Here is a 136,873-nt window from a genome sequence, read left to right on the forward strand (position 1 = left end):
ATTTGCACCATCAACCTCAATACCCCTGGTCCATCCATCTCCGGTGGACATAGTACCATCTGAGAACAGTGACTTTTCATATGGTTTTCATATTTGACTGGCGCCCTTAATTGAAAATCTAGATATACATAGATCTCGAGACAGTCCCACTAAGTTACACAAAGAACAACCTATTGCTATGATAGGTAGCCCTTAGGTAGCCAGTTCCAGAATTCTAAATCTAAATATGAGAAAATCGCTCCAGCTAGATACGCTTCAAACTTCCACTCTTTCCGGATATCTTGTTGAATGTGCTCGGAATCATCTTCAGAGATATTTTTGGAGCCATCTTTCAGGTTATTGCCCATAGTATGTCTGATAGGATGACAGTGAGATTTAGTCGAATGTAGGGATCCCCACTGTAGGTCTGTTCTCAGATGCCGTTATCGTGTGCCGTATTCCTTCAATTCCTAGCACTACAGGAAAAAGGGTGACTGATAGATCCGGTTCGGAATTTAGCAATCTAAAACAGATCAGCGACTTTTAGTTATAGAGGACTATATCAATGAGAAGATTGTGGTACTTACCACGCCTGTGATGCTCGTATAGAGTCCACATCCAAGCACGCAAATACCGATCAAGAATAGAAACAAGTTAGAAAATGCGTGTCGAATATTATGGTTCTCGGACTAATCGCCTTCTCTCAGGAGAAAGTACTATATGACCGGAGGTATATAGAGGGCAAAGCCCGAGGTTAGAAGATAGCCTATAATAGCCAGGAGCTCTGAGAAGAATGGAATAGCTTCTGCAATAATCTATGCTACTGTCGTGACGAGAGAAACAGTTACTAACTAGGTAACCTAACCCTTGGTGGTGTTAACGTAACGAACCACTGATTGTTGATACATTCTACCATGAATAAATCGACAGGCAACTGTTGTATTGATTGAATCGGAGATGAATATGATAGGTAGAGCCACGCTAAATGCAATTTTAGCAAATAGAGGCCCTGCTGATAACAGTGTAGGAGACTGGACGTCTTGCCCGATAAAAGCATATATCGTAGCACTAGTAATGGTATATATTGTGGTCTGGGTTACCCCTAAGGTAAGAATCGATTTTGTGAAATCCTTCGGAGTATGTATCTTATCCATAAACGAAGGCTGAGCGGAGGCGAAGGAATATGCAAAAACAATGTTGGAAATGGTAATAAAGGCTTCACTTAGTGTAAGGTCATCTTTAGCCCAAGAGGACCAATCTAAAGATACGGGGCCTGTGTTTTGAATGCCAGTCGCGATTATGCTAATTCCAATAGCCACAATAATAGAAACAAAGTCGATGTAGCCGAGAATAGAGATTTTAGCAAAGGAAGGTGGCACTGCGAAGGCAAAGAGAATCACAGCAGACACAACACTGAAGAGAATGGCGTATATATTGCTCTGTGTTATTGTAGCGAGAGCAAGTTTTCCGGTCAAACAATGCGAGCCGACTGTCAGGATCATTAGAGCCATGAAAGCCACACTAAAAATCTTGTCTCCAATACCACCCATCAAAAGATGTCCGAAGTTAACATAATAAGGAAGATGTGGATACTTAAGCTTCATGAGACCGATAATATAACTCGAGTAAAGGGCAATCATACCGAAGCCGGCTGTCAAAATAACTCCCGCAACCATTCCTAGCGTCGCAAATGCGGAGGGAAGACTCAAGCTACCGAGGGCGACAGATTGAACAATCAAAACAATAGTCAGGCGCTTCCATCCCAGGCGATGAAAATGCCTATCGCCCTCGGCAGCTTTGATATGCTCGTGGTTGCCCATAGTGTGCCCGAAAATTTCACCTTCGGATTGCTCAAGATCCGTCGCGTCCTTGAGAACCCTCTCTTGAGACAGATACTGTTGAATATCACGGCCGCTAAGCTTATGGAGGGGATTAGGGTCAGAGGTATAAAGGCGGGCTACCCCTCTTCTGTAAATAAGTCAACTAGAATCAATCAGACAATCACTTATCTCAACACTACCGGAAAACAAATATCTGTTCACCACTTCTTGCAACACGGCTAACAAGAAGCTCTACATAGTCCCAAAATAAACATAAGAGCTGCTTCTCATTTTGTCAACTCTCCTGAGAGGTTTCTATCGGGGCGACATGGCTCATATCTGTGTTGGCCTCTTGCTCGGGAACACCAGCAGTAGACCCAAGAGGAATAGATGTCCTTTAAGATTCATATCAAAAGACTGTCCCATATAGACCGTCGTCCGAAGATTTGGAACCCGTATGGTTCCTGCGGGAGTCCTGAGTCCTGCGGGAGTCCTGAGTCCTGAATCAATAAACGGATTGACCCGGCTACTTGGAGTATCTCGTTCATATCCAGGGACATTATCTCCGTGAAAATCTCCGACCCCCGATCACCGAGCTTCTCCGGTATCTGCTGGTCAATGATGCACCAGTAGTTGATCGAGATGCGAACAAGCGAACACCTCTCTCCTGGGCTGCAGAATTCAGTGCATTGGGCACCGTAAAGATTTTGATAGCAAGGGGAGCAGAAGTCAACTCCACGGATGACATGTACACAACTCCTCTATCGTGGCTGATACATGCTGGTGGAATGAATAGCCAGAATGCGGCCACAAAGGCCTACCTGGTAAGCAAGGGCGCACGAGAGAGGGGGGCTAAGTGACGCTGGATTCTGAAAAAAATAGGGATGTTTTGACAGAACTTGTGCATCAATCAAAAGCATGGAAAGAAGCCAATCCTGGTGCTCTAAAGTTCCATCGAAGGATGGGCGAGGTCATCGGCACGGACCAGTGGCCTATCGGTCCGATTAAGAGTCGAGCACGGCCCCGTGCTCGTCAAGCATTGCAAGGGCGGCGCCGAGTTGATTGACGTGGAGCTCTGCGGCAATCGAGTAAATAACGGTCTGAGACGGTTCCTACGAACAAGAATTTTTTTTCCCTTGATATCTCGTATTTTCATTCTTCCACCGACTTACAGACAATAGTATCACAATTAAAGTACAGTAACGACCGTTTGCATTTAGGAATCTCGACTTCTATCTTAGATTCGGTGCTCTTGTAGATTGCACAGTCTGCAGGAGTTTGCAGCGAACCACTACTCGCAGTCACCGTTGATTACGACGTACAACACCAGAAAACAAGCTTGGGACTGTCTTGAAACTTCTTGTACTTTATAATGGGCACAGAGTTAGCCAAGGGAATTGACAACTCCTCATGAGCGATCGAAGAAATCCACCCTATGGCTGGCAGTTTTGTTTGCTACTTTCACGAGAATTTTCAGCCTCCATCCCGTGCCAGTCGTTTGAGATACGTTTTCTGAATTCGGTGAGTTGGTAGTCGACACACTGAAAGGGACACTTACTTGTAGCAGTTCCTCCACAGAGAGACTCCTCAGCTGCTCCGGCAGGTGCTGGACCTCGGCGCTCCATGGATGCGGGGGTGGATTTTTCTTCATTAATTTCTCCACAATTTCCGCCAAAGCGAGGAGTTTCAAGGTGGGCGCATCCATCTCCGACGCAGTGATCTCGCAACTGCGCTCCACCGCAGCTGAAATGTGCCTTTAGCATCCCACGTGTAAGGTGTGAGTGGGGCGGTTGGTTCGTTATGCTTACCGATTTTGACTTGGCCCGACTCGGTGAGCAAGATGGTGTCCATGCTCAATATGGGGAGCGCTTTCCCCTGGTCACGCAAATACTTGATTCCGTCAAGAACCTGTTGAATGTGAGCAACAACACCCGTTCACGACAAGACTCTCGAAACGCACCGGTCTGACGATCGCGGCAATATCGCTCTCAGTAATCGGACATCTCGATGCCAGAATCTGGTTGACAGAAAGCTCCACTGGTTCCCATACCAGAAACGCGTCATCTCCGTGATGGTAACAATCCAGCAGACTTGGAAAGCTAGGATGGGAGACCTGGGTCATCGACTCGACCATAGTAACAACTGATGATGACTGCTGTTTTAGTCGTTCGATGTTGACTAGCTCGGCCTTCTTCGTTCGACGATGAGCAAGGCAAACGCTGCGACCAAGGAAGATCTCCACAACAGGTTCATATGTCTGCCACAGATCCTCTGTCGTCTGTAGTATCTTTAGAGGGGAAACTCTGATTGTCGGTCCTGCTGCGGGAATAGTCACCGACTCGGGTCCGCTGTTCATTTGCTGGTCAGGTGTTTGGGATACACGAGGTTGGGTGTCAATTTTGAACCAATTTGGTTTGTCATCTAACCAGACCGTCGTCCGTCGACTGGGTTCCGGATGGGTAGAGTTCATCTTAGATAGGTTAGCTGGGTAATGAAACCGATAGGACTTGACGGTCACAGTCGATGAACTCCTAGAGAGTGCGGACTTGCTCATTTATATGTGTTGTGATATGAGGCTGTCGCTGATCAGGAATGAAGCCGCAACATTCGGAAATAATTCCTACACTATCTATACGAAGTTCCAAGTTGATTGGAAATCAACTTGGACTTCATGCTGTATATATGGCCTCTCTGTAGCCCTCTGAAATGGAAATAATTAAGCTTCCTTTTATACTACAACAGGTTATGAGCCCGAGTGTTTGCACTCGGGCATTCGTATTTCAGTCTAGTGGTAAAAACAGCTTATTTGCGACGAACCGGTACTTGAATTAAACCATCATCCATCCAATCCGATTTACCGTAGAGTCTAAAAAAAGGAATGCAAACGAGAAAGGAGAGATTGGGCTCCCTGGTGGTCTAAAATTGCTAATTTAGATGGTCCGTTTGTACATTCGGTTAACAATGGTGATGAGGTTAGGCTGACCATTCTTCAAAGTAAATTAGTGAGGGTCGGGTCGGTTGTCAATTCTGTTGATTTATGCGTGAATCCGCCTGGATTGACAATTAACCACCTCAAGGTGACCTAAACTGAACGTTGGAATTCATCTAGACCCGACCGGCAGACCCACCACCCTCTCTTTTCACCACCCTCTCTTTTCACCACCGTCGCCGCTCTAACTTCAGGTTTCAACCGTTTTGACATTAAACAGTTAAACATCATGGGGTGGAAAAGGCAAAGGGGGAGATCAGCCTCTATGAAAGTGTTCGGCTCGCTCTGGGTGGTTTATCCTTGTGAACTCATGAACACGGTAACCAACAGAACGTAAGTGTCGTTCATGACCGATCAACTGGTGGACACGTGCCCAGCCTCCCCCACGTGCCTGACCCCCGGTTTCTTCACTTTCTTTTCACCACCGTCTTTTAACCACCCGTCCTTATTGCACAATTCCATAGACGTAGCCGGACAACCTTCAGTGGCAGGCCGGAATGATCATCAAATCTTGTTCACAATTTTTTCACTGTTAGGCTCCTCTCCCCACCCTCTTTTCACCATCATTCTTGACTGATGTTAATTCCATGGCCATTCAACTTACGAAATTCAACCTCCAGTTCCTGAGTCGCCAAGTTACTGGTAGCAAAAGGTTGCGACAAATAAACTAAAGAGACAAATAGCCAATGACTCCAACCAACTAAATATCGTAAAAAACTTCACAAGCTTGTTTTCTCGAATGTAAATGCTATCCCTCATTTTATTTCGTGCTAATGGGGTCACTATTTTGGCAAGTGCATGTGAATATGATGAATAAATGAATTTTATTTTTCGATTAAACAATTTTTGCACGTACAACTTGGCTTAACGTACTCTATCCAGGCGTTGCCTAAAATTGACAGATAGATGCATCAATCAAGATTGCTTTGTGAGATCATCTCCTGGTAGATTTATGTAGGTGCCTAGCTTATGGCAAGATGTAAAGAATGGAAGTCGAACTTCCAGTCAGAATCGGCTTTGAGTGACACCTGTACTTGAACGGTGATGCTGAAAGCCAGTTCTTGGTAGATTAATAAGACCCCTATTTGTGCCTGCTCATGCTCAATATATAGTGGTTATATAGAGGTTTTGAACGCTGGAAAATGAATTGTTACCAAGTTTCGTATTAAGTTGAAATATACATGTTCATTGAATACAAAAAATACCACATTGATACAGAATCCTGTGGCCGTGTCAAAGTGTGGCTGTGCAGTGTAGTCATTTGGTATCCAGTGTAGTCAAAATGTACATCCATGACAAGCCTAAACGAAATTTACAATACGAGTTAACTTACAATACTGCCACTTCGAAAACCTCAGTTTTAACTACTGGTTGGAGCAACCCTAGTTTGGATGGTCGAACGTTGAACAAAATAGGTACGTTCAGCATCAACAGATAAGGCATGATCTCTCCCAAGCTCTTGAAAAATATGAGCGAGCAGCTTCACCGCAAAGGTATTCTGACTCAAACGAGGCGAAACTAATCTGAGGCAACCATTTGTGATCCGGTGGGCTTAACCTCAACTTTTGACTCAATACTTACAGTGAGAAGAAAGTGAAACTCGACTAACAGCTCCCAATCCATTTAATTTTACGCCGTAAATCTAGGATCCGGTAAAATCCCTATATAACTATTATGGTATACAGTTACAGTGACTACGCAAAAGTATTTGGAACACCAGCCCCACATAGCCTTATTACATAATATTCTGCCGGTCCTAAGCTTTCACTAAAACCTCATAATAGTAACAAATCTACAAATCTACTCACTTACAATGCTCGTAGGCCTTACAGAAAGTAAAATTATCCGTTTTTTTATCGAACCTGTAATCCATATCGCGTTGCTCGCATCTTAGCGGAGACTGCACTTACGATTTTTGGTAGGCGGTAGGGGTTACTTTAGGCGGTCAGTAAAGTGGGGTCGGGGGTGTTCCAAATACTTTTGCGTAGTCACTGTAGGTCTACCATTAAGGACTACTAGAACGGGTAGTCTAGTATAATATACCTCATACCTAACAGTAGACTATACTACGGAGGATTATAACTAAGGTAACTATACCCTATTCGCACTTACTCATAGTGACTACCAGGCACCGCGTAATAACCACACGGAGGAAAGACGCTGCTATTGGGAATCCCATTTTCTAGAAGTTTTCTTAACTTGCGAGTCAAGGACTATTTGAGTTTACTTCTGAACTCAATATTGAATTTCTAGAACAGAAGATTCATAAGCATATTGCAGCTGTTTTACATTGTACTTCGTGACCTTCGTGCTTCCGACGCTTCATAACGAAACCCCGAAACACCGAACCCACGAAACACCGAACCCACGAAACACCGAACCCACGAAACACCGAACCCACGAAACACCGAACCCACGAAACACCGAACCCACGAAACACCGAAACCACAAAACCCCGAAATCCCGAAACGCTTACTTGAGATACCAGGTTTAAGGTTCTAGCGCCCGTGGCACAGGCCAACCCTCTAGATCCGGCGCGGGGTCAAATAGGGGTTAGTTGGCTAACAGTGGAAGAAGCACGAGCATTGCCATGCTGTGACTTGGATTTGCATATTCCATGGCATAAACACGCGCTACAATAGCTGAACACCTCGAGCCTAGGTCGAAGAAAAAACTTGAACCTGATACCCCTGAATCCTTCTGCTTTCAGCGTTTGTTTTTCTGTACCCTGCCCGACAGTCAAGTTCACTAAATACAATACCTTAGATAGTCCTCGCCCAAACTTGGCAGTATATCCTCAGAATGGGATCCGCAACCATTCTACCTCTCCAAGTCGTGATTGTCGGAGCGGGCATCGCAGGTCTCACCGCAGCCGTCGCCTGTGCTGAGAAGGGATTCTCAGTTCGCCTCCTCGAATCCACCGCCAAATTCTCACACGTAAGTCACATACCTAAAGGCTATTTGCACCAGCTAAAAGTGTGCCACAGCTCGGCGCAGGTCTTATGATATCCGCCAACGCAAGCCGCGTGCTCTGTGGCATGGGACTCCGTGAGCAGCTGGATAAATGCGGCATCCACATGAAGCGTGTGGTATTTAAGAAATTCGACGATGGCACGGTACTCGATGAGCGAGTATATGGCAATATCGAGGCGGAGCTAGGCGGGCCAAATTGGCAGATTCATCGTGCAGATTTACATGATGTCTTGCTTCAAAAGGCGCAGGATCTGGGGCTGATAATCTCGATGGGTGCGAAAGTGAGCAAGTATGACCCGGAGAACCCAAGCGTGGTCTTGGAGGATGGAGAATTTGTCCAAGGCGATGTGATTTTGGTGGCCGATGGTAAGTCCAACTGCAACGACCAGTATGGCCACTGTCTGACGGTCGTATGATAGGATACCGTTCTCGTGCTCGAGAAGAAATTTTGGGAAAGTATATGGAACCTCGTTTCAGTGGAAATTCCGCGTACCGCTCTATCATTCACCGCAGCAAGTTCGAAAACGATTCTGAGCTAAGCGAGTTAATGAAGACCGAGAATCAGACTACTTACGTGTGGTAGGGTTTACTATCCCCAAGCTTCTCTTGGGTCGTCGTGGCTAAATCATCAAAACAGGGTCGGAGAAGGCTGTCACATACTGGGCTATCCAATCCGACGCGGAGAGTATTTCAATGTAGTATCCACTCAACCAGCCATCCGCACCACGGGACCGAACTACGTTGTTCCTGTGACGGCCGCTGAGTTCCATGATAGATACGCACACTGGGATCCATTGCTTGAGAAAATCCTCAGCAAGCTCCCCGAACAAAACGTCCTAGAGTGGAAGCTCTGTGATTTGGAGCCTTTGAACACCTGGTTATTTCCCGGAGGAAAGATTGTCTTGATTGGAGATGCTTCACACGCAATGCTTCCATCAGCGGCACAAGGCGCTGGTATGGGCATTGAGGATGGTGCAGCCATTGCAGAGCTTCTTGCGCGGATAGAGAACCGGTCTCAGATCCCTGCCGTATTGAAAGCTTTCCAAAAGCTACGACTTCCAAGATGTACAGAGGTTGTGGACAGTGGGAGGCAGAATGCAAAGAAATGGCACAACAAAGACGCAAAGGGTGGAACAGTGACTGATGATATTTGGGATTATGACGTGGTAGCCGCGGCAAGACAAATAACTCTTGAGATCTGATCTAAGGCTACGTCACGGGGAAGTAATATAGCGTTGTATGAAGTATCAAGCTCGAATTTATTTCATGTCAAGGTCATGCAAACAGCTTAATCTTCATTTCTCGCTTACCATTGTAGTTTCTTGCTTCCCAGGCACGGTCCCAACTGGTTAATAGACACAGTCTCAAAGCCCAACCCGAACGAGAGTGTGATGAATTCCCTAGTAATGAGTCCAGAAATTGAATTTCAGCTCCGTACTTTGAAACTTTGACCCTTCCTGAATGTGAAATGGTTTTATGAGTAGTATTCTAGCTGGTTTAAATATGTGTTATACTTTTGCCATTTCGGTAAGTGATTTATGTTCACTGTATATTGTTATGTCAATCTATTGCAACAAAGCATAATGGATGCAGTCAGATGCTCGTCTTGGATGCCACCTATGGAAGTGTTATAATGCTGTGCAATTCTGTGCAATTCTGTGCCTATATCATCAACACTTACAGTAAACTCCCGTTTTCGGCACGACCCTCCGTGCAACAGAATTTTGGTGTGCCTAATGAAAATGTGCCTGTTATATTGCGCTAATCCTAAACAGGCAACCACTAGTCTGTTTTTGGTCAAAAGTAGTCATCCACTCTCCTCTGTTTCCTGCCATCTATCTGCAGCCGAGAAAAAAGATGACCGATCCTCTCTATATCACGTAGATCTCTCTCAGTAATACCCTCTTGGTGCTGAGCAAATTGAAGAGCTTTATGCATATATTCAATAGCTTCAACACGTGATAGGATATCCAGTGGTGGTCCGAATATATATTCGTCCTGGTCATCCTCGCTATCCTGTGCATCACCACCAACACCACCGGCGTTGTCTTCTGAAAAATCAATGATAATATCAGACATATCAGGCTCTTCAACGTCGAAATTTTCACCTGGAGGGTCTAGGAATTGCTCTAGTTCCATAACCTCTGGACCAGGAAGCCGGTCGGTTACCTGTGTGTATAGATCACCTAGTTGAAGGTCTTCAGATTGAGACACATTCATCTCATCAGTGCTAGGACTAATGCCCGTGCTGTTCACAAAGCACTTCCGAATAGTCTCATCTAGAACGTCACGCCTCCAGGTCTGGATAATCTAATGTAGTGTGTAATAGAGGCTCATTCTCTGCGTAGGGTCGACGCCCCGGTCTATCATATTGATCATCCATGTCATCCATTTCTTCCGATAATGGTGCTTAAGGTTTCGGATAATACCTTGGTCTAATGGCTGGTAGATTGAGGTCGAGTTTGATGGCAAAAACACGACTTTGATGTTAGATGGCGGCGGCGTATTATCAAGCGCAGAGAGATGGGCACTAAAGTTATCGAGTAATAGAACGACTCGTCTTTGTGTGCCAATATGCCTATAGAACGAGCGAAACCATTCTTGCATAAGGTCGCCGCGCATCCATGCGTTCTTATTCCTTCGCCAGACGCATCCAATTGATGATATATTAAGTTTTCGTAGAGCGCGAGGCGTCTTTGCAGTGCCTATTAACCAGAGAGGCATTCGATCCGAACCAGTCGCATTTGTCGTTACTGCGAGAGTAATCCTAGTCTTATCTTTCTTATATCCAGGACTACCCTTGCTTGATAGACCACCATTAGGCATTCGACGCCAGAATAGACCTGTTTCATCCATATTGTAGATATCGTTTGGCTGATATTGGTCACAGATAGCTCGAACAGCCTCCATCTCGGTATGTATCGAGGTCGGGACCGATGCAGATTCGCCGTAGGAGGTATGATATCGGATCGAATGGCGCTGTTTAAACCGGGAAAGCCACCTTTCAGAGAAAAGCGGCGGGTCGAGGTCTTTATACAGTCATTCTCGAAATTGCCTTGACCGGTACACACTTCGATTCTCTTTGTTGGTCCCACTGCCAAGCCCTTAGCGCGGATAATATATTGTGCCCACAACATTAAGTTGCGGTCCGACGTGGTCTGGCCCAGCTAGTACAGCAACGTTTAAAACGTGGGGCCATCAACTTAACACGTCCAGCCAAATATATGATCCGCGCTAAAGGCTTGGTAGTGGGGTCACGAAAGAGAATCGAAGTGTGTACTGGTCAAGGCAATTTCGAGAATGACTGTACTGGGGTATTTTCTTCCAGTATTCGACGACTTTACTCTGAATCAATGAGCCTGTTATAGGAAAGCCAGCATTCTCGTGACGCTGCTGCCAGATATATAGGGCCTCATCCAATAGAGGCCACCGAGATGCTAACGGGCGTTTGTTCTGGCCAGCAAAACTAGTATCAAGGTGCTCGTATTTAGATGAAAGGATCTTCGAGACGGTCGCACGGTTGATATGACGATTGAATTGAGATGAAAATCACTCAGCGCATGCTCTCTGAGTAGGTTTAGGGTGTGTCTCAGATGCATAGATACGTAGTGCTTTCTTCTGAGCGTCGGATATACCTTTATTGGGCTGTTTTGGTATAGCCAGCCTGGCTGACAGGGTGACCGAAGATGGAGTGGAAGGGGTAGAATCCTGAATTATGATTGGTCGACTGATATGACTAAGCAATAGTTGAAGAGAATTTTGTGTGCCAGACAAAAAGTGTGCCGGATAGTGTGCTTATATATGGGAAAACTCTAAGAAGTGGGTCCATCCACCAAATTTGGTGCCTAATGAAAATGTGTGCCTAACCTGGGCGTGCCGAAAACGGGAGTTTACCCTACTGTTTAGATCACGTGATATCTCTGTTTGCTCCCAGGTAGACCTCGCCAAAATTGCGGGTTAGGTTTCGACCCTTGACGCAAACCCGCCAAGAGATTTGAATACAGGTAAAAAATACCCCATTGCGTATTTCTATATATGTTATAGGATGTATTACGGTTGTTATTCAGTAATATACGGGCTTATGGGTAATTGGCGGGTTCGCGGGTACCCAAAAAGGCAATTTGTCGCAACAAACTTAGGGCATTTTACGTCTAGACCAAAAATGCTCCATGGGCTATATTCTTACTCTATACGGTTATTTATTGCTTTGACACAACATGGCAAGTTCTCCCCCCAGCATTTAGTCTCTTTGCTCTGTAGATAGTTCCTTTCTTTCTCCACGCATTCAGAGATTGTCCAGACTCTCCTTTCTAGTAGATTTCTAGATATCTCTGCCCTCACTTATCTACATTCTTCCCATTTCCTTCAGTAATCGAATGGCCTCTTCATTCTGGCCAAACCGATCCTAATCCACATCAGTAAGCTTAAAGGCACAAATTTAATAATCAGAAACTTACTGGCAACAAATCCCACGCCGACTCGGGTATGTCCTCAGCAACCAAGACCCCGCAATCCTTCAAGGCCCATTCAGTAAACAATAAGCTACGGCAACTCTCCAGCATGAATGTGAGCTGGTTTTCACCGACACGCATTGCCTTCATCTTTGCATGCATGGCTCCCACGGTGCGTTCGTCCGCGTTTCCATGCGGCGTGAAGCCTGCCTCATAACTTGCGCCGCCAGGTGAGAAGACCTCTGATCGACCGCCAGTTCCTTCTGGGCCATAGATGCGAGCCAGGAACTCAGAAGCGCAATTCCGGTGGAAGTATGGGGGGCGGAAAGTATGTTCGGCGACGTCCCAACGAGGTCCAAAGACCAAAAAGTCACAGAGAGGGGCGTGAGGATCCCGAGACTTGGCAGTAAGGACGGTGTTGATGCACGGATCGGTATGATCTACGGAAACTGTGTTGTGGTAGACGAACTTCGAAAGATCGTACTTGTAGGGAATATAGTTTCCGTGCCAGGCAACAACGTCAAAAGGAGTATGGTTTTGGCTCGTGTTGTAGTACTCCCCTCCTTGCTTGGAAATGATATTCCATGCTCCAGTAGTCCTTGTGTCTATGTCAGCAGTGGGAAAAAGAAAGTCACGAGAGTTGGCTAATCCATATCCACCGAGTGGTCCAAGCTCAGGAAGCTCCCATTTGGTACCCCATGTCTCGATAATATATCCTCTTGCACCACTTGGTGACTTTGCTTCATTTATTTCAAGCTTGAAGCGCAGACCTTGCTGTATGACACAGATCTCAGACGGCTGAAGGTAGATGTGACCAAATTCCGTTGTGATATCGAGATGGCCTTCTTGAGCAACGAACAAGAAGTCGCCATCCATATTGACAAAAGCCTTGCCTTGCATGCTGCTGTTGATTGCGAAGATATGGTATGCAAGTCCCTCCCTAACACTGGGCTGGCCACTTCCTCCAAGTGTATGTAGACCGTTCACGAAGTCCACGGCACCATCCGCCTTATCTGGAATGATAAAAGGAGACCAAGAGACTTGGGCGGGGATGTTTTGGATATTTCCGGACGCATTCATAAATGCAGCCGTAACTGAAGTGTTGGTCTTGATCTTTGTTGTCGCTCCGTGGACACACGCAGGACGTCGCCGATACACGAAGTTTCTCATCGAGCCTGAGCGGGGTGCCGCGAAAGAGGATCCGGTGATCTGTTCTGCGTAGAGTCCATATGCGCAAATTTGGGGGGAGTTTTGCCCGATGGGTAAAGCACCTGGTATGAATTCTGACTGATGTTCGTTGCCAAAGCCAGTGAGATAGTTGTATGGGTCTTCTGGGCGAGTGGATTTCTTGGACCTTGCGTCCATCCAGTGGAAGACACGAGTGTTGAAGTGGCCAAAGTCACCCATCTTACGTGTCCAATTTCTGTTCAGAGTCGTTATACTAGGTTGGTTTCCAAACTGCACAATGGATAGCAAGAGTGCTAGTTATATTCATTCGAAGTGAGGCTGTAGATCTTCTAAAAAGACCTTCACGTAGTGATGGCACGCGAAGCCAAGCACAGCCATGATCAGTCAAGAGTATCTTAACAATTACTAATTCTCAGTCCGGCTTGGAAATCATGATAACCCCGTGCACCCCAACTATAAATTGCCGAATGTTGTACTACGAAAGCCCGTGAGTAAATGCCGGGAATGGCTCTATTTCCGGTTCGCCTACCCAGCCTTCAAACCGCCATAGACAGAGTAAATCCGAACCGGAGCTTCACAAAACACCACTGCTGGTGAGGCATCAAGCTGTTGTGTCTGCCCAGATACTCAGTTAAGGTTTCATGCAGCAGACTCCTGGATGCTATGCGGGGTACCCCATGTTTGATGCCCCTTTCTCGAGTACCCAATACTATGGTTGTTGCGTGGCATTGAGTTCACTGGTGTTGGTGCTCACAAGAATATCTATAAGTACCAGGCGTGAGATTAAGAACGCACCAATTTTCTACATACTTAGGAAGTGCTGCCTCGTTTCTCTGACTTCAATACTTCCTACACTTGCGCTTTTAACGCAGTACCGACTTCAAAAGCAATGGGTCTAGGTATACTTGAGCCCCGGATCGTAGTTTCCGGTTACCGGGTACCTGGCACAGTTTTGTTGGACTCCGATGCAATGACCTCGGAGGAAGCCATCCGGCTCGAAGCAGCTGGCTTGAAGAAAGGATCTGGCAAGAATGCAGAGGTTGTGCTGGTCCCGCAGCCGTCATCTGATCCCAATGACCCTCTTAACTGGCCGCTTTGGCAGCGGGACCTTATCCTTCTATTTTACTGTTACTGTACGCTTTGCTGTATTGGCGGGTAAGATATCTTTTCCCCTTCAGCATGAAATCACTAACGGTTCATAAAACAGCGTTGGCCCGATCTTGTCCTCTATGGTTATACCCTTGATTATGGAATGGAAAATAACTTTTACCGACGCATCTCTACTCCTTGGATACCAGCTCTGCGCTGTAGGTGCTGTCGGAGTTGTCGTTTCTGCTTGCGCCCGCAAGTATGGAAAGCGCCCTACACTCCTCTGGTCAATATCTTGCGCTTTTGGTGGAACAATCTGGGCGGCGCGGGCTCAATCATACGGCTCAATGCTTGGAGCTCGTGTTATGCAAGGACTCGGGATTGCCATGTTTGAGAGTGTTACATACGCCATCGTTGGTGATATGTACCATGTTCATCAAAGAGGAACACGAATGACCTTCTACATCATGGCGCAGTCCGGGATCGCCCAGCTTCCGACCACAATCGCTGGCAAGATTACGATGGATCTTGGATGGCGTTGGGTCTTCTACCTTTTGTCCATTTTTATGGGCATCGCCTGGATCGTTGCGGTCTTCTTTGGCTGGGAGACCCAATTCAATCGCAAGGCTATCTACAATCTTGATATTGGATTTCAGAACGATATTGACGATGTAATGGAACGCGTGACCGATGACGGAGTTATGGAACCTAAGAAGCCAGAACAAACACCACCAGTTACTACAGAAGGCAAGACCCGCGAGTCCTACGCGCAGAGACTCAGGCCATTCCATGGGGTTTTCACAGATGACGCTCTTTGGAAGATGATCGTCAAACCATTCTATATACTGATCAATCCAGCGATCCTCTGGTCTTGTCTCATCATCGCCTTTACCACTGTTTGGATAGTTGTCATCTCGTCTGTCATTGCACAAGCTTTCGCTGTGCCACCATTTTCACTTACAATTGCTCAGCAAGGATACATGTCAGCTGGGCCGCTTGTGGGGGGTTTATTGGGCTGTATTTGCTGTGGTCTAGTCTGTGACCCCATTGCCAGATATTTGACAAAGAAGAACAAAGGCATCTATGAACCCGAGTTCCGACTGCCAATGATGATTGCGGTTCCGGTCGTTTCAACAATGGGGTATTTCCTGTTCGGCAACCTGATTCAGCAAGGGCAAAACCCTGTTTGCGCGTCAGTGATGTTCGGTCTCGTGTTCGTTTCTGTACAGTTTGCTGCAGTTTCGACTGGTTCATATATCATCGATGCATTCCGTGACATTAACGTAGAGGTGTTCATCATCTCGATGACACTCAAGAACTTTATGTTCTTCGGCTTCACTTGTGAGTTATCCTTCTTTCAATCGTATGTAGGATGAAAATATGACCGTCAGTCTAGTCTTCTTAAACGATTGGTTCGCCGCAGCTGGTCCCGCCAAAATGTTCGACACTATCGGCGGTGTTCAACTTGCTTTATCATTAACGACGATCCCAATCTATATATTTGGCAAGAGAATCAGAGCTTGGTGGCATTCTTACAACCTTCTGGTTGCGAACGAAGTCTTGTAGTGGATAAGGGCTGGTTTGGGCATGCTGCTAACCTGTTATATTACTTACTAGTCCATATGACCAGTGAAGAGTTCAAGAGCTATGTTGCGCTGTAGTCTAAATTTCAAAGAAAGCATTTCCAATTACGACTTAACTCGGTAAGCAAAGACCCTTCAAAATCTCCCGTTATTAAATCTTGCAAACATCGGGCTCAAGCATTCATAACTGTGCTGGGATACCGTTCTGCTTGGGCATGCTTGACCCTGAAGCGCCGGTTTTTCCTGATCAAGCCCGAAGCGGGGTATGTTTTCATTGGCAAGAGTATCTTCGCACGGCATCATTTATCTATACTGCAACTACGAAGTCTGATGAACAATTGAACAAGCTCTTTCCCGGCTTTGAGCTTAATGACTTAGCCTCTCTCCGTAAGCCCTCTTCCAAGTGTCCAATGCACTTTCTAACATCCATCTCTGGTTCTCATTCGCATATTCCGTGGGTCTTCGGAGGATAATAGCATCGATACTTAACTCCACCACTTGACCTGTCATACGATCATCATCAAGAATCATATCATAAGCCCTCAGCGCTGTGGTCATTGGTGTGATCTGGTCACTTGGAAACAAATTGCGTATTTCCGGGGGGCATAAAGCCGTCATAATCAAGGCGGGACAGATCGCGTTGACAGTGATGTTCTCATTTTGGAGAAATGGGGCTCCGATGCATCGGGCCAATTGTACACAAGCTGCTTTTGCTGTGCAGTATTGGGCATTGATGGGAGACGGACTTTGTCGAGTACTGTTAGAGAGGGCTTTGCATTTAAAGGGAATTTTGCTTACTAGAGTCCCGCTACGGAGGATGTGATGATGATTTTCCCTCCTGGGCTTGCATTCTTTCTCGCGAAGTGTTTGTAAATCCAACAGCCCTGCACAACAGCTGTAAGATCCACTTCCATTGTCCTCAAGTCAAGAGGCTTTGGATCCCCATTCTCATCCAGCATTTCCGCCTTCATGTGGATATCTTGCACATCGTCGATACCCGCATTTGCTGCAAAGAGGTCAAGTCGACCCCTGCCCCAGCTGAAAGCGTGTTTAAACATTGCAATTTGATCAGCATAGGCAGTGACGTCTGCCTGAATAAACGAAACGTCTTCGCCAAGCTTGTCTCTGAGTTGAACACCTATGTCTTTGTTCAAATCCGCTATCACCACTCTCCAGCCTTTGGTCAGGAGATGTTGGGTCGTTGCAAGACCGATTCCCGAGGCACCTCCTGTCACGAGTGCAACAGGTCCCGACATTTTTTTTTTTTTAAAAAAAAAATCGGGTTGAGCAAAGAACCGCACTTAGTTTGAAAGAAAGTAAAATTCAAGAATTGATCGATCTTTACATGGGTGACCTCGAAGGTTAAGAGACTAAGTGGGTGTAAGTAAGATGTCACCAGTCCACAACGGGGTTTTCGAAAGTAGGTACGAAATTCATCCAGCCACTTGACTAGAATTATCGGGGTACTGAGGCCAACCAAAAGAGTTGAAATTTCCTCGACCTCTGTATTGGTATTTCCGTGGCCGATTACTCCGTACTGATGACAGACTTCAGCCCAACGCCATCAGTGATTGGAAGACATGTCTTGTTTTACGGCCCAGTGAGGGAACTAGTTAACTAGTTGACAACAGCCGATGACCCACGTACGTCAGACAGGTCACGGAGCCTGTAGTGGGGCTTCTCCCAAACACCGACCGGGTCTAGAACCATTCTGTAACCCCGCCCGGTGCTACAACTCCGGTCCCCGAATGAAGCCCCGCTTCTACGCTTACAAGCTTTCACCCGTACCCCAGATCTTTTCACTGGGAAATGCGGGTTAGCGTCACCCACCCCCTCACCTTGGGCTTTACTCCGTCCTTCTCTTGACGCCCAAGTAGTTCCGATTTTACGCCTCCCTGGATTCTGGACTTCAGATTGGCTTCATTTACCTTGCCCGGCATAGCCAGCAAGGTATTTAACATTACCGATCCCAGCGCCTGTTGTAGCTCACCCGTTGTTTTCACTACTCTAACTGTTACCGCAATGTTTTCGATTCTCACGTGGATCCAGGCCATTCTGGCCATCCTTGTACTAAATTATGTTGTCTCCAGCATCAGATTCAGCAGGAAATACAAGCTACCTAATGTCGTTCCTGGATGGCCTCTAATTGGAAACACTTTGGACGTTCCCTATCCAGCTGGAATGTGGGGAGTTAAGATGGCAAAGAAATATGGTGAAATGTACCTCTCACTACATGCATGTAACATGGGGAGTCCTGCTGATAAATCCAACAGGTTTACTTTGAACATCGGAGGACGCCGCTTAGTTTACCTCAACTCCTCCCGCGTCGTAACGGAACTTCTAGAAAAGCGAGCTAGCATCTACTCGTCTCGGCCACATCGTCCAATGCTCCAAGATATAATGTCTGCAGGCGCCCGTATCGTGTTTATGGGTTACACAGACCAGTGGCGGAGCCAACGCAAGATTATGCACTCCATTCTAAACAGTACGCAAGCGGAAAAGAAGTTCGTTCCATTTCAGGATCTGGAGGCAAAGCAGCTAGTCTATGAGATATTCAAAGATCCAGAAAACTACCACAAAGCCGGTCAACGCTTCTCTAACTCGGTCATTTTGAGCGTAATTTTTGGACGGAGGGCCAGAAAGGACGATGAGCTGTTACGTTTCATAATGCAGTACACGGCTACGCTCGGAGACTATCAGTTCAATCCATTAAAGAGTCCAGCCGATGTCTTCACCAAATTGGAGTATCTCCCAAAACCACTGCAATGGTGGCGCCCATTTGGAGAGTCATTTTGCGAAAAGCACGTTGCGTAAGTCTTATTGACCTTGGTACCTTCAGAGGTTTGTGGATCTAACCAAATGTGAAGCATCTTTCAAAAAGAAAATGACAAGCTCGAGGAAAAGATACGCGCGGGCACCGCGAAGCCTTGTTTTGCTGTCGAAGTTATTGAAGGAGCTGCGAGGAGAGAATTCAACATTTCCGATATCGAGAAAATCTATACCTGGACCTCTCTCATCGAAGCTGGAAGCGACACTTCTCGTGTTGCAATCCTGCAAATGGTAGCGGGTGCGGCATGCTACCCTGAGTGGGCGAAGAAGGCGCGTGAGGCTCTGGACCAAGTATGTGGAGCAAAGGCGGAACGGATGCCATCTCTTGGAGATCGAGCTCAAATTCCTTATATTTCGGCTGTGGTGAAGGAGACACTACGCTGGAGACCGTTTTTGCAGAGTGGCGTGCCGCATACCTTGACCCAGAATGATGAGTTTGAGGGCTATAAGTTTCCTGCTGGGACGGAATTTAGTTGGAATGCATACGCCATTGCGTTAAATGAGGAGGAGTACAAAGATCCAATGAGGTTCGACCCGGACCGCTTCATGAACGACGACTTGAAGTCTATCGCCAAGGGACACTGGGCTTTCGGAGCTGGTAAGGAGCTGATGATCATCATTTAAGAGTTCAAACTAACCACGTCAGGTCGCCGCACATGTGTTGGGCTGAACGTGGGTGCGAACAATCTTTGGATTGCTGCAGCTTGTATTCTCTACTGCTTTGACATCGAGCAAGATCCTGTGAGTACTGAGTCCTATAGCCAGCTGATGTACGAGCTAATAGATGAAGGATCATCCGATCGATCAGCTGAACACACTTTGGGAAGAGCCTTTACATGCTCCTTTCCATGTGAAGCTTTCGCCGCGAAGCCAAGCCCATATCGAGCTTATTGAGAGCAGTGGTGCTTTCGCTCTTTCAGCGGACTATTAGTGTATACAGCTTTATGTAAGAATGTGATCCACCACTTAGATTAGACATTGACAAGACAAGCTGAATTTCCCTCTTTCTAGAAGCTAGAAACTAGAATAGCTATTACGCCTACACAGTGGTAAGCAAAGTACGTAGTTGTATCTTTAGCTTAGCTTCGAGGCACGCTGGGACTGCTATGTGCTCCCTATGGAAAACCGATTCTCTACTCACCTTGGGCATTTTATGCCTGTTGTCATCTGTCGAATGGGTATCAAAGTTGCTGCGTAACACGGCGTGCTTGCTCTCAATTCAAACTACTACCCTATGCTCTGGCAAATGCATGAACGGGTCGATGGCAATAAATCCCAATTAAGCCCTTGCATTATGAATTTCTATGAATTTTCAATCCGCTTACGTTTCAACTCTGAGTTTAGACGCACTTTTTCCATCCGTCAATTCGTGTGGCTACTTAACCAGATATTCAAACAAGACACGCGAGGAGAATAAGGGAGGAAAGACAGATGAAGTTGTCGGACTTGCCATATTCAATGTTGAGAAACTGAGACTGAGCTCAGACATAACTATTTTCCGTGCCGCAGATGTGCTCAATTATTTTGCAGGTCAAGGCAGAGACGACCACAGAGGACCTCCAAAAATGGGTACAACCCTGCGACGAGTCTGTGTGGAAGGGTGAACTTTTTGGTGACGGGTGAGGGAGGTTGGGAGAGTAGGAAGAGCTACCTACGCCACGTGCCACTCCTTTTCCAAATTGCTTTGTGAGAGCTTCTACTCCTCCAAGGTATTGCGAATGGAGAGAGGAACATCATATTGAGCCGGGAAAGTACAAGCGGATAACATATAATACAGTCAACTCTCGTGGGCTGCACACCCTCCGGGGCATGGATTTTATCTTGCACACACCCAATGTGTGCAGCTCATGAGAGGATCATAGCTCGATTATGTAATATATACATGAAGCTTTTCCTATTTGGGCTTAAATCCCATCTCCATCAGCGTCTTCTGTCTCTTCCCATCTACCTCAAGCTTCTTAAAGGCTTTGGTTAAAGCCTCAATTGACGACATATGCTCCTCTGTGCACCCCTCTCTATGTGCAGCCCATAGTGATAGATCTGATAGGTGTCGTAGGATTACCGTGTCGGACGGAACCTCTGGTCTTGGCCCAAATATATATTCCTCGTCAGGATCAGGTAGATCATCGCCGATGTCCTCACCACCGAAGTTGATGATAATGTCGTCTAGCTCTGGCTCCGCGGTATCAACATTTTCATCTGATGGATTGAGAAACTCATCGAATGGTAGTATTTCATCCGCATCTGGTTGAAACGCAAGCTTTTCAACAACCTGATTATAAAGAGGCTTTAATTCAGGATCTACTAGGTTACTTCCTGTCTGGTCTTGATCAGCCTGATCTTGACCAGATAGTCGGTACCCAGGAAGAACAGTACTCTTGATGTAACAGTTCTGAATAGTCTCGTTGCTGACCTTTGTTCGCCATGCTTGCGTTAACCACCGTAGCGTATAGTTCAGACTCATACGTTCACGTGGATCGATGCCACGATCTAGCATACTTATCATCCAATACATCCAGCTCTTGCGATAGTAATGCTTGAGGTTTTGGATAATACCCTGGTCTAGGGGCTGGTAGATAGATGTAGCGTTCGCTGGGAAGAAGACTATCTGGATATTAGACGGCGGTGGCGCCTTTTTAAGGGCTATACGATGTGCACTGAAATTATCCATCAATAGAAGTACACGTTTCTGTCTACCGATTCGTAGGTAAAAAGTGCGTAACCATTGTTCCATAATTTCGTGTCGCATCCAAGCCTTCTTATTATAGCGCCACTTACATCCAATAGAAGCTAGATTTATACCCCTTAATGCGTGAGGTGTCTTTGCAGTTCCAATGATCCAGAGAGGTAATCGATCCGAACCGGTCGCATTTGATGCGACGACGATAGTTATCCTCGTCTTGTCTCTTTTCTGGCCAGGACGACCTTCAGATGTAAGCCCACCATTAGGCATACGACGCCAGTAAAGGCCAGTCTCATCCATATTATAGATATCCTCAGGCGCATATTCATCGCAGATGACCTGGATCGCTTTCATCTCATGATGTATCGAGTCCGGCACCGAGGCAGCCTCACCATGAAAGGTATGCCATCTAATAGAATATCGACGTTTGAAGCTGGTTAACCAGCCATCGCTGAATACAGGCATAGTCTGATCTTTGTACATCGGCATCGTCTTCCAATATTCTGCAGCCTTAAGACGAATCAAGGGCCCAGTTATAGGAAACCCCTTCTCTGCGTGTCGTTGTTGCCACTGGAATAAAGCCTCATCTAACAGCGGCCAGTGTGCAGTAGACTTCCTCGATTGAGTTCCAGCTTCGCCGTTATCCAGGTAGCTATACTGAGATGAAAGGGTTCGAGAAACTGTCGTGCGATCGATTATTCGGCCAAATTTCTCATGAAACCATGCAGCACAAGCTTTCTGGGTAGGCTTGGGACGTGTCTCAGACGCAAAGATACGCAGGGCTTTCCTCTGAGCATCAGATATAGTCGCATTTGATCGTTTTGGATAGGGTAATTTCGCTGAAAGGGTGACCGAAGATCGCACCGAAGGGGCAGGGGGGAGCGATGGCGACGGCGAGGTAGAACCATGTATTGTGATTGGCCAGATATGATGAGTAAGCGAATATAGGGGGAAATGAAAAGTGTGCAGACCATGAATGGTGCAGCCCACGAGAGTTTTATATGTAAAAGTGGGGCAAAACTAGTCCAGGCAGGAAAAAAGTGTGTAGCTGACAAATGTGTGCAACTCACGGGCGTGCAGCCCACGAGAGTTGACTGTATAAGGAAAGAAAGCTTCCCTTTTCGCAGAATGCGAACGCATTTCAGCTTCCGAAAAAATAGCATACAAATCAAGTTAAATATACTCCAACTCATCCGTGATCTGTATATACTTTGCATTCCAAAAATCCGTGAAGTAGTTGCTCTTTGAAAGCTAAGGTCCCCTGTCTCCCGCTTTGGACAGAACGGTTTCACCTCTCTGAAATATGTACTATCCAGGCTCATCATGCTCCTTAGCTGCAACTTGATTTCGTCTCTGAATCTTGGAGTGGCAGTCACCGCACCTATGCGCATGATCCAACATACAAGTTGTGCCGATGCTTCAACACCCAGTGTGTGCGAAGTATTGGTATATCTAAGTAGAAACGCCGAATTCGGCATATCTTGAATGAACGATCCCTTTCATATGTGCTTTTTGGATATGTCAACTTGAATCCCATCAAAACTGATCTGTGTTCCACTCGCAAACTTCACTCTGGGTCTTGTAGCAGTGATAATGATATCGGCGTTAACAAATGTCCCTCCTGTAGTTTAGATACCAGTTGTTATTATATTCTGGATTGTATATGTCACAATATTTGCTGACTGTGCAACAATATATGTACGGCTATGCTGGAGCATTGTGACGGTAGAAGCTGTTTCTGCAAGGAACAGTAAGAGTGTGTGTCACTGCAGTAGGTCCGCTGCAGATTATCACAATTTTCTTTCCTCTGTAATCGAGATCTTCCAGTCAGAACTATGGGTGAATTGTTCTATCTTTGAACTTTTTGATACCGGGAATTGTGGTCTTTAGTGGTTCATCATAGTCACAGGCTATTTCATCGATCTTGAGTGGAACTACCATGAGATTTTACTGGGCATTGAACCTCTTGTGGCTCTCATACATGCGCCTATCTAAGCAACCTCCTTATTGAGCTACTTAAAAAGCATCAAATTACTAATCATGCGCTCACGATTATTACGGATAATGTATCGAATAACAGTACATTACCAACTACTCTCTAAGAGGTTATTTCGCCCCTAGAGCTTCCTAGTAATATACTGACTATTCGTATACCATATATTACACGTGTTATACCGGCATTTTCGCTTCACAGGGGACATCTCTTATGTCCGATCCAGGTAAGGTGTGTGTCTAGTACGGGATAAACATTTCTCGGGACTGAGTAACAAACGTACCTTCTAGTTAGTTATCATGGTAGGATGATAGCGGATCTTTAATAATCGACCCGACCCCATCGAAGATTTATTTAGGGTCGGTTACCTATGGACCATAACTATTCTCGATTGCGATGCTTCGGCTATTCCGGGCATCGAGGCATGAAGCCTTCAGCGCTTGGAGGACTACTTGACAGGATTGACTAGGTTCCGTTAGCTGCCGCATTCCTTGCCGGCACCCGGGGTTGTTCATTCTATAATGCCGTTGGGTACCCGGAGCTGTCCATTCTTTAACGTAATTCCCGGCCAACCTGGCCACCCCAAAACACCATACTGAATGCGATAAATTACAGCTTCTTATCTCAACAACCATATCTATTTAGGATAAGATATTAAGTATAATCAATCTAGATAGTATTTGTAGCCTACTGGTACAGTAAAGGAAGATTGCTTTAAGTATTAGTAGAGACATGTTCGTTAAATCTCAATTGTCAAAATTACGCTGTACTTTATGGTAGAGCATTAAAATCCTTGTCCGAAGGGCCTAAATTGCGTTGAAAATATTCCTTTGCCTAGAGAGATGCATGTCCTAAAATTTTGACAGAAATAAATCCATAGTGATTGAAATATAGAGGAATCAATATTCAGCATTTTAGTATCTAGTATGGTGATTTGGGGTGGCTGGGTTGGCCGGGAATTACGTTAATGCCGTTATGGCTTTCTTAGTAACGGGCTAAGTCCATCTTATAACTATTTCGGATGGCTCTTGGTTTTGCTTCTGACTCTTCCTGCAAAAGGGTGTCTCCCATTCCAAATACTCAAATCTTTGATTTGAAGTTAACATTCTTCTGTTTGTTTGTTTTTTTTGGCTGTCGGACTCGCCACCAATTCCAAACTATTCAGCCAAAAATGGAGCGTCATGTCCCAGGTCTCGGTGTCGTTAGTGGTATTGTATCGGACAAATTCCGACATATCGAGCAATATAATGGCATCCCGTACGGAACTATCGAGGCTCGTTTCAGACAGGCGAAGCTGGTAACGTCTTGGCATGGCGACAAGTGGGATGGTAAGGAATATGGGTAAGTTGAGCCTGTATAAGTTTGTGCCTTGACACGTGTGTAAGTATGCTAATAATGTTCGCAGACCAATCTGCCCTTTTCCAAAAATGGTAATTGGCCATGGTCTTACCCAAGCTCGCCTTCCACCACAGAACAACTATGATATGGACGAGTTTAACTGCTTGAACTTGAACATAACATGTCCTATAGGAAGCGCACCTCAAGATAGTTGGCCGGTCATGGTGTGGATCCATGGGTACGGGAAGTCAAATTGGCTAAAACTGATTTAAGCTGACATTCCATAGCGGTGGGAACTGTGTTGGCATGGGATCCGACTCAGGATATAGTTCGTTGCAGATTACAACCAGGAGAAAACCGCTTTCAACTGACCTTTGATAGACGGTGGACCACTTGTACACTTCTCAGTCGAACGTGACGCGCCGATTGTGATTGTGACCATCAAGTATGATCTCAAACGCTTCATACACAAGAAATCCTCTGGCTGACGTGCTTTTTAGCTATCGACTTGGAGCTTTCGGTTTCCTTGCGTCAAAAGAAATCCAAGAGGACAACAAACAAGCTGGCGATCATGGGTTTGGAAATTACGGCCTTCGAGATCAGCTCCTCGCGTACGAATGGATTAAGAAGAATATCCGAGCGTTTGGCGGCGACCCATCACGAGTTACTGCGGCTGGACATAGTGCGGGCTCAAGTAAGTTTCTACTCCCAAAGCTGTCAGCCTTGTTCACTAACACACCATTCAAGTTGACACACACATCTTGATGTCCTCTGGTCTCTTCTTCAAAGAAACTCCCTTCCACCAGGCAATCCTTCAGTCGGGTGTATCGTCGCGCAACGTGCTTACCATTGAGCGACAACAAAAGCGGTTCGACCTGATCACCACCCACCTCAAGATTGGCGCAGAAAAATCGAGAACTGAGAAGCTGCAGGATTTGCGAGATATACCACCGGACGATTTAGTAAAGGCATATATTGCTCTAGGAACGCCAGTGCCTTCATGGCAGGGAACAGTGGACAACCATTTTCTCCACTCTGTGTCAACCGCATCATCACTTCCATCCATGAAGTATCCTTCAACACTCAGGAGACTTCTTCTAGGAGATACGCAACACGAAGGGCTGATCTTTGGTACGCCGATTAAAAAAGCTGGCTTGGAATTTGCGAAAGTGCAACTTGCAGTTGAGCAGAGCTTGGGACGGGAAAATACGCAACGTGTTCTTGAAGCTTACGGTATTACAAAGGAGCTCTCCCCACAGCAGCTCTTTGTGCCCGTCGTGCAAATAGTCACTGATGGTGCTTGGTCGCAGCCAATCGAGGCAGTTGCGAAGTCATTCTCAAATGGTGATGTTTTCTACTATCATTTGACAGAAGTCAACCCTTTCGAGGGACCGAACAAAGGTTGGTCTTGTTTCAAAGCCAATGACTGTTCAAGTTCACTGATCCAAGGCTGTGTATAGATACAGCCCACCATGGTGTAGATCTCCTCTTTGTCTTTCTTTCCTATCAAAGTCTGTTATCACCCACACTCGCAAGTCTCGGCGAGATTATTGCGATGCACTGGATCACATTCATCAACGGCGGGAAGCCGTGGACCCCCTACAGTCAGAAATCTGACGGCTCCTCTGCCGTAATGTTGTTTGGCAATAACGGTCCTCAAAAAGAGATTACGGAAGCTGAGAAGCCAAATTATGAGACGTTACGCTTGTGTGAGAGTTTACAAGATAGATTTGGTGTTTTAGAAGGATATCTTCGTGGGGAGAAGCTTTAGCGGAGCGGGAGAGAGAGAGAGAGAAATACAATTGGTATTGATCATTAACAGGACTATTGGGTAGCAGAAAGGAGAGAAAAAAGGATCTATTCTCTACCGTCAAACATGGAGCTAAGTAAACTAACTAGTAAACGAGGGGATACGCTAATGGCAGTCCGGGCAAAACAGACAGGTTGAGGCATGAAAGAGATAAGCAGTCGGGGAAGGGCCTGAAGCCATACAAATCACTATCCCTATGGGTAGGACGAGGGCATACAACACCCACTGAAAGGCGAGTACTGCGAGAGGACGAGTACTGAAAGGACCAATCAGATAGAAGAAATGGGACTTGTCAAAGATGAGAGAAATAGGTCGGATTGATCTGCGGTAAAGACTGGCAAAAGCGTATTTGCAATTATATGTCAATCGAAAGGAATGTGCGCGTCTGTATATCTCTACATAAAGCCTTTCAGCCCAATACTCCGAATCAATAAGGCAAACTAGCCAAACAGTGTAAAGAAACCAAACAGAAAACCAGAGAGCAGACCAAACCAGAGAGCAGACCAAACCAGAGAAGCCAAGTAAGCTACCTCAGTGAGAGAGTACTCTTAGCCGAATGCAAGAGAAGGCCTACCAAGATGGGACACCACGTTGGAGTTCTTTAATAATTTCGTTGGAAAATACAGTGTGCCCCGAAACTAGTGCCACCACTTCTTCTCGATTATATGATTGGATGGTTAGAGGGACGCCAGGAATGGCCGCAAGCATGACCCACACGTGATTCCCCAGACGGTATATTCTACACCACCACGAAGGACTTGGTTCATAAGGACAGTTATTTAGCATAATTTATTTCCTTCTCCGCGATCAATTACACATTGTTACTTGGATACCACCTTTAGTACTTTACAGTTCACAGTTCACCTTAAGACGACCCATCCTACAAGTAGAGAAGCTCACTTGGTTTCACCATCCTGTGACTGACTGACTTAGCGCGCACTGTGGCACGTCTTGCAAGATATTCAACAGGATCCGAGCCCGTGTAAGGTTTAGCATAGCAACGATACGGTTGCGAGATACTCTTGGGATTGAAGTCTGTGTCGACGGGGCCGGAATCTGCTGTCTTAGCACAATCGTTAGTTATACCTTATAACAACAACGATCAAGGTAACTATCACCCCTTTCGGTACAAACTCACGGTGACGCAGAGGCCGTGCGTAACACTAGGTAGGCGGTGTGGGCGGTGAGCCCTTGGCGGTGTAGGGGGTGGTCGAAGACTTACAGTGGCGCCGCAAAAGTCTGAGACCACCCCCTATTGACCGCTTTCTTATAGTAGGTTATCATTTACTAAAAATAGACTAGACGGGACTATCTACTCTATTTTAGGTAAATACTAGCCCCCCCTCAGGAAGGCGGAGACCAAGGCGGTCAACCGGGGGTCTCAGACTTTTGCGGCGCCACTGTATGAAACACCACTGTACATACTAACACGTAAGAAAGATGGGTTGGTCATGGACCAATCCCATGTCACTGTAATAAAACTCTCCACTTTTCACGACAGGATCAGTTATACACTGTTTCGAATGCCAAGAAATTATATCCAATTGAAAATCAAGCTAAACTAACTCCTCGTTGTTGATATATCATGATCTGAGAAATCGTATTTACGTTAATGCGTCATGGAATCGATGAATGACTCATCCAGTGTACAAATTCAAACTGTTGCACTGGAATTGAACCTTCACACTCACTGCAGTTGCGATCGAAGATGGCGCCAAGTCCGTCTGTGCCTTTTGAAATAAATTATGCCAATGCATCTGACCTAGGTGCACTCGTGAGCATTGAAATACGCTCTTTTCCTTCGTCCAATTATATGCGCAGCACATACAAGGGATGTGATCCATTAGCAGTTCACACATTCAAAACAGTATCTTTCTTCGAGTATTTCGCAAAATCCGAGTGCCATATTCTAGGGGGTGTCGACTCTGAAGCCGGTGAAATCATCGCATACAGCCGCTGGAATATACCAGCTATTTATGAGTTCGAAAGAGCCGTGGACACAAGTCTGAGCATCGATGTGCAAGCACAAATGCAGAATATGTGGGCGTACGCCCCAAAGTTGAACAAGGGTACCTACACGTTCTACGAGGAAATGATAAAGCGTAGTAGGAATATACATCTCAAGCAAACTGATATTGGTTCGTCAACCCATTTTGCCACTCTACATAAAAGTTTTACGATACTGACTGCTAAAAATACTGCTAGTCCTTGAACTACTATGCGTCTTACCAGAGTACCAAAGAATGGGAATAGGAAGTACGTTCCTCAAATGGGGTATCGAGAAAGCAGACGCTAGTAAAGCCCGGATATATCTGGAAGCTACGATGGAAGGAGTACCAGCGTATTTGAAGCACGGGTGGAAGATCGTCGAGGAAATACGGCTGGATTACACGGAACGTGGTGGAGAGGGAAGTCAGAAGTTCGCATTGATGATCAGAGATCCCCCAGGAATTTGATTTTATACACTGTCTCAGGTCAGACGCTAGCAGTGACTAGTTAACTAACTAGTAAACGAGGGGATACGCTAATGACAGTCTGGGTAAAGCAGACAGGTCGAGGCACGAATAAGATAGGTAATCAGAGGAGGACCTAAAGCCATACAAACCACCACCATGGGTGGGAAGAAGGCCTATAGTACTCGCTAAGTGCGAGTACGGCAGGAGACGAAGGGCTAATACCAGATAGACTAATCAGATAGAAGAAATACGACCGCTAGAAGATGTGAGAAAAGGAGTGAATTAATCTACGATAAAGACTGGCAAAACGTATGTACAATTATGTATATATCGAAAGGATAATGAGTGTGTGTGTATGTCTCTCCCTATATAAAGCTATTCGCTATAATTGTCTAGATTAATAAGGTAAACTAATCAAACAGTATAAAGAAGTTAAACAGAAAGGCAGAGAGTAGTCTAAACTAAAGAAACTAATACAGTCATTCTCGAAATTGCCTTGACCAGTGTACTCTTCGACTATCTTTCCTGGCCCCACTGCCAAGCCTTTAGCGCAGATCACCTATTGGGCCCACCCCATTAAGTTGCGGTCCGGTATGATCTTCCCAAGCTTGTACAGTGACGTTCAAAACGTGGGGCCCTCAACTTGATGCGTCCAGCCCTATAGGTGATCTGCGCTAAAGGCTTGGCAGTGGGCCAGGAAAGATAGTCGAAGAGTATACTGGTCAAGGCAATTTCGAGAATGACTGTATCTTTTCATCTTCTTTTACCATAACCGTGGCAGCTTGCGCAGAGGTTGATATTGGCGGCGGATAGCCTATTCTTTCAGGTTTACGGGTAGCAAAGTGGCCTAATCGGGAATTCTGCTGTTGAAATTTGGTGAAAACGCCACTTGCTAGTATGGCCACTATTTGCCACCGTACGCGAGGTGAGGTTAGAGGTTTTCGGCGCCTAATCCTCCCTAACCTAATGCCGCGGTCTAACCCAAAGTAATCTGTCTTGCCATGGGATCGATTGCTCAATCTTCATGCCGGAAGATGACGTGCCAATGCTAGTTCCGTTAGCAAACAAATAGCATACACAGCACAGGGAAATACCTACTAAGTAAAATATGGCCTATGTTCCAGTAACGGGCAAACCGATTCAGAATGAGTATTAGGAGCTCTTCCTCAATGCTGGGTTGGCTCGGGCCGCCTTCCCTCTGCGCAGGTTGTCGCAGATCCCGGACGAAGGTCAGGTTGATGAGGGACGGGCCGACTACGAGACCAACCATTGATGGGGGAGAAAACATGATTGACTGCGGTGACCAGGAGCGTAGGATGCGAAAGATCTCGTGAAAAGAATGCTGCATCTTCACAATAATGGTGCTGGGTAGGGTACGCGCTCGTAGTCCGTGCACGGGCCTGCCAGAGCGGTCGATCATACTATCTGAATTTGAAAAGACTGGTTCTGAGTGTTTCCGATTGCTCAGCAGAACAATGATGAGCCGAGTACTGGATCGCTTTTAGCAGATAATTCGCTCATCCATGAAAGACTATGACAAGGTGTTCTTACTAGTATATCATTAGGTAGGTGAAGACAACCCAATTCCTTCGCGTACAGTCGGTGTGACGGGAGACCAGGTGGCCGACAGGGATAGGAAAACGTTCCTCATAAAGAAGGGCGAAGCACGCAATCACTGTCTCCATTTTGTCGATGTCTGCGTCATTGGTGGTCGTTTGAAAACCAAGCGCGTATGTTTGCACCATAATATAGTTGCTAATCAAGAACCACGCACGCTCATCTTTGTCGGGCGTATCCCTTAGGCTCTTCCAGCAGAGTAACGGGTCCGCATGGAACCGCGCCGACGCGACGGGGACACCTGTGTACCAAACTTCATCCGAAACCGGCAGCGATGTATGGGAATGGCTAAGATTGATCATTAGAGGGCGACGGGACACTACGGAATTGAACGCATCCAATTCCCAGATGGACCACCATGCCCGACGTTGCTCTTCTTTTGCAATCCAGTCTTGGCTATCGAGGGTTTGAGACGGGTCGAGGTCAGAGGAGACCCGGTCCAAGCCGAGCTTACGGGCAAGTTCCGCGCAGGCCTCAATCAGAGGCATGCTATCCCAAGCGGACCGACTCGACTGGTTATAGTAGGCTACTAGGATACAGCCTTGAACCCATCTTAACAAGGGCACGCCATCCTCTGGGTGACTTTGCCACTCATCATAAATTGCCTGTGCACTGTTTGCAAACTCAATGCCACGTTCCTTGACGGCCACATGGGCAAAGAAGGATGATTCAGAAAACCGGGCGGATAAGGAAAACATGGCGTTGAGGACAAAAGCGGTCTCTCTGGAGATATCTCTGTAGTTCCGCAGATCGTCATGTACAGACTTGCGAAAGCTCGGCCAGTGAAAGAGTGGTAAAAAGACCTGCACCCGTTGAAAATACAGTTCCAGTCTGTTGAGGTTGCATGATCAGCCTGAGAAATACCAAGAAGGCAGGGCAAAAAGAGATAGGGATGGGGAGATAGGGATGGTATTCACAGCTCATCAAAAAGGTCAGACGGGATGTTAAGTGAGTAAGCTGGTGCTTGAGCCACATTTGGGGTAGCTTCTGGAGCCAGCGGTGGCCATGCGTTTAGCTCAGGACGGGGGGTAGCTAAAGCAACTTCGTGTTCGCTGGAAGAGACACTGGGACCAGTGCCAACGAGGTTTCCCGCGGATACGGACTTGTCTGGTTGCACCGGTGCCAGCCCCTCGTCAATACTGTGCCAAAAGTCAGGCATCGTTTCCTGCAAAAAGTCAAGCATGTCGTAGTCAATGCATTGAAGATAGCTCGTTTGCCTCGCAGCGGCCGGTGTTAAGCCTCTGGTGTCGGGGCAATATTCCACATCGAGCACCGTGGAATTTGCTGAGTTCAGGTCATGGAATACTGAGCTATTTGCTGGCACTTTGTCCTGGCATGCGAGCTCTGAACTCGGGGTCCTCTGTTGGCTTCCGCCTTGGCCCATGGGATGCACAGCTTGGTGCTGGGCTGTCCGTTTCATCAATTAGTTCATTTTAGCCAACAGCAAAGACATTAAGGCCGTCTTACCATTGCGCCGAAGATGCTCCCGAGGCTTCCGATGAGGATAGGCGCATGCCATAGCAGTCCGCAGACAAACTGAGCAGGCAGGTCTCTTTCCGTCACCTGCAAAAGAAAAGCCAGATATATCAGAAAACAAAAATGGAAATAGAAATGAAAACAGAAATCGCTTCAGTCGGAGTCGGTGATAACCCCTACAGGATTCAGCACTTACATTTCGTCTTCTTTCTGAATAAGAAGCACATCTTAGCCATAGTTCCGTCGAGCATTGGGAGGAATAGGCCCTATTCACCTACCTTTTGCATCCTTCACATGCCCTGTTCAAGCTAGGGGTTCGAGGCATAAGATCACCTGGTTGAATTGTTGAATCGGCAGAGATGGTGTTCAGTTAACCAGGTCTGTCCATCGTATGTTGGTGGATGGGGCGGGAACCATGTGGGGTAGACATGCGGGGTAGACATGCGGGTCCAGCAAATGCCAAGCCAATAGGGGCAATACGTGTGAGCTTTGGCTGTTACAACCAACTGACAGACTGTCAACAAGTAGTACAGTGACACAGCAAAAGTTTTAACAACACAAATAACTAGCTAACGCACCCCTAGTAGGCCCTAGTAGGGCGTATACAACCCCTCCGATTCAATGATCGCTTCAACTCTATTAGGCATAGGCTCTGATAGGTGCTCTAGGTGCCGCATATCAATGTTTTGCTGTACAATTTGCGCAGTTTCTACCAAAATGCGCTTCGTCTCATCGTTGTTCTGCATATACATAATATCCGGGCGAATTTTATAAATCTCCGCCTTTAGAAGCCCCTAGAGGTTCTTAATTAAGTTAAGATCAGGCGAATGAGGCAGCTAGACTATTACCTCGATCTTTATCTTAGCTAACACATCGCGAATAACGTACGCAGTATATATTAGCGCGTTATTATGCATAAAGATATTATCCTGAGTAGTGTTACGAACCTTAAGAGGCGCGGGGGCGCAACTAATTCAGGAGCAATGGAGAGCAAATCAACCCCCCGGACGCTAGGCAGTAGCATCGTTACGTGCAATACCTACCGCTTACGCATGTCGTAGAGGAGCCTTAAACAGAACATTCAGGAAGGCGGCTAGAAACAGCCTTCATCTAACCGTACTATCGTAAACTACAGATATTTTTCTGTCGGACTAATTAAATATATTAATATTAACTAATATTTCTCTAGAAATTCATCATCAAAACGAATATTACTTAATACATATTGAGATATTGTCGTAAATACTTCTCTATAACGCGTGACGGAACGTATATTACGTATAATTATTAAGAGATTTATATAACTAACTAAAAGAGGAAATTCTTGGCAAAATTATATAATTCAGGGTCTATCAGGGGAATTGCTACGGACACAGCAGCTTTTGCTAGCCGCACAGCAAATTATGTAATACCCGCATGACATAATCAATTTCGCCCAACATCGTTACCATACATTACCACAGCAACTACATTACTTACCACTATAGCACCTACATTCTATCAACTACTGCTATAAGAGCCTCTCTATCACTTATTCCATTTCATATTATTTACATATCCTATTATACTGAGCCTTAATTCGATCGTAGTAGACATCACCTCTATCACAACCAAGGGTGATATTTTTATCCTTAGTAGAGCGGATTGTTGTGATAGCATAGCCATAAGATAGGGCATACTGCTGTACAGAAGTAAGTAGCTGCTCTCTAGTCTCAAAGACTTGTTCAATTGGTAGCTCCATGATTAGATGAAGAATCAGATGAGGAATCAGATGAGAAAAGAGATCAATTAGATGAGAGAAAGCTCTTATACTAGTAGTTGATAGAATGTAGGTGCTATAGTGGTAAGTAATGTAGTTGCTGTGGTAATGTATGGTAACGATGTTGGGCGAAATTGATTATGTCATGCGGGTATTACATAATTTGCTGTGCGGCTAGCAAAAGCTGCTGTGTCCGTAGCAATTCCCCCTGATAGAAGAACTCCCTCGGGCCGCCATACGTGAAGAGATCGACCAAATTAAGGTTCCTTGATCTTCATTGAAGGCCAAAAAGTTAACCGAGCGCATCATATTTACTTTAGCCTCTACTTTCCATGTGGAATGTCCGCTTGCGTATAGGAGGCCCATGGGCCCTCTTTCAATTTTTCGCCCATATAAGCATGAATTGCTTTGGTCAGTTTTGATAGGTTCCATTGTCAAATAATTTTTTGATTCTTTTAACAGAGAAGGGTCGTTTTATTCTCCAAAAATATCTCACCCCGCTGGTCTCCTGGCGAGCAGCTACTTGGCTCAATATGAGACGAGTTGCTCTCGACGATCTCATGGTTGAAGATGAAGCTACAAAGAATGTGGATTATTTGTCTTTTGAATGGAAAGAAGAAAACATACGGGTCACTAAAAACTACATCCGTCGGCGAAGAGCAATACTGGGAAACTACCAAAGGCTGGAAAACGCCCTCGGGAGAGCATGGGCAAAGCAAAGGCAGAGATTACAATGTTCTCCATCAAGCTTGATTCAATGGTATGGGATTCCTTTCACGGGCTTCGAACTCTTCAATCAGTCCAAAGCTTATATTGCTGATTCCCAATAGGGATAGAGACACTGATACAACTTGGCTTTTCGGGCCTTGGAAAACGAATGCCACATCGCAGCCAACCGCATTGTTTTGTCATTTACAGCCACGGCAAACCGCAAATACACATTTCCACAGGATTGACCAAGATACTGGCCAGAACAAGGGTGGTCTCCCTACCGTCCAAAGCATCTTAATACCCTCACAGCCTTGGCCAATGCACATCCCACTTAATCCGAGTCCCATTTCATGACCTTCGTCTCTGCTGTACTGTACTGTAGCTGTAGACGAGCTATGGTCTTCCATTTCCTGGAGCCACGCCAAATCAACAAATCAACTCGGCGTCTGTGTTAAGAAAAGACCTCGAACATGAACCATCGTGTTTAGCACCATAACGTTCACAGCCGCACACCACAGGAGGAGTGCTGTATGTACTTGCAAATTACAGATTGCTACTCAAGGAGGAGCAAGTTCACCAGATTAATGCAAATGCCGCACATGATCAAGAATAGCCCCCCGCCCACTCCACTCCGTCACCGTAGATGCACTTGGAATTTTCCTGTAAGCGAAATGTCTTTGCATACGTGGGTAGCCAACAATGTCGCGTTCTGAGCTGTGGAGCCTTGTGGTGGGTTGGTATTTATAGCCAATAATTATTCACTGAAATGCTAGGAGGGCTGTGCCGAAAACGGGAGTTTACTGTACCATCAGTACAGGGGATCCAACAATCTTCAAAATCGGTAGGGATATCTAACACAGCCAAATAGTCATTTACTCCAGAGATACAAGACGCAGAGCGGCCGCGATGTGTGCCTCTTCGGCTGCTTCTGAGACACGAGAAGCAGAGCAGTCGTGACGTGCAGCTCTTCGGCTGCTTCTGAGATCAATGAATCTCAGATCATCTCTAATCCACTGTAAGAAGTCAGCGTCGTCCAGCCTTTGCAGCAGGCTATACTGACCCTAAATATCTCTGATCGATCCTCTTTTTGTATCGCATTTCGTGCGATTGCCTGAAGCCCAGCATATGATTCCTCGATACATACCAAAACACTTCTCATGCTAGGCAACACGCCTGTGCGAGCACCTCTTCTTGCATGAAACACGTACCAGCGGATGAAAGCTTTGATCAAGTTGACATCGGGAGCAGGAGACCCTTTTTTGATCTCATAGCTATCTGGAACCCTTCCGGTGTTAACAAGAAAACTGAGGGGTTAGCAAATACAGAAGCTTAAATAACATGTCGTGGTCACTTACCCGATCCAGAGTTTCACACGCCTCTGGTAAAGGGCTTTGACCTTAGCAGGGCGGTTATGCTTATTATGTATGGTACGCTCTCGGAAGAGTTCCTGGCGAGACTCGTGTCTTTGACTTGCTCTATCCGAAGCCTGGAGAAACATCTCCATATCTCAAGATTGGAACTGGGCGCTGGATGAGCTTGAGGACTCAGCAAGAGCAAAATGAAGCGCCGATTTGTTGTAATAATGATTTTTCCGTGGGGTTTCTGATAATCAGAATTTTCCGGGTATTCAACCAGTACTTATAGCTCATTTTTGGAAGTAGTGGCCGATGGAATACTCCTAATAACAGCCAGTCTTGGGGCCCTAGTTTGCTCCTATGAACCAAATATAAACCTTTGCTCCCGGGAGCCCCAATACTTAACATTTATCCTCTGCTGGCGTTTCACACCCGAGCAAGCCCTCTTTGCCATACTAATATAGGGACATGGGCCAAAGGCGCTCCATCTATAGATTGAAAACATCGTGATGTGGGGTACTAGTAAGAGCGGGCAACTCCAAGAAACCTGGACTTGCCTACTGCGGAGGCCCATTACTCCTAGGATCGTTTAATTACATAGCAGAGTTCTCGATAAACGATACAGCCCCTGGGCGCAGTTTGTATAGTGGGCAGAGTGGGAAGACGGAATTTTAGTTGTGAATATAGCAGATAAGCTTTCGTTACTTGCTTAGCCGCGGAGCTGACACCACTATTCCCGATGCAAAGGGTCGTACTGCTCTAGAGCGTGCAGAAAGCCAGAATCAGACGGATGTTGTCGAGATGCTGAAAGGTGCAGCATGTTGTGTGCATCGTTTCTTGTGACTTGATTATACAGTTGCGACCGTTACTGTCTTCCATGTCGGAAACATTCTGTCACATGTAATAAAGCTCTCTTCTCACCTGATCATGACCGGTCATGCGACGGCATTGGTACTAGTTGCTTTAATTCTTGCTCAGAACAGATGACCTAGATCATCTCCAGTGTCTACCCGGATAACGACACCACACGAGTAGTGACTCTGAATGAGACAGAGGAAGTCTATGGCCTTCGGAATCGAGTATCTGATTATTTCCTCATCTTATATAAAGTGTATACCATCACTACTTGAAGAAAATAAGATAGAAAATAAAACTTCCTCTCATCTTAAACAGATTGCAAGGATATCAAGATTTCCAACGAGCTTCGCAAAAATAAGCAACTAAAAAAAGATCATTTCAACCAACCATTCTGTTCTAACAAGTATCTCGCCTGACCCAATTCCTCTTGGCCAGGCAGGTTGACCACCATCATATACAAAACATCCTCCGTGAGTATCTTTTCTACTCCTTTAAAGATCAAGCCCACGGGTCCTCGAGCGGCGTCAGGGGCTCGACCTTCTGCAATATTCCTCTCAGCCCTCCTCAGTTGCCGTCTTGCCCTCCGGCGCGCTCTCCGAGTGAACTGGATATGGCCTCCAGTCACTAGACCGATCAAACTCCCAGTGTTGGCGGCGGAATTCGGGTCTGCAAATCGAGAGCGGAAGGCGGGTGCCTCAACTTGCTGCCCGAGAGTCGAATTGGGATTCTGGGCATTGTATTCAGCTTGGGAGCGGCGGTCATAATAATTATCGATGAAGGCTTGGGCGGACTTCATTTTCGACACGAAACCAGCCTTTTCGGAGCCCTCAGTTTGCTGTTGCGGGGTCACGGTGTTCTTCAAGCCCGGGAATACAAGCTGAGCCACCGTCAGGGGCATATTTTCTTCACCCTGTGTCGAACCACTGGCGATGCGAATATTTCCCACAACCTTCATGCCCTGGGATGGCGGTCCTGACTCTTCACCGGTAGAGGTGGCAGGAGCCCATCGAGCGACACTTTTGGTTGTGGCCATCTGTGCCGCCTGGAGATTGACCTCCTCGAAACCCACTTCAGCTTGGAGTCCCGGGATACGTGGGTTCGGTTTAAATCTCATGACCATGACATAGAGACCTCTTGGCATGAAGAGTTCCCGGTTAATTTGATCGAGGTAGGCGTTTGCGCGGTACCGTTTCTGCAACTCGATGGCTGTTCCCGCGGCAAACTGCACCGATATACTGACGGCTTGGGTGACGGCACCTGGAATGAATCCGACGACTCCTGCAGCGATGAAAATGGTCTGAAAGTATGGGGAGGCCTTGGCCGCTTCGTCGAAGTTCTGCAGGAAGTGGAGGAATGTTTGCTCGGGGATTCCGCTGGCCGCCAGATCTGGAGCGTAGGCCCGAACGAAGCCTCGCGCCTTGGATCTGGGGCGACGCTGAGGCAAGACGACGGGATATCGAAGAGGGACGATCTGCGATGGGTGAGGAGCAGGAGTGGCGTTTGTTGCTATTACGGTCGCGACCAGTTTCTCTACTGGTTGATAGTTGTAGGAGAGTATCGGTGAAGACGAGGAACTTGAGACGGCGCCTTCAGGTCCGCGTACCGCCTCCTGATAAGTAGGGAGCGGGGGTAGTTTCGATGCTTCATCTAGCTCCCAGATCTCTTCGTCCCTATGGCCGATTCCATCGTCGCTGTCGCTGTCGCTGTTTTCGTGACCTTCTAGACGGGCTCTCTCTTCCTCCGTGATGTAGACAGTATGACCACTGGCGACGATAGGCTTTGCGTCTTTTTGCGGGCGGTGGACGTAGATATCATGACCATCGTTGTCGTCGTGGTGTCGGTGGTGCTGAGGGGCATCAACTGCCCGAGCGCTCTGGTCCTGATCGAACTCCTGCTGTGCGCGGGCAGCTTGCTTCTTCTCCTTGTGATGAAGGTATGCTTCGCGTCCCAGGCCAACTCCACCACCCACCATCTTGACCGCCATACCAATTAGGCGAGACATGATGATTGATTGACCGCGATGTGTAGGTTATATTAGAAACGAAAACGAGCAAAAGAGAGCAGCAGCCCTACTAGATGGGGTTAGTTAAGAGATGGATGGATGTAGCGTCTTTGTCTTTGTCTTTGCACGGGACGGGATTGACTGACGGGTGGCCTTGAATCTAGAAGGTGGATAAATGGACAAAAATCCGTAACTTCCGACGAATCGAATAAATTCAAGTCCCCCTAACTCCTCCTCTTATCAGTCCAATAGTCTGGCCTTCGTTCACCCCACTGACAAGTGACAAGCCACGTTACACTTCTGTAACTTAACACAATCAAGAAATACGAACGTGATGCTAAAAAGCTAAGCGCTGAATTGCTTCACCACGACTACTAGGGGGCGAGTATCAACCATTTTCCTAATTAATCCTAGCTCTCTTTTAGACCTTGACATTTCCCATGATTTAATCCCGCTAGGACATTAGCGTGGGACTTCCTAGCAAAAGTGGATTATGCTAAGACTGATTTATATATTGAAGAGGGGAACGCTCGAAGGCAGCACACTCGGAGATGTGCGGGTCGATCCAGCAGCACAACAACAACCACACCAGCACCGCAGGTTGTACGAGAGACCTTATGGGCCCATGCCCTATACGTGTACGAGAGAGTGGTAGAAGCGTGTTATTCCATACTATCCTCGAAACGCTAGATATCCGTGCCAGGCATACAGGTGTACTGTAAAATCGCTGTTCCGATACAGCCCGGAAAAACCCCATCCGACCTCTTCTGTAATACCGAGTAACAGGGGGTTCCCCACTACAATATATAGTTTTGCCTAAAAGGGTATTTTTTGCATAACTATACGTTTATAGTAGAGAAGCGGGAAAACTCTACCCGTGAAATCATAAATACGGAGATTAATGATCCGTGTCGGCCGAATGGGCATTATTAATTAACAGATTTAGTGGTTCGAATATATCTGTTAATTAACTATCTGTGTGGGACCACTGTGACACCGGGGTACTCACTCAAGCTTTTTTAGTTTCGGATGACGCGGCCTGGAGTTAAGAACGGCACATTGTCAAGATAAGCTATTCGAAGCGAGCAGTTTCATGCCAGATAACTGGCTTCGAATGGGCGATATTAACATTCTAGCGGGTTAGAATATGATCTAAGAATTGTTTTGGTTTTGGGCAAGGGTCAATACCCATGGGACGCATTTGTCTAGGTCTACATCTGATGCAATCAGACTATCAGACTTCTGATTGGGCAACTAAACCAATAGGATGATGTGTTAGCGGGGCCTATTGCGAAGGATCCGTGGTCGCGATTGGTGTTATCCTGCCTAATCGCGTCGAGGTACGGAGTACGGAAATATCGTAGCATGATAGGGAAACGAATATGCTCCACAATAGGTATTTCTCTATGCTTCCCGACTAGCTAGCAGACCCGATTATTCGAAGGGCCCACTGACGGCTTTCGGATTTAGTTTCGGGTACGGAGTACTTAAAGAGGCTGATCGAGTGAACTTTAAAGGATTCCCAGTTTACTTTCTCATCCTGTTGAACACTAAGCAGACCTAAATACATACTAACCCGCAGCATCCTCAACACAATGCTGCACTATCGGAATATCGTCGAAATCATTCAGTTGGTTGCATATATACCATGTCTCATTATCGCAGTAATTGTCGCCTTTCGTCATGGATTTGGCAGAAGCTCGGGTTGGATCTTTCTCGTTATATTCTCTCTGATTCGCCTTGTCGGCTCAATCACTTCCTTGCTCACCATGTACCCTAACGACTCGATCGCGCTTTACATCACGGCCGCCGTTTGCGAGTCGATCGGGCTTTCTCCCCTACTCATGTCGAGTATTGGACTTCTCTCGCGAGTGTATGTCGCTCCCTGTATTCCATCCAGAGAAAACACCCCCCAGACTAACACGGCTAGGAATGATTCTATCGCACGAAAGTCTCGAAAGGAACTGCAACCCATGGTCTTTAGGCTCCTCAGTATGCTGACGCTGGCCGGTCTCATTCTCTTCATCATCGGAGCAACCAGCAACACCACCCCGGAGGGCCTGACACAAATCAATTCAAAAACCAAGATCGGAATGGATATTTTCATCGCCACCTTCCTCTTACTGTGCCTCCTGCTCCTGGTTCTCGCCACCCGTCGCCGCCAGATCGAGGATGGCGAGCATCGCCTGCTTGCCGCCGTTGCAATCTCCATGCCCTTGCTCTTAGTCCGCCTCATCTATTCCATCCTGGTGATCTACGTGCATAGCTCGACGTGGAACCAACTAACGGGCAACGTCACCGCCATGCTGATCATGTCGGTCCTTACTGAGCTGGTCATCGTCGGGATTTACCTGGGCACTGGTTTGACGCTCCATACACATCTGACTGATGTGCAATACGAGGCACCCAGTGAGGCGTCGATGCCGCTGAAGCCCTATCAGAACGGGCCGCCTATGTTCGCCAACCGGCCTGCTCCCAACACCGCTTACGACCCACGTATTCCTATGACCGATTACGACCATGACCCAGAGTATAACGCCCCCGCATGGAATAATAGGCGCCAAAGGAGACAAAGGAGAGGTGGTCCTATTCATATGTTGATCGGTATGGCAGTTGATGCCACGAAAAGCTCTGGCCAACGCTACTAATGTGAGGGAATATGCATGAAGTGCAACGAGTGCTAAACAGGACGGATACACGGCGGAGGGAAGTACTGAAATGAGACGATTATGAAATAAGGATAACGGTTATAGTAGTTTTCGAAAACATATTCCCCGATGGACACTCTCGGATTGTGACGGAGTCAGTAGAAGCGGTATACACTTGTACTTTTTACTAACCAATGGCCTCAATGATGACAAATGAGAATGATGATAAACGATGCTATTTTGACTATCTAGATTACCCCTATTTATTTATGCAAAGCTACCCCTGACTGCCCAAGCTGACGTGGTCCAAGGGACTGGCTGTTGGAATCGGGAAGCACACCGCGCTCCTATTGGGGGACTGACTCCTAATATAGCTGACTACGTCGGGCGCTAACCCGAATGGGAAGGGAGAATCCTAACAGTGTCAGCATCGCTGGAAACAGCAGGCCGTGGATGGCTAATTCACCACCTTTTTTGGGCGGTCGGCTGAGAAAACTGAGGTAACTAAGGGCTGCCCTCGGGCACCCCCTTCCAATACACACACATGCATTACCACATGACTAAGAGTATATATAGAACAAGAGTCGGTCGATCGTTAGACTGAGGCAGGAATATAAGACCGTATATTTGAATTTCTCTGTCTTCCTATTTATGCTAGGAACAGTTCAAATCTGATCTCCTGTCGCAGATTTGATGATAGTTCATCAAGTAAATCCAAGACTTGAGTCTAGTACCCATGCATATGGACCAGTGTTGACACAATTTGAGTCTGATCCTTCCCATGTAGAAATTCCGTTAATGTCGTTGGTGTTGTCCTCATTATAAAACCAAACTTGCATAGCGTCGCTCTGGGGATTAGCCCCAACAATTTTTGCTGACCCAGCACCATCGATAGAGTAACTCAGAAGTTCATTCCAATCGGCGATATTGACACCCCATGGATCTCCAATAGGATCAGAACAGCTTCCATCTGAGTAATACTGAATTCCGACGTAGTCATCATTGCAATTCAAGATAGTGCAAATAGCATCCTGATATCAACTATATTAGTATATAATATAATCAAGAGGTCTAAAAGATAGGAACATACTCTCGAAGTTAATGGGAGAGATGATCCCACTGACAAGAGAGTAGGGAGGAGAGCGAAAATATTGATTTGAGAGCGCATTTTGTGTCAAATTTGATTGCGGTGTGATTAGGCCACTTCTTGGATTTGAGATGTATTTGGTTGTAGGTCTTGCTCGTGTTCTTGACAGCTATCGATACTTATATACTAGTCACCTTTAGCCGCTAAATCCGAGGAACCAAAAATAGAACATATACAATGACTAGCGCTATAAGTTAGTATAGGAAGATATAGATAGGTTATTTCAAACTTCTCCACCTTGGGCTATAGATAGGTATCTTCGATAATCTTACTCCGTAGACAATAACTAGCGTATTCCACAGGCGAGCGGGTCACCTAAGCGAGTGGGTCAGCCCAAAATCCATATGTAGTAATAAATGCGATATTATTTTATGTCGGCTACTCGGCGTGTAATCATGGTGGATCCATGAATAAACATTGGTTCAGCACTAAACTGCTTTTGTTTTTCGACATTCTTGGCATTGTGTGTTCATTTCGGTTAGAGGGCTACGACTGAGCGATTAAAAACCGGGTAGGAAGGCGATAAATAGAGATAGCTGAACGGGGAAGGGCTCTCGCTACTAAAGGTGTCTATTATTATCAATGTAGTCGTATACATATACGGAATAGAAGCACACCATATATAGTCAATTATTTTTCCAGCACAAACTCATTATGTTTTGGTTTCTTTGGTCGCTCTTGTCTTCGTACAAGTTAACCTATCATAATGCCCTCTTATATCGCTCTCATTGCTGCTGGCTTGCTCGCTGCCGGGGCGAGTGCTCTACCTTCTCAGAGCGATGATAGCTGTGCTACCGTTATTCCAGCTCACCTTCCACCACTTATTACGCCAAAGTTCGCGCCGCTCCCAACCCCAAGCTGTGTCATCTCGGGGAAAACGATCCACTCTACGCAGCTTGAAGGCTGCTTAATCTTCAACTCTACCATTTCCAACGCCACCGTCACTGGCTCGACCATTGTGTACTCCACTGTGGTTAACTCGACTGTCCTTGACTCCTCTGCTTCGACTGTGACCTTTAACTCGGCCAATCTGACCGCTATGGATGTGCAGAACTCCAAGATCTCGGGCAGCTATCTGAGTCTGGGGGACAATAACCAAAGTGGGGAGCTTCGTGACATTAAACTTTCTTTCCTCCAGCTTCAGGAATGAGATTTACATATTGGCATGAAAGGATGTCTCCTGGCTTCGATTGGAACCCATCACTACATCACAGTACTATATCAAAATAGCATGCATGCTCATTTCAGCCATTGTTGTTCTGCAATCGACTCTGACAGTCTTTTGCATTTCCCAACACTTCCTCATGATTTTCAACACAGTCCCGCTATTCCCACACCTCCTAGCTCCCCGCACTAATTCAACCATCAGATTCTCAAAGAACGGACGGACGTGCGGCTGGGCCATGCATCCTATTACACACAAGGCCCACACCGAGCCTGTGAGGGAGTAATGCCTCGGTTTGTTTTGAAGTAAAGTGATACTCCGGACAACCGCGCTCTGAATCTCAGGGAGGGCTACCAATGGCCCTGATACAATTGTATGCAGCAGAACCAAGCAAGCCAAGGCGAAAATACGAGTCACCTAGTTTTTCAGAGATTCAGACTTAGTGTATCCCTAAAGTTAAGTGAAGTTTAGCACTTAAATGCTCAAAAGCGAAAATAGGAGCAACATGCTATTGATAAGTCAAGATCCCGAATCCCGCTTTCGAGCCGCATCTCTATCTCTTGGCCCTTTCCAGCAAGCTCTCGTACGCTCAATAATCCATCATTTTCCTGTTGCTCCCTCTATATATCAAAGTTTGCTAGATCACCGATTACGACTATGTCCTAGTTATGGCATCCTATGAGGTCTGCTGTATTTAATCCTGGAGTGCGAAGCTAACTTTGGTAAGGAAGTCGTGGTGGCCTTCCTGTTGATAGAGAGGCGAAAATATCGAACCAAACGACAGTAACTATAAGGAACTCTAATCCTTGGTGGTATCCTCCTCTATTATATGTATAAGAACCGATTGAACTTGAGTGAGCACCATAGGCGTAGGACTCGGAATTGAAGATAGCTTCTGGTGATAGTAGACTCATAACAGAGGTGACGGCATCTAAATGCAGTAGCTAGTTATGCTCTGCGCTACTAAAGACCTGCAGATAATTTCAGCTCTGTTACATAACAACTCAAATTTGAGGCAAGTACCTGGAAGCTGATCAACATAAAACTGCAGGCGAGAAATTCGGCTAATTACGCATGATCGTCACGTAGCTTATCCCCTTTTTCGCTTATAAGGTCGCAAAGTTCACGTAATACCCTAGAATGATGATCTAGAGCCTTTTGTTTCCGCTGAAATTCCTCTTCTATGCCCAAAAGTGCGCTTTAATGGAGTGAGGACAGGCTCAAAATTGCGTGGTAGAGAGGCCCTCGTTTAATCAATAGCAAGAAAAGCCAACCCCGATTTCCTAATCGAGATTGAGAGTCATGATATAGAAATTGCTATTAAAAGACTTGGTCAAGATAATGTATTAACAAGTATACCTCTTGATCATCAAGTTCGTTGGGGTTTAGGCTGCTTTCACAAGGCACCCCGCAATCCTTAATGGTATCATTATAGGCAAGAATTTTGCCCTGTTCATCAGGGCGGTTCAGAGCTTCTGTATCACAGTGTGATGTGATCACACTTTCCGCTGGTTGCGGTAGAGATGGAGATGACGAAAGATGCGGAGGTGTGATAACTGTACTATTCTAGGTTCCTTCGGTCGCTTCGACCGCCTCATTTCCTAGGGTTTTAGATGCAATTTACTCCCTCACGCTTCGACTCCGGCGAGCGCGACTCTGTATCTTCTTGACATGACGAAAATTCTGATTAATCGCAGTTTTGATGCGGGCTCGTTCCTTCTGCTCTTCTGCGCTACCGTCTATCCAGGCAGGCTTGGGGCTATAGCCGTGGCAATAAATGTGTCGGTCGGTGTATTCTTTGCAAGACGGTGTGTCTAAGTCACACTTACGATGTCTTACACGGCAGGTCTAGCACCCTGGGTTACCGGTTGGCATGATAGTCGATAGCTGGGTGATTCATAGAAGGCAAGAGTAGGTGAAGCAGAGCAACGACCATTAAGGTGATGGTCACTCGTAGGGCGTTCCGATTAGGAAATTCGAGCCACCAGATTATGTAATATAACTTGGACAAATCACAGGAGGCTTGGGTACAGCGATGTATCTAAGGAGGCATAATAGAAATTTAAGCCACTGCGAGTCTTATTGATACAATTTGTACAAATTTGACAAAGATTTGAATCGTTATGGTCATCCATTTGCACCATTAACCTCAATCTTTGATCCGTCCTTCTACGGCGGACATACTGGCATCCGAGAACAGGGAGCTTTTATAATTATGATAACCTTATTTGACTAACACCCTGGAAGGAAAATATAAGGTATAACTAAATCTCCCGGCAGTCGTACTAAAAGATACAGAATAATTGCTCCGAGAGTTTGCCCTAATCGGTTTCAGAACTTTTAAATCTAAATACCAGAAAACTGTCTAGCTAGGTAGGCATCAACTTCCTCTCCTTCCAGAAAATTGTTTTTATTTGTGATCTGAATCGTCTTCCCAGGTACCTTTGGGATCATATCTCTGACTATTATTCAAAGTATGTCTAACAAGATGACTCTGAGGTTTTGGTCAGACTTAGGGAACTCCACTGTATGTCTATTCTCGGATGCCGTTATCGTGCGCCGTAGTCCTTCAATTCCTGGCACTGCAGGAAAAAGGGTGGCTGATAGATCCGGTTCGGAATTTAGCAATCTAATTAAATCAGTAAAATGAGTTATAGAGAATCAGATCGATGAGAAGGTTGAAGTACTTACCACGCTTGTGATACTCGCATAGAGTCTACATCCAAGCACGCAGATGCCGATCAAGAATAGAAGCAAGTTAGAAATTGCGTGTCGGATATTATGATTCTCGGACTATTTACCTTCTCTTAGGAGAACGTACTATATGACAGGAGGAATATAGAGGGCAAAACTAGAGGTAAGAAGGTAGCCCACGATAGCCAGGAGCTCCGAGAAGAATGGAATAGCTTCTGCAATAATCCATACCACGATCGTAACGATAGAAACAGTTGCTAACTAGGTAATCCAACCCTTAGTGGTGTTAACATAACAAACCACAGAGACTTGATAAATTCTACTATGAATGAATCGACAGGCAACTGTGGTGTTGATAGATCCGGAAATGAATATAACAGGTAGGGCTATACTAAATGCAATTTTAGCGAAAAGAGGCCCTACTGATAACAGAGCAGGAGATTGGATATATTAACCGACAAAAGCGTATATAGTGGCACCAGTGATTGTATAAATTGTGGTTTGTGTTACCCCTAAGGTAAGAATCGACTTTGTGAAATCATTCGGAGTATATATCTCATCCATGAACGAAGGCTACGCGGCAGCGAAGGAGTATGCAAAAACAATGTTGGAGATAGCAATAAATACCTCACTCAGCGTAAGGTCATCTTTAGCCCAAGGGGACTAATCCGAAGATACGGAGCCGGTGTTTTGAACACTAGTCGCAATTACGCTTATTCCAATTACCACAATAATAGAAGCAAAGTCGATGTAGCCGAGAATAGAAATTTCGGCAAAGGAAGGCGGCACTGCGAAGACAAACAGTATCACAGCAGACACTATACTGAAAAGAAGGGCACATACGTTGCTCTCCGTGATTATAGTCAGAGCAAGCTTTCCGGTCAAACAGTGCGAGCCCACAGTCAGGGTCATTAGAGCAACGAAACCCACGCCGAATATCTTGTCTCCGATGCCCCCCATCAAAAGGCGTCCGAAGTCAACATAATGAGGAAGGTGTGGATATCTGAGCTTCACGAGACCGATAATGTAACTCGAGTAAAGAGCAATAAGGCCGAAGCCGATTGTCAATATGACACCGGCAACCATTCCAAGCGTCGCAAATGCGGAGGGAAGACTCAAGCTACCAAGGGCGACAGATTGAACGATCAAAACAATGGTCAGACGTTTCCATCCTAGGCGATGGAAATTCCTATCACCCTCGGCAGCTTTGATATGCTCGTTCTTTCCCATAGTGTGCCCGAGAATCTCACCTTCGGATTGTTCTAGATCCGTCGCTTCTTTGGCTTGTTTCTTCCCCGGGCAAGTGGTAGTCTCGCTGTAGATTGTGTCCTGATGCATAATGAACAGAAGATTTTCAATTTAAATGGATTGAAACAAGGCCGTCTGTTACAATCAGACTCAAGCAAGGGTGTGCGATGATGAGTGAACAATGGCTCAAATTGGAGAAGAGGTACAAGGTCTCAGGGAGAACGGAAAATCAAAACGAGTCAGGCTAGCGAGAGTAAGGATATTTGCGGATGATCAACTACCCAGAAACCGGCCCGGTATCTCCATTGTCTCTGGAGAAGTTTCCCCAGTTAATTGAGAGATTCGTTGGTGCCCCGTCTTAGCGTGAGGTTGTAAGTCGCGGTCAAGCACTCCTAAACCTTCCACCGGTCCGGATGCCGGGACGGAATTGCTAAATCCACTTGTAGGCATTTGCAGAGAATTCTCAATATGTTTCTTTCGGATATCATTTCATAGTTCGCCTGCGTGGGTGGAATCGAATTTAATAGACACCAGTGAGAACCTGAGAAGGAAGCTCGGGACGGGACCCACAATAAGTTGAACGAGAACATTAGTGAGCAAACGACTCCGCATCGAGTCGTAGAGATGGTCATAATGTCTTGACTTGGATTATCTTCTGTTATCTATCGACCTTTAGGCCAGCATATCATTCTCTCTTCACGAGATAATCTCCTGGACTGTGTCTCCCTGCCCTCTCTTGGGCCTTCACGGTTTCTCTGCTTTCAACCACCTGATCAAGCGCCGGCCAACATGTCAGCAAGTACTTTGTTTTTGAATGGCCGTATTTTCGCCACGGCCACGGCTGGACCGCACGATGGCCCAAATTTCGTGGACAGTATGCTGGTCGAGAACGGCGAAATCACCGCCATGGGATCATACGATGAGATCACCGCTTCCAAGAGTATCTCAGATATGCAGACCCGCGACCTAAAGCAGCAGACTGTTCTACCAGGCTTCATCGACGGCCATATGCATCTACTGCTTCTGGGCCAATCGTTACGCAAGCTCGAACTCAAGCACTGCAAATCTCTGGAGGAAATCAAGACAACCATCAAGGAATACGCTCTTGCGCACCCGGATGCACCAAGTATTCAATGCAAAAATTGGATGCATGTCATGACACCAAACGGTGTCACGGCTGCCATGCTCGACGGTATTGACCCTCGACCAATCTTTATTGATGCAAGCTTACAGCATTCATGCTGGTGCAACAGTGCAGCTTTGAAGGAGCTGGGTGTCGCCGATATGCCTGACCCGGCGGGGGGCACTATCTATCGCGACGCTGACGGGACTCCATCTGGTCTTATTGACGAAGGGGCCATGATGTCTATCATCTGGCCATATCAAGCCGCTTCTGCTTCGAAAGAAGAGCGCATCCAAGCTATTCGTGCAGCTATTCAAGAGTATAACTCTGCAGGGTATACTGGTATAGTGGAGATGGCCATGGATGAAGAAGCATGGGATGCGCTTGTTACTCTACGAAGGATGGACCCAGATCTTCCATTGCGAATCGCCGCATACTGGCTGATTAAGCCTACAGCAAACCTTGAGGCGAACTTCCGTCAAGTTCAGAGGGCAACTGAGTTATCGAAAGTTTACAATGCTGAAACGAGCCCTGATCTCCGTATCGTCGGGATCAAAGTCATCTGTGATGGGATTATTGATGCCTGTACGGCTTATCTCTCACAGCCATACGCTCCTGTCAGCTCTCCGCCGCCAATCTGGGCTCCGGAGCACCTTCACCCGGTCGTAAAAGAGGCAGACGCCGGGGGCTTGCAGGTTGCGCTCCATGCCATTGGTGATGGGGCTATCAAGATGGCCATTGATGCAATTGAGAAGAATGCCACTCCCGGTCGTCGGCATCGCGTTCAGCACATCGAGCTTGCATCACCAGAGGATGCCAAAAGACTCGGTGAATTAGGCTTAACGGCCTCCATTCAGCCAGTGCATGCCGACCCATCTATTCTGATAGAATGGCCAAGATTGTTGGGGGAGAATCGGTGTCAACGAGCCTTTGCGTATCGAGAATTTGCCGATGCTGGGGCACTGATGGCCATTGGAAGCGATAGCCCAACCTCACCATATGCGCCTATGCATAATCTCTATGTTTCTACGACGCGACGTTCCTCAAGAGACCCTCAGTACACAAAGGTTGTGAATGAACACTTCCGATTGGGCATGTATGAATCTATGGTTGCAGCATCAGGTGGTGCAGCAACGAGTGTCTTTTCGGAGAAGCGAACTGGCAGCTTGACGGTTGGAAAACTGGCAGATTTTGTCGTCGTGGACATGGAATGGGATGCAGAGGCTTTACTCCAGGCAGAGATTAGGGAAACGTGGTTTGGTGGACGCAAGGTCTGGGGTGAGTAGTGGAATATATAACACACTCTGGTAGGAAGACCAGTTCAACGTCATGAGAATTTAAATTCTCAAGCATGTTAATATCATAACTAGAACCTTTCCCTTGAGTCAAATCAACCTACATCCGCAAACAAATACGATCATCTAAATAAGATCATTGAAAAAGGCCACAACATGATCCATGCCACTTTGTGAAATGGATCCATTGGACCAAAATCATTGGTTATCTCTTAGCTGCGGGGTTTGAATCCCGACTTTCGAAATGGCAAGTCGTGCCGGAAAGGTAAGCTCGAGGCGAGTAACTCGCTAACACGGCAACAAATTCGCCGACCAGAAGGGAGCATACGATAGTTATCTCCTATCTCCGGCGACTGATAATCGTCAACATTATCAAGTTTTACATTGTTCCTTCTTGTGAGTTTAGTTACTGAACACGGTAATGAAAGCCTAGCTGCCTACTCCATATAATGCCCTGAAATGAACGAAGTGAGAGAAAGGGTTCTAATCAACGTGCATGTACGTGCGCGTCAGCAAAAAGATGAGGCTTGTCTATGTAGGAACTCTGCTGCTACGCACGCTGCTCATCCGCCCATGAATTCATGAATTACCTTCTTGGGCCTGGCTTCTCTTGGCCATTAGGGTTCTAGGGTTTTATATGCATGTATCTGCACGTTCTCCTTCGATGATTGCTTCGTGTGCTGCTCCTTGACCCTCTTTTTACGGTGACGCTCTAAAATGTATTACCACGCATGTCTTCGCTAGCTTCTGTGCTCGCCGCGCTTCGCTCCTCTGCGCTCTAAGTATATTACGGCTCCACAAAGTTATCACGTCGTTCTTGCCAATTTGTGGCCGCTAGGTGCGTCTATCTACGACTAACTACCGGGGGCTCCGCTTATCGATTTAACTACCTATAGTCCACACGCGACCTCGCGCACGCGGCCCAATCTAGTAGATTAGCCACGCCTACTACTGTAGGCCAGCGCTCCCCCTAGTCATCGCAGGGCCTTCTAATTGTACAGCTTCGTGGGTAATAGCGAAGCCATTCCCTTTGCGCCAGTACTCTGTCCTACAGCCAATACGCTCCCTGCTACAATGTTTCCGATCCATCTATGGGAATAATGGTCAATTCGAATTGTGGTGAACAGGAATTGTGGTGAATTGGAATTGTGGTGAATTGGAATTGTGGTCAACTCGAGTGCTACGATTATTCGGAGATTCGTTTAATCGGGAGAATTGGAAGCCGTTGGCTGTGTTTAATTTAACTGCAGCAGTAGGTTGAGAAAACAACGAGGCCGAATCCTTCACAGTCCCCATGATTTTAACACTTTATGATCAATCGATTCTGATCTAGCCTTTCATTCGCTCGCAATTATTATAACATTGACGTGAATTAGTTTATATATACATTTACCAGCCAAACATTTCGTTCCGCAAAACTGTCAAACTTACATTTACGGTACAGTGTCCGAAAACAAAGTACAAGGTTAGATATTCCATTCTTTTTGGCATTTTTCTCTTCCCCGAAACTAACTTTCTTATACAAGAATGAATTCTGAGAAAGGGAAGCTACGGCACCAAAACCGTGAAATCAAGCCGATATTCGGCACTCGCGATTTTCTGTTTTCTTTCAACGGTACCGTAAAAGAGCAGGTGCCTCCCTTCAATGTGTCAACAGCCTTACTTTCTTTCAATAATGCTGTCGAATTGATGGGTAGACAATATTTCATCGGCGTGGTTGGTCCTGACGAAGTTCTGATCTCAGTTAATAATGGTCACCATCTCGGGGGCAGTTTGCCAGCCTGTAGGCAGTGTGACTCAAATTTCTGGCAAGCTCCAAGTATAGAGCCCCGATACTTGAATTGACCTGGTTCGAGAAATTAATATCGGCATAACGAATGGGAGTCAGAAAAGAAAGACTAGTTTGATTTTCCAGTGAAATCTGCATAATTCAGATGAGACAGTCAGTCCATACAGTCCGTTTGCATCATTGAAATCTAGATGACCAAGATACAGTAAAACTTATAAATCATTAAAACTGATTGCACACGTGTAGATTGGCTTTCGGAAGGTAAGACGCAGCTACGGACAGGCCACAATTGGTTATCCACCTACGCCAGGAGTTTTGGCTTCCGCGACGACGACCACTGCGTGTGTGGCGCACAAGAAACTGTTACCCATGTGCTAGTAGACTGTCCATCTTTGAGGGACATTCGAAGGGAGTTACGGAAGGAAGTAGGGGACGCGTTCAGAAGTGTCTCAAGCCTGCTGGGAGGCTCAATGCAAGGTAAGAAAGGTAAACCAGACACCGTCTCAAGGGCGAAGACGGTCAAGGCCGTTTTGGACTTCGCCGAGGCGTCACAGCGGTTTTGGAGTCGCGCGCCACGAGGGCAGCCTAACAATGGGAACGGCAGTTAGGCCACGGCAGGCCATGACGAGGCTCTAAGTTCGTTTTTTCAGGAAGTGGAACACTCTACATGTACCTACGCGGATATATATAGTAGTAGTATGCTGCATGTCGCTTTCGAGCGAGGGGTCAGCGTAAATGAAACCAACCAACCAACCAACCGACTGTACATCGTACGCGACTGATTAGCATTGACGTTGGATTTCTTGTCATTACTAATGAGACAAAGGATCACATAATATCACATTCAATTTCGTTTCAGGTAGGGTTTCACATAAGTATAACGAGATACTGTACCGCCTTCGTTATTTCAATCAGTTATTTCTATAAAATAGAATGCGGCTGGGCTCTGCGCCCGACTATTTACGGTTGCTTCGAAAAGATTAAGACACTTATGTAACAGGAGGGGCTTCAACAATAAGGGTATTATATTTCTTGGTAAATAGAGACTGAGTGTGTTTTCTAGTGACCGAACAATGGGATATGACCACCTCCAATAAGGGCGGCTAAGACAACCACGATAAGAAAAGCTATCAGCACACACCCCCTGAACCAAACGAGCAAGCCGTGGTCCCTCCTTTCGCTTGTAGTTTCCAGTTTTAAACCTTCCTCGAGGTCAAACATATCACCCATAACCCTGCGTCGAGCACCGTGACGCATTTTTGCGACGGGCGCCTATCTGCACAGCCGCTAATTTTGTATGCAATCAGCAAAAACAGATGAAACCATGCAGCTGCACATGGATAGGTTTTTGTGCTTTGTATAAAGCAGTTGGCATCGCAGAAAGAGAATAAGTGAATATATTTCTGTGCGTATCCCATTAGTATACCTAGGTCATGAAAGTTTAACGGCGGGTGTGATACCGTACTGCTAAGCCTGCAATCACAGCGCGTTGGAAATAATAAAAGCTTCCAACATAATTCTCCGACTTAAGTCTTATTATGTAAAATTCTTCTTCGATTTGTCTAAGACTGGAAGCTATTTATACTTTAGCTGTTCGATTCCACGATTTGATGATCAAATTAGATAATTTTTACGACCGGGTTTGATCTAAAACCTTTTCATTTGACGCAGTGTGGCTTATCGTCGAGAGTGAGTTTTTGAAACATAATTATTGGCATTGTGACAATAACATAATACGACATGTAAGTGACTGAGATTGTCTCAAACTCCGACATAACGTTACAACGCGACCTGAGTACCACATGTTCACTCAGCCAGAAGACAGATCGAATCAATATAATCATGTAACTATAGCTGATGTACTGTACATCGTCAGGATTTGGCCCATAAATGGTATGATTCAAGATCGTTCTGGAACAATTGATTTGTTCAATCCTTTCTATTAACCGTCCATCAATTAAAGGTCCCGTTTTGTCGACCTCAAAAATTTCTCAAATGACTCCAGGGTCGATAATTAACGGCACAATATTATTTATTCTCGAAACAGTCATGCTTCAACTTCGCTGCCAGTCTCAAATGATGTAAATAACTTTGGGTGTGCAAATACGGCAGGTGTATGCTGAGCTCCAATCATATCTTGCACGGCTAGGAACCGTTATATCAAAGACCAACATCAACCAGCAATATTTAAAAGCTTCTCATGTAAAAATCTCATGTATGAGGAAAATTGTCATTTACATCCCTTTCAATGGCAGAAAAGCGACTTTCCGTCCAAAGCAATTCCAGTGTCCATAGCCGATCACCCGACTCTCCCAAGTTCGTTTTGGGGCCGGACGTATCCTCCCCGCTTCCAGGAAGACACAACCCTCCTGACATCAATTCATTAGACCACCAAATTGCGATGATACATGGTTCGACGATGGCTTTGGAGACTACTAGAGGTCGGCTTCAACATTCTAAGTCCAACCATGGCCTGTCTGCCCAGGAAATAAGGGACGAGAAGCTTCGACAATATGATCAGCAAAGAAACGAGAATAAGTTCTACAGGTCCTGCCGAGATAATTTTCATGAACTCGCTGGGACGGCTATGAGAATCTCGCAATATCTTGAGAATGAAGCAAATTCGTTCGATAGGACAAAGATTTCAGAGGCAATGGAAATATTAAACACAGCCTTAGAAGCCTCACGAGACCGGGAAGCACGAGCAGAGGAACAGTGGAAACAAGAATGGGAATTTTTACCCAATCCGGCCCCACCCGTGCCTTGGATTTGACTGAATTTTTTCGCTGTAGATTCTAAAATTGATATGGTCTACAGTCGATTTGGAAACGTTAAAGCGGGCATACCCCGTATTCACTTACTTGTCATTGAAAAGATACAGATATGAAATGTTACTGTTATCAACTTCAGAAAGCAGTGAGTCAATGGCCTGACAGGAAATTATCTTAAACGAATTTATGCTTTGATGTTGCAAATTTTGTTCAACTTACAGTTATCACCTTGGAAAACGTCATATGATTGGTATTAGCGCCTGACAGGTCATTAGGTCAATGGAGACTCAGCCACATTCCAAGCCACTAGTCGGCATCCGCGTAGACGTAGGGTTCCCTAAAGGGTACAGGTTTAACAAATCATATATAAAAACATTGACTACGAAGTATTCATGCATCTACGTCTTTAATGATTTCTGGTGGCCATTTTCTCACGCGCTGATCCACGTTTGTTAGAGATTTCGACTCAATTTGCATGTTAGGCCAGAGCGCATATTGCGCAACTTAATTCCTGCCTGCGAAGGCGAAAGGCGATCCCAGCAACAGTGGGCGGAAGGAGTCTCACAAGTATATTTGGGGTAGCCTGCGTAAGCTCTCGAAGTAGTATTGAAGTAATAACAAGGGGAACGCTATTAAAGGCGACTTCTGGCCCTGGGAAACTTTATGGCGCATTGCGAGGCGGTTGTAACCATGGTTTGAAGCCTGCTCACCCTGAGCGGTACAAATAGCTGCGCCTACACACGCAATCTGAAAATGACTATCACACTTGAGCGAGGGGACGGGGTATGACATCAACTAACCAACCATCCGACCGTAACCATAACTGCAAACGTTTACAGCTATAATGCCGTCATATACGACTGGAGTCTTATTTTGGCAGATTATATTTCGGGTGGGTTGTTAAGCTGCCGTGTTTGCTTTCTGAGACGACCTCCTCTTTACTGAGCGAGGTATCTTAAAAACGTAGTGACTGTTTCTTATCTGCTCATTTAATGATAAACAGCTTCTGGACTATTTCTTCATAAGCTGTATTCTCTATCCTTCTATCCCCTTGAAATGAACACTGGATGATCGCGTTGATCTATGCATACAGTGCATCCTGGCTACTCCCACACCGAGCTGCCCTTTACTCTCTGTAAAAGTATGGTTCTAGGTCATGACTTTATTGTAGGATAATCACCGGGACTCGAGGTGGTAGATGAAGATCAGTCAGACGATGTTGCAGCTGATCGAATTAGAGATCAGGCTAGAAGAAACACACCCGCACGATGGTAGAACGTATTTTAGTATTTATAAAAACAGGGCTTCTAGCAAAGAATGAATATTGAAGCGTGAGGTCAAAAGAGCTCAGAGATACTGCGTTCTGAAATAACTCAATGAGTATGAAAATCGATTTTATGGTTTCTTTACAGTACTGAACTTAAACAAATCAGAGTTGCAATACTAGCTACAGCTTGATAATTGCCTTCTTACGGCCTGCCTTGATCGGCACGAATGGACGAGGATATCTAGGGCGAAGTCTTTGTAGCCAGTCTTCGCGATCCTTCTCTTTCGGAGTAATTCCATTCTGTGTGTTCAATATGTTGGTGTCCGTCCACCAAGCTCCCTCTGGGATTTTCGAGCTATGGAACCGTTGATCCGCCATGCGAAGAGCAACACGGCCTCGTGGACGAGAAGATTTGACTTGAATGCTTTTTGGAGACCTTTCTGGGCGATGTTTTCTTTTTCTGTATAGCTCAGGACGCATGTCGGAGGAGTGGTTCAACAGAGGACGCGTGTCCTCAGAATGGGTCTGACGTCTTCGCTTGCTGTCCGAGAGCTTTGCCATCTGGCATTGTAGGAATGATAGCAGATGGATGAGTGCGATATAATGGATCATGAGGATCTATATATGTTTCCTCTGGCTCGACAGAGATGGGATCACTATGACTCAAAATAATCCAGCCTTTGAAATAGTATGGGTGCACAGCGTAGGATGGTCGTACCTTTTAAATTCAAAAGTTACCCCGTAAACCCCGAACAATATAGCTGTAGATGATAATCTCTAGTTCCGGGGGCCAGCAACTTTAATTATCAATCTTTCTGCTTATTCCAACCTCAATATTGCAGAATGAAATACACATGGTTAATTTGAATCTTGGTGTGGGTGAGGACCATGTATAACCTCGCAGGTGGACGAGGGGTGGGGCTTAGCCCGCGATCATTTAGTAGAGTTCTATTAGCAACACAACTCAGAAAGACCAACACTGTACACTACGGAACATCTTCAGACAGGAGAGACGAGGGATCGCCTTGGACTGCGTTGAGATAGAGATTGCTGTGATATAAAACTCTGGTGTGGTGTACCGAGCGGGAACTAACCCCTAACCGATGGCGGACCAGACACCTCCCACAAACACCCAAGGGACCACCGCCAGCTTCAATGAGGCAGACCTCGAGACCAGAGGCACCTTCGAGAGTCGGCAGCGAACCCGGAGTGGAGATGCTTTCGCCCCATCGGACCCAACCGGCCGCATTACGACCAAGGAGGTGTGGAAACTGATCAGCACGCTGAAGGATGTCATCCGCCATCAGACAGCGACCATCGCAGCGACCCACAATGAGCTTCAAGAGATCAAGCACAACCAGAATGTCCTCCAGGAACAGAACGAGAAGCTTCATGAGGAGGTGAAGGCTTTGAAAGCACGGGTTGACAGTGCCCCGGCAGCGACTGCGACCAGGTCTTGGGCCACAGTCGCAGCAGCCAACGGGGGCATTGGCACGCCGCTGCTAAACAGCCAGCAACCTGAGAAAGAGCAAGACTGCATCTGAATCAGCACTCAGAGAACCTTTCTCGACCCAACAGACAATGGAAACAACGACGGAAACACGTTTAGCCGCTATCTTCCCACAGAGGCCGCCAATGCCCATATCCGCACGGCGTTACGGAGTGACGCCGCGACACAAGATGCTCAAGTAGCAGGCATCGGCACCACCAAAACCGGCTATATTATTCGATTTAGAAACAAAGAGGCGGCTGAGGCAGCCCGCAATAACACCAACTGGCTACAGACACTGGGCAACAACACGAAGCTAGTCAAACCACGATTTGGCGTCGTCGTACACCGGACCCCTACCGAGGAGTTCGACCTGGAGACGGGGGCTACTCAGGCAGCAGAGAAAATCATTAAAGACAACGACCTAGCGGAGCTCGGCTTCCAAATCGACGAGCTGGCCTGGATGAAAGCAACGGACAAGCCCCTAGGGAAATTTGCGTCACTAGGGATCTGGTTCGACTCCGCAGAAGGAGCGGAACATATGCTTCGGAAGGGGCTCGTTGTCAGCGAGCACTTCATCCCTCACGTCGAACGCCGCGAGATCAAGAAAAAGAGATGCTTTCGGTGCTAACTGTTCGGACATCTGGCATGGTCGTGCCGGGAAACGCCACGATGCGGACACTGCGTAGGACAGCACGAGCGGGAACGGTGCCCATCCGGCGTGAGGCCCCGGTACGTTGATTGTAGTGGCGAACATCCAACAGGCCATCGACAGTGCCTAGATCTAGCGACCCTCAACCCTGCCAGATGCTAGAGAGAAACCTCCGTATACTATAGTTGAACATAATGAAATCCGGACCAAGAATGGAGGCGCTGATCAACGACTCTTAGAGCCAAGATCTAGATGTGCTTCTGATCCAGGAACCCTCCATCACTATATACCGCACCTATATCAATCACAGCGCCTGGCGACTATATCGGCCTACCGCGCGGCTCGATGCCGGTCGTTTCCGCAGCCTGATCTACGTTAACAGACGAATCTCCACCTCCTCACACCGTCAAATACCTTGCGACTACCCAGATATCGCAGCCGTCAAGATCTGGATAGCTAACTCTCAAATACTTCTCTTTTCTATCTATATACCACCAGTACCACTTTTCACCGGTAATAACGCATCGGCGCTACTAGCCCTCAACGCGATTCAAAGCTCCATCATAGTAGCTACACTAACCGAGCAGCGGTCAACCAGTATCATTATGTCCGGCGACTTCAACCGACACCATCCAATATAGGGCAGCAACCACATCGCGCTAAGGTTTATCGAAGACGCCAGCGACCTAATCGACTTTTTCCAGACTCACAACCTCCATAGCTGTCTCCCCCGAGGCACGGCAACGTACTAGGCCTTGAACAACCTAGGACAAAACTCAAGCATCGATCAGACAGTAACAGACAGCCCGGACCTGCTCGTCAAATGCTATCTGTACCACGAAAACTACGGATCTGACTACCGCGCCACCTACTCGGAATAGAATCTATAGCCTCAGACTAAGCTACGAACCAAAGCGAGGGAAGCGTACGAGCGGGCGGACTGGTCCAAAATTAGCGAGGAAGTAGCTTATCAGATGTCTCTATTGAGGGACATTAAGACCCGGCCAACGCTCGACCGAGTAGTAGAGAAGCTCACATCAGCGACGGCCCGGGCAGTCGACCGATTTACACCCGACATGCGCCCAACACCATACTCCAAGAGATGGTTAACCCCGGATCTCAAGGTGCAACAAGTTGAAGTCAATCAACTACGAAGGAGGTGGTAGGCGAGCTGTGCGGAGCTTGGGCGAGACCATGCTAGCACCACGGCTACCTTTCAGGCTATACAACAAAAGCGGCGAGCGTGGACGCGGACCATCGAGAAAACCAAAGCATCACACTGGAGACAGTTCCTAGACGAGGCTGGCGAAGGAAAGCTCTAGAAAGCTACGACTTACATAAAGCCTCGGGAGGCATAGGGATATATCCTAGCACTACGAGTTGGCTCAGAAGAGCTCGTCTAGAACGAGGACAAAGCGAAGGCGCTCCTCAACACGTTCTTCCCCGTAATGAATATACCCGAGCCTAGCCCACCAGCCTTACCACGCCCGGAGCTTCCGTGGAACCCAATCACGGAACTTGAGATTAAGCGATCACTTAGGACGGCGAAAGGGACGATAGCGCCTGGCGAGGATAATCTACTAATATTAGTCTAGAAAAAGTTATAGGTACATCTGAAGACCATTATCGTCAGCATTTTCACGGCATATGTAGATCTAGGACACCATCCAAAACAATAGCGCAGTGCGAAGATCATTATGTTACGGAAACCAGGCAAGCCAGACTACACGATTCCCGGTGCCTACCGTCCAATCTCACTACTAAATACGCTCGGTAAGCTCCTCGAGGCAGTAATAGCACGACGGCTGTCCTATCTAGCAGAAAAGCATGGTCTACTACCGAACAGCCAGTTTGGCGGACGCCCGGGCAGAACCACTGAGCAAGCCTTGTTGGTGCTGTCCAATACGATTGACCAAGCATAGTACAAACACAAGGTAGTGACTTTGATTGCATTCGACCTCAAGGGTGCCTTCAACGGAGTGAACTAGGTAAGCTTAGACGCCTCGTTGCAGGCGAGAGGGATTCCGACGGTAGCAAGGAAGTGGATTGCAAGCTTTATGAGTAACCGCCACGCCAGCATCGGCTTCGACGATTTTCGTACCGAGACAGAGCTACTCGTATATACAGGGTTAGCACAGGGGTCTCCACTCTCTCCCATCTTGTTTACATTCTTCAACGCCGATCTAGTCGACCAACCTGTCGACTCCAACAGAGGCGCGTCGGCATTCATAGACGACTACCTCCGGATGGCGAGTTGGCCGCTCAGCCGAGGCAAACATAGCCACGATACAGTCCGAAGATATCCCTCGTATCGAGAAGTGGGCACAACGAACCGGGTCTATCTTTGTAGCAGAGAAAACCGAGCTTATCCACCTCACCAGAAAGAGGGGAGAACACCTAGAAGGACAAATCACCTTTAATAGAACTAACGTCAAGCCATCACCTATAGCCAAACTACTAGGGGTGATGTTTGACCAAGAACTCCGCTAGAAGGAACACGTTCAGCAGACTATCAAACGTACTACTAGAACGACTATCGCTTTGAGTAGGCTACGACATTTACGTCCAGAACAAATACGACAGCTCTACCAAGTATGCGTCACGCCCCTCGTAGACTACGCGTCGACAGTCTAGCACGACCCGCTTCGGGACAAGACTCACCTTCGTCAGTTGAACACAATACAGAGGGCCTCACTAATCCGAATCCTATCAACATTCAGGACGGTAGCGACAACAACGCTAGAGGTAGAAGCCTATATACTCCCTACACACCTCCGTCTCAACCACCGAGCGCAGCGCACCATCGTAAAACTCCACACTTTGCCTCGTGATCACCCTATCTAGAGTGCTCTATCACGAGCCCAGAGACGTAGGGATAACATAAGATCACGCTACCGGTTTCCCCTCGCGGAAACTTTCAAGACCATAGACCCGTCTAGGTTGGCCGTAATAGAGACGATCGACCCGAGACCGCTACCACCATAGCGTGCCGAGGCGTTCGCGGAGATCGAAGTCAAGTCGGACCGGGAGACAGCAAGGGAACGGGCTACAACCATACGGGCTATATCCGACCTCGTCGTCTATTCAGACGCCTCAGGGCGCGAGGGCCACCTCGGGGCGGCCATCGTCACACTCAACGAAAATAACGAGGTGATAGAATCTCAACAGGTCCAGGTAGGGCCGATAGACCGTTGGTCGGTGCACGTAGCGGAACTCATTGGCATCCTTTATGCGGTTAATATAGTGTTCAAACTGGTCCACCAACGCTCAAACACCGTAAACAGGGTTCCTATAACAGCAACAATCTTATACGACAGCAGATTGGCCCTACAGGCGATCCAGAACGTGAAGAATAAATCGGGACAACACATCGTCCATGCTATCCTCCAGACAGCTGCCGAGGTTCAGGGAGAGAACATCAGACTCCGCCTCCAATAAATACCAGGGCACTGTGAGAACCCAGGGAACGATGCTGCAGACCGACTTACCAAAGAAGCCGCGCAACCGGGTAAAACCCACCCCTTTCGGCCGCTACTGACCAGGGAGAATGCATTCACCCGCGCCAATATCCAAGCGCAATAGGAGTCAGAGTGGAAATCAAGCCAGAAAGGCACCCACCTACAGCAGATTAACAACAACCTACCGTCAAGGTACACCAGAGGGATATACGGAAACTTGCCCAGGAACCGAGCGTATCTGCTCACACAATTACGCACGGGCCACAACTAGCTAGCCAGTTAAGCGAAGAGATTCGGCTTCCGCGATAATAACCTATACGAGTGCGGCGCGCAGGAGACGGTCCGCCATGTGTTGCTGAACTGTCAAAACCTGCAAGAGCTGCGGAGTGACTTAAGGACAAAGGTCGGAGACGCACTCAACAGTGTGTCGAGTCTGCTGGGAGGCTCAAACGAAGGTGAGAAAGGTAAACCAGACACCGTCTCGCGAACCAGAACAGTACAGGCTGTGCTCGACTTCGCCGAGGCGTCTCAGCGGTTTCGCAGTCGCGCGCCATGAGGGCAGCCTAACAATAGGAACGGCGAATGGACCACGATAGGCCGTGACGAGGCTCTAAGTTCGTATCAGGAAGTGGATCACATTACATGTATATAATCGAAGATATATAGTTGAGGTAGCCTGCATATCGCTTTTATTTGCGAGGGGTCAGGGTAAATGACATCAACCAACCAACCAACCACTGTACGCAGGGAAGTATCGTAAAGCCGTACCTATCTTCCCTTGCTCCGACGCAACAATTGCGCCGCGTCTTGCCTTGCGGTTGTTGAGGAATTCGGGTCTTATTGCGATATTTTCCTTAGTGCACGACAGTCCATAATATCAGTCCTGAAGCTTTATAGGTTGAATCCACATTTTAATTCAATTCATGATATCACACACAAAGTCAAGCCTGAGGGCCAGAATTGAAAGATCCATTCGTGGTTACCAATACTTAAATCATATATCTTTCGAATTGCGAATCCAATAAAATGAGCACCCGTCCTTACGTCGCACGAAGACGTTTCGAATAAACTATCTCTGTTGACGTAATTGTCGTTTTGAGGCTCGCGACCGCTGCAAAGTCGGTCGACATTTCAATGTGGAGCGGTGAAAATCGATAATCATCGCCCGTCCAAGCTCTCCATTCCAAAGAACATTGTCACGTCGAAGGTCATTGTGGATAATTCCCAAAGCTCTGATTTCCTTGTTCGATTGGTGAATCGCCTGCAAAAGCTTGGGCGTCAGCTCCATCGATGTCGTACTTTCTCCCCCCCCCAGGCCATCACGAGCATATGGCGAATCTCTCCAGCCCCGTGTAGGAAATAAATTTTCGCCAAGTCGATCATACCCAAGAAAACAGGCACAGCAGACCCTTGCGCCTTCTGCAGAATTCGGTATACCTCCGCTTCGCGGGAGACTTCTTCCCACAGCCCCGATGTGGTTCCTTTCCCGACAACAGTGTAGCCATATGTGACACATGTGAGTTTGAATGGCGCACCATACGCCCCGCAACCTCCAAGGGGTGTGCATCGGTCGATGTTCTCGTCCAATTGTGCTTTGAGTAATCGCACCAAATCTTCCGAAGTAATCCGATGTTGGAGATCGTCTTTTCTGCGACGATGGAGCATCACATTTGGACAGTGATCGTCAAGAGCACCGCCGGACTGCAGTCCGAGTAAACATCGCTGGGTGCATAAGTTCGTATTCCTAATGACGACCCCATCGGACCTGGGAACACATGAGCTGGCCCTGGGCGCTGACATGCTCCTGAAATCCTTGGCCTGGTTCCTAGAGTCAACCTTCGGCCTCTATGGATCGAGTGGAGTAATTCTGGGATTGATCTATAGAAGTGTGGCCCGAGGAGCTTTCTCAGATCTTGTGAGGGTCTCATGTATACAGAGGTGAATAGCATCTTTGAGATGAACGATCGATATTAAGAACAGCTATAGTCGACTCTAGGAAGGCACATGCAGCAGAACAACGTGTCTCTCTAACAAGTACGTTAGGGGAATAAAACGATCCCGCTTCACAAGCCTCTAAAAATCAGCACTCACGGAAAACACGTCTTTTCCACGCGTCAATCGACTGCTAGAGGCCTCCTGGCCCCTAAAAACCACCATGGAGGCCCCCGAACCTCATGGTGGTGTTTTTTTGCACGCGTCAACTTGTTGTGATATAAGGCAGCAGGCTGGTGCAGATCAGGAACAAAGCCACACCATCGGAAATAATTCCCGAGGTGTCTATACGAGCAACCAAGTTGATTGAAAATCAACTTGATCTTCTCGTTGTATATATAGCCTCAATTATTCCCTCTGAAATAACAGCAATTAACCGTCCTCTGAATTACAACAAAAATAGTGATAAATACAGCAGCAGACAGCAGAAAACAGAGCAGGACTGTTCATGTACAAGATTGCTTTACCAATTTCATCTCAAATCAAAGCGGTCGAGGTTCATCACCTTGTCCCAGGCCGCCACAAAATCTTTCGCAAGCTTCTGCTTGCCATCTGTACTACCGTACACCTCGGCGATGGCACGCAGTTCAGAATTCGAGCCAAACACCAGGTCAACACGGGTTGCAGTCCATTTCTTCACACCAGTCTTACGGTCCGTGCCCTGGAAGAATTCCTTGTCAGAGCCGTCAATTGACCGCCACACTGTGTTGATGTCTAGCAGATTCACGAAAAAGTCGTTCGTCAGCTGGCCCGGGCGGTGAGTAAGAACACCATGAGCAGATCCATTGTAGTTGGCATTCAGGGCCCGCAGACCACCCACAAGCACCGTCATTTCAGGAGCGGACAGTGTGAGTAGCTGCGCCTTGTCAACGAGGGCGTGTTCGCTGCGCATATGCAAGATCGATCGGCCGTAGTTGCGGAAACCATCCACCAGCGGTTCTAGATGACCGACTGATTCTACGTCAGTTTGTTCCTGCGAGGCATCCATACGGCCAGGCTTGAAGGGAACAATGATCGCATGACCAGCATCTTTGGCAGCTTTCTCGACAGCAGTGCAACCAGCTAGTACAATTAGGTCAGCCAAAGACACCTTCTTCCCACCCTCCTGGGAATCGTGGAAACGGCTCTGGACACCCTCTAGTGCGGAAAGCACCTCATCCAGCCGGACTGGGTTGTTTGCTTCCCAGTGGCGCTGTGGAACAAGGCGGATGCGCCCACCATTGGCACCGCCACGCTTGTCACCCCCACGGAAGGTAGATGCTGCAGCCCAGGCGGTCGAAATGAATTTGCACTGGTCCACCTCCGTTGCTAGAATAGCCTCTTTGAGCGCAGCGATGTCGATGTTGTCGATCAACACGTGGTTAACTGGAGGGATGGGATCCTGCCAGAGCATCACTTCAGATGGCGCTTCCGGCCCGAGATAGCGGGAGGCTGGGCCCATGTCGCGGTGCGTCAATTTGAACCAGGCACGGCGAAAGACATCATTAAAAGTATCTGGATTTTCCAAGAAGCGACGCGAGATTTTCTCATAGACTGGATCAAACTTCAACATAATATCAGTCGTCAACATCCTAGGTGGGTGCTTCTTGGCCGGGTCGAAGGCATCTGGAATGATATCTGGTGCATCCTTCGCCACCCATTGCCATGCGCCACCAGGGCTCTTAACGACTTCCCACTCATAGGCAAAAAGGTACTTGAGAAAGCCGTAATTCCACTTAGTTGGGGTTTTCGTCCAGATAACTTCTAGACCACTGCCAATAGTGTTAGGACCATTTCCAGAACCGAAGTTGCTCTTCCAGCCCAAACCCTGCTCCTCAAGTTCGGCACCTTCTGGTTCAGGGCCGAGATGAGTGCCAGGCGCGGCGCCGTGCGTCTTGCCAGGAGTATGACCACCGGCTATTAGCGCCACTGTTTCCTCATCATCCATTCCCATACGTTCAAAGGTGATGCGGGTATCACGGGCCGCCGCAATGGGATCAGGGCAGCCGTCAGGGCCCTCAGGGTTCACGTATATCAAACCCATATGGGAGGCTGCTAGCGACGTTTCTAGCTCACGCGAACGGATGTCTTTGTTTGCCTCCCCGGCAGCGTTCGAGCCGGTTGCATAACGAAACTCGTTGCCCATCCATGTCTTCTCGCTACCCCAGTACACTGACTCGTCGGGTTCCCAGACGTCCTCGCGGCCTCCAGCGAAGCCGAAGGTCTTAAAGCCCATAGATTCGAGGCCCACGTTGCCGGCAAGAATGATCAAATCCGCCCAGGAAATCTTGTTGCCGTATTTCTGCTTGATTGGCCACAACAGGCGACGTGCCTTGTCAAGAAGCACGTTGTCTGGCCAGCTATTAATAGGTGGAAACCGTTGTTGAGCCTGTCCACCACCACCGCGACCGTCATGGACACGGTAAGTGCCAGTACTGTGCCAGGCCATACGGACGAATAACCCGCAATAGCTCCCGAAGTCTGCTGGCCACCATTCCTGCGAGGTGGTTGTCAATTCAAGCAGGTCTTTCTTCAATCCATAGTAGTCTAGACTCTTGAAAGCCGCCGCATAATCGAAGTCTTTGTCTAGCGGATTCGATGCAACCGTGTGCTGGCGAATGAGGTTCAGTTTCAACCGGTTGGGCCACCAGTCGAGGTTGCTGCCTGGTATGATGCGAGAAAGAACTGGACATTGGTTCTCACCCATGGTTTCAGGACTTCTTGTTGAGACTTTGAAAGTCTAAGTTCTCTGCGCAGATGACGATTCTTTAAAGAACAATGAATGTGCTTGAAGTCTTTAAGGGAAGAAAACAATTTCTCTCGAAGATGCGAGGGGAAAACAGCGCACACTTTATAATCAAGGCTTTCCCCCACAGAAACAGATGTTTCCCCCAGAGTACCATTTCCTCGTTTCACGAAACCACTTTAAACTTATGACCAGCAGAACAGTTCCAGGGTCGTGTGAATTATCAACATACAATTACTCTGGCTTTCAATCCAGACTGATCCATGCGGTATAGCTATGGGGAGGCACGATTGGTGTGGCGGCTCGGTTTCAAGGTTATGTGGAGACGCTGACTAGCGTCACGCGACTACGTGAACCTAAATTCAAAATCTTGATACTTTAGAGTTTATTAGACTTCTGCCGGAATGGGCTTAGCTTCATATTTGAAGAGGAGTTAGAACTCTTGCACAATGCCCTGCGCAGATAGGCGGTTTAGGGTGAGGAAAAGGATCAGAATGTCAATACGGGGCTGTCGCCCAGGAACTAATAGGAGACAGAGAGTAAAAGGCAGGCTAAGGCCGACTAGATGCCTCTGTCGTGGCATGTGGTCTATCATAGCTTTAGGGCTCGGTATGGACAATAAACTTGATTAATAATAAGGGTTGAGAGATGTGGCGTTGACTGTGCATGTGACAAATATACTGTAAGTGTCATCGAACAATCGAATAAATTTGTGTCTCCACAGAACGAATCTTCAACTTCTAGTATAACCTAATTGAAATCTTGTTGTCGGAAGGTTTCATTCAGCCCCACCCCCGTAACTTAAGCTCCACTCTTCCGATTGATTATTTGGCATATGGGAAACACCTACTTTTACGAATTAGAGTTCTAGGGTTGAGAGATGTGGCGTTGACTGTGCATGTGACAAATATAAGTGTCATCTCGAACAATCGAATAAATTTGCGTCTCCACAGAACGAATCTTCAGCTTCTAGTATAACCTAATTGAAATCTTGTTGTCAGAAGGTTTCATTCAGCCCCACCCCCGTAACTTAAGCTCCACTCTTCCGATTGATTATTTGGCATATGGGAAACACCTACTTTTACGAATTAGAGTTCTAGGGTTGAGAGATGTGGCGTTGACTGTGCATGTGACAAATATAAGTGTCATCTCGAACAATCGAATAAATTTGCGTCTCCACAGAACGAATCTTCAGCTTCTAGTATAACCTAATTGAAATCTTGTTGTCGGAAGGTTTCATTCAGCCCCACCCCCGTAACTTAAGCTCAATTAAGTTCCATTCTTCCGATTGATTATTTGGTGTATGGGAAACACCTACTTTTACTAATTAGAGTTCTAGGGTTGAGAGATATGTGACAAATATACAGTAATTCTTCACTTTAACGAACCCCGGATTAATGAATTCCCGCGCTTTAACGAAGCCCCTTAATTTCCAAAATTATTTTCCCTTACATACAACGAATTCCCTCAATTCTAGGAATTCGTTAGCATTTCTCTCTACTCCTCCCACCAAATTCGCTATTCAGAGGTTCCACGGAGCCTAAAAAATGGGGCCTAAAGCAATCCCGCCTAGCCTAGCCCCACGTCGGTTGACGATTACCCTCGAGCAAAAGCGAGCTCTCCGCGCACACAAAAAGCAGCACCCACAGCTTAGCAATCTCGATATCATGCAGTGGTTCGACGACATTTACAAGCAGAGAATCTCCCCTCCCTCCGTCTCTGAAATTCTCTCAAAGAAATACGACTACCTAGACGACCTAAATACCCGCCGCTTACATCGCAAGCACAACTACAAAGAACGTTGGCCGGAGCTCGAAGAGGCTCTCTTCGCATGGGCAGAGCATGAGATTACTATCTCAGGGGAGACTATTCGCCAAAAAGCAGAATTTCTTTGGGGGAAACTGGACGTGTATAGAGGGATCGAGAGGCCAAAATTTTCTAATGGCTGGCTCTTCAAATTCCAACAACGCCGGGGCATTCATTCACGCGTTAAATTTGGAGAGGCAGCTAGTGCACACGATGGTGCTATTGAGATGGACCGTATCCGCCAAGTCCTTGCCCAATTTGACCCAAGTGATATCTTCAACTGTGATGAGACTGGTCTTTTCTGGAAACTAGTACCAGACCGGAGTCTTACTACTACGAATATCCCAGGTCGGAAGAAGCAGAAGCAAAGAATTTCGATCCACTTTTGTACGAATATGGATGGATCAGTCAAATTACCACCCTGGATAATTGGTACAGCGCAGAATCCTCATGTCTTCCGTCGATCTGGTATCCGGATCCAGAACCTTGGGGTATTCTGGCGAGCCAATAAGAAGGCTTGGATGAGTGCCTTGATAATGGAAGAATGGCTACGCTGGTTTGATGTCCAAATGGCCCTTCGCAGACGAAAAGTGGCTCTATTAATGGACAACTTCTCCGCTCATGAAGCTGCTATCTCGACTATCCAAGAATCAGGGTGCCCCCTCCAAAATACCTTTGTTATCTGGCTCCCACCAAATTCTACAAGCAGATACCAGCCACTTGACCAGGGAATAATTAGGACGTGGAAGACCTACTGGCGGAGGGACTGGGTACGCTATATGCTGGCTGAATATAACGCTGCAAGAGATGCACTATCAACGATCAATCTCATTTATGCTATTCGTTGGACTATACGAGCATGGAATTTCGATATATCAGAGAAGACAATCGCCAACTGCTTCTCTAAAGCATTATCAATGGGATCTAGGGATTTCGAGGATCAATCGCTACCTACGAATGATATCATCGAGGGTATTCAACAACTACGGGATCGATCTCTTATTCATGATGCTATGAATATCGAGGATTTTCTAAATCCTGATGGGGAGATAGTACAGGACGATTCTAGTACTGTTGATGACCTAGTTCTCTCCCAGATTCAGGGACCGGCTAGCATTGAAGAGGAAGATCAGGATGACGATGAGGGCCAGGGTAAAGCTCTACCACAGGTCACAGTATCCCAGGCCTTAGGGGCAATTCGGACAGCTAGATTGCGCGAAGAGCAGTCGGAATCTGGAGATATTGAAGCTATACAGGTCCTTAACCGGCTTGAGAGGAAATATTTGACAGAGGAGGTCATGACATTCTCGGCACCAGAGCGATATACGGAGCTGGTTTAGGTAGTAAAAAATATATATTTTCACTACTATACACCATTAACGAATACCTCGAATTAACGAATGTTAGGCTCCTCCAAATTTAGTTCGTTAAAGCGAGGGATTACTGTCCCTAAATTAAAATCTTGATACTTTAGAGTTTATTAGACTTCTGCCGGAATGGGCTTAGCTTCATATTTTAAGAGGAGTTAGAACTCTTGCACAATGCCCTGCGCAGATAGGCGGTTTAGGGTGAGGAAAAGGATCAGAATGTCAATACGGGGCTGTCGCCCAGGAACTAATAGGAGACAGAGAGTAAAAGGCAGGCTAAGGCCGACTAGATGCCTCTGTCGTGGCATGTGGTCTATCATAGCTTTAGGGCTCGGTATGGACAATAAACTTGATTAATATCCCGACTCTCACAACACCTACCACTACGTGAAACAACACGCGAGAATTAGGCTGATTTAAAGGCTTTGCTGGCCATAGGATGGTAAATATTATTTAGGACGGCAGGTAATTTACTAATTATTAGGGGTTTTACTACTGTGGAAATGGGAATAGGAGGGTTTTGACTGGCAGAAAAGTTGCTCCACCCTTAACCTCCATTACTCCGACAATCGATAGGGTACAGAACTCCTGGGTTATTGTTCTCGGGAGTTCCTTTGAATCGTGAGATTGAGGGCCGAAACAGCATGACCATTACCGAAGATGTTTCTGATTGGGTAAAACTCATCTGCAGGTTACAGGTGGTGTCGTCGTTCCGATAACTGTCTGTTCTGCAGGAGGTAGCTGGCTCAGTGGTAGAACCAGTTGTTGGCCCTTCAGTTGTAATAGTTGTAGTACGCTGGCGCAGGGAGTGGGAGCGGTAGTAGTACAGCACTAAGTTTAACTAGATCCCCTAGACCACCAAGAGTGTGGACCTGTGCCCGCAATGGCGACTGGTTGGTGCTCGCGATATTGAGCGATGAGCAAGAGGCTACTCAAGACAGTCAGGCTTTTGAAATTCGGGGATATCATGTTGACTTCGGAGAATTCTCTTTTATGGGAATAAGGAGAATCGGATAAGCTTGAATCAAAACAAAAAGGGCTATTTTGAAACAGGAGGGAGAGAGTAATAAATATACTTGCATGTTGTTTGGGTAGGATCGTTGCCCAGGAGCTTGTTGCAATATGCTGGAATGAGATCGCTGGAATGACAGTGACGCCGGGACGCTTTTTACAAATGAGCTTGACCCATTTCAAGGGCTGAAGGTACTTCAATTCAATCTTCCACTTGAAGTGGTTCCCTATGATCACCAACGTCCTATTTCTAATCAAGTCCTATTTCTGCGTCAACTCTCAATCTAAAATTAAGCTGTTATTTCCGCCATAGATTTCTTCCTCGATTAATTTCCTATACAATGACATTACATCCAGTTTCTCTATTTTAGTTGTTGGGGGGTTGTCATTGGTGACAGCTACAGTTGTGAAGCTGCCTGTTTTTTCAAGTTGCAGAGATCCTAGGGCTGACTCCACGTTGTATAGCACTCTCTTCGAACAGCCTCGCACAAATTCAACATCAAACGGTGAACAAATCTAGTGATGTTCTCTGCAGAAATCAATATCGTTTGATTTAGCCAGGACGAGTTAGTTACCGTAATTCCCGTACGAGACCGCCTTAGTGGATCGGCCATTTCTCGCACTATACCACACGGAAGGGGCTTGATCTAGCCAAGATTAGCTTAGCGTAATGTGAGTGGGGCGCTGGGAAAGAAAACGTCTGTCTCTTGGAGGTAAACTGTTTTCGAAATCCACTGTACCATGGTGGGTGGTTGAATTATCTCGGTTGCATTATCGACGGGTTTTTCGATTGGGTGGGCCGCGGCGGCTACTTTAAGCCATTGACTAAATTTTCTCCGCACGCCATCAATTTTTCTCAGTGGGTCGGTCCTCTCACGGCGGCCGCCGAACCCTTAAATATGCACGGTTTGCCCTCGAAAAAAAACAATACATAATACGACCCTTGTTCGGCTTTGTACCATGCCGCCTTCCCGGCTCGCCCGCCTTCCCCCATGGATGAGCCACTGGCTGGGCTATCGCCCAGAGACCCCAGCGCTATTAAACAAGTACATTGTGGCTGGGTGGTCCTTCCTAGCCGCGTTCTGCGGTCTGTCCGTCGTGCAGGGCATCTTCAACTACTCAGACTATTTCAAAGGGCGCCATGTGCCAGGGATCGTCGCATCCTACGTGAGCTAGACCCATCTCCCCCAGGGCTCCGCACCGGTGTCAGCTAACATGATCATTACCCAAATAGGGCGCATCAGCAGTCCTAGTCTTTGGTGCCATCGAGGTGCCCCTGGCGCAGCCGCGCGCCCTAGTCTTTGGTCACTTCTTCAGCGCTCTGATCGGTATCTGCGTCATCAAACTGTTCAGCCTCATGCCTGATGCTCAGCGCTTCGAGTCACTGCGCTGGCTAGCCGCCTCCCTTTCGACTGCCCTTGCTATCGTCGTCATGCAACTAACCGGCACCACGCACCCCCTGCCGGAGCAACAGCTCTACTTCCGGCCACTGACGAAGCGATCTATCAACTGTCTTGGTACTTTTTACCAGTGATCTTGCTTTCGTCGATGTTGCTTTTGGTGTGTGCCTTGCTCATCAACAACTTGCACCGTCGATACCCTGTTTTCTGGATTGCGCCTTCCGCCCCGGCGAAACCTGCGCCTGCGCCGGTGCCGGTGCCGGTGGATAATAAGCCTACTAAGGCATCAGTTTAATAGTTGGCGATTTAGAACTTGGTTACTAATTTTGGCATTGAGCATATATACGGGGATATAAAAGCGGTTTGTGTATATATTGTCGGCTGAGAAGCCGACACTGAAATGAGTGGACAAATAATCAACACACTATCTGACAAGGACATTTGCCTTTTCTTCCACAGCTGCACCACGAATCTTCAAGCAACTGCCGCCAGCGCGTAACTCATCCAAAGCCTTGTTGTTGCAGAATACTATTATCTGGAACCGTCCCGATTATCAGAGACCGAATCTCTATGGTCGAGTGTCATTAAACGAAGATATTGAAGCTGGAAAGGAAGAGAAAGAAGAAAAATAGAACAGAGGAGAGAAGCTAGAGTACAAAGTGGAAACAGACAAACAGAATGGTTGCTGAGATGTCGACTTATAAAATATCGCATTTACTATATGGTGTTTTGGGGTGATTCACTCGCTTGCATGACCCACTCGCTTAACGAATACGTTAACTAATTAGCGATTTGGTCTTCTCCTCACACACAGAGCTTTCCACTCAATTAATTGACTTGATTTCACAGCTTCCATTACAGCTGTGCCCCTCCACCTTCCATTCCAAGAAAATCATCTTTCAGGATCTTTCTCGGTGGGGAAAGGAGTGATAGGACTTGAGTGTATTCCAGCTGGGCATTGAGAAATGCATCCACGGATTGGTAATCGGGCTGAGACATCGTGGTAAATCAATAGATTCCAGGGTGTTTTTGATGGTCAAATGTAGGAGGGCAATTGCGTGAGGGGGAATTCTATATATTACATGACAACCTGAGACGAATGGAGGGTACAAAGAAAAAGTATGTAAAAACCATGAAAAATTACCGTTAAACCTTTGGCACCTTTTGGCCTAGCGGTATATTTTGCACACATTTTGGCTGTCAAAGTACACTATATTCTACGCTAGTACAAATTTGTAAGAAGGGGTGGGGGTCCAAGTAATGTCAGGGGGATCCAAGCAAAGCAACCCATCTTTTACCAGCACAACTGATTCTAGTAGTCACTACCAGTCGACCCATAAAGATGCACCCCTCGTTCGAGAACCTCAATCTCGTCACTGACTGCAATGTATAATCCTGCTTTCTGTATCTCGGCCTCCTTCAAGTCCAGATCCTCCGGCACGCAATGCATGCCTATGTAGCCAAGCGCCATTTTGTTGCCATTTTCAACTGTACGGTGCTTCACTAACGTCGTGCTTGGTTGTGGTTTACCTCTTTTCTTCCATGGAGGCGGGATATCTGTTTCGGGCATCCCCGTTTCTAGGTTGACGTTAGGTACGATACATCGAGATGTGCGGCAAACAACAGACAATTTCGGCACGACCGTGGCTCGCGGCTCCCAATTTTCACTCTTTGATAAGATGCAGTAGCGTTTCCAAGTCTCTTCCTCGTATGCAGGAGTGCCTGTGATCCATATATTTGCACGGTAGCGAAGTGCATTGAGGGGTTGATTCTCGATGGGAAGGAGCACTGATACAGCGTGTACAGTAGACAAGCTGTTAATGTTGAGGGGTTGCTGATCTGTATAGCCGTGCACAGCCGGGGTACCAATATTTTCAAGTGGCGCGAGGTTCCTATCCGTGCGGTGAAGTGTATCTGGCGTACACTTCAAGAGCGTAAGGCATTGACGTTCCGGGATTTTCAGAACATTTTTCAACTTAGGCAACGATGCCGCAACAGAGGGAATATTTGCCATATCGAGGCCCTTTGCAACACGGTGATGGATGCCAAAGTTTTTCAACCGTACGTGAAATTGGCCTATCTGGGTAGGAGTTGGCTGAAGAGGCGCAATGACAGAGAACTGTGGTGTCATGGAGAGATCCCGCTTATGAAGAAATGTCTCCAGCCGATTGATCCAGCTAGGACTATCCAGGTCTCGGAAGGTCATTACCACACATCCACCTGCCTCAACTAGCGGATCACGCGGATTGCTGTCCTTGTGGGGAAGCCATAATTCCGTCTTTATCTGGGACATGTATGGCTTGGTGCGCTGGCTGATAAATCGCCACTCTGATGCGGTGTCTCCTTTCACGTTTTCCGTTGCAAACGCGAAACATCGATCATACATAAAACCAGGCTTGGTGAGCAAGGCTCTATTCAACTCAATAGGCCCGCATGACTTGACCGGATATATATATATCGCCTTGATACGTATTGGTCCGTCGATTGTGGTGCCTTCGGGTGCGTCGAACTTGGAATCATACTGGTCTGCCATGTTGCTGGTGGATAAGCCGTGCCTTTGCAGCTGTCTGAGAGCCCTTCGCGTTGTACAAATATTTCCAGTCTGAAAGACAACAGTCAAGACAAGGCATAGAAGAAGCACAAGAGCTATGGAGCCATAAATGATTGTGGATGCCTTCAGCGCCCCTTGAAGACATGGCAAAAGCTGAAGTAGCATTCCCCTAAAAGACTGCTTTTGGGGAGGCTTTGAGAATAGCGTGTTTAATTATTAACGCTATGAGAAGTAGGCATGAAGGAAGATGCCGGTGTTAGGATTCTATACTGTTTGCGTCTCACTGAGCGAAGCCAATGTTATTAATGTCGATGGGGGTGATTTTGTTGCCGCCGGGTAAGAGGTTAATAACGCGTGGTAACCAAGGTTGTGAAGTCGGTTAAGTTTCAGTTTTACAAATATTCGCCACATAGACCCTTAGAGCTACTGAGAGGAAACCTGTGGGTGGCTGAGGGTTTTCAACTGCGCAGGGCTTGGAACCACGAAAGGTTTGAACCCACTCATCAGTAATTACCCAAACCAATAAACTCTGCGCGGGGTCTCAACCTCAAGTTGTCAGCGCACAGCTTAACCCCTCTTCAAGTTCTTCGATATTGTGGACTGGGCATGTTGGCATGCTTGTACCCATAATCAGTACGTTGGAGCTTCGAGCTAAGGTGAAATTACGGAAATAAAACCTGGAAATTTGCGGGAGGCTACCTTTCCCAACACGTGTAGAGTACATGCTACGTGATGATTGATAAGGCGACAAACAACAACGAATACGCCAGTATATTGGAAGGCTAATATGGGTGGTGGACAGAGTAGCTAGCGGGGAGAGTGCCGAGTGACCCGAATACAGTAGAGGTTCCGTGCGCTGCCACAAAGACAATCGGAAGCTAGCGGCCATCGCTCCAACCGCAGGTGGTCGGGAGATGATGTCCAGTATCTGTCCATGCACTCGGCATAGATTTCCCATGACCGTTTCAACCCGGGGCAGGAAAAACAGATACTCCCTTATCGTCTCGCCGGTTAACTGATCAAGCCGTGCAAGTCGGAACTCCACCCAGTAAACCTCCTCTTTGAAGAAAGAACGCTGACATGTAAAGGAAAAAGTCCTCAGTCCGAGTAGAGACGGACAGAGGGGGGGACCCGTCTCCACTTGAAGCCCGACTGGCTCTCATAGTAAGGGTGGAAGAAGCATTCGACCAAGGAGGGCTCCTGAGGATCATATTCCGCAGACTCAGCTATATCCTGAAAATCTGGCCCAAGATCATCGTGATAGGCGGCAAGACAGGGGGGCGGCGTAGGTATACCAGAAGACTCTCGCCAGATTGCGTGAAGGTCAAGATCGAAATCTTTATCTACACTGTCGTGAGCCCAGACTGGACGTAACGTCGAGTGAGTGGTACGAACCATTTTGAACAGATCTATCCATCTGCTTCGATTTTTTGCCGGCGTAGCCGTTGTGTTTGATCTGGCAATGCAAGGATAGCTGGAAGCTAAATGAAATGCCGGAGGCCAGGCAGACTTAAATAATTCTTCGCAACTTGGCAGAGAGAAAAGCCCACAAAACCGTTATTTTAATTTTCAAGAAAGTAGTGACAGAGATCTACTAAACAGACTTGAAGCGCTGGTACTTCGCTACCAGGGTCAACGAAACTTCACCGTCAGTCTTATGGACGCCTCAGCGACCATGAATGTTGAACTTGACATTGAAAGTTCGCCAGTCGGAGAACACGAGGGACCAGTGGGATCACTCCAGATGTCCCTCCCCACTGCACCTTATACCACCCCGAATCTTCATCACGGCCTATCGATCCGGTAGGCCCGTCGTTCACTCGCTTGTAAGACTGTGACGGCATCGGCATAAAGGGCATGAACCGCTCGTCTACAGTCCCGCAACACCTGCGCCTGTTCGTTGCAGCGCTGCAGGAGGAGATCGCGCTCGCATATCAGCCACTCGTTTGACTCTTGGAGCTGTCGCTGCTCACAACGTAACGCAATCGCGGGCTAGCAGGATCGATTGCGTTACGTTATGCAATAGACCACTCTACTCAATAGTCCTGGTTAGTACTCGTTGCTTCGTCCGTTGTCATACAAATAGATGAGCTTGTCCTTTCAGCTGCTCCTCTGTTTGGTATCTGGGCGTGCAGCATATCACAGGTGGAAGAACGTCGAGGAAGATTATAAATGATCAGGCCACTTATAGCAGGAAGACATGCACATATAAGCCCGATAGAAATCTCAGTCTCTCTATGTATTTCATTAGGAAGATCGAAACCAAGTTTGTCAGAGGATAGGCATCAAATACTGGAGATATTCCCAATCAGCAACATAGTATGACCAATCTGGGTTGTTCCTCCCAACTATCCAGAGTTTGTACAAGCGGTAAATATTCAATGGTATAGTTAGACCCCCAGCTCCAAGTAGGGCCGCGACCCTAATCCTTGTTTTAAACGGCAGCTGGAGAGTCGCAGCCAGGAAGATTGCCAGAGATAAGATGATGCCATCAGTGATCAGGCTAACATGAAAGTCAACCGCTAATGCCGGAAAGAAGTCTAAACATCTTCCACCACCCTTCCACGTAGCCGATGGAGGTATACAAACGAAAATCCGGACGAACAATATTGCAACGTAATAGACAGCCAAAAATGCCGTAAACATCCTCATAAAAAGCGTAACCTTCGAGTACGCCCGACCAAAGATTCCGATCATGATACTAAGTAAAAGGATCTTGACGGAGAGTTGAGCGAGAACGTAGAGGATGCTGCCGACGTATAGGTCCTAAGCGGAAAATATGTTATTGTGGATGGCACTCAAATCGTAGAAACAGAAGATTGACACCAACATGTTCGAGAAACGATATACGGCTAGCATCGATGTCCCAGGTGTGTTTGCCTCCTCCGTTACAAATATCTATACATATAACAAGCCTGTTAGGATTGAGCTTTCGGAGTAGTAGGATTATCGCATACGCACATAGTATAAGCGCAATACTATAACTGATGACGCAAAACTTCACATATATTAATACCTTCCGAATACGTTTTGTGATGTATAAACGAGCCGTACCCATGAAATAATGCATAGATCTTATAAAAGTATCAGTAACCATATCCAACTGTCAGTTATCTTCGAACTAAAATGGCACTACTCACATTCTTCCCAGCCAATGGATTTCCAGACATATAGCCTAGCAAAAAACCGCAGGACCACGCATATATTCACTAGAAACATGCATATCCCGGCGACGACATAGTTGATGATAGCTTTGTGGTTCGTATTGTCAACTGATCTCCGATGCATCACATCATCCAAAAGATGCGACGGCATCAGCGCTCCGGCGTCCCTATGAAAGGATTAGGCGAGAACACCTTCGTTCTGGACATGGGAGGGACTATAAAGGATCCAGGATGCATCTCCACGTAGAAGGTGGCCGGGTGTGAGTACATGCGCATCCCAACGATAGTGTGAAGTGGTGTGTCATTGTAGTCACGGAACACGCCGATCGTTGACGTAAGTGGCTTGATTTTCTCTGGGCTAACTTTCGAGCTAAAGCTAGGGAATATGATTGCTTCTATTCGGGACCGTTGCGGATAGAGCGGTGTAGCCCTCTAACAATGGGAGCCACGCTCTCTCATCACCTCGAGGCCGCCACTGATCAAACCGGGTGCCCCATGCGGGCTAAAAGTAACAGACTAGTTACAGCAATATTCGAAATCAGATTACCTGTCAAAGCTATGAAATACTGTCTGAGATTGTATGCGCTAGGGCAGGAAGCAGCCAACGGAATCAAAGAAAAGATTGATTGATTAGACTAAAAGAAAGGAAAACAAAAGAGGGTAAATTGGGGCAGGTTGAGCTGTCCCCTGGCGGTGTAGCCGGGTAATCCGGTGACTTGACCGGTGTTCTCGTAATACCCGCAAATACTAGCGAAATACATACAAAAGGCGGGGAGGATTTAACCAATCCCGAGTCAGTGTAATGAAAGAGATTCCACATTCTTGACAGGTTAAAATCCTTCCCGCCTTTTGTATGTATTTCGCTAGTATTTGCGGGTATTATGAGAACACCAGTCAAGTCACCTGATTACCCGGCTACACCGCCAGGGGACAGCTCAACCTGCCCCAATTTACCCTCTTTTGTTTTCCTTTCTTTTAGTCTAATCAAAAGATGAAGCTCGGCGTGGACCATCCCGACACGCTGACGAGTATGGCCAACCTGGCATCGACGTATTGGAACCAAGGCCGATGGGAGGAGGCAGAACAGCTCGAGGTGTAGGTCATAGAGACTCGCAAGACGAAGCTCGGCGTGGACTATCCGTCTACGCTGATGAGTATGGCCAATCTCGCTACTACCTGGAAATCTTCAGGCTATAATACCTAAGCCCTCGAGTTACTACGAGATTGCCTGGCTAAGCAGAAGCAAATACCTGGGCCCAATCATTACCATACCATATCCAGTTCTCAAACTTTACTGGAGTGGGAAATAGCGATGTTGGATATTGGTACATAGTAGATGAGCAAAATACTTGAATATACTCTCTTCCCTTCACAGCGGACCTAGCGTAGTGGTGTAAATTTATAAAATAATTTTCTGCTCATAACGGATTTTATATAGGGCGCGCGAAAGAGCTTGTCGGTATGATTCTGGCTAGAAGACTCTGGTGGTAGGTGTTGAGCATATTTCTGGTCAGGAATTTCCGACAGACAGATAGCATATGCTCGTAAGAAACGAGTGTATACTATATACTAGGGACAATACACTTGAGAGAGTCTTTATTCTTTATCTAAATATATCACGATTTTCTAATTACTCCACAGTAGGCCTCTGCACAGGACCGAAAAGACCGCAACCAAGACCGCACCAGACCCGCACCGCGCGGTCTTTGGTCCTAGACCTTGAGACCGCTGGGCGGTCCTATATTTTTAAGGACCGCACCACTGCGGTTTGGTACGGTCCTGCGGTCCTGTAAACAAGCAAAAATTCTAAACCCCCGTGGCATGCATAATTTATGTAGAAGCCGCCGGTATTTTTGAGTATTTTGCTTTCAACTCATACTTGATCTTTTACAATTCTAAGGTAGGAGGAAAGACTAATTCTTTGTTTAGCTCCTATAAATCTCTGCCGAAAAAGCGAGGATTGACTGATTCCTTCAGAAATGGCTGATTTGATTCTTGTTTCTATTAAAGATATACAAAATCCTCATCCTGTCTCAAGCGCTTTGGAACACGCCTAGAGGAACGCCTCTGAGTAGTCCTCTCTTCTTCCAAGTGGCTATTATCAGGCAGGGGGACCTCATTATTATCCTCGAGTTCAATTAGCTGATCTGATGTAGCCCTTCTATTTCCACGCGCTCGCGCACTAAGACGTTGGATAGTTTCGGCAGAAGCTTCAGAAGTAGATAGGTCCTCTTTATCATCACTGATTGGATTAAATTCTTCCTCTTTCTTCTGGGCATCCTTCTGCTCTTTCTTTGCTTGCTTCTCTTGTGTAGAAAGATACTTATCAATCAGGGCAAGCTGCTCTGACTCCACGTCGAACTTTGTTGTACACATAAATAGCATCAATTCCTTAATTGTCTGCGGTTTTAATGAGCCCCGACGATAATGATAGATATCACGGGCAGAGTTAAATAACCGCTCAACGCCAGAACCACTAGCGGGTGTTGTGAGGACGTCTCGGGCAAGGCTTGCCAGAATAGGATATTTATTTTGGTGTTCTTTCTAGAAAACGAGAGGCGTTGCTTCAACAGTACCTAGTGAGGTTAGTATAAGAGAAGGAGTATATAAGAAGGGATTAACTTACTACTTCCAAGATACCGTGTAAGCTCATCTGGAGCCGTCGCTTTTGACTGAAGAGATATAGTAGATCTTAGAAGGATATCAATATCAGAGACGTCTTGACTAATAGGCTGGAGAGTTGATGTAGACTGTGCCTCTTCGTAGCGCTGCCGGTAAGGCTGAATATAAGCCTCTAGCGACTTCTTATAGCGTGGCCCCCAGTGAGGTTCCCATTCTAATGTTGTAAAGAACTCTAGCTTGTTCCGTGGCCCTAGGATGGTCGCAATTGTGTAGAGATCACCAGGGATATCATCAGTCTTCCTATAATACTCGGTAAGCTTATCTCGCGCACGGTCAAGCGCGGACTTCATCACCCTCTTCTAACCAACCTTCTTCCGCGCGAGCTGCGCTTTCGCCTTATCAATGTGTGTGAACAGGGCGTTATAGATACCAAAGACGTTGTGAATAGTTATATCTGTAGTTGCTGAAAGAGACGAGGTGAATTTGAAGAAGGGATAGGTGATTGACAGAAGATAGTCAACCTGTCGCTATTCATCTCCGTCTATCCTTATATCAGCGAGGTTGAACTGGACACAGAAATCATCAAAGGCAGACTGTAACCGCTTAGCACGCCGAAGCATAAGGAACGTTGAATTCCACCGTGTCTTAATATCTTGTATAGGCATAAGCTTTGGCTCTTTTGTCTGAAGCCTTATGAAGCTCTCGCGGCGCTGAGGACTTTTGTTAATATAGACTGCTACCTTCCGAACCTAGAAGATAGTACAAGTTAGTGAAGAAAGAGAGATAAGAGTGGGAGATTAGGTAGATCCAGACCTTATTCAGAGTATCCACGATCGTTCTATTCTCTTGCCGAGCTATATGCCCTCTCTCGGTCCATTCGATCTCTTCCCTCTCGTTTGGCGGGTTCGCGTCCATCTGACTAAGAAGCTCCTTCAAACTGAGCTGTATAACATGCGCAATATATGGTATACGAATAACCGGTATACTACGAGGTAGCTCTAGGGAGTCGATAGCCTCCTGAAGGCTACCTAGCAATGTACCGTTATTAGATGCGTTGTCAGTGGTAATAGTCAACACCCTCTTAGTAATCCGGTGCTTCTCTAGAAGGTCAAGCAGAACAGTGCTTAGATAGGCACCTGTATGCGAGCCATATAGAGGTTTAAAGCCAAGTAAGAGCTCACGGTAGTTCCACTCTTGGTCAATGAAATAGCCCGTTATTGCTATAAAAGCTTGGCGAAAGGGTGAGGTCCAGCAATCTAATGCAATAGAGAGCCTAGCACCATCAGGGAGCTTCTGCAGAAGAGTGTATTGGCGTTCTTCCACGATTTCTTGAAGATGACGGCGGACTGTAGTTGCAGTAGGGATTTCGGGGAAGCAAGGAGCAAGCCGGACCATCTCAAGAAGGGCGCGAAATTCAGGATGCTCAATGAGCTGGAAGGGCAGCCGCGAGGCAGCAATGAAGGTAATTAACCTTTCTATCTAAGCTTGCGGCGTAAACGATGCTTTACGAGATGCCAGATGTGCCTAGAAGGAAGAGTTTATAAGATTAGTAATATTTAGATAAAAGGTAGACTGATCTATACCCCGTTCTTGATAGCCTTTCTGATATCTTGCGACTGAGTCGGTCTTCTCCGACAGGCACCTATTTGCGAACAATGCCTATTCATGGTAGATGTTCCCCGGCGTTTATCGGCAGGATGGGCAAGGATACGGTCGTAATGCTTGTATATTACCTTAGGGGACCCATCCTGGATAGCAGCGACCTGGTAGAAGTGGTCCTAATATTCTGTATTGCGTTTACCCTCGAAGATATTCCGTTTCATCTTACTTCTATACTCTGTCTTCAACCACTAGACGATAAAATCCTCATTCGCCATTTCAGTCCAGAGGATATAGTCCTTCCTTTTAGGAGGACTAACGCGTTCGAGTGTTTCTGGGAAAGCAGGAGGAATCACCGGTCGGAGTAGGCTCACGTCAGGAGTGGAAATTGGCGTTTCGTGTCCGTCGACATTGAATAGCCTATTAGATGTGAAGAAGGAGAGGGTGTCTTGCGGATTATCCTCAAGAGCCGATGAGGGATAGTGCTCGGAGAACTGAGAGGAGGCCTGACTCTGGAACATTTTGACGAAATGAGTATAGGATAGGATACGGGGTAGGGGTAGAGGAGATACCTTCTAAAATATTTTTAGCTGAGTATGAATAGACGATTTTCTCTAGGAGAGAGCGAGAAGCATAATTTAGATAGATCAATTCAATTCTAATCGTGATTAGGCCGTAGGCCCCACTCTACTGCGGTCCGATAGGATTAGGGCCGCAAAGACCGCAGAAGACCGCATAGGACCGCAGTAGACCACAAAGAGGACCGCACAGGACCGAAAAGGACCCCTAGAAGGCCCATATATCACTATATTCTGCCTTTTCTTTCCTAAGTCCACCCTCTATATACGAGAAAACCAATTTCCTGTACAGATTATTAGGATATATTAGTAGCAGAATGTGGATTTTCGAGATAAACAGTTAACTACAGTATCTAAGCTCTCTAATGATACTCTTAATACCTATTTTAGCTACATACAAAGGGTTGTTTATATCTAGTGAAGAAATCTCGGGTGAAGATAGGATGAGGTACTAACATCGACATATATGTTTCTTACCTTATACACCTAGCCGACAATAAATACTATTAGACCTCCTTATTAGAACAAAAGAATATACTTGTGTTAGCAGGGCTAAACATCTTAAATAGTAAATATTCTACATACGAGTATATTTCATCTATTTTCATAGTAATTAATACTGAAATACCGCAAATGTTGAAGTAGGGACGAAAACAGTGTTTAATAACAGTAATTAAAAGGGATGAATCATCAATTTATGCAGCCGAAAAGGGAAGGTCTTGGCAGAATTATGCAATTGCGGTTCACCGTGGTGAAGACCGCAAGCGACCGCGGTTCACTATGGTGCGGTCTTAACCTCCAAATTTGAGACCGCAAGACCGTGCGGTCCGGTCCGCGGTCCTCGACCTGAGGACCAAGACCGCACCATGCAGAGGCCTACTCCACAGGAAAACCCGTTCTGAGTCAACCGGTGAAATTGATCTCGAATCCTGCTGTAGCTATGCTATATCTCCTCTATAGTCACGCCGGTGTGCCGGAAATGGCCCTCTGCGCTTTTCCCCCTCGCACCGACGACATCAACACACTATTCGAGAAAGGTATTAAACGTTTGCTTAGGATTGCCTTCGTAGGACTGCCAGTTTCGTCGAATGAAGGCTTTCAACTCAGCAAAGAACTCCTTAATAGGATTCAAGTCTAGTGAATATGGAGGCAAGTACACCAACTTTACCCCGGCTTCTGAGCACATCTGTTCTATTCGGTCTGAGTGATGAAATAATGCATTGTTCTATGACTAACACAGACTTCGGCTCTGGCCACTTCCCACAGCTGCAGAAGCTGCTCAATAAAAACCTTAAAGACGGAGGCATCGGTTGAGCCCTAGAATACTCGAGATAGAACAATACCATCTTGAGCATAGGCGGGTAGTATCTCGTATCGCTGATCACGATGGAATTTGGACACTTGAACTGGCGCTGTACCTAGTGGGGACCAACCAGTTCGCCTAAAGCCTATCCTTTTATCGTATCTAGACTTATGCACATAGACAAGGTGATAAGACTAGAAGTCCGAGATATAGTGAAAGTATTCGTGACGGAGCTCTAGGTTGCGCTCTCGGGCCTTGACGTGGGCAGTCTTTTTTGACCAGCCCTCGCACCTAAGGGCACGACTGATGCTCGATTTCGTCGCGAGAAGAGCGAATTCGTCCCACAGAAAACCACCATCTCGTTGAGGTACAAGGAGGGTTTTTCGAGTAGGTGCTCGCACAACGCCTCAAGCATGACTAGAGTGATGCTACGCGGTCGTCCGCCTTTATTAGGCGGTGCTTTGACGCTGCTGAACATCCGTATATTACAATAGATTCTTCGGATAGTACTCTTGTTGCAGCTAGCAGCCTCTGCCATCTCCGATACAGATAGTTCCCTATTGTGGATCATGTTATAGATAAGCTCATGCTTGGAAGCAGCTAGGTTTAGACCTATCTTTGGTTCGACCACTTGTGATTGATTGTTAATATGCGTCTCCCGCGGAAGGCTATTTTAGAGGAGGGGTACGCAGATAGCGGACGTATTGAATTTACAAGGGAATACATGCTTATAATTCACATGTAATCTATGTAAGAAGCAATACACGTCTAATCGACAGCGGTACTTCGGAAAACTCCCGAAATAGACCAGTGAAGCCTTGGCGGTGGGTCTAGAGAATCTCTCGAAGAGTGGTGGAGGGTACAACGGTTTCGAGACGTACTGTACCGAAATACACGACTACTGACTGTACTGCAGGGGAGCCGCGTCGATCGAGACTGAGGAATCACTGCGAGGACGTGGTGGTTGATATTATCTCCATATAAAACTGCTGTGGTTGTGCGCCGAACGGGAGCTAACCCCGGACCGATGGCGGACCCACCCGCGGGAGGGCCCGAACCCCCTCCCACAAACACCCAGGAAAGCAACCTCAGTTTTTCAGTCGAAGACTTCCAGCCTCGGGCTCCGAGCGAGCCATACCCTGAATCGTGCAAAAGAACGCGGAGCGGAGATGCCTTCACACCATCAGAGAGCACAGGCCGGATCACTACTAGGGAAGTGTGGAAACTCATCGACAGTCTGAAGTTGATCATCCACAACCAAACAGCACTCATCGAATCCACTAAGGCCGAGATCGAAGAGGTCAAACACGACCAGGATGTCCCTGGAAAATCAGATTCTGTTCTTCGCATTAAAACCAACTTTGCAACGTACCAACTGTGAAGCAAGGAAAGCCCAAAACCCCGAAGTGTCCGCGGACAAAATATGTATCTGGCCAGTCTCCCGGATGCGAATGCCCAGGCATACATCCGCGTCGCACATTTTGCTGTATTCACATGCCTTTTTCATCAAGCTATGCTTGCGGCGGCATCGTTTCTGGCGCATCGACTTTCTCCTTGCCAAAGTAGTAGACCGACTAGAACTTAAAACAGCCATTGCTATTGGTCGTCTTGCTCCTTTAGGGCGCTGCAAATGAGTGCACCTGGAGGCACGTATAGGGAATGAGCGCTCTCAAAGGGCATTTAAAGAATTTAAGATGGTATACATGTGCCAAAAGGAGTTTTCCATTTTTGAACACGCAGAGGGCCACGCTTTTTCTGATAAAAAAATCGTGGTCTTTTGAATGTTGAGCTAAATTTGACAAGTGAAATTTTGGGTGCTCCAGGATTGCAGTCGCTCCAAATGTGGTGCGGCAGGCGGTTGAAGCACCGCGACGCAGTTTCAGATCAATTCCTGCCCAGAATCTGATGATCCGCTCTGTGCGATCCAAAAAGGTGACCGCACAATTCTGCCGTGGTATTGGAAGCTCAGTCCAGTTACCAGCCGATGTGAGAAATCACGCTGGACCTACAGTGGCACCGCAAAAGTCTCCGACCACCCCCCCTGACCGCTGAGAACACCGCCTACCTAATATAGCCTACCTACCCTCCAAAATGCGACCGCGTATCGCGTTGCATATAATACATTGAATATCAACCATACTATGCCTCGCACAAGGGCAGTTTTACCTTTGCCTAGCCCTCCAAGGCCTAGAGGGCCAGTTCCTACTGCCCCTAAGCTACCTACATCTCCTACTAGCGCACAGCCAAGACGCAGAAATTGCGAATTAGATGTGAATCTTCGCACCCAAATCGTCACATTAAAAGAAGTGGCAAAGTGGTCTTATAGTCAAATTCATAAGAAATACCCTAATATACCACTATCGACTATCAAATACACCTGCCTTAAATTGCGAATTCGCGATAAGGAACAGTCACTAAAGCGATCCGGGCGCCTAAAGATCTTAACCGATGATGACCGTCAAAAGGTCCTCCAAAAGATCCACGAAGATCCTCGAATTTCGTACAATGATTTACTCTCTGAAGTGAATCATAAGTGCAAGAAAGATTCGATAGCGCGTTTACTCTCTATCGAGGGTCTCCGGAAATGACGAGTGATGAAACGCCTATATCTAAAACCCGAGCATGCTGCTGCACGACTTTCTTGGGCTTTACGGTATCGACACTATACTAAAGATGATTTTGACCGCGTATTCTGGTCTGACGAGTGTACAGTTGAACGAGGCATCGGGCTTCGGCCAGCGTATAGCTTCATTCGCCCATCCGACCAAGCAGTCCAAGGCGAAGTTCAACTAATACCACATCGCGGATTCCAAGTTAAACAGATGTTCTGGGCTGCATTTTCCGGGGCTCTTCGTCGAAGTGGCTTAGTAGATCTCTATGGACACGCAGATTCACCTAATCAAGGCGTAAATCGCTTCGTGATTCTTGATTTATATCAACGAATTCTACCAACCTTGCTTATCGACCCATCTTCGATTTTCAACAAGATAATGCTCCAACACACACTGCACAGATCGTACGCGAATTTGTGGAGCAACTAGGCCGTGAGATAATGATTTGGCCGCCTTGTTCGCCAGATCTTAATCCAATTGAGAACCTTTGGACCTTACTAAAGCAGAAGATCTATCAAATTCGACCTGATCTACTACATATGCCAAATAACGATACCACTCTAGCTATTTTCTATGATACTGACCGCTGTGAAGACATATACGGCAAGGATCCATGTATGGGCTCGAAGGAGATACGGCATATGTATACTAGGACCTGTTTTGATAGATCAGTTTAAGTTGCCCTTTCGGCTTAGCCGCCGGGCGTTAATGAATTGTGTGTGTGTGTGTGTGTACTACTACTACTACTAAAGATAGGTATTCATAAAGAAGCTGAATTCAGACTTGTGGATCATATAATTCTACTGGTTGGTCCTTTTACGTCGCGCGGCAATATTCCACGATGACAGCATGTACTACGCTCTATCAGAGGTGTTCCGAAGAACCCCCACACTACACAACGCACGGTACAGGACGTCTATTGGATGAAAAGGGCTCACTGAATCTAAAAAAGAATACAGATTGGCGGAGTGCTGAACGATTCTGGGAGATGAGAGAATCATGGTCATTCTTTCGGAAGCTTCGAGAGGCGTTTCGTATCGATCAAGCCTTTATGAAGTCACGTTATTGGCTCACCTCACCTCAGGATCTGCAATACCGGAAATACATTCTTTCTCAAGCGGCAATGGATGTCAAGGCATTTCGCCGACAAGTGAGAAGTGACTCGAGTTTTGAGGTGACCAAAGAAAGAAGTGCTAATGTTTATGGGTGCTATGCTCATGCTATGAATGAGATCGAAATCTGGACGAGTCAGTAAAGAGAATTCAAACAAGACGTGATACTGATTTTAGAATAGGCTATCGTTTTCCCACTACTGGCCACGTGCAGAACATCCAATACGGAAAAAAAACTGGAATGTCCATGAAAGAACCCGAACCTCCCACCCTCCGACGATGGCAGAAATGGGCCGCGTGGCGGGAAAAGTCGGATTGTACGATTCATGAATGTTATCGGTAAAATGTATTCTCGAGCCAGTGAATAGTAAACGTGTGTGAAAACTAAGATTGGCTTATTCACTAGCCCTCAAGAATAGAAAGACTTCCAGTCTGTTTTCAATTCCCCAGCCTGGCCCTTAGTAGAACGCTCTACACCGTCGTTGCGCAGCGGACTGAAATCTGATGCACTTATTTGCCATATTGTTTCTAGATTATTTAATCCCTAGATTCTGTCTTTCATATATCGTATCGATTAAGAAGCAATTGAGGAAGGGCGACTCCAACGGGGGGGGCTCACGGGGCCCGTGGGGGCGCATGGGTTTATTCTGGGGGAGAGGGAGGCAATAGGCTCAGTGAAGCTTTTGTGGTCTTTTCCTCTATCTCCGAGTTTGTATCTCCTTGAGCTTTCAAATAGGCTGTCCTAGGCTCATGATAGATTCTCCGACCCCAGTGCCTTTCTGTTGCGTTTGCCACACCAAGCCTCTGCCTCACCCCGAGGAGCACATGAAGATAATATATATGAACACATGAATCAGAACGAAGATCAAGCATGCTGTATATAGAATTTGATCAGTTTTGCAGGCTGTCCGATTACAGTATCCAAATTTCTTGCAATGATATTGGCGTAGCCCCCTGCAGCATCAAGCCAATTTTTTGTTCAAGTGGATGAGGGACATGCATCTATTCATGAACCATGAATATTGGGATAAGCTTTGAAATGGAGACATGTTCCGTAGAATTGTGGGAGAAAATTCTTGAACATCGCGCAGAACGGCGTGCAGATGGGAAACCAATGAACGATGTGACAAGCTTGATGGGGTAGTATTGTTAATTGTAGAATGAACGACATGAATTTCCGACTAGCCTTAGAACTGTGCTTGCTGGTAGATTGTTTAGAAGTAGTTAGTGAAAATCGAGCGATAGTGGACGTGTATTATGCAAGGAGGTTACAATTTTTGAAATTATAAGTTTCTGGATGGTTGCCGTAGTGTACGCAGGTAGAGTATGGCTTACCTTGGAAATGGTTTGTGTTAATGCCAGCTTCACTCTGGACGCTTAAAAAAAGTGTTGGCAGTCAAATTCTATTTGTGTCGATATTTTCCCATCAAGAGCTCGCCAGAGGGTGTGCAGGCAAGTGAAACCCCGTTGAAGTGCTTCCACCGTACTAACATTCGGGGGAGATACTTGAGGTTTCACCTCAAATTATGTCTGAAAGCTCTCATGATCTCTGACATAACTGTTCCAAGGCTCGATAAGCAGTCTTCCGTTGCTGCCTTCCCATATTTTTCACATTCCTGGTCAAATTACAGTCCTCCGTTCAACCACTGCCACTTTTGCATCCTTTGCTCCTCCTGCCAGCTGTCTCCATTGTTCAGTAGAAACCCTTCCACGGTATTCCCAAGCAAGCTCGAGACACCTTTACACCAAGACAGGTGAGAGTGAAAAAGAATATCTGGTTAGTGGAGCATCACAATATTCACCCAGTTTGCAAAGTATGAGCTAACCTTGTCTTGCATCTGCCAGACTTCCTCCATGATTAATTCGATGATCGGTAACCAAGTACACAGACTTGAGGACACGGAAAAATAGTCACATTGTAGTATGCACGCTTTTCCATGATGAAAGGCGAGAAATTGGATATTAAGCATGAATAAAAAACAACTCTTTCTTGGCAAAAACGTTTTCTTGAGATATCTCGCGAACCAGAGGCCCTGTGACCTCGGGAATTAGTTCATCGTAGTCGTAACTCCAAGCGCTACCGTTTAATACCTATCACATAGGTGAGATGGCCGTGGTTGTTGCGACTGGTGCGAATGCACAGATTTTACCCCCTGAAAGGAGAGGAACACCAAAACCCATGGCACCCCGTGACCCACTCCGATCCATGGAAGACATCGCAGATGGGGCTCGCTGGGTGCTTAATTACATCGAGAACAATGGCACAGAGGACCGATATGTCACTGGATATATCCGTGCTGTTCGCCAGTACGCGCTCAACGCCCAACGGGGCGATAGCCAGGGGATGACCAAGGTGCTCGAGGCACTGACCAAGATCAATGCCGACACCGAACGTCTGAACCGGCGAATGGACACCATCGAAAAGACAACTGGCACTTTATCGACAACCTTGTCTTCCTCTGCGGCAGATTCCGCGGCAGCGTGGCGCGATTTCCGAGCTAGATACTGGCAGCGCGGCTGGCTAAGGCTGCGGCACCGAACACCCGCAGTAACGGCACGTCATCTCCAGGGGTACCTGAAGTCGAGCTACGTGAGGACCGAGAAGTGATAGTCAAGGTGGGACCCAATCGCGAACAGATCCATGGGCTTTCACCGAAGGAATTGGTTGAACGTGTGGAAAGACAGAGAGCCATAATTGCCCGACAGAAGAACTCCATGGCCCTAACGGGGAGCGCTAGTTTCGTCGCAGCTAGGAAACTGCCCTCAGGAGACGTGGTTATGGTGGCAAACAATGCCGCAGGAGCCGAACTACTCCGCAAGCATTCCGGATGGTTGAAAGCATTTGGGCCGGGAGCGGTTGTACAGGAGCCATCCTGGTGTTTGGGCATGACGTTTAGCGGGGTCACGGGGAATCTTCACTAGGGCCCGTGTAGTCGCACATATAGGGCAAACGGCTTTATGCTTCGCTTTGATCTGTTTTGCAGTAATCTCCATTCCAGTGGAAGAATCCAACAAGTTCAACATGTTTTGGAATCCAAGATGTCCCAGTCTCCGATGCCATTTCCAAACAGGGTCATCGAAGTCAACCGTGGCTGCAACGACATTCATTGGATCATGTCCCTTGGAGAGTCTCGTAGCATCGAGTTGATATAGCCCCTTCTCAAAGATGGCATGTCCGATAGTGTGTCCATGATCATTGATCCATGTCATGTAATGGTCATTGTAGACACCAGTTATCCTTGCCTTTTGAGCAAACAAGCCACATGAGAACAGATTGCATTTTCCTTGAGGAGCGTAGGCAACCTCTGATAGCGACACGTTAACCGGGAATCCATCAGGGCTCTTAAGAATGAGCTGAACGACTCCTCCTCCCTTTATTTCAAGGGTAGTAGATCCATCTGCGGTGCTGATATTTGAATTGAACAAACGGAAAGTATTATCCTTGAACCACTTGATGTCATTGACGATGTGCATATTTGCTCCAGTATCAGCTAGCCATGTATCTGTGGTACAGAAGGTGCCTGTCAAGAATGCTCCCAAAACCCGCTTAGAGAAACTCAATTTCCTGATTCCTGACCCCCTAGTACTAGCTCCCCCAATTCTCGCAATTCGTTGCACAACACAGCGCTACGCTTCTGTGACGAAGAGTCAGCTGAGTTTGCGTGAGGTATGGAGAAGGGAGCCGTACCTAGGGAATCAGCACGGATAGAGACATCTCTGTCGGGAACAAGATCCGTTTCAACGATACCGGCCATGCCGGCTTTCTCGTTCATGTGCTTGTTATCGATGTGGACGGGTAATCTGTCTTTGAGAGATCGTGGGATTTTTTCAGGGCTCTTGACCCAGCAGGTTCCCTCGGTATGGCCGGTTCTACCGCAGTCGGAATAGGTGCATCTTAAGTGGCTTTTATCCTCGCGGCTTAGCTTAGATCGGCCACTGTAGCCTCTGTTGCCCGCGTTGATGGTCGTGTCCTTCTTGGCCCTATCGCGGGCCCTCCTCTCCTCCTTCAATCGAAGTTGTTGAGCTTCTTCAACATGTAGGCGTTCGTAAAGGTAGTCCAGATCTGGAGGGTCGTCGGGTTTGGTCGAGCGAATCCAGTCATACTTGTCCTTGAAGGTACGGTAGCTGGGAGGAAGACCATGAAGCAGAGCGGTAGCGAACATGTCGTCGGTCATGTTGTATTTGACGGTCTTGAGGTCAGCCTTGACCTGGCGAACTTTGTTCGTATAGTCGGTCACCGACAAACAGTCTTCAAGCTTGATTAAACTCAGTTGGTTCAACAGGGTGTCGCGCGCACGTTCATGAGTGACCGCGTATCGTTTCTTGATTAAATCGTACGCTTCTTTGGCGTTGGTGCAATCTTCAATCTCAATCTTGATGCCGTCTGAGACCCAACTATCCAGCAACTTGCTTGCGAGCTTCATCTTCTCTTTGGCATTCTTATGTTCATTGTAGTCAATCTGCCATCGGAGGTTGTTGTTGGTGGTAATCAGAATAGCCTGAGCGTCGTCTGTTTCATCACCATCGTCAACCATTGGAGTTGATATCTTTTTAGTCCGAATAGAGTGACGGATTTCGCCATCGCCAGGCTTCGCGAAGTAGTCTTCCTTTCTAGGTTTGGGGGGAACAACTTCTTCGCCCGTGAGATACTCAAAGGTATCATTCGCTTTGGCCGCACGCTCAAATTCGCGCTTCCAACTGATGAAGTTGACCTTGCCTTTGAGCTTGCGGTCGGCTTTGACTTCGTCCATTTCGGAGTTTGTCATTTCTCCTGCTGAGAACTCAATGTCTCTGTCTGGGGTCTGGGGTGGTCTTGATCACTGATCACCTGCTTCAATCCAAAGTCTAGATTGGAAAAAAGAGGCTCATAACCAGTTGAGACCCTGGATTGAGGTACAAGTGTGATAATCATTCTCTAACTATGCGAGTAGGCGCAGCTATTTGTAGTCACAGTAGCTGCCACTCCAATATCTATAAATCACATGACCTGATCTGGGATCTAACTCTCAAAACGATATGCAGGATACAACCACTATATCTCCGTGTATGTACATATAGAGTGTTCCACTTCCTGAAAACGAACTTAGAGCCTCGTCAAGGCCTACCGTGGCCTAATTGCCGTTCCCACTGTTAGGCTGCCCTCGTGGCGCGCGACCACAAAACTTTTGCGACGCCTCGGCGAAGTCCAGCACGGCATTGACCGTCCTGGCTCGCGAGGCGGTGTCTGGTTTACCTCTCTCACCTTGTTTTGAGCCTCCCAGCAGACTCGATACGCTATTGAATGCGTCTCCAACTTCTCTCCGTAACTTCCTTCGAAGTTCCCTCAACCTCGGGCAGTCTACCAACACGTGGGTGACTGTTTCTTGCGCGCCGCATACGCACAGGTCATCGTCACTGTGGCCAACCTTCTTGCGGTAGCTGGATAGCCAGTTGTGGCCAGTGCGCAGCTGCATCAGGAGGTATGCGCGGTTCCTCGGCAGGTTCCCGTATAACCTCCTCGTGTAGCTAGCTGGTAGTGCGTTGTCGACCTTTCGTAAGGGACCGCCTTTGGTGGACGATTTCCATTCTTGCTCCCACCGAGTGTAGATGTTCCGACGAATGAGCGGTCTCTCTCTCGTGAGAAGGGGGCGGAAAGGATGGGTTTTGCCTGGGCTGGCGGCGTTCTTGGCTAGCTGGTCCGCAGCGTCGTTTCCAGGGTCGTCAGAATGGCCTGGCACCCATTGGAGGCGGAGGGAGATTCCAGCCGCTAGAACCTCGGTGGCAGCCTGGAGGATCGCGTGGATGATCCGTTGTCCTGATCTGTTTCGCGCGCTCTGGATTGCCTGTAGCGATGATCTGCTGTCGCAGAGGATTGATGCTGTCTGTTGTCGGTCTGCAGAGTGAGGTACTTTCTCGAAGCAAAATTATGGATAAAGTTCCACTGGATGTCAGCGACGAACTGCCGAGCCCTACAGGCGGGCGGATGAGGGATGCATTCACATGCTTAGAGTTTCATTTTGGCAGACTGGCGATCCCGTATTTTTTCGGAAATATGACAATGAAGAGCCAACAGTTGGTGAAAAAGTGAAAAAGGTAAAACGTGCTGAGATTTTAGAAGCTGCTCATGCGGAGTGGATACAAGGGAGCATGAGAGTGGAACAATTGTTGACTGAGATGCACAGTGGATGTGTCAGTCATCGCGTAACGAATGGCTAAGGCTGCAGGAAGCTAGTGACTTTATATGACTACAGACATTCGTCTTATAGGCTGTCCACGACAAGACCGCTGAATGGAGTAGAAGCCCTGAATTATCCTTCAAGCAGTCTGTAATCCCGGGTTATTCCACAATCTGTGACAGGTGAAGGGTGGTGTATTGTGACAGGCGGTACTCCCATTAACAGCGTAATAACTCTGCCAGAAGGTGGTGCATGACGAGTCATTGTATGACATTTGGTCTTTGTCCGAATACCACGTGGAGAAATTTCTGGTCACAGAGATATCTAACTGCTCCTTACGTTCCAACGTACGATTAAGCCGGAAACTGTGGGCAACGAAAGCATTCGACATGTTTCGCGCAAAACTGATTTCGTCGAAAATGGTCCAAGCCCAGGTTCCTTGGCAATTCGGTCCGTCCCAAGCAAAAAGTTTCAACGGTGTATAGTGATCCTAGAAATTTTCAAATCTTGTTTGTTAAAGGGCCAACTTTGAACAACTTACGCTGGTGGAAAATGATGCGGGATGGACACGTGATGTGGCAGCTGCCGAGCTAGCACCCAGACCAAGAACGATCAACACTCGAAGCACAAGCATTCTCAGCCCAAGTGACACCACAAAGGAGCTTAAGTCTCTATAAAATCGATAAAAGGATGGATACTAGTTCTTATAAAGGCGCTCTCCGAATCTGGTACTGTAGTTCTGTGAAGCGGAATGGAAGCTTAGCGAGACGTAAGAGTGTCTTTGGGAGGTAATATCTGTGATTAAATAGGCTAAGCTCTGTGGCATCATAGCCTAATAGTAAAACAAGCAAATTCGACTTTACCAGGCTTCAAGAGCAACCTAAATTTGAACCTTCATTGAAAGGGTAGCCGCCTCAAAAGAAGATAAATAACATCATGGAGATTGATTCGAGCATGAGAACCTGAATAAGAACATATAGTATCAACGGGGGCGATTGCTGAGTCCAATATGAATGAATATTATCTCTGCTAATTCAAAGTTGCGATGCAATCTCACCGTTCCTCACTGCTCAAAAAACGGTTACAGAGTTCTGATTTCGAAAACAGTCTACCCCCAGACACACGTTTTCTTTCCCAGAGACCTGTTTAACCAAACCTCATCTTTAAACGTAGCTCGTTGACGCATTCCCGTGAAGTAATTTAAATGCATATCTCATCTTTACTTTCAGGAAAGGGCCCGGAAATGTGGTAAGGACAATAAACTGCTAGGTCTAGCCAAGGCGCAGGCCAGGACGGCGACCCAGAAGGATGCCGTCCCGCAAGAATCGGTCCCCAGGATGAAGTCAACAACACTAAAGATCGCTCAGTCCCAAGCAGCTGCCAGCAATGATCTACCAGAGAATGTAGGAAGACACGTGAAACGAGTAGATGCAGCACTGCCAGGAAAACACACTCGACAGTTGTACGATCGATTATCGTGGAAGGAAGCAAGCGTGCTGGCCCAACTCCGGACTGGCATGGCCAGACTCAACAGTTATCTCTACCGGATCAACGTTGCCGAGACGGACCAGTGTGCATGTGGACAAGCAAGAGAGACCGTGGAACACTTCCTCTTTCGATGTCGGAAGTGGACCACACAACGAATAACACTGTTGCAATGTAGCCAAACTCACCGAGGCAATCTCTCCTTCTTCCTGGGGGGAAAATCGCCCTCTGATAATCAGCAATGGACACCAAACTTGGAAGCTGTGCGAGCCTCAATACGATTCGCAATCGCCACGGGCCGACTTGACGCCACCTAACCACGTCGACTAACACAATTACACCCTCCCCCTCACCAACCCACACCTGCCATCTTGTGCCAGAATTGGTGGACGCGCTTCAACTGCCGAAGATAGGATGTTGAACACTTGAAGAAGCGCCTTCAAGCTAGTCTACTAACCAAATTACTAACCCACAAGGCCCTACCAGACTTTGATACTGCATAATCATAAGCTCCTTACAATGATTGAGCCAGTATGTTGTTGAAATTGGCTCACTAGAATAAACAGGAAAGTTTGTATTCGTGATGATTCAACATGGACCAAGCGCACGTTATAAAACTTTTCTAGCGAGGAAGAAATAATTCGAAACTGTTATTCTTCCCAATATCTTCTAAATGGAACTTTTCCAGATAATAGTTATGATCATACGTCTAAAACCTTCCACAGGATATTTTGACCACATTACACATTTCCAGGCCTTTCAAAAGGTGAATATGAGTTGAGACGACTGGCTTAGCGAGCTACGTTTGAAGATGAGGTTGGTTAAACAAGTCTCTAAGGGGACAAAAATGTGGGTCTAGGAGTTGACCGTTTTATAGTTCCTTCATAACCGTTTTTGGCGAGGAACGATGAGATTACTTCGCGACTGTGAATACGAAGAGATAATACTCATTGTATGTTGAACCTTGGCGATCACCCCTTCCAAGTGCACGTCCTTATTCCGGATTTCATGTTCAGATAAATCTCGATGATGTCATTAACATCTTTTTCAGGAGGCTACCCATTCAATAGATGTGGCTTTAATTTAGATATAAGTTGTTTTAAAGCCGGCTAGGTGTAAGTAGTTCATTCTACCATTTGACCGTGATAGTATAGAGCTTAGCCTATCTAAATACAGATATAACTCCCAAAGGCAATCCTATATCTCCCGACTTCCCTTCCATTCCGCTTCGCAGGCTTACTGGGTCAGCATGCCTTCTTGCCTAGGATTCCCTGTATGCTTTGGCTTTACTTTTTTCTGCCTTAGCTTGGCGGCCCCATACCCCTGTTGCATGGTGACCACAGATGCTGTCACCGAAACCATATGGGAAACACATCAGGCAACCTCCACCATCACGCTAGTTCCAATCGGCATTCGCTCTACTAATATCCCTTTTTTGTTCGGCACCCTTGAAGAGTCTTAGTAAAAGTCATGTGTGACGAATGAACCATCTTCTTCCTTCTTGTCCAGTGAAAATCTAGAAAACAAAGGCCTATGTTCTAGAGCTACCATCTGTGAGCAATCTTTGTCCTCCTCCTCGTGCGAGCCTTTTCAACTAACGAATCCCTACACCAAAACCTATGTTCTCTTTCACCCAAGTCACCCTGAGTTCTACAGTACACGTAGTAAATCTTTCAACCCTATTGAATATCATGGAAGGAGTCACACAGGAGCTTCTATTGCAATATAGATTACTTTACCGGGCCGCTCGAAATCAGCTTCACCTTTTCGAGCGGCCCTGTATGAAGTCTATTATTCACTTAAAGCCAATGCTAGCTTCGATCCGTAATTGCCGAACATACTACTGTACTCAATATCTTTCTGGCATTAGAGGATGATAGCTAAATATGCAATTACAGTATCGCGGTATTATGAATTCAATCGTAGTCAAAGAGAGCCATCTCTTCTTGCGGGTTTCTAACGTCCGAGAACTCAGGTGCCTTGAAGGCATCTGGTCGTAATAATCTCCGCAGGCATCTATTAATTGTTGTCTCCAACCATACAGATGGTGACGGCTGCCAACAAAGGGGACAAGATGTTGGCTCCTGAAGCGGAATGGTATAAAAAGAAGGCTCTGGGTCTAAATTCGCCGAAACAGTGCCATTTTCTAGCAATTTCGGCATGAATGACTCGCCAGAACTGTGTTCAAGGTCAAGGAATAGCCCAGAGAAATCTTCAATATCCGGGTTCAACACATCTGTCGTATGATTGTGCTGCCCTAGAAGCTCGTGTTGTTGGTCTGGCTTTGTTAATTTTGAGCTTCCTGTAGAAATCGGATCGTTTCTTTCAGGCAATTGATGGTTGCTTCAGTTCAAATTAATACAATATACTGTCCATTTCCTCGGAACAGTTTATTGACTTACCACTGTTGTTGGTGTCTTATAAGGGAAGTGGCCCTCTTGTATTTCCTCGTACATCCCTTATACGCACAATTGTAGGAAGTTGCAATGGTATGGGTTAATTCGTGTCGCCGACGATGCTCAGCCCTGCTAAAAACCTTTTGCAAATAAGCATTTACTCAATAGTAAAATAATCCCAATTTCACCTTATTGCAGCCGAAGTGCTCGCATTTATGCACTCGCTGGCCTTTCATTGCTCTTTCGCTGAGAGATTTTTGAGAAACAATCTTTTAGCGGAGGATCATTTGTGCAAGTCCGATCTGTTTTGGTTCCAAGTTGAAGTGAATGGTGCACTTGAGATACTGAAGTCGTCAGGTATGGAATCAAGTCAAAGAACGGAAAAGGAGATCCACGGTCCTAATTCCTTTTTGGAAAGGATGCTTAGGACCATAAATCACAGGCAGTATCTTTTAATAAGCGCGATACTACATAGTAGATTTGTGTTGAGCGTTAACAGTCAGGGGTGACGAATGTGCGTTGAATGACACCATTTCGAACATCAATTGATGTGACGAAGTAGGCCAATGGTGGAGACGTTTTTGTTCGAATTTTGCCAAGGAAAACGGTTGTGATAAACAGGATAAAGATCCGTCTTTTGCCGGAGCAAGCTGAGAAGGCAATGGCTAGTAATCCAAGTAGGCGAATGAGATTGTGGTTGGGACCACATTGAATTCAAAGGTAAATTTGTCGAAGAGGAGAACTAATGCACAATGCAGTGGTCATTCTTGCAATCGAATTCAAGGTCAACAATCTTGCCCAGTCCCAATCCAGCAAACGTTGGCGCTGGCGATTCCTACCGAGAACAACAACCTTTCCTAACTTACTGTGCGCATGTTTTTAAAGATTGAAGCGCGTTGGAAAATGGACAGACTGAAAAGCAGCCGCGACTAAGTCACCAGAGTGACGTGTAGGCCCCCTCCTGTTCGCTTCGTTTGCAGGATCAAAGATTTGGAAGCCATTTAGAACACATACTGTACCCTTGATAGATTTTAGACTTTTACGCCTTGCAGAAGCTAATTTTTACCCAAAAAGGGAAAGTTAGGGGTTGTGTAACACTACTTAGTGTATGGGTTTCCACTGGGCGCGAATCATCCTGGAGTCATCAATTTAGGGCCAAGAATGACTATCTTTGGTCATTACTGTATCAAGGCAAATCGCGACTAATTGAAACGGCAATGATAAAAGTTAGCGAAATAAGACAAGTATATATTCAACGTTGATAAACTCTCTTCCCAGCCTTAAAGTTTAAAGACAATTCAGTCAACAATCTGCCAGTCTATATAAATAATCGAGATGATATACTCTCATTCTCAACATGAACCTCCTCTGCACTTGGATAACTATTTTTATCCGATTTTTGGTCTACAGCGAGGCCTATGAGCAACTCCCTGGTACCACAAAATCCATGAAAACCTCTTTAATTATAAGCCGACTCTTATCAGTATCCACTTTCGGGAGTACAACAAACTTCAGCGGCAGTGGCGTACAATACTCAGGCAACGTCGGTATTCCATACGGAAGCAATATCATTGAGGTGTCTCATGACGTCGCCAATCAATATAAATATGTTGTGAGATTTGAGGGACCAGCCACGGGGGGAAATTGGACCGTGGTCCTTTGGAACAAAATTGGACCCGATGGTTTGCTCAGCGGCTGGTATGGGCATGGCTGTAAAATGTTCACCCTAGCATCCGGGCAATACCGGTACATTGCGATTGATGAGGACTCTCAAGGTGGATGGGCTGCTGCTCCAGGAGTTTCTATACCTGTCGATTTGCAAGGCGGTTATGCTTCAACTTGGGGCGAATTTGACTTTGGTTCATCCATTAACTCTGGTTGGTCAGGGTTTGATGTGTCCGCTATCGCTGCACAGAATGCGGGTCTATCGGTGCAAGGGATGAAGATCTGCGACGTCCTCACAGCCATCTGCTCTTATATCACGAAAGATGCCGCCGTTGTTCATAACGCCTACATACGTTCCCTTGCCGGAGTGGGAGGTATTGGGGGCAACCTTTCGCCTGGGCCAGTCAGACTCGCAGTCACCATTGATTATGATGCATCCTCTTAGCTAGCCATCTTGGTCAAGCCCCTGCTTGGCCAGCAGAATGGGCGGCATCTCTTAGAATAACCAAATTGAGTGAAATAATCCTCGGGTCAGTAGTTATGACTGGTATCATACTTTTGCAAGAACCAGAACTCGGCTCTCGAATATTGTAAAATCCATCTTGTAGCTCCCGTCCCGGCGAGGTGAAATACCTTGTGTGATGATCGCCCACCAGGTACCTGCACATTGAAGTACCTTCATTTCCAATCGACATCTTTCACATGGCATGAGAGTAGTGGAAACAATCAGTGTTCGGTTGCTGACTTGATAACTCCTTTCGGATTGCTTTGATATGAGGCTGGCGCGGATCAGGAACGCAGCCGCACAATCGGAATTAATTCCCGGCATATTCATCTAGTTTCCTATTATATTTTACAACATGAACAAAGATGAGGAAGTGTGAGTGGCGGGTTAAAAGACAACATTCACCACTACAGGATCAACTATTTCTGACTGTGTACCAGAACAAACGAATAATTGATCAATGGCGCCAGTGCATCTCCAAACTGAAACCCGTCACCTTCGGCACGAACGAGGTATTCTGCGACCCCCTGCCGATCAACCATGCTTATTAGCGGTAGTTAAGCCGCTGCCGCCGGCTGGTCCTGACTGATTTGCTCGAACGATAAATGTGACTTCGTAATGACTGCATGCCGAATACTGGAGTCCCGTCGGAGGTCCTCGGCGTACCCATGCTGAGGAAGATGATTCTGGTTCGATTCGCTCCCACAGAGTAATCGAAGGTATCCGAAGACTGTGACCTAAGTCGCAATATATTCTGCAGCCTACGTGATTGCTAGTGGAATGTATTCCAGTGTCCGGACGGGTGCCTTCGCGGCCTCTCCAGACTCTCCAGATTGCTGGGCCGGGACCCTTACCCGGAGAGTAATAGAGCAAGGGACTCCTCACTCATTGGCCGAACTTTGATCGCATGACCGTCGCTTCTCACTAGATTTCGTGCCGCGAGGCCATTATGCGAAGTGATCAGAATTGACCGATGGGTTATCAGCGGCATGATGTTTACTAGTGCCCCTTTTTAATTGAAAGTGTTGCCACTAAAAAAGACGCCATCATCGTCCACATTATCAAGCACCATCCACCGATATACGAGACGGAGGACGTTCACCTTCGAGTCGTCCCATCCCGGAATCTCCTCAGCGGCTGCAATCTGCTGGTAGCTCTGTTGCTATCGATTCATAATACCCACCAGTCCGCGTCAATGCTCCCACGCGATAACAACGTTCAGCAGCTATCTGAAGTTTTCTGGGTCTATCAATTTTGCTTCAACAGGCTTTCTCATCGTACAGCTAACCCATCACTGGAAAGCTTCTTTATGGACCTTGTGAATCGAGGGTTGTAGAACATTGAACCTGCAAACGATACAAATTTAGGGAGATCAGGCCATTTTCCGACCATACAAAGTACCAGTGGATTATATATATCAGGGGATTATTTTGGGAAAGGTTTCGTTTCATGGGCCAGCCTGCCTCTAGGAATTATTCCAAGCCAGATGGATCTGTTAGAGCCTTGAATTGAGAACAATGCGTGCCAATCTGTATCCTCATAGAAATCGTAGCAATGGTAATTGAACTTAGGTTCGACTACGTAGGATTGAACGTGAACCAAGTACACAATGCTACTGTAAACACCGTTGAATAGTAAATATACTACTTACAAGCCACGACCTGCAGCTAATCCGAATAAAGGGTAGTGAATTATAGGACAGGGGTAGCAGAATATTTTCTGAGAGGACGAAGGGGAATCTGATTTCGAATATGGCAGTACACTAAGTCTGCTATGAGGGTTGATTTAGATGATCCATCCGTCATCCTGCTGCCACAATATCTTGCTTTGCCTCAGACCTTGGGCCGAATAAATAAGGAATCTGCTTCCATAGCATTGACCCATTGCTTAGTACCTTCACCTGGAATCTGTACACAGCCTTTCAAGTAGATCTTACGACCTTCAACCTTATCTGGCCAGGCTCGAAGAAGGATCGGCGCCGTCGGCGGAACAGAGCGCACAAAGGTCGTATTGAGATAGGCAGTGACCGCCGGCCGACAGCAATCAGCAAGGATGCGATCCATCAAGCAAGCCAGATACCCTCCAAATAACCTGCCATCATAATAACACATTTGCTGCGAAGGGCTTAGACGCATAAAGCACTCTACCTTCTGCCCCAGAGGATGTGCTTTAAAGACAGGATGATAGCCTTGGAACAGTAAATGCATCGTTTCGGTCGAGGGATCCTTGAGAGCCAACTGAAGCTACATTCCACTATTAGAATGACGATGAGATTCAAACAGCCTCATGGTTCAACTCACTGTCGCTTGTTTGGATAAAGGTATGCTCGCATCACGAGATGGAGACGGTCGATAGCCCTCTACGAGGCATTGGTACCCTCGGAAGGATCGATGGAAAAGGGGAGCGAGAATGTGACGGTTCATTTTCTGATTAAGTTTTTAGTTCCGGTCTTAGAAACGGCACTCAATATCTTCACTCTGGCGGAAACATGTCCACTATATGCGGGAAGTAACCAGCTAGCGCCTGCGACTTACTAGGGCTGGGGCCTTTGATCGCGCCGTGCCGTAAGCTACAGGCAAGAAATAAACAAGACCAATAATCTTAATTTTTCACCTGACAGCAATCTCAGTATTGCATATCATATTACCTGTAACCGTTGGGAATTGGCCAGGATTGTGCTCGGCTCACCAAAGGTTTAAGGAAAAATCATAACCGGACCAGTAAACCGAGTTTTTTTGGCCTCAATCATAGGTGGTTCTAGATTCTCTTTAGAGTGTCATTGACTTTCTTGGAGAGTTTTTTCTAGGCCCTCTACCTGCTCAGTTCAGCCTATCTTTGAATTCTATGTACAATGGAAATAGCTCAGCCGTTTATGCTGAACAAATGGTTCGTTATAAAGGGAGGGCAAACGGTGATAATAGAGAACTCTTGGATGTGAATTCTCTTTCCGCTTTTAAACACTCTTCTTAAACATCCACTCTTCTTAAACATCCACTCTTCTTAAACATCCACTCTTCTTAAACATCCACTCTTCTTAAACATCCACTCTTCTTAAACATCCACTCTTCTTAAACATCCACTCTTCTTAAACATCCACTCTTCTTAAACATCCACTCTTCTTAAACATCCACTCTTCTTAAACATCCACTCTTCTTAAACATCCACTCTTCTTAAACATCCATTCTATTATATTCAACCATTACTCCCTCAATTGCAACAGCTGGAAGGTATCTTCCACATCTATCAGTAGAATGTTGTGGCTGGCCTTGCTCCCGCTGTTGTACGTCGATAGTCCAGGAGTACGGCTAATTTCGACAACAGCTTACTGTAAGCTCGGTTCAGTGAGAAGTTAAACCATTGTCCATTTACGCAGAGGTGATCATGTAGACGCACTAGCTACACAGGTTTTATTTAGTTCTAAGAACCAATCAAACCAAAAATAAATGGTTGCCCGAAGTAAAATTGATTTCGAAAGCACAATAGGATTGTGCTTCATTTGGGGCATTGAATATTTAAATCTTCAAGCTGCCTAGCCGTCTGAGAAGTGTAGACATTTTGAATAGAGGTCTTAACTGTTTACTTTGGACGAAGTATCTAGTATTTTTGCAGAATTTAGCTTCCTCAAGTATCCACATTCAAGGATTGAGTACTAGTCCCTAGCACCGCGGAGAGGTATCTGCTTATTGCTAGAGGGAGCACCGGATACACCTCGCGGGGCTGATGGCAGCGAGGGAATGAGCACCGAATACGCCTCGCGGGGCTCAGGGCAGCGAGGGAATGAGCACCGGATACACCTCGCGGGGCTCAGGGCAGCGAGGGAATGAGCACCGGATACACCTCGCGGGGCTCAGGGCAGCGAGGGAATGAGCACCGAATACACCTCGCGGGGCTCAGGGCAGCGAGGGAATGAGCACCGAATACACCTCGCGGGGCTCAGGGCAGCGAGGATGCACTAAGATGACAGAATCTGAGCGCATGAAGACTCCGGAAGATAATGGGTACATCTGTCCAATTTTATCTCCCACGACTACGGTGCCTTGCAAAAGCCATAGACGCAATACCAGCCTCCCTTTTCAATGGCAAGCGTCATATCAGTGCCGACTGTCCAATAAGCTCGTCAAGCTCCTTGATCCCTGCCAAAGGGTCTGTTCGTTCTAAACAACCCCTTAACTAAATGGACGCAATCATCTTGTCAAGTTGGAAAAGTCCAGCTTTCAATGCAACACAAAAGAATCGCACAGAATATTAGCTCTGGCGTTGAGCTGGTCTTGGTCCAGGCCGGATCCACGCAACATGTGGTCAACGTTGGCCAACCCCTACGGTTTCCGTTGTAACGTAATCATAACCATATGCCCCACTACATTATAAAAGAGAATTTCTTCGAGATAGACCGCAAAGTTTCTCTTAATCTCTATTTCCAGCGTCCAACTTATGATAGCAGTTCTCTCACACCAGCCGGGAATGTACAGAGCCGAGCTGTCGAGGCTATTCGGGGAGAGCGAAGAGCAGAACAGCAATGTTTCATCCCAACAACACAATGATCCCATGTCGTTGCTGCCAAACGATTCCTGTTCCTCGGGGCCAGCCAATCGACCATCTGGGGGACGAGGTAAGTCGGGCCCGCCGCCAAAATGAAGCCAGCTAACCTGAAATGTGAAATAGGATCGGACGTTCATTCCGCAAACAATCAATCCTTGACACCCGAGTCATGGGAACAGTAAGATATAGCTCCAGCTAAATGTATGACAGTACATACTAATCAATGGCCACGAGTTAGGCTTGGCACGCAAGTAAAGTGAGATTCTCTGGCACCTCCTCCGAAGCGGTGAAGCCTTAGTGCAACATATAATGTTGACAGAATTTCAGATTGATCGAAAACAGTGTGATCACTATCGCACAAGAACGCAGAGACGACAAGTCTATTGTCACGGAGCTCAAAGAAGCGGTCAGTGAGATGAAAGAGATGCTAGCGGCAATAAACACTCGCTTAGACCAAGTGTGCAAGGAAAAGGGGGAGTCAACTACGCAGCGTAATCCATCGCGCAAAAGAAGGAGAGCACCCATGCCGGATAAAAGTAGTATTCGTTTTCGTGATCAAGAAATGAACCTGTCCGACTGAGTGGCATTAAGCCCCTCCCCACCAATCAAGTAACATGCTGGCTCCTTACTCATTTAGGTTCTCACGTCAGACCCCGTTCTCGCGGGCGGCAAATTCGTGCAGTTTTTTGTTACGGTTCCAAAGGGCCGCGGCTTGGAGGAATCTGGTACGGTAAATACATGTACAGTAACACTGAACGATAGGGAAACGGGCTTCGGACATATGCGTCCTCCCTTGCTGCGGGCCATAACGGATCCCCATTTGTGGGTCTCTGGTGGAAACTCATCGACTAGTTTGTAGCTAGCGTACATGCTAGACATTAGCTGAGGGGACGCGTGCTTGCGTGTGCTCCGGGTCATGGTGGGTCAGCATACCGAAAACGTTAAAGCTTGTTCTTAGTTTAGGCTCGGCAGAGCGTGTTACTCATTCGGAGTGTACCGTAATATATCGGAGGGGGCGTTCCCCCCGAACAGGCCGCGGACCACACATAATCGAACGGATGTAGATCATCGGTGCAGGTTTCATGTAGGGTCTAGTAGTTCAGATCATCCCAGTTGGCTAGCGTCTCCGCCTGTTAACTCGGCATTTTAGCACGATTGAAAGCTCTTATGCCAACCCCGATGCCAGCGGAGATGGCAATAGCAAACTACGGGTTTTCCAACTCCGAGTCGACAGGACGAAGCATGCCGTAAATCGAGGGAGGTTACGGTTACAAAAAATACGGGTGGTCTCGGATTCAACTTGGCTTGGCTGAACCCTTAAATGGAGCTGCTACTGTACATCGACTCTGAACATGAAACTATACTGCGAACAGATTTCCACAGTCCAACCCACTAAATCTAGAACGACTCATCGCTCGCTGCCGAAAGATAGCAATCTATATCCTCCCAGACTGATGAGGACAGGGGTTCTAGATCTGAAAGAACCGTTACCGGCATAGCTGACCCTGCAGGTATAAGATACGTCGTCTTGGATTTGTGTCTCGAGGGAAAAAGTAGCGACTTACCATCATCGGAGTCCATTTCCATAGACTGTGACGAGTGCAAAGAAGAGGTTTCCAGGGAGACCTGCAAATTTTGAACCATCTGCCACAGCTCTGGGTCAGGCGATCCCACCCTGAGAATAGGAGGAGATTCAGGTAGATCACGAGGTTTTCGTCGTAGCAAATACTGTCTCCGACGCTTCTTGGTGCCACCGGGCACCAACGGTCTTTGTTGCTTGCGCCCCTTACGCAAAAGCTGGTACTTTTTACCCCGGAGAGACTCGACAGACCGGACCACACGATGTTGTAGGAAGTATGCTCTCGATTTACCCTCCCATGACAGATGCCGATTTCGGTATAACCACGGCAAGAGATTATCCGTTTCAGACTGAGACCAGCTGATTGCATGACCGCGAGCCATCATACCAGAGAGGGTCGGTGTACCACAGAAGAAATATTGAGAAAAATAGCAAGGGGAGTAAACAGAAGAGAGACGTAGTAAGGGAAGTAAAAGTAGTTTATGTACGTGGTGCAACGGTGAGATATTCAGGCAATGCCGTAATGAGACGCAACATGAATTCGCTATTTTTTATTTTTCCCCGAACAGGTACACCTGGGTACAGTACCAAAATTCATGCTCTGTTCAGTCAAGAGCGAAAGGCATTCCAATCTCAAACGTTTAAACGTTTGGTATTCCGGAAGTGAAGCTCGACACGGGTCCTGCCTCATTATTCTCGGACCCACCCATCATTTGCTAGTATGTGGAATGCACCAGGCCTCACGACCTTTCTGAAACCCCCTCCTCTGCCATACACCTAGTGGTACAGTAAGGATCATTCATAATCCACCAGCAAAGCAATAATAGGAAAAACCGGTTGTGATCGGACGTTTTCCTCTACATTTAGGTTGATCTCTTCACAAATCAATAATACAACATCGCGTTGCGTTCTCCAACCGCTCTACTACGAATTCTTGCGTCTAGATTCCATTTTATCACACACGGGCCGGGGCGGTAGAGACAAAGGCCTGTCGACGGTCTAGTAGTCACCAGTCCCTTTTGAGTACAGCCGTTTTTTCATGATTTTCATATTCCGGGCCCTTTTAATTGTAACATTGCTGGGGTGACCAGCCAGAAAAGAAAGGTAGTAGGGAAACTAATCCCGGCCAATTTCCGCAATTTCACATATATCCTCCTCTTTACCCAAAGAAAAGCATCCAGGTTCTGCCCTTCATCAAATTTCCTGTTGCTATCACCGCTGGCGCCCTGAAATCGCAAATATATCCTTTGATACCAAAAGTCGACATGTCAGAGAATTGGGCGCTTGCGGTCAACACGAGGCCAAATCTCAGGCTTCAGCTAGAACAAATGTTGAACCCATATGCCTCTGAGTCTGAGTACGCATCAAGCCCACCTGAGTCGGTTGTAGACTCCACCGAAGGCGACGGGTTGATTCAGTTCGAGGGTGATCAGGGCGAAAGCGAGCTACTGGGCGAGGAGAACGATGGGAGCGTTGGAGAAGCGGATCCGAACTGGTCCGTGCAGATGACAGGCATAGAAAACGATGCCCAAGAGGATCAGCGGTCCCAAGCGCAATCAAGCTCGGACGTTGCGGAAGATCCACGTGCACTGGTTCTTCGTGCCTGTGCCAAGTGGGTTAATTGATCATGAAAATTGTTTGTTCGGTCGGCTAACGTACATCCAGCCTGAATGTCCGAGTTGAGTATGACATGCTGCTCTGTCTAAATTAGCCTGTATAACGAGCGCCTCTAACAATCACCCTCGAAGCAGATTTACCGAAGAATGCTGCAAAAGTCAGAGTAGCTGGAACGCCGAGATGCAAACCAACGCGGAAAGTCATCGATCTCGACTGGCTGATGTTGAGAAAAAGCTTACGGAGATTGAGACTATTTTGAAAGAGCTGATGAGCAGAGTGACGATTATGGAGAGAACGAGAGACGATTGCGGGGAGAGCACGGGAAAACTTGCTCCGAAGAGGGTCGGAAAACAAGCTACTGTAAAGCGCCGGACGGCCTAATGTATAGACTAGTCCTGAACAATTGACAACTGCAAAAACTACCGCTTCAGAGCCGAATTGTTACACTACGTTCGCTGAGCAAAATTCAAGAAGAGCCATCCGAAACACGCACGGAATACTCGTGGTCGTACTTCCCTTCAAAGCTAGATCGGACTGTTCAATGCCCATTACCTGCCGTATGGGGCCGATAGTCAAAGATGATTTTATACAGTTTTTTAAGACACTTTCTCCTTTCCGAAGAGTGGGTCATTTGTCGGACGCTGCCGTATCCCGGAAGATCAAATTCGCTTGGAGCGCCTTCTTTCCCGCTAGTTCGCCTGACTCCACCAGGAACTCAACCAAGGATCGATAAATAATAGACCGATGTAAATTTCCGTGCCCCGTGTCTCCACCCAAAGTCCAGAACGCCCATCAAGCAGATCCTCATCATGACTTCAAAAACGAACTTTGCTTTTGCAGAGAATGAATTTACTAGTCGATTATTTATTACGGTGACGGCAGGCCTTAGTGAACCACTAATCACAACAATTACCAGGTAAGAATCAACCCTTGGTGTCGTACCAGAGAATTGCATAATAGCAAGTCATAAGTGTCCTTTGGGCACAAGAGGTATGAGATCGTATGCCAACAGGAGTCGTTGTCGAGCTTTCTGGTCCTCTCCAGTGTTCTCGTGGCTGTGAAGAGCTCCTACCTGTTTTGGTCAAACGCTGCTGATCACCAGAAACGATGCCAGTTAGTGTGAATAGCAAACTCGGTACAAGATGGGTCAGCTACACTGGCCTAACCGAGCAAGGGAGTCCAAGGTGATCAAACATCATTTCCCCGTGCCGTCGCCAGAGCTGTAACAATTTTTTTGGAAACGGGGAAGCGGCAGCAGGGTCCCGGTGTGGCTCCCCGAAGTAAGACCTGGAGTAACATTGCGAAACGCGACATTTTGCTATGACCAAAAATCGGAAAATCTCGTTTGCTCAACTCCGTGAGTCCCTATTATGTGGGGCGATTGGTTTCGGGGGCTGATGCACAAAGTACGGAGGCCCAGACTAGCCGCGAGGGCTGCTCGTTGGCCGATGCGTGGCCGATTCGTGTCCACCTTCTCAAGAGTCTCTCCTCGCAACTATGTCTCCCATCAGAGCAAGGGAGCTGGATTTCCACTGCAGCAGTTCTCTCGCCTGAGTGATCCTTCACCGTTGGGTTGGGCAAGTGATTCACTGATACTGTGTAAAAAACCAGAAGAGCCTGCGGCAACGGCCACAGAGGGCTAGCCGGTCGAAGTCTAGAGTTGAAGTACACGATTGTGCTGTCCCGGGGGATCTGCGTGGCTGGGGCCACATTGGGGACCATGTCCGATAAACAGAGATCCTCCTTGCATACAAGCGGTATTCCGGTACCTACGCCCCGGCAGGCCACCGCGTCTAACGGGCCTTTGTCCCGCGGCTGCCTGCCTGTCAACTGGTTCTCTGGTGTCCAATCGACAACAACAGGTTGCAATACGGTTGCAACCGTGGCTGACACACGTTAGAAAATGAAATAAAGATAACGGCTGCAACATATCTCCTTCTCTAGAATGGTTTGCATCCAGTCGGTGTCAGAGCCAAGCCGGGGAGGAAAAAGGGAGAGGCGTGGGGACGAACCGCGAGCCGTGGATCCCGTTACACGATCCAATGGCTCATTGGCTACGGGGCCCGCGTAGATCCAGAGCGATCACGAACGTGCCCCTGGGGCCGTGCTCCTCACACAGTCGTTTTTACTGGTGGATCTGCCTGGGCCGGGGTCCACCTTGAATTCGAAAGCCCGACAACAATCTTGCCTTCTTGTATATGTGCTCGTATGCTACTAAATCGGGGATCTGAGGAAATCTCGGTCTAATATCACCAATAGTTCAATTATTTTGATTACTATTAGACAGAAGTTCCCGACATAGTACAGCAGGCGCTTCCAGCGCAGCGCTTTTGACATAATCACCCGACTTCCAAGTCAAGACAAAGCTGGATACTGACCCGGCAGCGGTGGTACTTGCGGCGTGTTCAATGCGAAATTATTTGTGACTGCGAAGCCCGACAGAACGCTCGGATCCAGCATTCCGAATGATACATTAGGATTCGACCATGAGTCCTGGATCACTCCATCTCCCGGTAGTTGTTTCCCCATATATCGGTTCTCAAAAGCCTGTAGTTCTTCCCGCAAAGTATTCCCAGTTAAGAACAAGCCGCGTATCCGACTGAAAATCGGCTGGATTTCACTCCAAGCAACATAGTCTCGCTGGTTATGCTGGGCATCGTGAAGTTGCTGTTTGAGCTGAGACGCTTCGCTTTCAAGTTTCTGGCATGTGGTGATGGCAGACTCCGTATTTGTGACAGATTGGCGGAGCTGGTCAGCCACTTGGGCTTTTTCCACTCTAAGTTGATGAATCAACTGAGAAGAATCGTGTGCCTGTTGATCCTTCTCCGTGCTGAGCCGTTCGACCTCTTGTTTTAGTAGATGGATCTCGTTTTCCGCTCTGTCCAGGAGCTTGTCGCATGCTTGACGGATATCGATCTTGACTTGGGCTTTGGGTGACATTGTCCCAGCAGGTGGTGACGACGTCTAGACCTTGTCAGACTGATGCTTCTCTGCTCCCAACTTAATGGAAGCGGAACAATCATCACATACCTGGGTTGAACGTGATTTCACGACGCGGTTAGGTGGCTCGGATCCGTTTCTAGGTCCAGGTGTGACAGGGTCCTTGGAGCGACGAGAAGCGATGCCCGATCCATCAGACTTTGAGAAAGACTTGGAAGATCCTTTGGTCATCTGATTGCGGGAGGACGGTGGAGCTTTTGCCATGTTGGAATTTGCCTTTTGCTGGTAGCAGCTTAAACGGAGTAATCCAGGAGGCTTGAGAAGACCAAGTCAAAGAACGAGACTTGGTGACCAACCTGGGTCTTTAAGTGGCCAGGGGTGGACGAAAAACAGTATATTTTGTCTGAATTCACCAGAAGTCGATCCCATCGCCCATCACGTTTTGTGTCAACGCCTGACTTTGACTTCCGCGGATCGAGCAGCCCCGACGCACCGACCCGCGATGGGACTGGCGGGGCCAACGGTTTCCACCATAGCTGTAAAGAAAGTCAGTTTGAGCTTCCCTCATCCGGTGGCCTGGTGAGGGGGTGAAAGTGGTCGGTTACACAGCACCTGGCATTTAAACAGGGCATCTCAGCGTTTATCTCCTGTGGTCATTCACCATTCTTTCAACGGATGGGAAGATTCCACCGTTCTGGCAGCGCAAGCCTGTCTATACTCTTAGCGTGCTGCGAGCAGTTTCTTTTCTGACTTCAATTTATCTAGCATTGAGATTCAGGACGAACATTTAGTAAGGTAGTGGTCTCAGCGTGGGTACGTGCCCACGTGATGTAACTGTCATGACAAAGCCCGCGTATGAATTTATTGTATTGCCATTCAAGCAAAGATATACCCGAATCATGGTGACGAGATACTCCCACCGTCTTTGGAGGTCGTGATGATTCAATCTCGGTTCTATCAGAGCCCAGTGGGGGACGGCATGTTACCAAGTCTACAGCCCAGCGAATACTGAGTCACGTTATGTTGCGACGTGGGATTTCTTAGCGAAGGCTAGGCCCGATCGAAACCAGGGGAGAATGAACCACTAGCGTTAATTTTGATGGGTGGTTCAAATTTTCAATTTCTTTTTCCTCGGCCGATTGATTGGCGTGAGCTCCGTAATTGGAAAATCATTTTGCTGACGGTCTCTCAATTGGACCTCCTTCCTAAATCGTAGAAAACACTAAAATCCTCGCGGAAGCGGACGGCTAAGGCCCCTATACCCATTTCCTGCCACCTCTGGATGAGGCCCATCGGGGATCGTACAACCTGGCTCCGCAGGCTTGACGAGATCATCTCAGCTTCTCGGAGGGAGGATACCCGCCACCCCCTTTTTCTTCTCCCAGTGGCTGCATTATCTGGCTTGGGGCCATGAGACTCTTGGTTCCTTGAAGCTGAAATGCCAGTAGCTGGAAAAATACAGAACTACCACGACGCTTAATTGTCGATGGGGGCTATTAGTTTGATGCTAATTCTTTACAAGGATATGTACAGCTAGCTACAGTGAAAAGCTTTTTGGTAAGGGGCACGGCTGGACGACAGAGCGCCGCACCGCGACATGGACATATCTCATGACTGTCTGATGGCCCACGAACCCGTGACAGCGACACCACCGGACCACAGTCTACGAGGTTAAGTGCATCCGAGGTAGATCACAAACTATTTTGGGAGAAGTCCAGAAGGATGTGCGCTGATCCTCCTGAAGGTCAAACGGAAAGGACATTACCACTTAATCAGGGCTGCGTGTCGTGTACGTTGGGAGTGTTAATGTTTAGATTTACATGTGACTCCAGGATAGAAAGCGAGGACAAAACAACAACGCCAACAATATGTTTATAGTATAAGCCACGTACAGTAAATCAGTACCACACGTAAACTCCAGATATCTTTCATTGGTGCTTCCAAGCGCCCAATGGCCCCTCAAGACGAATTCATTTCTGAGTCTTGCTCACGAGAGTGTACTCAAAAGAAGCCGTTTAGCTTATAAATTCAGAGCGATATGAGGGTTTCATTTCGGCTAGGTCGTCTGAAGACTGCTAAACTTGCCAACGTTGATATTCAGTGTTGGGGGTTATCCTTGTTCTTACTCTAGGGTTCTACGGTTTTTCTAGGCTGTGCTATAGTCGTATCCGCAAATAGGCGATATAAGAATGGTTTTAGAGCCCCTTCCGATGTAAGCTTCACGGCTCTGAAATACGTTGCAGAGAAACGAAACCCTTTTCAGCAAATCAAGCTGCTGGGACTAGTTTAACACGACAAGAGATGGAATCTGCATTTGCCGAACAGCGCCAGATTAGGCCTGATGTTTCATGTTTCGGGATGGACACTTCGGTAAGTATCTTTCAGCTCAGAAGCATGGTCTCTAACAAGGCTTCAGGAAATACTCCGTACTTTTACGAGGCTTGATGCTCGCGCGCTGCGGGCCGAACGAGCGCATGCGAAAACCGAGCAAGATCATAGATCTACTCAAGCAGCTCTGAAACAAGTGCATGAGGAGCTAGATCAAGTTTCTCGGCTGGCGGAGATCTTTTACGATCTCAGTCTCAGATTGGTGGACCATATGCTGGGGGAACGCGGATCCAAGGAGGATGGCCAAGACCAAAAGTCTGCTAGCACGATACTTGATATGGTGTTGAAACAAGTCGAACAGCAAGAATCGGAGACCGAAGTTGGCACGACCCGTGAGAGCTCAGTCACTACTGATGCGCGTGCTGCTGAAACGAACAGTTGAAGCCTGCTAGGCAACTCGTTTACAGGTCCACGTTTGTCTTCCGTGGTTCAACGGGCATGGCAGACAGCCAGATCGTGTATTTTGGGCGCTTTCTGTCAGTTAGTAACTATCTTCTTTAAACAAATGGATTACCTGCCGTGGAAGTATCTTGTAGCATAAGGAACCCCTCACCCTCTCCTTCCCTCACGAGATATAAATGATCACTTATGGCTTGTTCTAGCAAGACCTATTCCTAATACATCCCGCTTAGTTCTACTTCTGCGGCGTACAGTATGAGTAACCAGCACCTTCATCATATTCAAAAGCTTACAATGAAGCTTCAACGTGCTCTAGAGGAAGATCGCACACGCCTCGACCGGGTCCGGTCCGACCCAGGTGCCCTTGGAGATCCTTTCGAGTTGGAACGCACTCGGCGATCTGCTGCCCCATCGCCAGAAGCATTTCTGGGCGATGATCGAGGGGAGATTCAGGAAAAGCTGCTCGGAAACGGTCCGCATGGTCCTACATTAGGCTTTTGTGGGACTCTTGTATGCTAACCTCAACACAGAAGCGCGGTACAAAGGTCAAAACGAACAGAAGAAGGCTCCTCATAATTGCCTCACGGCTTGAAGTGTCTTGGTTTTAGCTTATATACTAGTTTTCAGAATAAAGGCAGTCAGGTGAAGAGAAGCAGTGTTATTACATGAGTGTTTTGCAATATAGGAGCTGTCTGAGGCTACTCGATAGTTAAATTCAAGACTCCCTGCCGTAAAATAAAAAACGAGAGAGTCTGTAACAATTTAAAACCTGGTCTTGACGCATTTGCGATTGGGCCAGCCTATCGCTGCGCGACGTTGGAGAGAAGAGTCTGCTTCTCTCGTGAGGCGCAGTCACCGCGTAGGTGACGTAAATCGCAGCCAGGCGCTCGTGTCGATCCGAAACGGTTGGCTGATATGCCCTTGTCGTTGCTGCAAGGCTTCTGTGTGGCTCGATAAAGTAGGCGTAGCAAGACTTTCTGTCTGGCCTCCGCGTCTATTCGATTGACATATCGAATGTTGGTCGCATTTTCCAGGTCGGAAACGATGGCGTCTGCATTCTGAGCACAGAAAGAACTTTCTCACAACTGCTAGCCTCTGCGCCGTCGAATAGCTCAACGAAAGATCCTGCATTGCCTGGAGACATACTGCACCGTCCACTCGGGATGATTTTGATACAATGTTCTGGCATCGCTTTCCGTCTTCGTCCATCCACATACACGCTTCACGGTGTAAAACGTCGCCAATCACTTGGTCCAGGGACCGGAGGGCACAGTCAAATTTGCCGTTTGTGTTCATGACAGCGGGTACAAAGGCTATGAAGGGGAGGCGTTGAAGCAATTGTGCGGTAGGTATTTTGATAGTGGTAAAGAGTATCCGAAAGGATAACCATCCCAATTTATAAAGAGGGCATTCACGACTTCATGAACTGCAGTGAGTGGTGGTTACCATCCCGGCCAACCAGGGTTCAAAAATTCCTCCATCAAAGAAAGTGCACTTATGTGAAAGACCAACGAGAAATTTAACTCCTGGATTGAATGATGTTGCTCCTAGAGACGGCGTCACTGGGTCCTGGGATCCCTTGGTGTGCTCCTAGGGGCCTTGCGTATCCTGGGATCTACCACCAGTGATGCTGGGAGTGAAGGAAACAAAAAGGCAGCCTGACCAACTTCTCGATTCCGGCAGCTTCCAACCCCAGTCAACAATTATAAAATGCCCGTTTATAGTCTTGAGCTCAGTCCGTCTATTGAATCAACGTTGGTTATCTCTCTACATTGCCGCCTCCGCATTTCCGCATATTAATGACCATGTCTCAACCATTATTCCTGTGGGATCCATTCGCGATCTGTGAAGGACCGCGCGAGAAAGACAGACTTTGCTGCGGCCTTACCAAGCGAGGAACTCGTTGCCAACTCCTCGTAACGGAGGACGTCCACAATGCCGGCGTGAAGATGCTGCATACCTTAGCATGCCAGCCCTTTGACCTCCCCGCTCTTCAGAACAAGCTGCCTGACATCGTCGCCCATTTTCTTTGCAAACGGTGGCATCGTAGACTTCAAGCGGACGAGGTCCGGAAGCAGTGGGAAGCAGCGACCATCCGCAATCAAGCCCAGGTACAAACACCCCGACACAGAAGCGTGACAAGAACTTCTGGGCGGGTACTATCTCCCGAAGGTCGCTTTCGTGGTGATCCAACGGAATTGAATAATCCAGGATCATCTGGCTGCCTGAACCCTCTTCAGTCAACGCCGACTAGAGAACCAGGAGAGTCGTCGCAGGCCTCTGATCCAGAACTGACAGAGGTAGCTTTGCGAGAGAATCGAGTTCCTTGGGTGATTTCAAGAGCCCGTCCGGCTGTGTTGTCTATCCAAACTGAAAGCGGCAATGACCGTGAAAAGGTCTTTCTTTGCCTACAGAGTTTCCGTCCAACGTCGAGTTTAAGACACGAGTGCTGTGGAGTTTGTCATGGGGAAGACCCGGATGAGCCTATAGTCCTAAAGTGTGAGAGATGCACTACGTATGTGCATTTGAACTGTATGTCGTTGTGGCTTCAGACTCGTGAACCAGGAAGCAAGTCCTCTTGTGTAATGTGGTACGTGACATCTTGTTTTTCAATGAAGCGGTTCCAGTAGCTAACCCACCAAGCAGTCGATGTGACAGACCATTCCACGCATACTATGACACGCCGACAGCCGAGGCCATATGGTCTCAACAGCAGCAGTCAGCTACGGGTACAGATGATTCGACTCGCACCACCACAACGCGGGACAATCCGCAGCCACTCGGCTCAACTACGACTCCTGTTGAGGTTGGCCTTTCGACTGCAAGTGGGTCGTTAGCGAGTGCGCACACGACACCTCACCCGCCAGAGCACGAAGAGTATCAGCGTCTACCCATTATCTCTGCGCCCGCAAATCCGCAGCCACCGCGCCGATCCTCTCGAGCGAGACGAGCTCCCAATCGTTACGAGCCGTAGATAATCTGCGCGAAACACGTTCGGACATATCATGGTACTGTGCTACGCCCACACGACAGATGTGGGATCCAACTCAGAAACACTGAGCACCTTCGAAGACATAATCATCCGCCATGGTGACGCTCGATAACCAGCGTGGCAAGAGATTGCCTCGTGGAGCTTGAACAGTTCCCTGCAAGAAATTCCGGGAGTTGTCTCGAAGCAGATATCACACCAAGACTACCGTTCTTAAACGGTCAATTGAGCGGTGATGTGGGGCGGGGGAGATGGCTTAGGGCGTTTGTAATAGAGGCTACACACGATGGATACCCTTAGTTACCGAAGTCGCCTTAGTCAACAATCAGTCAGAGAAATTAAATCTCAGCAACCACTACGCAGTGCAGATGCTAGCCCAAAGGACTTCTTTGTAAATATATTTCTCGTCGCCCAGCATTCTTTAAAATCTGTGATCTGTAACATAGACGCCCCCATCTTCGCTCCATCGTTGCTTTCAGATATGAACTCCCAACATCGCCCGCCAACCATGTTGCTCGAATCACCGCCAGATTTTGGCCAAGTGGGAAAATCATCCCTCGCTATCTCGCCATCAGTTGAGCCTCCCGACGATCCTACGTTTGATTCAGCTAAACTTTCACCGGAGCCCCTGAGGTTGGTAAGCAAGAAACGGTCCGCAGTCCGAAAAATCAACGAAGATCCATGGCGGACGTATGAGCCAGGTATGCAGATATATCTCGGCCGAGAAGTAATACTTGCGCAACATCGGGAAAACAATATGGAGCTGGTCGATGTCCAAAAGCTTCAACAGACACCTTCTCCCGTCGAACCTATGCTACAATTCATGGGTCAGATCTCCCACTCAAGTTTCCCGAGTCTCAAGGAGTGTTTTGTCCACGATGGTTGCATATTTCTCGTCTGGGAGCCGCTGGAGCTTTCCGTTAGCCAGTTATTAGCGGTGAAGAGCCCCATCGCCGAGAGCGAACTGGCGGCAATCGTCCGGCCGGTAAGTGTTAAGATGCTAAATGATAGATCCCTTCGCTCACATCCGACAGGTTCTTGAGGGTATACAATACCTGCGTAGTTGCGGAAGGGCGCTGGCAACGCTGAGCGCCGATACCATATTACTGACAGAATCCGGTGAGGTCAAGATCGGTAGGTAAAGCTGCAGGCCGAGGTTGACCCAACAATGCTGATGATAGACTACCACAGCCGGAGTGGAGCGCAGCTGTGAACTCAGCAAGGCAGAGATGAATGCAGCCACGTTGAAGCTGTTTGCCTTGGCCGGGATTGTCGACAAGATAATCGGAAAGACCCTGCCGTCATATCCATGGAGCGGCGAGGCCAAAAGCCTATCCCGAGACCTGAAAACCTTGTCATTAGAGGAATTATTACAGGTAAGCTCCGCATCCAGTAATTTTGCGGCCAAGGCTGATCAGATAGAACAAACACTGGAAAAAACTGGCAGCCCCAGGAGCCCTGAGGATGTTAGCGAAGGTAGCCAACAAGACCGCCTACCATAGAGCGGACATTCTTGACCGCTCGGCGCCCCTCTGCTGAGAGCTCTCCTGAGAGGCCCGTGAACTGGAGGTGGGCGGCAGTCACGTGGAATGACACGCCGGGACTGTTATTGGAGCCATGTTTGCTGCCAGCCAATCGAAGAACCCTTTCGCCTGGATCACGAATAAACTTAGGTTTTCTGCCTTTCCTTTCCGTCTTCACAGACATATGATAAGCAAGGGCACTTCAACAGGTCCCGGCGCAGTTCGCTCTTGTTCATATTTCCAGCCAATTCTATCCGCCTTGTCTTTTGGGATTCGTTCGCCTAGGTGGATTAGCCCATTCTTGCATATAGTACCATACTGTATCAGTCTGCCAGAAGTACGGCAGCTCAGGATACCCCCGAAAGGTATGGTGTTCGCACGGTCCAGGGGTATAGATCTCAGATTGCCATGATCCTATAGATTAAGATATCCATGCAACATTTTTCGAGCGCCGTTATGCTCTCACTTGGTTGTGACACAAATCGTAGAGTCCGAGCGGGGAGACAAATGCAATGCTCAACTACCGGAGGCATAGAACGTTGTATGTCCAAATGTTGTCAACGCCCTCTCGATGAAACGACTCGCCGTTAGCCTCAGGTTCATCCCCTCACTACTCAATGTGGGCCATTACTAATTCCACGCTAGAGCAGAGTCTTCACAATTAATCTGAAGCAGTGGACGAAGAGCTCCCATTCGCGGGAAAGGATAGGACCTTAAGGTACAGACCTGTCGATGTGCTTTAAAGTTGTCCTCGGGCATTGGGACTCTCAGTACTCTGTACAATGTCTTCCTAAGCCGAAATTACGAACATTCGGTCAGATCCAGGTCGATTACCCCAAAGGTGATTTTTTTCATAGTGCCCACCTGAATCTATGCACTTTCCGCGAAGTTTGTCGAGACTTTTACGTGGAGATAATTGCATGTATACCTAAGCATCGATGTAGCCAAATTCAGGGACAACTGCACCCGAGTGACCTTGTCGGCCGGAGGCGTCTGCGATTCGGGATAAAGATAGTGTCGTTGTGCTTTGCAGCAGCGTTTATGAATAGTATCGGCTTCTTTTTAGTCCCCATTCGCCGCCTGCGAGCACTATACGTCGTCTGTTTGTAAATCATGTTGCGGTGTTGTTGGGAAGAGAGTCCTGGCGGGGCAATGTCTTGTCCTATATATATATACACATCATGATGCCATATAGGGTACCTCGGCAATGATATTTGGAATGAAAATTTCCATCATAAAAGAAGAATCCAGGACTTGTATTCCATAAAAAGACCAGCAGAGTTATGGTATTCTCAAATAAAAACGCGTAAAAACGCGTTGCTCCGTGAGATCGACGCGGTTCAGCTGGTGCGAAATGCTTCTTCCTAATCGAGGGGTTCAACTCCCGTCGGGGGTTCAACTTGAAGACGCTAACTATTTTTGGCTGGAATAAACCACGTGACAAAGCAGCCAGCCCAGCTTTGGTGTGCCAGCAAAGCTACGAGATTCAGGTGACTAATCACATATCCTGGCCAATCCTTTCTGTTTATCCGATTCGACCCTTTGTTTTGATAGGACTTGTATCGCTTCGTTGACCCTAGCCCTTGCATAGACCAGCTCAGCTTGAAGGTCTCTCGCCTGGGACTCACTGGCGCGGAGTTGATCTTGAATTCGAGCAGTTTCTGCTTTCAAATGACGAACCTCCCGCAACGACTCCTCCAAACCGCCCCGGGTCCGATCCAGCTCGGCTTCTAGATCACGATTTTTAGATTCTAGACTGCGGATCTGTGCAGTAAATGTCCTGGGTCCCTCCTCATCTCTGCGAGGGGGCTAATCAAAGCTCATTAGCACCATCAAGGCTGCGGGATGAATATCACCCACCTTATCCACTCCGTCCTCCTGATTCAAAAGGGATGACTGCAAGGTCTCCGGAGCAACGGCCTCGAGAGAGCGGCCGAGTTCCTCACATATAGACCGGTATATGCGGATCTTTCCATCGCTAAGGCTCGATTGTAACAGGTGTTTGCTGGGCTCGGTCACGGACCAGGCGTATCCGTCCTCGGGCCGTGGATGGAGGCGGACCTGATTTGGAGCGACGATGAGACCAAGTCTCAAATCTAAAGGATGTCAGTCTCTCCAGAACCGAAATTACCCGGGGACTTACGGATGTGCGCAGCCAAAGCTTCTCGGCATCTTGTTCTTTCCAGAGCGCGCCTTTCGTTGCTGGAGATAGCCATGGTCATCGTCGGACAAGTGGAAGATATGTCCTTTATCTATTGTTACAGTACAGGTTCAGAGAAGGAGCGAAGCCCGTCGTTTTCACTATGTCGTTTAAACCCCCGTCCGTATAAACGGGATCTTCACCCGTTTAAACGTTGGGAAAGGTCGTTTCACATTTTTTATGATAGACGCAGAAGTCGGCCATCTAGACAGAAACTGGAACATTCCATAACGATTGCTCGACAAGCTCCAAAGGTCAAGCTGCATGTTCGCGCAGGATAAAAAGGAGATAGCTCCTACACATTGCACTGTTCAACCAGTGTCCCATACTGCCCTCGAGTATCGAATATGGCACGTGTTACCCGCCAAACAAGGCGTGAAAGCAAAGCCACCGCTGCCGACACTATATCATTACTTGAGTCTGCCTCTGAGAAACCCCCCCTACGACGAAGAAACAAACATAAACCGGTGTCCGGAAAGGAGCCGAGTCGACTGCTTGGCGACCAGAAAAAAGCTCTTTTCCCACTGCGGCTGCAAGATTACGTTGGTTTAGAGGCATGGTGGGCGTCCTTCAAGACACCTGGTTCACAGGCAATGGGCTCGGAGTGCAACGAGGGCCGAGAGTCTTCTACGGGGATTAGCCGATTAGATTGGATGCGACGTCTACGCCCCAAGCCCCACCGGCAAAGTGCACTGGCAGGGTAGAGGATAGGAAGACGGCCCTCTGAAGGCACTTACTATAAACCAATTATTTCCAAGGCGAATAATTTCACCTCTTTTCCCCTCGAATGGTGCTCTTTCCCCCTTCGATAAGTCACCATTTGCCGGCTTCGTCTGCTGTTCAGACCAGTTTGTGGTTCGTCCGGACAGCGGAAATCCCGGTCCATTCTCTGAGCTTATTTAGCGCAGGACCTGCCCGTGCACAGGATTGGGGGCTAATAGCCAAGGTTTTCATTGGGTCCTTAGACGAGGGCCGCCCATTCGAGAAAGGGCCCCGCAACCCGAGTTCCCCGAAATTACGTGCATTTGCATAAGTAGCTTAGTGATTTATTTGACTTGTTTAAACCGTATCACATAGCTCCAGAATTTATATTACGTGATTTGCTAGATCAGGCAAGCGACAACTTTTAAGCTATTTCCAATTGATCCAATCTCTGTTTTGAATATGATCAAATCAAGAGCGCGGTTCTTATAAGTCATTTATATGTGCCCTGACTTGCCACTCCGTCTTTCTCGGAGCATTCCTTCATACAGACCTAGAAGATCTTCACCTATCACTGATATGCGCGCTTCTTCTGGCGGCCCTTTCCCAGGATGTTTCCACCAGGGGCCGCGTCCATCACAAGCGACTCCGCAGGCCAATCCTCCTGGTTCTCAGCCACGTGCCCGAGCAGTTCCGCTGCCCAATCCCGACTGCGTTGTTTGCTGTCGACCAATCGAACCGTCGAACCGTGAGAAAGAAACATGGAAGAGCTTCTATCAGCCGCTGGGTTTCGACACGAAAACTGGGGAGCTTCTAGCTGCTCAGCGGTACCAGCCAGGATGTAGCCAAGTACATATGCACTCCTGCTGTTGGGAGGTCGCGCAGAATGTTACGGACTTCATGCCCCTGAACCAGACTTCCCTGATGGACTTTGCTCGCCATCTTCTTAACCTCAAACCCTTTGCCACCCAAACCCCTTTCGATTGTGAGACGAATGACGTTGATCATGAGCTATGGGCAGAGACGCAGCACAACCCCGAGAGTGACACGAATGCTGATCACGAATGCCGGGGGATCCTGTCTTCCGCGGCCTTCAAGAAGATTACCCGTTGGCTGAAGCAGAACCCACTGACTGCCAATGTTGACGACGTTCAAAAGATTGACAAGTGTCTGGCATATTGTATTTCGAGGGGAATGCCGTATGCCCTGGCTTCCGACAAAGACATGAATATCAGGCCCAACCTCATGAGAGCGTTGCAGAATCTGCAGACAAGCGACGCATCTCGTTTTTCAAAAACTTACAACCTAAGAGTGGCATGGGACAATATTCAGAGCGCGCTTGATGCTATGAAGAGCTCACCGTTGCCACGAGTCTTGAGGCCTATCCCTGAATTGAATGCGTCTCGAAGAATTATCAAGTTCTGCATCCCGACAGAGAAGTGTCACCGATTGACGTTTTCTTTCATCAGAATGCAGATCAAACCATCCGGCCTGCAACCTTCCATGATTCTTTCGGGATTCGGTTATGACGGGAAGGGCCTGGGATGCTGGGGAGAGAACCATATCCTTAGAGTTCAAGCCCTGAAGGGGCTGCATCTGGCTCGAGACAGTTACGCTGGCTTTACGGCAATTCGCGTCAAGAACAATGAGAAATGGAGTGAATGGTTTGGCACACCTAGAGATGGTGTTGACGACCTTGAGCTTGAGTGGGAAACCAAGAAAAACTTGATCCTTCATTTCGATGTAGGTTGGCTTTGAAGCCCTCCGTACATTATATTCCTAGTTCTGCGGCTGACCAAAATAGAAAACGCTCAATCGAATTACGGGTGCTGGTATCAAGTCTCGGGTGTCCGACCTGCCTCTTTAGCGCAAAGCAGTCAGCCGGGCGAAAAACCGGCCATCGATCAATTGAATATTTGCCTGGCAAGGGCCAGCCGCCGATATAGCAAGGTCATTTGGAAGAAAGTAGCTTAGACAGACCAGTTCCTGTTTGTAAAGATCCCACCAACAGCCACAGAATGGCTGTTTCTCAGGACGTAATGCCCCTTAACGACGTCACTTGTTTAACTTTGGTAGAAACCACCACATAGCATTGGAACAAAAACCACTTCATTCAAGTATACATTTTAAGCAACTCTTATTCTATAAAGGCACGACCGAGGCACGCTTTGACGTGCGGTTGTTGCCAAGATAAAAACTTTCATTCATTCACAGCCTTTCTTCTGTCGCTTACTATGCCGAATGAAGAGATCCTGTTGTGTTTGCTGCATATGGGAAAGCTGAGGCTGTGGCTGGACTGCCGATGCCCCGGGGCTTTGCGGGCAGGGCTGTGCCCAAACCGGCAAAGTCTGTACATACCCTGCCTGCGATATGCGATCCAGGAGGTCTCCGACTTCAACCCATCCACCGAAGACTGTTGGCTCTGGCGGGGCCCCGAAGAATGCTGATCGCTGGTTCAAGGCAATCATTGGAAAGTAGTTTTTCGAGCAGTCCAAGTCGGTAAATACCACCCCTTTATTGCACTGCGAAGTTGTCAACTGCTCTGGACAGCCGCAGGGAGCGTACCCTTCCGTATACGTGACTAGTGCAGAAGTATTAAGTTGTTGACCATTTGGCAGTGTCCCAATGCTAGTGTTTTGGTCGGATGGAGACTTACGTGCATCCCCGTGTAATAGTTCCAATCGTGTACTGGCGCACCTCTCCTCGTGCAACACAACATGGTATCCGACTCGGGACCGATACGCTTTCCGAAATGACTCCATCTCATTATCCTCCCACGTAATGGTGAGACCATTGATCTGAGCTTTTCGCCCCAACGTGATACTATGCGGCATATGCCGCAGACGTTGTCTGATTTGTCGTATGACTCCATTCTCAGCTGCCCTCGTCATGGGTGCAAGCCGGAAAATCGTTGGTAGCACCTTGCGCAGGAGCTCTTCGATGATATGATCGCAGTAGAATGGTGCGTTGGGCCCAGCCATGTTATCAGGAAAATGATCCCGGCAGGGATACTTGTGATGCATGACATCAAAGTCCAACCACCTGTGGTGAACCTTGAGCACTTGATGCTCGAGATCAAAGAAGGTATCAATCGAAGTATCAGGAGCATCGACAAACGAAACTTCAATATGCTTTGTGCTGTCATAGAGAGCCATACATGATTTCAAAATTCTCTGAACCGCTATGGCGAAAGATGAGTTGGGAGCTGAACATGCCGGGGCGCTGTTGAATATTGCAATCAGCTCTTCCTCCGCTGTTCTGATCGGAGAACTTGACCGGAGCAAGTTCCACAGCGATTCTGGAATTCTGGCCGGCTTTTTCTTTAGGTCATCGCGGATCACATCCGCATTCTGGAAGTAGTCAATCTGTGTTCTTACAACCGCCGAATGGGCGTACTGACCTTGGCGTGGCAGGTTGCACTATAATAAAACTGCTCTTCATTTGCCTCCCCTAGGAGGTATTTCCAAACCAAAGATCTTGTGCTTGGCTCCAGGAGACGGTCTGCCAGTTCCACATCTGGAGCCCCTGGAGAGTTCCACAAAAGGTCCACGTAGAGGGGAAGTGCCGATGCTTCGTCCTGACGGATGGCGGCCTCCCACATTCTCCGCACGAGGTTGGCTTGCTCCTCTTTGTCAATCATCTCTAATCGGTCACGATGAGCTGCCACTGTCAAAAAATTATACCCAAATTTGTAAGCAGCAGTCCCGAAGGCCGAGCCTATCAACAGAATCCCCTTGCAATAAACTTTGCCACTATACCTTTTGTCGAGGATGATGTCTCCTACGTCAGTTTCAATGATCTGTGCCGGGTAAGAAAGACCGCGGATATCGAGAGAGATCTCCAACCACCTTTTAAAAACGTCCAACGCGACCTTCTCACGCCTCCGGTTGCGCTCTGGACCAATCGTGATTGCAACATCCCTCTCGATACGCGAGCGCAATTGGGTCATGTCCGCAGTGGGGTCGGTATAGTGGTTGGAATTGACATGCTTGGATGGGCGAATGAGACAGCAAAACTGGAAGTTAGGTGGCCCGCGGCTTCGGAAGCTCCAGTCACAGCCATCGGCAGCCATGTGCACTTTATAACCCTCTCCTGGCCATCACCATAGCGGCCAACTTCAAGCCTTCTCCGTAGCACCCAGAGAGACGGTCATTCCCTTTCTTGGAGGTTTGCCCGAGCTGAAGATCGTCAGGTCGAAGTGAAGCACAGCAATTGGCCAGAATCACGCGCAAATCCTAAAGCGCGGCCGCGCCGATCCGGACGAGAGAGGTCTGGTACGACGACCGTGATGGATATGCAGTCACGCTTGTTCTCGTACCGGGGCTGAAAATCTCGAATCTCGAGCTGAAATCTTTCAACAATCGCATCTTTCCTATTTCCAATTAGATGTTTGTCAGCCTTGAGGGAGGCAGCCTACCAGTTCTGGTACAGTTCCCGAAAAGCAGCGGTGGTATCCCATTGTTCCACGTAATTCGGGGAAATGCTCAAGGAGACAGTCTGCTGACGGCACAAGCTCTGGCTTGACTCGCTGCTGTTGCCCAAATCACGATCGCGCTGGTCATTGGCAAGTCTGTGCACCTCCTCGGCGCATTCGAATCCGGCAGACAAGGGCAGATTGGCTGGATGGTCCATTGACACTGGTCTCTGATTTTGACTGGCGTGAGGAACGGCGTATTATATTCTTCACTGCCGGCTGCGATCAAATATTTATAGATGCTTAGCCGCCAGAAATCTTTGCCGTGGAAAAAGTTGGGAAAATTTTGGCCTTGAGCAAACGTTGAATTTGTTCCACCTGAAGATGTGATATTGGAAAAATCGCAGATGTGAGGCAGCCCAAGAATGATGGGTGTCCATCTAGTCGACATGCAAGACTGCAATAACGGTGAAGCCACAGCCTGGTTGGGACCCGCCTCCCTCAAAATTTCCACGGTGTTGGCCGGAAGGCGGTGTCTGAAAGCGTCCTCCAGCCGGGTCTTCTGTAGATGGCTCTTATAAGGGCCTTGAATAATTTGTTGATAGAAAGGGAACACATCCTATACTGATTAGAGAGCCATCTCTAACAGCTTCGTCCCAAGTCTTGCACCCCTTCCGAGATTCTACGGTAAGCATACGGCGATCATGACTCGCGTTACTCGTTTAGCTCAACATAAGGGTGCAAGTACAGCGGATGTTGGACCTCATACTCGACTGCAGCAGAACCAAGAGGCAGTATATCCAACAAAAATCCCACGAGGCTTAGTTGAGAACCAGCCTTTTCGAAGGAAGTATCCTTGTAGACAACGGCGGGCCGCTCCTCAAGGCCAGCGCGTGCCTGTCAGCAGAAAAGCTCGCGATTCATCTACCAAAGCCCTCAAACAGAGACGCCACATCTCCTTAAATTGCGTTCGGAGGGTTCAACCCGTCGACAGGTGGTCTGCTCGGCAGATATGGATGCATCGACTACGACCCAAACCTCACCGTCGATGTGTCTCTTGCCACGGACGGTCTCCGAGAGCCAGGTGCAGTCATTCATGAAATCGGTTTGACCAGTACACTCTTCGACTCTTTCTCGAAAGGTCCTCGAAACTCCATATACCTATTAACTTATTCTACTCTGTCGCGTTTTCTTGGAGTATTCAGCACACTCGTAAACGAGAGCTTAAAGATAGCTTCACCAGTAAAGAACAACAACTTCAGCGCCGAATTGAATTTTTAAAATATCTCAGGAACCACGCCAGTTGGCAACTTCTAGTCAACGACAGTTTCAATTTAACTCCCTGCGCTATCATTTGATACCGGTCTCGTAGCTGTACGACCGATATTGCGATGCTGCGCGCGTCGAAGGGCGTTGGGCCGGTCCCGCCAGGGGCTTCCGGAGGCCCATTGAAAAATCTGTCATCGAACAGAGAGCGCGTACTGAACGCCAACCACACTGCGCACGACCTTCTCAAAGAGCTGGGAAGGAGTCAGAATGCTGCACGACCAGCCCCTAAGGTCGTCAACTTCCTCCGGCAGGTGGAAGACCTGACGAAGGACCTCCTGTCGACGCCATTGACGGATTGGCAGCAGGAGCTTGAGGCCCTGCGTAGAGACCTTAAGCAGGAGATCACTACTGCTATTAAGGCCGCTGCAGAACCTCCAGCCAGACAGACGGTTCGCTCGTTCGCCGAAATGGTCCGCACAGCGCCTGCTCCCGCGCACTATCTCTCCTCGAGCAGCTCATCGAGCTCACCAACGCGCCCGGCGGAGGTGGCACGTGACCGTGAAGTGGTGGTCTGTCTCGGCGACCGCTCACAGATCGGTGCGTTCCGCCGCCTGACGAGTGCAGAGCTCACGAAGCGGGCTAATCAGGCCCGGGCGAAAGCGGCCAGAACAACAGATACGCCGCCCCTAGCCTCGGTGATGGTTCTCGCGTCACGCCAGCTGAAGTCAGGCGATCTCCGCTTCACGATGCGCGATGCAAAGGAGGCCGAGATTATGAGGATCCATCGAGAGAAGTGGGCAAAGGGCCTTTGCAAAACGGCGTTCGTGCACATGCCCACGTGGGGGGTCATCGTCCACGACGTCAACGTGCGCTCGCTAGGAATCAACAAGGCCTCAGACGATCTTCAAGTCGTCCAAGCTAAGGTGATCAAGGACCTGTTAGCGAGCAACGTGCATAACTGGGGCGAGAGGGCGGAGATTACCAAGATCAGTTGGCTGCGTATCCCGTCAGGAAAGAGTGGCTCACTGATCATTGAGTTCACTTCTCCAGTGCCGGCCAACGTGGCGATCGATAAGGGGGTTCTTTGGGATAGTGACAATCTGACGGCCGTACTATACGATAGGGCGGCTCGTGTGCGGCAGTGCTTCAACTGTCAGCAATATGGACACATAGGGACCACCTGTGCCAACACCGTCAAATGTGTATACTGTGCGGAGGGTCATCAGTCTCGGGATTGCCCTTCGAAGGAAACGCAAGAGAACAAGTGCGCCAACTGCGAGGGTGCACACGCTGCGTGGAGTACGGAATGTGAGGCACGCCAGCGAGAGGTTAAGCGTGTGGCAGAAGCGGCGAGATATCGTGGAAGATACCACAGCGTGCCTGCACCATACAGCATCAACCAACCGCTAGCACCCTTGCATCCTTCCTCCGCCAGCTCGTGGGGATCGAAGGATTCATCGAGCGAGGAGCTCACCAGCGGCGTCGAGAGTAGCGGCTTGACGTCGGCCGCACGCCCTCACAACGGGGGGAACCGGGGCACCGGCCCTGTAGCAACAAGCCGCACGGCAACGAGCCTGCAGGCCAGTCAACACGCACCCAACAAGGAGAGAGCTAAATCGGTGACAACGGCGTCATCAGGCAGGAAGAGAGGAAGGCCACGGAAGGCGCAGAGAGCAGGGTCTCAGCAGATGGAGACTGGCGAGGAGGAAACTTCACCGATAGAGGGCCGCTCCCAGGACCAACCGATCGTCCTCGACCAACCGACAAGCGAAGATCAACCGACATTCCAATTCTCGAAGGATCAAGGCATATGTCGATTCTCCGCAGGGAGCAGCTTCGCCCCACAACCGCTCGACACGATCGACTTTCGACCAGAAGGACCCAGCTCGCGAGCTACCACTAGCAGCACCCAGTCGAAAGCCGAGAAGGCCAGGGCCCGCACCGCTAAGGCACGCGAGGCTAGAGCTAGAAGGATTGCCGAGAGACGGACCGGCAGCAACAATACCGACAACACCGACAACACCGGCAGCGCGAGGAAATCGACACGTATCACGGAGATCACCGAGGAGGCGAACCAGGAGCGGCTCGAATCAGAACTCAGCTCAGAGCTAGACGAGGTCAACATGAGAAATCTGGAACGCCAACTCGAAGCACACAGAAGCGATCAAGACTTCCAACCCTCGTCGCTAGCAGAGTCAACAGCGGAAGAACTGGAGGAGGGCAGGAAGCGGAAACAGCCCCACAGCGAGGATCTCTCTCTCAATATCCGATCGGCTGGAAGACGTAGAATGTACAGCAGGAAATCTTCTAGATCCAACCGCCAATGAATCAGCACACCTACCCACCAACATACCAAGGAAACGATACAGCAACAACGAGAAGGGATCTCAAGATATATCAATACAACGTGCACAGATCGAAGGATGTGGTGATGGCGCAGTTCCTACGCGAGCAGGAAGTCATCAACGCCGATATCATCGCTATCCAGGAGCCATGGGAAAATCCATTCCAGGACAACACTCACTACCCGCTAAAGCAGACGCATGAGCTGCTATTCCCACCGGCCAGTGAGACAGGCGGCAGGGCCAGAGTGTGCATTTTTATATCGAAGAAGCTTGGCGAATACACTCACCTGGCATACTCCCGCGACTGTCAGGAAGTTCGCATCAAGACCGAGTTATCCGGGGAGCTTCGAATCGTCAACGTGTACAATGATCAGCAGCAGGGAGCAGCCCTTAGCCTACTACAGGATGAGCTACCGCCTATCCGTGAGCAGAAAGGGGTCTCCTACCTAGTCCTCGGGGATTTTAACCTACACCACCCGGTCTGGGGCGGTGACGATGCCCCACGCGATGCGAGGGCAGAGGATCTCTTAGACCTGATGGAGACTGCAGGCCTAGACAACTGGTTAGCACCGGGCACCGTCACACGCGATCAGGCCGGCTCGCAGTCCACCATCGACCTTGTTCTCGCCTCATATTCCCTGCGCGAGCAGATGATAGCGTGCGAGGTCGATTATAACGTTCATGCGGACTCTGATCACCTGCCTTTACACACCATACTCGAAATCAATGTGCCAGAGGCCTCGGATCCCGTCAAACGGCGAAACTGGAAGGCTATGGACGTGGAGAAATTCCTCACCTTCGTCTCTTCCAACCTCATCGGGAAACACTGGATGCGACTGCCAGGCGAACCCACACCGTACGAGATCGACCACGCCGTCAACCACCTCCTTGATATTATCCAACAGGCAGCTCAGGAGTCAACACCCTGGGCAAGGCCATCGTCGTGGGCCCGTCAGGGCTGGACCGCCGAGTGCACGGAAGCGATCAAAACCACTCGACGACTCTATCGGAGATACGTTAACACTCACGACGGCGAAGACTGGAAGGAATACACCTTAGCGAGGAACGCGAAGGGAAAGGTGATCAAGAAAGCGATGAAACAGGGCTTCCGACAGTGGGTACGAGGCACGATCGATCGAGGCCCCCGCGGTCTATGGAAAGTGTCGAAATGGGCCAGAACGAGAGATCAGTCAACCAGCAGCAACATCCCTACCTTGCACTCGCAGGAGGGCCTAGCGGAAACCAACCAGCAGAAGGTTGATCTGCTTCGTCAGATGTTCTTCCCACAGCCCCCGCAGGCTGACCTCTCCGACATCGAGGGTCCCAGCACGTTAAACCAGATCTCATTTCCACCGATCAGTCAGCAGGAAGTACGCGATGCCATCAAGCGAGCCCCGCCTGATAAGGCGCCAGGCGAGGATGGTATCCCCAACCGGGTGTGGAAGATACTAGTGGCCAATGACGACTTCGTCAGCATAGTCACTGGAATCTTCGACGCCTGTATGCGAACGGGATACAATCCACGCCATTTCCAGGCGTCTATCACGGTGGCACTCCGCAAGGGAGGCCCACGCGACTTCCGCCAGCCGAAATCATACCGACCAGTCGCTCTGTTAAATACCCTCGGCAAGATCCTCGAATCTATCGTGGCCACGCGCATTGCATGGGCTGTCGAAGAGAACGGGCTCTTGCCGAAGACCCACCTCGGTGGTAGAAAGGGGATCTCCGTGGATCATGTCATTCAGCTTATCCTCGACAAGGTGCACCGCGCGTGGGGGAGCGGCAGGAAGGTGTCGATGCTCCTACTCGACCAGGCAGGGGCGTACGATAACGTCTCACACCAACGGTTACTATCTAATATCAAGAAGCTGAAGCTCGGGTGGTTTGTGCCGTGGATCCAATCGTTCCTCACAGGGCGAACCACGCGAATCAAGCTACCAGGTTTCCTCTCCGACGAATTTCCAACACCCACAGGGATCCCACAGGGCTCACCACTCTCTCCGATCATCTTTTTACTATTCAACGCCTCTCTTATCACCGCTTGCCGCACCCAAAGCGGCGCAGCAGAAACGCATGGTTTTGGATGGGTCGACGACGCAGCGATTATAGTCGTGTCTGAGTCCTACTATCAAAACGTGCAAGCGTTGGAAAAGGTGTTAAGAAAGGCTGATCTCTGGGCGAGACGCCATGCAGCAAAGTTCGCACCCGACAAATTCGAACTAATTCATTTCACCAACCCCAACACACACGACAGTCAAAACGACGCCCAGATCAACATCCAAACCGACATCCAAACCGACATCCAAACCGACATCTTCGACTACGCAGCACAACACCCCGAGGGCAACGACCAGATGCCCGTCCGATACAACGACATCACCACCATACAACCGTCAGGAACAGCAAAATACTTAGGCGTCTGGCTCGACAGACACCTCGATTTCAACACACACCGTCAGAAATTACTCGCCAAGGCCAACGGCAGCCTTGAAGCCCTCCGGGTGATGACGGGGTCAGTGTGGGGAGCCTCATTAACGGCGATGCGCAAGGTCTACCAAGCAGTGGTGATACCACAGATGCTCTACGGGGTGTCTGCATGGTACTGCCCCGCTGCGAGGGCTATGCCAGCCGGGGAACTACGACGCACAGTCAACGAATTCACCAAGATCCAACGGCGTGCTGCGATCCTAATTAGTGGGGCATTCAAATCCACTAGTGCGGCAGCTCTCAACATCGAGCTATTTCTCACGCCGATACACCTCCTTATGGACCAAATCATTCAGGAAACGGCAATACGAATCCAAACAGGTGCCGCATGGGCCCGACCAGACTGTCTGCGTCATCAACGATCACCAAAAGAGATTAGAAGAGGAGGATGGAGCCCTCTCGAAGCCCTCAGATGGAAGAAAAAGGGTATTCTTGACCCAAAAGAAAGCGTGTGGGAATCCCGCAAAGCGTTCGTTCTAGCGCCATGGGAGGCACGGATCCCATGCGTCATTGAAGATGCGGAGGTTGCGCGAGCCTCGCATGACAAGATTGAGACTCAGTCTCTGTCCCAACAGGCTCTCTCAGACTGCTCCCCGACAGCCATACAGGATCGCCCCCGAACGATTCTGTTCTTCACAGATGGTAGTGGATACGAGGGAATGGTGGGTGCCTCGGCCGTTGCCCCGCGCGAGGGTGTCTTCGAACGGCGCCACCTTGGAACCACCGACGAATCGACAGTATACGTTGCCGAGCTCAATGGTATTGAGATGGCGATTGCCAGATTCGTCAAGCAACAACAAAACAATAACAGCAGGCCCACAAAGCTTGTCATTTTCTCCGACTGCCAGGCCGCCATCCAGGCGGTGCAAAATCCCAAGCGATCGTCGGGCCAGCACGTGCTCCTTACCATATACGACCACGTACGAACCCTTCGATCGCGAACGCCCACGTTCGACCAGATTCCCGTCGAGATCCGTTGGATCCCCGCACACGTGGGTGTTCCTGGCAACGAGACTGCCGACGTTGAAGCAAAGTTGGCGGCAACCGGAGGTGTGGGGAACGGAGCGGATCAACTGACCGCCGGTGATTCGGCGTGTAGTGGATCCCCCAGCGATCGTGTCCTTCTAGCATCGACCGCGAAGCGCCGTGTGCGGCGGCGCATTAAAGAGAGATGGGCACAAGAGTGGGCGAAGGAGACAACTGGCAAGCCGAACCAACGATTGGTGAAGGCCCCAGACAAGAAGGTGCTTCGGCTGTTCGAGTCTCTCTCGAAGCCATACACCTCGATTCTGATCCAGATGCGATCAATGCGCATTGCACTGAACCACTTCTTATTCAAGATCAAGGCGGTCGAATCAGATCAGTGTTACTGTGGAGAAGGGTCTCAAACACCGAGACACGTCTTAATGCAGTGCCCGTTGTACGCTGATCTGAGGAAGACCTTCCTTGACAAGGTCAGGGCGACTGATCTTGGGGATTCGACGGATTACGATGCAATTGTATCGCACTCGCAGGCTACCCGCTACGTGGCCGAATTCATGTTACAAACAGGCCTCCTGGGGCAATTCCGGCACGTCGAAATCGAGCCAGAACCACCAAAAGAAGGCGACGGAACAACGAGCCAGGATAGACTGGCAGGCGCAGGTGGTGAAGACGATGGGTAGGAGGAACGACAAGCCCAAGGCCGACCGAGAGGTCTTGGAAGAATACATCCAACATGTCAACACGCCAGTCGACGATGAACGCCACCAATTGAGAACGAAGCAGGAGGATGGGGATGCCAGAGAGGGAAAGCAGAGATGGAGATGCGGAGGAAGCAGCAGGCCGTTGTGAGGGCTGATTGAAAGATATATCGTGGGATTGAGGGCATTGCGGGCGTTTCGGTACTGTTTTGGGTGATTTTCGGGCTGATTTTATATGGCAATACGCCGATTTCCTATGTATCTACTGTTTCATGCGCGGGTCTGGCGTTCGGAATACTCTTGCTTCCGCCGGAGGAAGCGCCTGCATAGCCATTACGCCACTAGTTAGGCTGCATCAGGTTAATAGAGTGTTGATTGATTGATTGATTGATTAAAGATAGCTTCTGTAGTAGATTTCTAAGGCCTCGGGTGATTCTTGAAATAGAAATAATGAGAATATAAGGATATTGAGCATGAACTCGGGACATAAGATCCTCACCAAAGTCTTGGAGGGTACTGCAATTGGTAAGTCCACGTAAATCGGTTTGCTGACATTGTTCCTGGGACCTCCGTGGTCTCTCATAACGGGCTTCCAAAATTGCGCTTAAAGGTACCGGATGTCATGTTTTCGATCATAGCAATTACAACATCGAGTCTTGTGTTTCTCGTTACTTGCATCTGAAATCCTTGTGAGGCGGTGGTCCTTCAGGTTGCCTACTCAGAGCGTACCATATCCGTCTAGCTTTGAGATTTGCCTGGCTGTGGGAAGAGCGCTAGGTCTGACTGCTCTGATCGGTTGATCTGTTCCTGGGAACGTATGTTTGTTTTGACTCCATGCCATGCTCGATATGATCTCCCAATAGGGGTTTCAGGTCTATTGCTAGCTGGAGTGGATCCTGGGAGCATTCTAGGCGCGTGGAGCAGAAAATGTTCGGTCGTCTATAAGATGCATTGCCCTAGACGTATGCTTTCATCTCTGACAATTCTTCCTCAGCTCTTGCCAGAAGCTCTTCATGATGTTAGTAGGACTGCTGGGACTGCCGACGGAGCTCCTGTTTTGGATTTGTCAATATCTCGATTTGGATGACATACGAAGTCTATGTCTCGTGGGTCGCATACATTCTCCATTATTCCAGGAGGCGCTATTTCAATCGATGCAGACTGGCAAACAACCAGCCTTGTGGCGAGCCATAGCCCATGGAAATCTGAAAATGGCCGCCAAAGTTATAACTCGCAGCAAGCCAAACATCAACGCCGTATACCGCGGGCGGACCGCGCTATGTGTGGCGATTCAACGATACGACAGAACTGCCGTTGATTTCTTGCTGCAGCAGCCGACAATGAATCCTGGCACATCATGTTTATCTGATCCTGATATGCTGTCTTTCGCAGCGAGAAAAGGTGACCTTGGGTTGGTGGAACGATTACTTCGTTTTCCAGCGATAGACATCAACTGCCAGGACTATTGGGGAATGATACCGGCCATGCATGCACTTGCCTCTGGCGAATTTTACATTCTGCAGCTTTTCCTGTCAGATGATCGGATGGATGCAAACATCACCAATGACTGTGGCCATACTTTGCTGCATTTGGCAGTACAGAAAGCCGATACCGTATCGATCCAAATCTTGGTGCGCCATGCACGCGTCGACGTCAATGCCCGCGATTCGGAGGGCCAAACACCTCTTCACTTAGCAGCAAGCCAAGCCCGTCGCCATAAGCCCGACAGAATAGCTATTTCTTTATTGGATTCCGCCAGAGTTGACATCAATGCTCGGGATACTCAGGGTCGGACCCCTCTTTGGCGTGCGATTGAGAGCTCCGGCAATGATGTAGCACATATCATTCTGCAGAAGTCGAATGTAGACTTCTCCAGTGATCAGAACTCGATGATACCATTGGCCATTGCAATTAGAAGAGGGTGTGAAAGCATTGTGAAGCATATGCTACGTCATCCTAAATTCTCTATCCCGGACGTTCATAAAGCTTCAATTTCTCCAATGTGGGAAGCATGCCGTTCAGGGAACGCAAACATAGTCACTGAGCTCTTGCGCTGGAATGTGATTGATGTCAATCAAGTGGGCCCTACGGGAACCAGCCCGCTTCAGGTGGCTATCGTTGGGCAGCATGTGCCAATTGTTCGCCTTCTCTTAGGTGACGGCGACCGAGTTGCAGTCAACCACTTGGGGCCTCAGCAGTGGTCAGCACTTACCTTCGCTGCTGCCGCTGGGCATCGTGAGATTGTTAGTTTACTACTAAGCCATCCTCATATAGATCCCAACCACATCGACGACCTCGGAAGGCGCCCATTGTGGTGGGCCATCCACGGAAACCACTTGGAGGTGATGCAGTTGTTGTGCAGTGATCTTCGTGTCCAGAAGAGCCATAAGCTGAGAGAGCTTCGAAATCTTCAGCAGTAAAGATGACCAGCCAGCAGTGGCGGAGACATTAATATTTTCTACCATCAATCAATTCAGAATACAGTACACGAAAGCCAACATCTTCAAAACAGTCATGTTGGTGCGAAATTTAAATTGCTATTAGACCTCCACAGTAAATTCATTACTACAGTATCTAGTGTTTGGTTTATGAGAGAGTGGTGTATTGACGCTGAGTGACTTCCTTTAGGTGGCCGGAGTGATAGAACACCAGTAGGAGACGATGCAAGTATTAACCAATCCTCCCAGCGGGTGGTCGGCCGGATCAATAATACTATGTAGTAACTGCATGTTGATTCTCGTTCGGTGAACATGACCAAAATGTCTGTGACTTCCTCTTACTGTCGCTAGAGAAATCTGCGTTTCGCTGCAGTGATTTTGCAAGCTACCTCGAATATGACCAAAATCAGACATGCGTATCAGGAAATACAGTATGTATCAGCTTGCTCCATGCTACCGAGCGACTTAGATGCGCGGGCGAACATGTCGGAGCAAGTGGGAATAAGTCAAAAGCCAAACCCAAGCCCGCTTGATGCCCCTCATCGTATCTTCTCTGGCGCCCCTTTCTTTTAGGTGAGCTTCCGTAGCCGCCAAGTGCTTGCTTTCAGGATTGCCGGCGTGTATCAGCCATGTCAATGGTGTGCTGCCCTCATAGTCCATTGCATTGACATTTGCTCCTCGTTCCAGTAAAACCTTCGCAACGTGCATTGAGCCGTACTCAGCAGCCCAGGAGAGGGGAGTCCGCCCGTACATATCACGAGAATCAACATCTAGCTCGCTTTGTAGGAGGTAATGGAGGAGGTTGATACTATCCCCCATAGCAGCGTAATGAAGCAGAGACCTCTTAAAGGGATCTCGTCGTTTTAAGGCTCTCCGCGACTGAAGTGATGCATAGGACTGTTCGACAAACGAAACTAGATCTTTATTGAGAGATATTTCCCTGATTCCTTTCAGACAGTCAATTTCAGCGCCGATATTCGTACTGCTAGGGGTGTTTTTCATGGTCGTTGCAGGCAGTCAGGCTTGGAAGAATAGAACCCAAGGGGACGTAAGAAAGGTTCAAAGATCAATGAAAAGTCTGTAGAGATACTCAGAGTTTGAACAAAGAGAATCAAAAACCCAGGGAACCTCAAACCCAAGGCTACTGAGTAGTTCGAAAACTATAGTGTAAAGCACAAGCTTAGATGTTTGAGGTTTTATACCGTAGGTCTCGTTCGTTCTATCTGTCACAAGTTTCGGTCGGTAGCAGAAGATGAAAACAATGGGTTGCATATCCTAATCAAGGCTATATGGAGTTAATAGACGTCGCCACTGTAACGTTGAGCTGTAAACACCTGCACTAAGAGGTGGTTTGTTGACCTTGCGCAGTCATCCTCACTATCTCCGATGAATAATTGAATAATTACCCTGCGCTCCATCTCTTTTCAGCTGGGTATGTTGATAAAAGATCCTGCTAGCTAAGATGAATCATACTGTGTTCAACGTTGGCCCGGCAAAGTGGTCTTCATTCTCCGAAACGTACTGTGCTTTTTTAAATAGGCTGCTGTGCAATTTTCAGATATAAAATCAAGCTCGCAGTTCAATCTTTGTCTTCAGATAATAAAAGTGA

The 136,873-nt window shown here is 47.7% G+C and overlaps 41 protein-coding genes across 41 annotated transcripts; 20 read left to right on the forward strand and 21 right to left on the reverse strand.

Moving 5' to 3' along the window:
- Positions 1-839: 839 nt before the first annotated feature.
- N7458_002483 (uncharacterized protein) lies at positions 840-1,799 on the reverse strand (the record flags this gene model as incomplete). The annotated part of the gene is made up of 1 exon (XM_056905866.1): positions 840-1,799. The coding sequence occupies one exon, from the start codon at positions 1,797-1,799 to the stop codon at positions 840-842; it is 960 nt and encodes a 319-aa protein (XP_056769973.1).
- A 1,408-nt stretch (positions 1,800-3,207) lies between these two features.
- On the reverse strand, positions 3,208-4,269 carry N7458_002484 (uncharacterized protein; the record flags this gene model as incomplete). The annotated part of the gene is made up of 3 exons (XM_056905867.1): positions 3,208-3,542; positions 3,608-3,707; positions 3,760-4,269. 3 exons carry the CDS (start codon positions 4,267-4,269, stop codon positions 3,208-3,210), a joined length of 945 nt encoding a protein of 314 aa, XP_056769974.1.
- Positions 4,270-7,590: 3,321 nt separating this feature from the next.
- N7458_002485 (FAD/NAD(P)-binding domain-containing protein) lies at positions 7,591-8,963 on the forward strand (the record flags this gene model as incomplete). Its single annotated transcript, XM_056905868.1, has 4 exons — positions 7,591-7,725; positions 7,776-8,127; positions 8,181-8,340; positions 8,399-8,963. The coding sequence occupies 4 exons, from the start codon at positions 7,591-7,593 to the stop codon at positions 8,961-8,963; spliced, it is 1,212 nt and encodes a 403-aa protein (XP_056769975.1).
- A 3,143-nt stretch (positions 8,964-12,106) lies between these two features.
- On the reverse strand, positions 12,107-13,619 carry N7458_002486 (homogentisate 1-2-dioxygenase; the record flags this gene model as incomplete). Its single annotated transcript, XM_056905869.1, has 2 exons — positions 12,107-12,166; positions 12,219-13,619. The coding sequence occupies 2 exons, from the start codon at positions 13,617-13,619 to the stop codon at positions 12,107-12,109; spliced, it is 1,461 nt and encodes a 486-aa protein (XP_056769976.1).
- Positions 13,620-14,289: 670 nt separating this feature from the next.
- On the forward strand, positions 14,290-16,055 carry N7458_002487 (MFS general substrate transporter; the record flags this gene model as incomplete). The annotated part of the gene is made up of 3 exons (XM_056905870.1): positions 14,290-14,555; positions 14,608-15,830; positions 15,886-16,055. The coding sequence occupies 3 exons, from the start codon at positions 14,290-14,292 to the stop codon at positions 16,053-16,055; spliced, it is 1,659 nt and encodes a 552-aa protein (XP_056769977.1).
- Positions 16,056-16,585: 530 nt separating this feature from the next.
- N7458_002488 (15-hydroxyprostaglandin dehydrogenase (NAD(+))) lies at positions 16,586-17,328 on the reverse strand (the record flags this gene model as incomplete). Its single annotated transcript, XM_056905871.1, has 2 exons — positions 16,586-16,817; positions 16,871-17,328. Coding segments are annotated over 2 exons (690 nt in total), but the record flags the coding sequence as incomplete, so codon positions are not given.
- Positions 17,329-18,094: 766 nt separating this feature from the next.
- On the forward strand, positions 18,095-19,832 carry N7458_002489 (cytochrome P450; the record flags this gene model as incomplete). Its single annotated transcript, XM_056905872.1, has 4 exons — positions 18,095-18,882; positions 18,940-19,499; positions 19,548-19,642; positions 19,686-19,832. 4 exons carry the CDS (start codon positions 18,095-18,097, stop codon positions 19,830-19,832), a joined length of 1,590 nt encoding a protein of 529 aa, XP_056769979.1.
- Positions 19,833-24,748: 4,916 nt separating this feature from the next.
- Positions 24,749-26,686, forward strand: N7458_002490 (Alpha/Beta hydrolase protein; the record flags this gene model as incomplete). Its single annotated transcript, XM_056905873.1, has 7 exons — positions 24,749-24,918; positions 24,983-25,153; positions 25,203-25,243; positions 25,297-25,360; positions 25,416-25,609; positions 25,663-26,316; positions 26,376-26,686. 7 exons carry the CDS (start codon positions 24,749-24,751, stop codon positions 26,684-26,686), a joined length of 1,605 nt encoding a protein of 534 aa, XP_056769980.1.
- Positions 26,687-28,433: 1,747 nt separating this feature from the next.
- On the forward strand, positions 28,434-29,181 carry N7458_002491 (GNAT family N-acetyltransferase; the record flags this gene model as incomplete). Its single annotated transcript, XM_056905874.1, has 2 exons — positions 28,434-28,863; positions 28,931-29,181. The coding sequence occupies 2 exons, from the start codon at positions 28,434-28,436 to the stop codon at positions 29,179-29,181; spliced, it is 681 nt and encodes a 226-aa protein (XP_056769981.1).
- Positions 29,182-30,203: 1,022 nt separating this feature from the next.
- Positions 30,204-32,525, reverse strand: N7458_002492 (Zn(II)2Cys6 transcription factor; the record flags this gene model as incomplete). The annotated part of the gene is made up of 6 exons (XM_056905875.1): positions 30,204-30,229; positions 30,280-30,671; positions 30,733-31,533; positions 31,716-32,205; positions 32,266-32,361; positions 32,471-32,525. 6 exons carry the CDS (start codon positions 32,523-32,525, stop codon positions 30,204-30,206), a joined length of 1,860 nt encoding a protein of 619 aa, XP_056769982.1.
- A 3,091-nt stretch (positions 32,526-35,616) lies between these two features.
- Positions 35,617-36,248, reverse strand: N7458_002493 (uncharacterized protein; the record flags this gene model as incomplete). Its single annotated transcript, XM_056905876.1, has 3 exons — positions 35,617-35,757; positions 35,889-36,048; positions 36,100-36,248. The coding sequence occupies 3 exons, from the start codon at positions 36,246-36,248 to the stop codon at positions 35,617-35,619; spliced, it is 450 nt and encodes a 149-aa protein (XP_056769983.1).
- Positions 36,249-37,330: 1,082 nt separating this feature from the next.
- On the reverse strand, positions 37,331-38,959 carry N7458_002494 (uncharacterized protein; the record flags this gene model as incomplete). Its single annotated transcript, XM_056905877.1, has 1 exon — positions 37,331-38,959. One exon carries the CDS (start codon positions 38,957-38,959, stop codon positions 37,331-37,333), a length of 1,629 nt encoding a protein of 542 aa, XP_056769984.1.
- Positions 38,960-40,728: 1,769 nt separating this feature from the next.
- Positions 40,729-41,607, forward strand: N7458_002495 (uncharacterized protein; the record flags this gene model as incomplete). The annotated part of the gene is made up of 1 exon (XM_056905878.1): positions 40,729-41,607. One exon carries the CDS (start codon positions 40,729-40,731, stop codon positions 41,605-41,607), a length of 879 nt encoding a protein of 292 aa, XP_056769985.1.
- A 1,853-nt stretch (positions 41,608-43,460) lies between these two features.
- Positions 43,461-43,904, forward strand: N7458_002496 (uncharacterized protein; the record flags this gene model as incomplete). Its single annotated transcript, XM_056905879.1, has 1 exon — positions 43,461-43,904. The coding sequence occupies one exon, from the start codon at positions 43,461-43,463 to the stop codon at positions 43,902-43,904; it is 444 nt and encodes a 147-aa protein (XP_056769986.1).
- Positions 43,905-45,119: 1,215 nt separating this feature from the next.
- On the reverse strand, positions 45,120-45,794 carry N7458_002497 (C6 transcription factor; the record flags this gene model as incomplete). Its single annotated transcript, XM_056905880.1, has 4 exons — positions 45,120-45,236; positions 45,279-45,480; positions 45,544-45,733; positions 45,785-45,794. The coding sequence occupies 4 exons, from the start codon at positions 45,792-45,794 to the stop codon at positions 45,120-45,122; spliced, it is 519 nt and encodes a 172-aa protein (XP_056769987.1).
- Positions 45,795-47,276: 1,482 nt separating this feature from the next.
- Positions 47,277-47,951, reverse strand: N7458_002498 (uncharacterized protein; the record flags this gene model as incomplete). The annotated part of the gene is made up of 1 exon (XM_056905881.1): positions 47,277-47,951. One exon carries the CDS (start codon positions 47,949-47,951, stop codon positions 47,277-47,279), a length of 675 nt encoding a protein of 224 aa, XP_056769988.1.
- Positions 47,952-48,650: 699 nt separating this feature from the next.
- N7458_002499 (amidohydrolase) lies at positions 48,651-50,270 on the forward strand (the record flags this gene model as incomplete). Its single annotated transcript, XM_056905882.1, has 1 exon — positions 48,651-50,270. The coding sequence occupies one exon, from the start codon at positions 48,651-48,653 to the stop codon at positions 50,268-50,270; it is 1,620 nt and encodes a 539-aa protein (XP_056769989.1).
- A 13,899-nt stretch (positions 50,271-64,169) lies between these two features.
- N7458_002500 (catalase-peroxidase) lies at positions 64,170-66,383 on the reverse strand (the record flags this gene model as incomplete). Its single annotated transcript, XM_056905883.1, has 1 exon — positions 64,170-66,383. The coding sequence occupies one exon, from the start codon at positions 66,381-66,383 to the stop codon at positions 64,170-64,172; it is 2,214 nt and encodes a 737-aa protein (XP_056769990.1).
- Positions 66,384-67,969: 1,586 nt separating this feature from the next.
- Positions 67,970-69,568, forward strand: N7458_002501 (mariner-Tc1 transposon family protein; the record flags this gene model as incomplete). The annotated part of the gene is made up of 1 exon (XM_056905884.1): positions 67,970-69,568. One exon carries the CDS (start codon positions 67,970-67,972, stop codon positions 69,566-69,568), a length of 1,599 nt encoding a protein of 532 aa, XP_056769991.1.
- Positions 69,569-71,566: 1,998 nt separating this feature from the next.
- N7458_002502 (HPP family protein) lies at positions 71,567-72,140 on the forward strand (the record flags this gene model as incomplete). Its single annotated transcript, XM_056905885.1, has 2 exons — positions 71,567-71,773; positions 71,841-72,140. 2 exons carry the CDS (start codon positions 71,567-71,569, stop codon positions 72,138-72,140), a joined length of 507 nt encoding a protein of 168 aa, XP_056769992.1.
- Positions 72,141-73,318: 1,178 nt separating this feature from the next.
- Positions 73,319-74,539, reverse strand: N7458_002503 (uncharacterized protein; the record flags this gene model as incomplete). The annotated part of the gene is made up of 1 exon (XM_056905886.1): positions 73,319-74,539. One exon carries the CDS (start codon positions 74,537-74,539, stop codon positions 73,319-73,321), a length of 1,221 nt encoding a protein of 406 aa, XP_056769993.1.
- Positions 74,540-75,311: 772 nt separating this feature from the next.
- Positions 75,312-76,549, reverse strand: N7458_002504 (uncharacterized protein; the record flags this gene model as incomplete). Its single annotated transcript, XM_056905887.1, has 3 exons — positions 75,312-75,632; positions 75,677-75,905; positions 76,347-76,549. Coding segments are annotated over 3 exons (753 nt in total), but the record flags the coding sequence as incomplete, so codon positions are not given.
- Positions 76,550-78,712: 2,163 nt separating this feature from the next.
- On the forward strand, positions 78,713-78,918 carry N7458_002505 (tetratricopeptide repeat protein; the record flags this gene model as incomplete). The annotated part of the gene is given in 2 exon segments (XM_056905888.1): positions 78,713-78,816; positions 78,828-78,918. The coding sequence occupies 2 exon segments, from the start codon at positions 78,713-78,715 to the stop codon at positions 78,916-78,918; spliced, it is 195 nt and encodes a 64-aa protein (XP_056769995.1).
- An 807-nt stretch (positions 78,919-79,725) lies between these two features.
- N7458_002506 (uncharacterized protein) lies at positions 79,726-80,693 on the reverse strand (the record flags this gene model as incomplete). Its single annotated transcript, XM_056905889.1, has 2 exons — positions 79,726-80,261; positions 80,348-80,693. 2 exons carry the CDS (start codon positions 80,691-80,693, stop codon positions 79,726-79,728), a joined length of 882 nt encoding a protein of 293 aa, XP_056769996.1.
- Positions 80,694-80,702: 9 nt separating this feature from the next.
- N7458_002507 (uncharacterized protein) lies at positions 80,703-82,463 on the reverse strand (the record flags this gene model as incomplete). Its single annotated transcript, XM_056905890.1, has 5 exons — positions 80,703-80,870; positions 80,916-81,092; positions 81,157-81,822; positions 81,927-82,121; positions 82,200-82,463. 5 exons carry the CDS (start codon positions 82,461-82,463, stop codon positions 80,703-80,705), a joined length of 1,470 nt encoding a protein of 489 aa, XP_056769997.1.
- A 7,263-nt stretch (positions 82,464-89,726) lies between these two features.
- Positions 89,727-90,469, forward strand: N7458_002508 (uncharacterized protein; the record flags this gene model as incomplete). The annotated part of the gene is given in 2 exon segments (XM_056905891.1): positions 89,727-90,105; positions 90,117-90,469. 2 exon segments carry the CDS (start codon positions 89,727-89,729, stop codon positions 90,467-90,469), a joined length of 732 nt encoding a protein of 243 aa, XP_056769998.1.
- Positions 90,470-91,104: 635 nt separating this feature from the next.
- Positions 91,105-92,298, reverse strand: N7458_002509 (uncharacterized protein; the record flags this gene model as incomplete). Its single annotated transcript, XM_056905892.1, has 1 exon — positions 91,105-92,298. The coding sequence occupies one exon, from the start codon at positions 92,296-92,298 to the stop codon at positions 91,105-91,107; it is 1,194 nt and encodes a 397-aa protein (XP_056769999.1).
- A 6,642-nt stretch (positions 92,299-98,940) lies between these two features.
- On the forward strand, positions 98,941-99,693 carry N7458_002510 (Allergen; the record flags this gene model as incomplete). Its single annotated transcript, XM_056905893.1, has 2 exons — positions 98,941-99,016; positions 99,068-99,693. The coding sequence occupies 2 exons, from the start codon at positions 98,941-98,943 to the stop codon at positions 99,691-99,693; spliced, it is 702 nt and encodes a 233-aa protein (XP_056770000.1).
- A 5,997-nt stretch (positions 99,694-105,690) lies between these two features.
- On the reverse strand, positions 105,691-106,254 carry N7458_002511 (uncharacterized protein; the record flags this gene model as incomplete). Its single annotated transcript, XM_056905894.1, has 2 exons — positions 105,691-105,710; positions 105,858-106,254. The coding sequence occupies 2 exons, from the start codon at positions 106,252-106,254 to the stop codon at positions 105,691-105,693; spliced, it is 417 nt and encodes a 138-aa protein (XP_056770001.1).
- Positions 106,255-107,136: 882 nt separating this feature from the next.
- N7458_002512 (uncharacterized protein) lies at positions 107,137-107,496 on the forward strand (the record flags this gene model as incomplete). Its single annotated transcript, XM_056905895.1, has 1 exon — positions 107,137-107,496. The coding sequence occupies one exon, from the start codon at positions 107,137-107,139 to the stop codon at positions 107,494-107,496; it is 360 nt and encodes a 119-aa protein (XP_056770002.1).
- Positions 107,497-109,843: 2,347 nt separating this feature from the next.
- Positions 109,844-110,428, reverse strand: N7458_002513 (uncharacterized protein; the record flags this gene model as incomplete). The annotated part of the gene is made up of 1 exon (XM_056905896.1): positions 109,844-110,428. One exon carries the CDS (start codon positions 110,426-110,428, stop codon positions 109,844-109,846), a length of 585 nt encoding a protein of 194 aa, XP_056770003.1.
- Positions 110,429-112,786: 2,358 nt separating this feature from the next.
- On the forward strand, positions 112,787-113,198 carry N7458_002514 (uncharacterized protein; the record flags this gene model as incomplete). The annotated part of the gene is made up of 2 exons (XM_056905897.1): positions 112,787-112,798; positions 112,845-113,198. The coding sequence occupies 2 exons, from the start codon at positions 112,787-112,789 to the stop codon at positions 113,196-113,198; spliced, it is 366 nt and encodes a 121-aa protein (XP_056770004.1).
- Positions 113,199-113,509: 311 nt separating this feature from the next.
- Positions 113,510-113,807, forward strand: N7458_002515 (uncharacterized protein; the record flags this gene model as incomplete). Its single annotated transcript, XM_056905898.1, has 2 exons — positions 113,510-113,687; positions 113,746-113,807. The coding sequence occupies 2 exons, from the start codon at positions 113,510-113,512 to the stop codon at positions 113,805-113,807; spliced, it is 240 nt and encodes a 79-aa protein (XP_056770005.1).
- A 208-nt stretch (positions 113,808-114,015) lies between these two features.
- On the reverse strand, positions 114,016-114,511 carry N7458_002516 (uncharacterized protein; the record flags this gene model as incomplete). The annotated part of the gene is made up of 2 exons (XM_056905899.1): positions 114,016-114,273; positions 114,362-114,511. 2 exons carry the CDS (start codon positions 114,509-114,511, stop codon positions 114,016-114,018), a joined length of 408 nt encoding a protein of 135 aa, XP_056770006.1.
- A 509-nt stretch (positions 114,512-115,020) lies between these two features.
- On the forward strand, positions 115,021-116,189 carry N7458_002517 (uncharacterized protein; the record flags this gene model as incomplete). Its single annotated transcript, XM_056905900.1, has 2 exons — positions 115,021-115,712; positions 115,874-116,189. The coding sequence occupies 2 exons, from the start codon at positions 115,021-115,023 to the stop codon at positions 116,187-116,189; spliced, it is 1,008 nt and encodes a 335-aa protein (XP_056770007.1).
- Positions 116,190-116,712: 523 nt separating this feature from the next.
- Positions 116,713-117,706, forward strand: N7458_002518 (uncharacterized protein; the record flags this gene model as incomplete). The annotated part of the gene is made up of 3 exons (XM_056905901.1): positions 116,713-117,189; positions 117,239-117,338; positions 117,396-117,706. The coding sequence occupies 3 exons, from the start codon at positions 116,713-116,715 to the stop codon at positions 117,704-117,706; spliced, it is 888 nt and encodes a 295-aa protein (XP_056770008.1).
- A 1,515-nt stretch (positions 117,707-119,221) lies between these two features.
- On the reverse strand, positions 119,222-119,943 carry N7458_002519 (uncharacterized protein; the record flags this gene model as incomplete). Its single annotated transcript, XM_056905902.1, has 3 exons — positions 119,222-119,536; positions 119,588-119,823; positions 119,871-119,943. The coding sequence occupies 3 exons, from the start codon at positions 119,941-119,943 to the stop codon at positions 119,222-119,224; spliced, it is 624 nt and encodes a 207-aa protein (XP_056770009.1).
- A 1,265-nt stretch (positions 119,944-121,208) lies between these two features.
- N7458_002520 (uncharacterized protein) lies at positions 121,209-122,387 on the forward strand (the record flags this gene model as incomplete). Its single annotated transcript, XM_056905903.1, has 1 exon — positions 121,209-122,387. The coding sequence occupies one exon, from the start codon at positions 121,209-121,211 to the stop codon at positions 122,385-122,387; it is 1,179 nt and encodes a 392-aa protein (XP_056770010.1).
- A 446-nt stretch (positions 122,388-122,833) lies between these two features.
- Positions 122,834-125,261, reverse strand: N7458_002521 (uncharacterized protein; the record flags this gene model as incomplete). The annotated part of the gene is made up of 5 exons (XM_056905904.1): positions 122,834-123,210; positions 123,286-123,979; positions 124,030-124,721; positions 124,856-125,001; positions 125,047-125,261. The coding sequence occupies 5 exons, from the start codon at positions 125,259-125,261 to the stop codon at positions 122,834-122,836; spliced, it is 2,124 nt and encodes a 707-aa protein (XP_056770011.1).
- Positions 125,262-133,980: 8,719 nt separating this feature from the next.
- On the forward strand, positions 133,981-135,246 carry N7458_002522 (ankyrin repeat domain-containing protein; the record flags this gene model as incomplete). The annotated part of the gene is made up of 1 exon (XM_056905905.1): positions 133,981-135,246. The coding sequence occupies one exon, from the start codon at positions 133,981-133,983 to the stop codon at positions 135,244-135,246; it is 1,266 nt and encodes a 421-aa protein (XP_056770012.1).
- A 483-nt stretch (positions 135,247-135,729) lies between these two features.
- On the reverse strand, positions 135,730-136,266 carry N7458_002523 (ankyrin repeat domain-containing protein; the record flags this gene model as incomplete). Its single annotated transcript, XM_056905906.1, has 1 exon — positions 135,730-136,266. The coding sequence occupies one exon, from the start codon at positions 136,264-136,266 to the stop codon at positions 135,730-135,732; it is 537 nt and encodes a 178-aa protein (XP_056770013.1).
- Between the last annotated feature and the right edge of the window lie 607 nt (positions 136,267-136,873).

The sequence above is a fragment of the Penicillium daleae genome, assembly GCF_028827525.1.
Source record: "Penicillium daleae strain IBT 16125 chromosome Unknown utg000002l_segment0_segment0, whole genome shotgun sequence".
NCBI lineage: Eukaryota > Fungi > Ascomycota > Eurotiomycetes > Eurotiales > Aspergillaceae > Penicillium > Penicillium daleae.